At 43.9% G+C, this 144,179-nt stretch overlaps 1 protein-coding gene, 1 long non-coding RNA gene and 1 pseudogene across 2 annotated transcripts; 2 read left to right on the forward strand and 1 right to left on the reverse strand.

Annotated features, from left to right (window-relative positions):
• The first annotated feature begins 253 nt into the window (after positions 1-253).
• Positions 254-84,636, forward strand: RYBP (RING1 and YY1 binding protein). Its single transcript, XM_027042482.2, has 5 exons — positions 254-407; positions 1,161-1,286; positions 79,841-80,017; positions 80,114-80,212; positions 80,649-84,636. Exons 1-5 carry the CDS (start codon positions 376-378, stop codon positions 80,899-80,901), a joined length of 687 nt encoding a protein of 228 aa, XP_026898283.1. The 5' UTR covers positions 254-375; the 3' UTR covers positions 80,902-84,636.
• On the forward strand, positions 12,536-12,692 carry LOC113594675 (uncharacterized; annotated as a pseudogene).
• LOC113594627 (uncharacterized) lies at positions 62,163-67,543 on the reverse strand. Its single transcript, XR_008297035.1, has 3 exons — positions 67,335-67,543; positions 62,926-63,154; positions 62,163-62,493 (listed from the first exon to the last, which is right to left on the reverse strand). It is a non-coding gene; the product is annotated as an uncharacterized LOC113594627 (long non-coding RNA).
• Positions 84,637-144,179: the final 59,543 nt, after the last annotated feature.

Raw genomic sequence — 144,179 nt, forward strand, 5'->3', positions numbered from 1 at the left:
CCAGCGCGCACACACTCCCGGGCACGCACACCGACGGCCCAGCCCACGTCCGCCACGCCCCGCCCTCCCCCGCGCCCCGCCCCCGCCCTCGCGGCGCAGGCTGCCGTCCTCCCATTGGCCACACGGCGCGTGACGCGCGGCGCCCGGCCCCGCCCCTCGTCAGTCACTCGGCGGAGGCGGCGCTGGCGGGGACTAGTCTCGTCCGGAGACTGGCAGCGGCGGCGGCGGCGGCGGCCGGAGCTCGAGCCCCAGCGGCTGAGGGCGGGCGGGCGCGGGGGAGGGAGGGGGGCTGGTCCGCGACGACTCCCCGGACGGCGTTTCTCCTCCGAGCGGCGCCGATTTCGGCTTTGGGGGGGGCGGGGGTACAGCCCATCCATGACCATGGGCGACAAGAAGAGCCCGACCAGGTACCTGCTCCGAGCTGAGGGGGCGGAAGGGGAGGGAGGGTTGGGGGCGGGCGGGGGCCGGCGACGACTAGGCCCCGGAGCCACCCGGGGCGGGGGGGAGGCGCTGCTAAGATGGAGATCCGGGGGCGGGGGGAGGCGGCGGCGGCGGGCGGTGGCGGCGGCGGCGGGAGGCGGTGTCGCTCCCGCTCGGGGCCGGCGGCCGTGCGCGCCGCAGCCATGGCGGCTCCTCCTCAGCCGCCCTCCGCCGCCGCCGCCGCCGCCACTCCTCCCAGACAAAGGGAGATTTAACCAGGTGGGGAGGGAGGGAGGGCGCGAGCATGGGAGGGGAGAGGGAAGGAGCCGGCCCACTCCCCGCCGCCGCCGGCCTCGGGTTGCCCCTGCGCGCCCCCTCCAGATCCGGCCCGCGGCTCCCCTGCCGGCCCCCCCAGCCCCACGCTCAAGTCCACAAGTCCGCCCGCTTCCTGCGCCCGCCGCGGCCCTTCCCGGGGCGCCGCCGCCGCCGCCTGCTGTGCGAGGCAGTACGGCCCGCGCCCGGGGGTTGCGGGGTGCCGGTAGGGGCGCCCCGTGCCCTCCCCCGGTCCCTCTTTCAGTCCCCGAAAAGGGTGGGTGGGTGGTCGCCTGAGCGAAGTTTCCAGCACTGGATTCCTGCGAAATTGCGACGGCTCACCAGCGCCTGTATTTTGCTGTTTCTCCCCCTTTTTCCTGCTCCCTGTCTCTTCCCTCCCCTTTCCCCCACTCCTCACTCCTCCGAAGGCCAAAAAGACAAGCGAAACCTGCCGCAGACGAAGGCTTTTGGGATTGTAGCGTCTGCACCTTCAGAAACAGCGCTGAAGCCTTTAAATGCAGCATCTGCGATGTGAGGAAAGGCACCTCCACCAGGTACTTGAGGATCTGTGTGAGCTTTTGTTGAAGGGCTTTTTTTTTTTTTTTCTTAAGGTGGGAGATAGGGTAGAGAGCTGTACTTGCTGCCCTCTTTCCAACTTGTTGATTACGGCTTTTTTGCATTTGGGGGGTGGGTAATGTGTGGTTTTGGTTGTGTGTATTTCGTGTTGGGTGCAAAGCTTCCTATTCACTGAATGATTTATGGGAGGGAATTTTTCCAGGTTTTCGTCTTATTTCAAACAGACTGGATTTATTTGACACTTGTATCCATTGGCTTATTGGTATTGGCTCAAAAAGAGAGGAAGCAGTGCTTTTGCTATGCATTGTAGGACTTTAGACCTTTTATTTTTGCCATGTGTAGAATGTTTTTAATTTGCCTGTCCTGAATTTTTTTTTTTTTTCCTTTTTCGAGAGATTTAACGGTGAATGTACAGTTAGGCTGGTTATTGTGCTTTTCCTGTCTTGAGCTGCAAATGTCTGTTATTTCTCGCCCTGTGAAAAGAAGTGTTGGGGTTTGATAAAGTAGTATTTGGAAAGCTGAGCTGTCAATTTGTGTGTTTTCTGATTAGCTTATGCAGAGTGGTGATGGAGGACGATTTTGCAAAATGGTGAAAGGAATATATTGAAGTTTGCATGTAAAGCTTTATTATAATGAAAAGAATGTTGAAAGAATTCCTTTTTGTTTTTTGTGAAGGTAGTAAATCGCATCTGGTATCAAAATGAGTGGAAATATTTCACTTTTAACGTTCAGATATATTTGGATAAAATGTCAAAGTTGATTTTGTAGTTTTCTGGTCATTTTTTAAATCGTATCTGGAATTTGGTTCAGGGGATGTTAGAGTTTGAAGTTAAACTGTTCTTGATGTCGTTTAATGGGAGGGCATTGGGGGATGTGTGTGTGAAGGCCAGAGAGGAGTTGAGAGTCTAGTGAATCCTTGAAGACTTAAGTCGATTGCCAGAAGTCTCATTTCATCAGGTACTTATTTTTGAGTTGGTAGTGTTCCAATATGACTGTGTGGTAGTTAGAAAACTGGATAAGGTCCTTGGACTGAATGAGTGTGTCCCGTTAGGGTTTTCTTGCTTTATTTATACCTGGGAATTACCTAGGATATCGGGTAATCTGAAGAATATAATTCTGGGATGAATTGGTGCAATTACTGGGAGAGCAGTTCTGTGACTTCCACTAACTCTTGAAGTAATGAGTGCTTTGAATAAAAGTATTCAAGTACTAGAAATATTTTTTCAGAAGTTTTTATAGCAAATTCATGTCAAGTTTTGTAGAACAAGAACTAAATACCATAGAACAGATTTAGTTAAAATAAAAAGCACTTATTGGGAGCTTAATAGATTTTGCTTTGTTCTACGAAACAGGGAATTCCATCAAATGGGATGAAAGTTTAGAAATGTATTTGTTATTTAAAGCAATAGTGATTGTATTTTATTTATGAGTAATGTTTTTTTACACGTAGAATCCCTCAGAGGCCAAACCTCTTTATTGTGGTTTTGCTTTGAGTGTTACCGTAGATGATGTTCAAGTGACTAGGAAACTCCTAAGAACTTGAGAACTTTACTGGTGAAGAGCAAAAACCAAATTCAAGTTTACATCTGATGTATTGCTGGGAATAATTATCTTATAATGAAATGCGTTTCAGTTTCTTGGTGTATTAAAAAAAATCTGACTTATCAAACTTTCTGAAAGCCTGTGGGAGGTTTGATTTTAAAAGTAATAGAAATGTTTAGTTTTTTCAGGGTTACAGATGATGACAGTGAGATTCAGTTTTTTTAAACAAATACATTGAATAATTAAAGATGAAATATTTTAGGAATAGGACAGTCCCTTCTAACCTTTACGGGTTTTTGTGTAATTTTTTGAGGTCTCTTGTTGAGTAGGATTTGAACACAGCTTTCCGAGATGTGAGGACTTAAACTCCTAACAAGTCACGTATGATACCCTTGCATAGCCAAAGTGTGTTTCATCTTGGGTACTGTCAATATTTTGGTGTTTTAGATCTATTCTTGAAGTCATCATTAATTGGAAGGTGAATGACATTTTGGCTTTCTCATGCTGTGAATGGATTTCATGTAGACAGGTGAATTTCACAGCTCTTCATCCAGGTTTACCCAGTCTAGTAGCTGTTGGTTAATTTCTCAGTGCTAGTACTCCTTATTGCTCTCTGATTTTCCTGTGCCTTTTTCTTGAAATTTTCTTGGTACCTCAAAGGTTTAATACTTTTTGCCTTGCATTGTTTTAATCACACCTGGTATTGATGACAGTAGAAAATTGTTGGGTTTTGGATGCTGAGTAATAGGCAGAAATTGATTTTAGAATAACGTAAATAATCAAAAAGGGCTTTGTAAACCTGTTGACTGGTATAGAAATCAGGTTTTACTGCTCTGGGCTGGTGTTTCTTACTCGAATAGTAGTAACAGCCTATCTGGTGGCCTAGCCACTGGTCATTTTGGAGTTCATCATTTTTGTCACTGTCACCATCATCTAGTCAACCATTGAAGTCAGATTTTAATTAGTAGTAGGTCCAATAGGACACAGAAGTGCATTTACCCTTCGAGATAGAATTGGTGTTACTCAATTTGATGAGGAAAATATTGACTCTCATCCAAAGAACATTTATTAAGTTCCTAGGAGGTGAAAAATACTGGTCAAGACATTGGTAGGGAGCATGGGTTGGTTAGGCATGTACAGGGATGATCAGAATCCAGGTTATAAAGACTGTAAGAGTGGTGTAAATAATGCTATGGGAGATTGGAGCAGTCTGACTTGGGGAATCAATTAGAAGGATTCCTCCTCCGCCTCCCCCATTTCTTTGGGCAAGGAGAATTGATTTCTACAAAATCACCTGCCACCTCTTCATTGTTATTGCCATGTGTACCGGATATCTTGAATTCTGCAGGTATATTCATGAGAGTAATTCATAAGGTCTTCTTCCTATTGGAGCAGCATAGAGCAGAATGAAGGAGGACCAGATTGCTCCTAAGGAACGTGTTAAGGGAAGGAGGAGATGCTTACTAGGCTGCTTGGAAGTTCAGCGGGCAGTAGAGATCTATATTTTGGATATCTCAGTTATATGGAGGGTCTCCGTATACGCTCCTTTTTCTAACTATATCGTCACACTCTGTTTTCATTTTTTATAGCTTTACTGGGTATGATTTGCATACTATGCAATTCACTAATTGTAAGTGTATGATTCATTGAACTTTAGTTATTTTAAAGACTTCTGCTGCCATCACCACAAACTAGATTTTAGATTTTCGCATCACCACAAACTAGTTTTAGATTTTCATCACATCACATGGTTTTCTTCTGCCTGTTCTGTGATATGTCATAAGAGCACTGGAAGGTTGCCTCCTCACCATGCTGAGCTCTCTAAGGGCTTAGGCCTTTCAACATAGGAAATAAAAGAGTGTGTCTGTAAGGTGGCCGTGGGTGGGGAGGAAACACTATCCCTGTCGTAGGTGGTAAATAGGAGATAAAGTAGGATTTCCCAACCTACTTTGCCAGTCTCATGAAAGTTCATACCTCCAGCTTTTAGAAGGAAAAAACCCTGCAAATTAACGCATTTACCTGATTATTCTCTTAAGTGGAATTTCTTGAGTGTTGAGCAGAGTAACTTCCTAGACTTGGTGATAAATGAAATGTGTTTTGCTTCGGTCTACTATTGCTGGAAATGCAGCGATGTCTTGGTTGGAAAGTACAGATCGCCGAGACACCGCTGCAACTCTGATCAGTGGTTTTTCTTTTGATCATAGTGCTGCATTTTGACCAGCTGCTGCTTAAGTCACGCTCGAAAACTGGTAAACTTTTGCTTTGGGTAATTAGCAGAGATTTAGAACTTTGCTAGTCTTCAGTGCCAGATTGTATCATGATGTTGTGTTCAAATCCTGTTTATTTAAATACCATCCCTCTGAAAAGTGTACTCTTTTTAGAGCTTTTATAGGCAAGTAGAAGTGAGGAATTTACTTTAGATGTGTAGTAAGATTATGTCACTTAAAAAAAAAAAGTCGGTACTCAGGATATTGAATTAGAGGTTGGTACTCAGCTGTGTTTTTTGTAAAATGTTCTCCTTGTATAGGAGCTCCCTCATTCTTTGCAGTTATAAACGTGGACATTTTCTCTCCTTAACTTCAGATAGCCTAACAACTCAACATCCCTTGAATAGTTGTGAAGTACTTCACTATTGTGAAGTTTTAGAGGTAAACACACATAATTAGCGATAAGTGAAAGTTCTGATCTTCAAAACTACATCACCCTGAGGTAATGTTCAGATAGGAAAGCTCCCAGAAAGCAGGGGTGGGGTGTACCTAACTCTTCCCTATGCTTTCACCCACTACAGTGGTTTTGCTCCTTAGGTCACATTGGTTTTGCCGTAGTATTTGTCTTTCATAAAATTTCTCCATAAAATATATGGAAAAATTACCTGTCTTCCAAACCATCAAACCTTAGGAAACCTTTCAGCCTCAAAGCTGGTAGAGTTTTAATGATCACTCTTACCCAGAAACAGTGATAATTTATTTTGTTATTTGCTATTACATTGGACTTACTGATTTATTGGTACCGACTTGATCTTATGTATACTTGGTGACCTTAAAGTAAATTACCTGGGTAGTTGTGGTTATTTGACAAGTTTTTATTGAGCACACAGCCGCATGGGCTCTGGGTGTGCAGTGGTGGAAAGACAGACAAGGTCCTTGTTTTTGTGGAGTTTAAAATACTATGGAGAGGAAGAGAAAATAAGTAAACAGGAAAATAAAATACAATTTCGACCCGTGGCAGGCGTTTGGGAGAAATTAGATCAGGGTATGGAACTACAGAGTGATGAGAGCTGGGGCAGGTGACTACTTTCTAGACCACGTAGAGATAACACATTGGTCTTTTTAGGCAGCATGCATGCTGCTTTCTTTTGGAGTAAGGAGATAGTTATTTCTGTAGTCTGTGCCATTTAGCTCATTGGGTTGGGGACAGTTAAGAGTTGGAACCTTTGTGCACAGGCTACTCAACTTTTCCTTAGTTGCATGTCACGTATTGAAGCCAGGCCAGCAAACTTGTTAGTATATCCTGTTAGTTACTGGGATAGGAGGTTTGAATGGATTCAGTTATGTATTATTCATGTGGCATACATTTGTCCTGTGCTTCTGTAAATACTGAAGAAATTCCAAGACTAATAAAAACTATTTTGGTAAACTACAGCTACTTGAGGAAGTTGTTGGCACTAATTCAGTTCATTAGTACTTTAGGTAATAGTGGATCTCTAAATGTCTCCTTTACGGCTTGAACTAAAACATTCTAGTGTTTCTGCCTCTCATTTTCTCTTTGGCTCCATCACTAGGGCTTTTTTCCTTTGTGACTTCTTTATCCTCCCCATCATGACTGTTCCTCTTTTTTTTTTTTTTTTTTTTACCTGTTAAAAAATGAAATCTTAAAAATAAATTAAGTAGTCACACCCAACTTGGGGCTCAAACTCACAACCCCAAGATCAAGTTGCATGCTCCACTGACTGAGTCAGGTGGGAGCCATTTACCTGTTTATTTTTAAGTAAGCTTTTTGAACTATAGTATATATAGAGAGAAGTGCACAAATCATAATAATAAGACTTGACGAACTTTCCCAAGGTGAACACATCCGTGTAACTTGTACCCAGAAACAGAAGATTGCCAGGACCCCAGAGCCCATCTTAACACTCTTGACAGTCACTTTAGCCACTGTCCTGATTTGTAATGCTGCAGAGGAGTTCTGCATGTCTCTGATCTTTATGAGTGGAGCCCTATGGTTGTGTGCACTTCTGCACTACCAGCACAGAGCCGGATGCGGGGTTTGAACCCATGAAACCATGACATCATGGCCTGAGCCAAAACGAAGAGTCAGATGCTAAACTGACTGAGTGAGCCACCCAGGTGCCCTTGGGTCTGGGTTTTTGAGATTCATCCATATTATTGTGTGGTTCTTGTTTATTTTATCAGTGCTGTTTTATCCTAAGAGTATATTGGAACTCAGTTTTTTTTTTTATTAATTTTATTTTTGAGAGAGAAAGACAGAGCGTAAGTGGGGGAGGTGTAGAAAGAGAGAGGGACACACAGAATCCAAGGCAGTCTCCAGGCTGGAACTCAGAGCCGGTGAGATCATGGCCTGAGCTGAAGTCGGACGCTTAATCTACTGAGCCACCCAGGCGCCCCTGGAACTCCGCTTTTTACATGTAGACCCTTAGAGACGTTCTAGCGATAGGGTCTCTTCTTGATTTCTATTACCTACATACTTGAACACAGCTGTCTTCTTTCAGCTGGTGTAAATTGGCACATTAGGTGAGAGGATAAAACCTGGTGTGTGGAACTTCCTGCAGATCGTAAAGGGAGTAAACTGCCTCACATCCAGTTGTGTTCATAAGTCATTTATAATATTTCAAGTCATTGGTTAAGTAAACAGAAAATTCGTCCTTTGAGGGACCCCCAACAACCATGTTGAAAAGGTTAGGTAACATCTTCAGTGGTGTAAAGCACCCAGTGACGGTATGCGTGGAATGAATGAGTCCATGGTAGAGGTAGTCTGTGTGGGTACATTGGGGAAGGCTTCACTGAATCTGGCATTTGAATGAGGACTGTATGATTCTGTGATTGATGCAGAGTTTGTTGTACAGGCTTAAAGAAGTTCTTTGTTCCCTCTACCTCCTTTTAAGCTTTTCTCTCACTTGAGATGTCATCCATACCTTTCAACTTCTCCCGGGTGGCTGGTAATTCGCAGATACTATGTAGTAACCATACATATCCCTGCTCTCATGCGTGCATACCCATGACGATCAAATCCAACTTGTTTTGAGGCCGTTCCACCTGGTCAACTTCAATTCTCTCCTAGTATTTATTGCCTTTAATATAAGTCTAAATGCTGATCATCACGAGGGGCTTCTGGTTTAATCTTTTCATGTTCCTTTAGGATTTCTGGAAGCCGACTGCCTGCTACCTCACACCCATCTGCCCTCCACATACAGCATGTGTGTGTTTTATGCCAAACTGCTTATTTTCTACGCATGGACCGTGATCTCTCATTTCCATACCTTCACACATTCCTTTCCTCTGGATTTTCTTCTGAAATGCTTTTCCTTCCTTCTGTGTCCTGCCTGTCTTCTGTTTGTCCTTCTAGACGTCTCAGGAAACCTTTCCATCACTCTCCGGTCAGGTACCCCTCATTGTAACACTTGAAGTGTTTTTATTTGATCACCTCTGTTAGGTTTTCACCTTTTTTGAGGGCAGGATCATTTCTTTTCAGAGCTTTATTTTCTTTAAAAATCTAGTCCAGTGCCTGGCAGTTGCCAGGGGTTCAGTAAGTGTATATAGAATAAATGAAGTCTAGGACTTTCAAGAGGAGTTCCCTTTAAAACTGTCCCAGCTAAAGGTTCTGTGTAATAGATATGCTTTCACATTAGTCTTGCGTCTTGTGTGGGAAATTCATTGATTTAGGGGAAAGTTGTCTTGATGAAGTGTGTCCTTAAAAGTAGTATTCCTGTTTTTCTGGGTTTGTTTTTCTAAACGTGTACTAGATATTAAACACAGAACTTCAGCCTTGGAGGCTGTAGGCAGTTCATTTAAAGTACTTCCTGGAGTGGTTTGGAGCTTCAGAGCATTAGCACATTTACCTAAAAAATAACCGTGGCGATTCTTAATCTTCTTTTTGGTTGCCCATTTGGTTACTTAAGCAGCCCAAAGTCATGAAAGTCTGACACTGGGGCCGAGGATCAGTCATGTTGTGCAAAACCAATTTTAAGGAACTAGATGGGTGTGCGTGAGAGCTGGCACCTAAAGGCAGTCTAAAAATAGACTCAAAACGTGTTGGGTGTTGTTGATGTTACACTGTCCCTTGTATAAGTTCTGTTGTGTTAACATACCTATAAGTTGGTAGTTGTACCTTCTACATAGTGTGTATTACTGTTCTGTTGAGTAATTTGGGTTAATTACTTCCGTTGAAGTCTGGACTCATTCACTTCATTTACTTAGCTTCAATTTCAGTTGCATGCTGAAACAGTGATTGACACAGACTGTTGTGCCAAAGATGAATTCTCAGTGAATGCAATGCAAATAAACTGCAGTGTTACTCAGAAATCATGGATAGTTGAAATCACAAGGTAAACAGGTGCAATTTTAATTTTTAAATAGGATTAGATATTACTGTTCTCCTTTCCCTCTCCTGTCTACTTTGAAAGCCATTTAAATTATCCTTTGGTTAGGAAATAAACTGGTGGAAGGGATATGTAAAAAGAAAAACCTTACTCAAAACTTTATCATTTAAGAGCATTAGCAGTACAATTTAGGATGAAGTAGCCTTTGGGAGGGAGAAGAAATGAAAGGTGATGTAGCCAGTTTCATCACCACATACTCGATCTTAAAACTTAGTACATGCTGGTTAGTCAAGGAGAAAACAAACTTGGTTACTGCTTTCTAAGAAGATATCATTTCATATGTAGGTTATAAGGTTTACACACTCTTCATTCTTTTACAAAACATTCCTTTAAAACTTGTTCGTGTCCTAAGTGCTGCTGGAATATTCGAGGTTTCAAGAACGAAGAATTCAGCTCAAACTAACCTTAAGTCAAAACAAAACAGTTTTGCTGGTTTACATAATTTGAACTCGGAGTCAGCTGCAGGAATCAGGACCCCTGTCACTTGCCCAGCTCTTGGACCATTCTTTGTTGCCTGGAGGTTGGGATACTTGGATTGTCCAAGCCTAACAAACACATCTGAAGTCTTACTTGAAGAGAGATGGACACTTAACCAGGTGGATAGAAAATAATTACCACAGTAACACAACTTTGTAACTGGGTTAATACTTAGGATATATATTCAGTTCTAATTGAGAACGGTAATAAACTTGAAGGCTGGAATTTTGTTTACCAGCATCATGTAAATTTTTTAATCATACAGATAAAGGAAGGAAAGATTATCAGTACATTAGTAAAATTAATAATATGGGTGTTTTATAGGTTCATCTCCTCTATCATTAGTTACAGTCACGATTCTCCTTTATTTTCGTCGTGAAGGTGGTAATACATAGTTACTACAGAAACTTTGGGGACAAAACAGAAAAACAAGGGTCACCCATATACTGCCTTGAAGAATTATTTTTATTTATTGACCAATATATTTGTTTACTGGACCACAAATATTTGAGTAACTAGTTTTCCAGGTGTGATCTAATACGCTAGTTCACTGAATTGTCGAAGTGTGATAGGGAATAGTTGACGTAGGAGTGGGAAAGTCAGGCAGTGTATGGTACAAAACTAGTTGAGTTTCTGGTTTGAAAGACACATATTCCGACCTGTTAGTTTATATGGTTCATTTTGGATGTTTCTTCTAAGGGAAATTTTTTGTGAACACTCCATGGTTTTTAGGATTTCTTTTTGCAGGAAATAAAGCTAACATTCAGTTTACAGTTTTCTTTCTGGATTGTTTTAATTTGGGGAAGAATGAAAATCTATCAATGAATTTGTAATATCTGTGGCATGATTAACTTTGCCCAAGTCCTCCATTTAAAAGAATATGGATACAAGACAATCGAGATTCCGTGTTTTTATATTAAATTTGTTGACAGTGGTGATTCTCAAACTTCACTATGTATCACAATCACCTGAAAGCTTGTTGAAACACATTGCTAGATTCCCTGTTCCTTCCCTCACCCCCTGGATTTATATTGAGTAGGTCTGGGGTAGGGCCTGTGAATTTGCATTTCTTAGAAGGTCCTAGGTGATGCTGATACTGCTGTGCTGGTCTGGGAAGCACTTTTGAGAAGCGCTGGTTGGATGACCTTAAATTCTCCTAAAGAGAAGCCAGCCATGTTTTTTAATGAAGCTGGAGATAGTTCTTGATGTTTGCTATGGAAAATTTATGTCTTGGCATTTCAGAGTGAATTTAAGAGAATTGATCAACATTCATTTTTTTTATTTATTTATTTTAACTTTTATTAGAAGGCTACAGCTCTATACTGTTTTATTTACTTATTTTGAGAGAGAGAGCAGGAGAGAGAGAATGCACACGCAAGGGAGGGGCAGAGAGAGAGAGAGAATTCCAAGCAGGCTCTGCACTGTCAATGCAGAGCCCTTTGCAGGGCTTGAACTGACAAACTGAGGTCATGACCTGGGCTGAAACCAAGAGTTGGACGCTTAACCAGCCGAGCCATGTTTTTAATCTAGAATTGGCATTGGAGATGATTTTTTTTTTTAACCAGTACGTTGTATGTAATATAGGAATACTTACAAATAAATTGGGGAGTCATATCAACTAAACTTGCATCTTTTTTTCATTGTAAAATCAGATATTGTCTTGCACTATTAACACGTGCGTTGAATTTCAGATATACGTATTTTAAACTATTTCTTTGCAACATACAATAGAACCAAGTTTTATAGTAAACCTGCATTTCAGTAAAATGTTGGCAAAGAACACAAATAGGTAGTTTATAAAAGAACACAAATTAAGTCAGGAAACAGAAATGTATCACCTTCACATTAGTTAAATAAATACAAAAAAGCATTTTTGGGAAATCTCATTTTAAAGATTAAAAATTTTTTGGTGAGTCTAGGAAGAATTGGGTGTTCTCACAGATACTTGGTGGCTGAGTAAGTTGATTTAAATTTTCTGAAGGCCATTATGGCAGTTGGTATCATGCCTTTAATATTTGTACCGTGACATAACAGGAGTGCTGATGCATACGGGCACATGTACCCCAGTGTTTATAGTAGTGCTTTCAACAATAGCCAAATTACGGAAAGAGCCTAAATGTCCATCCACTGATGAATGGATAAAGAAGATGTTGTTTATATATATAATGGAATACTACTTGGCGATGAGAAAGAATGAAATCATGCCATTTGTAGCAACATGGATGGAACTGGAGGGTGTCATGCTAAGTGAAGTAAGTCAGAGAAAGACAGATATCCTATGTTTTCACTTATATATGGATCTTGAGAAACTTAAAAGAAGACCATGGGGGAAGAGAAAGGGAAAAAATAGTTACAGAGAGGGAGGGAGGCAAACCATAAGAGACTCTTAAATACAGAGAACAAACTGAGGGTGGATTGGGGGTGGGGGAGAGGGGAAAGTGGGTGATGGGCACTGAGGAAGGCACTAGTTGGGACGAGCACTGGGTGTTGCATGTAAATAAGTTATATTTTAAAAATAATAATACTTGTACCCTGAGACCAAACAATTCACCTTCTAGGAATTTGTGTGATCTGCATGTAAAAATATTTGTGTAAACATATTAATTACATCAGTATTGTAACAAAATGACTGGATGATAAACTCACAAATGTAGGTAGTGTGCTACCTGAGGGGCAAGTCTTTCCCTAATACCACAAGGGTCTCTGGCCCAGTAAGTGGAGTTTGATAGTAGTAATTCTTGCTACAAGTTTAAAAAAAAAAAAAAAAAAAAAAGAGGAAGAAAATTACCTACATAGGAATCAGCAGCGAATTATTAAAAAAAAAATATGGAATATCTAAATATTTTGTAGCTCAAAAAATGTTTGGAGGTCTTTTATACATTGGTGGTGGGAATGTAAAATGATAAAACCGCTCTGAAAAATAGTTTGGCAGTTTATTGCAAAATCAACCATATACTTACTTGTATGACTTACTAGTTGCATTCCTGGGCATTTGTCCCAGAGAAATGTAAACTTAAGTTCACACAAAACCTGTTCACAAATGTTCACGGCAGCTTTATTTGTAATAGCCTAAAACTGGAAATAATATAAATGTCCTTCAGTAGACGAGTGGTACATCCATACCATGTGGAATACTATTTAGCAATTAAGGAGGAACAAATTCTTGATAAATAGAACAACTGGCACCAATTTCAGTGCTGAGTGAAAAAAGCCAATCTCTGAAGATCACATACCCTAGGAGCCCATTAACATTTTTGTAATAACAAAATTAGATTAGTTGTTGCCAAGGGTTAGAGCTGGTGGGAAAGGAGGAAGATGGGTAAAGAGGTAGAAAGACAGAAGGTTGTGTGTTGATGAAATCTAATCTTGACTGTGTTGGTGGTTACATGAATATACACTTGTGAAAAGGTGGCATGGAACTGCGCATGCACACACACACACACGCATGCCAGTACCCAGTTTCTTGGTTTTGATGTTGTACTATATATAATCCAGAAGATGCGACCCTGTATGGAAACTGGATGAAAGTTATATGAGACCTCATACTATTTTTGCAACATCCTGTGTGTCTATTTCAAAATAAAAAAGTTAAGTTTTAGAAAGAATATGTAATAAAAGGAAATGTTCGTAATATATTAGAAAAACGAGTTTCAAAATGATAAAACCATATGATCGCACTTCAGTATTTCATATCATTTGATATATATACCTGGAAGTAATGATTAAAATATTCTGACTGGTAAGATGATGGATTCTTTTGTGTGTGTGCTTTTCTATAATTTCTATAGTATAGATGAGTTGATACCACTTTTGCAGTTGGAAAAAGCAATTTTCATAATGGGAAATTTAAAAAATCTAATTCTGGAATAAAATTTAAATAATAATTCACATTAAGAGATTATATAAAGGTTTTTTTTATATTGGTTACACTAATTTAGTATTAAAACAGTTATTAGCTGAGATTGAAGAGTATATTTGTACTCTAAAACATGTTGTGTTTGTAAATTTAACTCTTTTGTGCTTTTTGTATTAGAAATGTTTTGTATGATGTTCTGAATCAATGCTGTCCAATGTAAGTATATGCATTGCAAGCCACATGAAATTTTAAACTTTGCTAGCCACAGTGAGAGAGTAAAAAGCAGGTGAAATTAATTTTAAGAATTTATTTTGTTTAATCTGTTTTATCTAAAATACTACCGCTTCAACATGTAATCAACATAAAATTGCAGTAAGACTTTCTGTGTTCTTTTTATCATACTAGGTCTTCGCAATCTGGTGTGCATTTTGTAATTACAGCACAGTTGAGTTCAGACTGGCCAGCTTTCAAGTGCCCAGTAGCCACATGTGGCTACCATATTGGAGAGTTAGTAGTAGTAGTTGAGAGCCAAGGTTTTGGTGTCCTACCTAAGTTCAACTAACACCAGCTCTGTCATTTGCTAACCTTATGTCCTTGGGCATGTTACTTAAACTTGTGCTTTCGTTTTTCATTTGTGGATGGTAACTTCTCCACAGGGGTATTATAAGTACTAAATGAGTGAGTTACTGTATGTAGCAACTTGGCACAGGACCTAGCATAGAATACATATTGTAAAAAAAAAAAAAACAAACAAAAAAAAACCTGTTGATTTGGATTGGATTGGATCGAATGACTCATTCTAAAGGCACAACTGATTTCTTTTTAATTTTTTTTTTAATGTTTCATTTATTCTTGAGAGAGAGAGACAGAGTATGAGTGGGGGAGAAGCAGCACGATAGAGGGACACAGAATCCAAAAGAGGTTCAGGCTCTGAGCTGTCAGCACAGACCCCAACATGGGGCTCGAACTCAGAAGCCGTGAGATCATGACCTGAGCTGAAGTTGGACGTTTAACCATCTGAGCCACCCAGGTGCCCCTAGGCAAAACTGATTTCTTAATGTTACTACTGAAAAATACATAAGTAGTACATGAGGTGGTCTTTGTGTTCCAGAATTGAATTTTTGGGACCTAAGTTTTAAATGATGATTGAATAAATGGACAAATATTTGAGCACTCATGTAGAGTGTATTGCACCAGGCACTTGAACATTTAGACTGTAAATCTTAAGATGATATATTCAAATACTTTATATTTGCATAGCACTTTACATTTTCCATACCTTTTTTATGTCCGTTTTCCCAATGTAATAAAGCAATCCTGAGATAAAGTTGTTATTCCAGTTTCCACAGTTAAGGAAGTTGGGGCTCAGAAAAGTGAAGTAACTTACTTGATTTCCTACCCAGTTAGTAGAATGGAAGAAATAGAAATGTGACATAGTTAAATGGACAAATTAATATAGTACCAAAGTATTTTAACTGCATTCTTTTAATTCTTTCCCTTCACCTTTGCCATCTCACGGGAGAACATGTCACCCTTTTCCAGGGCCGTTAAAATTAGAAAAGGGCCATAATATAATGTTTGCTGAATAGCTACTTTGCTTAGAATTATCCTGAGATTATTAGGTTAATCATATCACCTATGATGTAAAAAGTTACCATAAGCCTGTATAGATTGGGTGATTTATTTTGCTTGTTGTGATGTTTTTCAGTCTGTCTCTTGATCAAATATGCCCATAAAAATGGGCCAAGAATATGCAGTATGTGCTGACTGCCATAAAATCACCTTTGAAGTACTGTTCATCGCTTGACTCATTCAGAAAATTACACAATTCTTTGAAAGAACATGCCATGCCACCATTAAAATCAGTGGTCAGAAGCAGCAGTGAGTTTGTGAATTATTGACTCTCCCAAGGCAGTGGTGCAGCGGAAGGTATCTGTCTCCTGAGCAGGGTCTGATGGAGCACACATATCATTAGACGTTCAGCATCTGTGTTCTGTTATGTACATTCTGCTATCCTGGTATGTACTGCTGTCTTTATTTGTGGTTTTTTCCTCCAGTTAAGAAAATGAAAGAAGTTACTCACAGGACATATAATTTGTTGTGTACTCTGGGACAAAATGTATGACCATAAACTGTCAGCTTATCCTGGCATGTACTTTTGGTGTGCATCATTGAAGTGAATTTATAAGAAGGGGAATTACATTTTGATGCTCAGGACCAGAGTGATAGATAATAGGGGGAGGTGGGTAGGTAGTGTTCTTTGCCCCCTGATTTTTTCTCTGCCCTTTGTTTTTGTTTTTGTTTTTGTTTTTGGCCCCGCAGGATGTGCCTGACAATGCCTCCTCTCTGGTCTACCCAACCTATAAATCATATACAAAAAACCCATCAGAATTCTATACGGAGAACTTCCGATCTAGGTGAATCTTAGCAACATGAAATTCTGCAATTAGTGTTTGGTTTTGTTTTTTTCTTTATTGGAAGGTTATGAGGATTGTGGAATTTGGCTGTCCAGACAGACTGAAATTTGATGGAATTATGTTTCAAAGAGTCTTGTTTTTTCTCAATGCTTAGGATGTCTTAGAAGTTTCACTGTACACAGTTTTCTGCTTACTGCAGTTGTGAATGAAAGCTTTAAAAATATCACATTGTAAGACATTATGTATGTACAGATAACAGATTGGGATTTTAAACTGAGTTGCAATAAGTTGAAGTTCCCTGAAATTTGCAGAACTAGATGATTTCTGTGTCTCCTCCAGTTGTAAAATACTGTGATTTGTGTCAGTTTTGGCAGTTTATAATAATGAAATGACTTAAATACCATGATGCCAAATTACTTGTCTAAAAGTATATGGAAAATAATTTATTTGTAATGTCTCACTCCTCTATTCCAAGACAATGTCCGTAGATATTTGTATATTTCAGAATTTGAATAGGAATAGGAAGACTTTATGTGTTAAAATTTTTTGGCAAGAGGGGCGCCTGGGTGGCTCAGTCGGTTAAGCGGCCGACTTCGGCTCAGGTCATGATCTCACGGTCCGTGAGTTCGAGCCCCGCGTCGGGCTCTGTGCTGCCAGCTCAGAGCCTGGAGCCTGTTTCAGATTCTGTGTCTCCCTCTCTCTGACCCTCCCCTGTTCATGCTCTGTCTCTCCCTGTCTCAAAAATAAATAAAGTGTTAAAAAAAAATAAAAAAAAATTTAAAAAAAATTTTTTTTTGGCAAGAGTATGTATAGCTGAAGTTTCCTTATTTAAGATAATAGGGGGAGCCTGGGTGGCGCAGTCGGTTAAGTGTCCGACTTCAGCCAGGTCACGATTTCGCGGTCCGTGAGTTCAAGCCCCGCGTCAGGCTCTGGGCTGATGGCTCGGAGCCTGGAGCCTGTTTCCGATTCTGTGTCTCCCTCTCTCTCTGCCCCTCCCCCGTTCATGCTCTGTCTCTCTCTGTCCCAAAAATAAATAAACGTTGAAAAAAAAATTAAAAAAAAAAAAAGATAATAGTTAGTGTTTTTATTTTGAAATCCTTCATTTGTGGACTTAAAAATCTTTGTTCTGTTTTTCCCGGTCTAAAAAATTAAACTTTCAGACTGACCAAAACTAGATTCAGTTAATCTCCTATTAAGGATCCTTAAGATACAGGCTTTCTGTCAAAACATTGGTGTGGAAGGTGTTTTAACTACAGACAGGTGTGCTGCAGTCCTAGTGGTAGTCTTTGTTATATCTTTTAATTAAAAGAATGACTCTGATGCTTCTCTCTGTTTCTTATTTTTACAAAGTTTGTATTTCTGCAGTAGTTAATCCTGGGTCCTGCCTCAAGGCAAAGCTTGGTTCTAATACAGCAGGAGTAATTTGCACTTTTTAAAAAAATTCTTTTAAGCTTTATTTATTTTTGAGAGAGGGAGAGAGCGAGAGAGAGCATGAGTGGGGGAGGAGCAGAGAGAGGGAGACGCAGAATCGGAAGCAGGCTCCAGACTCTGAGCTGTCAGCACAGAGCCCAATGCGGGACTCGAATTCACGAACCATCACAAGATCATGACCTGAGCCAAAGTCGGACGCTTAACCGACCGAGCCACCCAGGTGCCCCTACACTTTTTTATGCTTAGCATTTATTGAACAAACCGTAATTGAGTGAGTTAGGTACTGTAACTGTAAGACCTAGAACGAGCTTCATTAGGGAACAGGAAGACGTGTGAGACACAGCTCATCGAAGGTTTCATCAGGAACCTGGCCCCAACCTACCTAATAATTATGCTGATAAGGGCCAACATTTAATCGGCATTTAATGTATAGTAGGCACTATATTAAGCCCATTTCACGCATTGTCTCATTTCATCGCTTTACATTTATGATATATATCTCCATTTCAGATAATGAAATGAGGCTTAGAGTTTACATTCCCACCCTGAGTTTACATAGCACAGTTGCACGTGACTCAGATCTTTTCCAACTCCACATTTATATTGTTTCTATTTAGTTTTCCTCTGAAGATGGCATTGCCACCTATGTAGCCACCAATCTGTAGACATCATTTTTTTTTTAAGTTTATTTACTTTTGTGGGGGAAGGGGCAGAGAGAGAGGGAGAGATAGAATCCCAAGCAGGCTCCACACTGTCAGTGCAGAGCCCAATGTGGGGCTTGAACTCATGGACCGTGAGATCATGACCTGAGCCTAAACCAAGAGTCGGACGCCCAACCGAGCCTCCCAGGCGCCTCTGTAGACATCATTTTAAGACACCCACCTGTAGCAGCCAGGTATCAAATTCTGTTACTCTATTTCTCCTGTATGCTACCACCTCACTTCAGGTCCTCATTATTTCATTGTGAACTTCATTAATTGCAAGCCTCTCTAGTCCAGACTTTCATCTGGACTACTGCAGTAGCCTTGGTCGGCCAGGTAGTCAGTGATCTCTCTAGAAGACACCTAGATCATGTAGCTTGTCTGCTTAGAATACTTGGTTGCTGCCTGATTGCCCAGGGAGGTATTGCCTTGTCTCCTTAAACGTCATGTGCAAGGCCCATCCTAGGCTGGCACTGTCCTACCCACCCGCTCATGTTTGCCTGTTCTTACCATGCACCTTCTGGTCAAACTTAAGTGTTCCTTCAGCATGTTCTTTGTGACAGTGCCTGAAGACTCTTACCTTATTACTGTTACTTGGTAAAGTAAACAGTAAACACCACCTTTGCATGGTAAGACCCAGCTCATGTCAACTCTTTTGGGAAACCTCTCTTGATTCTTTTTTTCTGTGATCATAGAAGAACTTTGTGTATTTCTCTAGCAGCACATCATCATTTTGCACCAGAGTTTCTTGTTAACATTTGTTGCCCCAAATTTAAATTTGTAGCCCTCATGGGCAGGGACAGTGACTGTTATTCAGTCTTCAGAGGCAGGATCTTACTGTGCTGCAGCTTTGTACTCTTAGGTGTACCTTTTCAAGTGTAATCCATTCTCCAATCTCTAGTGTAAAATGTTTTCGTTTTTAAAATAATGTCATATTGGTTAACCCTTTGTGCAAATAGGTTATGTCCTTCCAAAAAAAAAAATCACTCGGTAAATGACTTGGAAATACTACCCACATTTGTTTACTTTCTCTCTAGTTTCTATAGAATTTTTACTCTTTGCATAGTCTTATTCTTAAGATAGGTTCCCTCATTATCTCCCTTTCAAACTCATACTTGCTTTTCTGCTCACAGCTGAGACTACAATTTATTGCAAAATAGAATTTTTTAAAAGTTTATTTATTTATTTTGAGAGAGAGAGACATGGGAGGGACAGAGGAAGAAAGAGAGAAGGCTCTGTCTGCACTGTCAGCAAAGAGCAGGATGTGAGGCTCCAACTCATGGACTTGGAGATCATGACCTGGACTGAAAGCAAGAATTGGATGCTTAACTGACTGAGCCACCCAGGCACCCCAAAATAGAATTCTTGTGAACCAGTGTCTTTTTAAAAAAGGTTCTCCCTCTCAGGAGAACTAAAAAATACCTTTCTCTTAAATTCTTTTCTGTTCTCTGCTTGCTGGCTTAAGGTTTTAGAAACAGCTATCTTGAAAGGTTTGTAAAACAGTGGCTAGCCTGGTCTAGATGCAATATGGTTTAAAGGAGGATAGGATTAAAATTGACCAAGTCATGAAGTCTGTTTTTCTTAGAAATTTTGAAGCTCAGTAGGACTCAGAATGGGTGGAATTCTCTTAGCAAGGGGTTTTCAAGAGATGGGTTGGAGAATTTTTTGAACTGGTTAATATAATGCAGATATTGGTATTTTACCTATTATTTTCAGAATGGAAGTCCTATATGATCTTTCCCTTTCAGTTGGTTCTATTTTATAAATGAAGCCTCTTAATTGTTTATCAGTATTTTTAAAACTCATTGACCTAATAATGAATTTCATGAAAGAAGATACTTCTGATGAATTGGAATGTTTTTGTAAAAAGAGAATTTTACATTTTCAGTTAACCTGTTAGCTATTAATATGCATTTAATTACTGGAACACGACTTTGGGAATAAACAAATACCCAGTGAAAATAGAGACTAATGCCGAACTGCAGAGTTGGCTTCTAAAAAGATGTTACATGCAAACTTAGAAAGTCCATACCTAGTTTTAAAAGCATTTACAAACAGGAAATGTTCTATATAAGCATGAATAAATTTGGTACACAGCAACCATGTTGATCCCTAGCTCGGGAACTTTTGCTAAATTTAGTGTTTGGCTTAATCCTATTAGTTAAACCAGCTAATGGTAACTTGATGAATCTTTGTGATACTCTTGTTTTGAAAGGTATATTTTCAGATGTAATTTTATTCATAACATGCACAGAAAATTGTATAAGGATATTTCCTTGTTTTTCTCAGTGACCAGTATAGTCTTCACTCTTTCAGTTATGTTTTGTAATCACCAGAATTTTGTTTTGTTTCCAGTTCATTGATCTTGTCAAGTAAATAGGTCCTAATTATCTTTTCCTAGTCCTCTTTCCTTTATCCAGGCTGTCTAGTTTTACATGAAATAGGGCTTTAGAAATGAGAGTTATAGGGGCACCTGGGTGGCTCAGTCGGTTAAGCAGCCGACTTCGGCTCAGGTCATGATCTCATCGTCCATGAGTTCGAGCCCCGCGTCGGGCTCTGTGCTGACCGCTCAGAGCCTGGAGCCTGTTTCAGATTCTGTGTCTCCCTCTCTCTCTCTGCCCCTCCCGTGTTCATGCTCTGTCTCTCTCTCTGTCTCAAAAATAAATGTTAAAAAAATTTTTTTAAAAAAAGAAATGAGAGTTTTATTGTAACTCTTTACTTTTATTTACTTATGTATTTATTTTGGTAAGTCTTTACTTTTTCAAGTGTCTTATTTATATAGTGGAACTTAAATTTATAGTAGTGTTTCCAAAGTGTTAATAATAGGCAGTGTGGTGAAGTGTAAAAATCTTTCAAATTCTACATAATGACAAACATATCTTGGATATTTCTGTGTCATTTTAACTTTGCTAAGTCTAGTGCTAATGAGTCAGATTTTTGAGGAAAGAGGTGTGAGCTAAACTTGTAACTTTGACTTCCTGGTGGTGTCTGCTCCTTAATCTTTCATTGTAAAACTCTTACCTTGATGTAATTGAGTAAATCTATCAGGATTGTACAAAGTAAGATACAGAATGTGGTTTTCTTGTATGATATATATGTATATATATATTTTTTTCTTTCAAGAACAGACTTTTGGACTGATGGATTGCCCTTTTGAGTTAGAATATTTGTAGTTTGCAGGTAAATCAGACTTTTTCTACAGGTCCATTCTTGAGGATTCTAATTGGATCTTCAGTTTAGCAAGTATTTGTTGTAAGTTATGGAATACCATTTATTGTATATGAATGAACATATTTTTAATTCTTGCGACTGGCTGTATTTAGACTCAAGAAAGCGATCTTGTTGGCTTCCTTTGCATCTGCTTTGCAGCAAAAAACAGCCTAAGAATGATGAATGCTGAGCAATTAGTGCCTGTTTCCACTTGTCTTACGTGATTTGGATTTTCCTCATCTAACCTGAAAATTCATTTTAATTAGTAGTTTAAACCTTTTTACCACCACCCTACCCCATCCCCCCCAAACAAACAAACAAACAAACAAACCCTAGCCCTGGAATTTAAAAAAGCAAGACTTCTGGTAAATGAGAGTTGGTTTACTTTCTTTGCTTACCTCTGGCTTTTCAAGGCTCAGGGATTCAAAAGTCGTGAAAGAAGTCCCATCTCTCCCTGTGTCTAGCCCCATGAAAACTTACATGCCATAAGCAAGAAAGAACTAGCTAGGTAATTGACCTTTAAGTAAACTTAGCCTGGCTGTGATTTTTGCCTTTCATATCTTTTCTTGTGCTGGGCCTAAAAACTTTCGGACTAGATACTGGTGTAGAGATTGGGAAGAAGAATAGGATTTTACTCTACTATATAGGCAATATAAGAAATAACATAGTGACCCCAAAATTACATGAAGTTGTAAACAAGCTGGATTTATGAACTCTTCCAGCCATCAGGAAAACCACTTTATGTCTTGGTGAAAACTGTGGTGGTACAGATTGTTTCTGAAGAGATGCGTGTTATAATTTATGGGGTGAGTTTGTGTAATGGTAATGATGGTATTGATACTAAATTTACAGCTAAAATGTTAGGCTTATTTGCCAATTAAAATTACCGGGAAGGAAGATAGAGCATTTTGAAAATACTTACAAGCTAGTGAGAAATACTTTACTTTACAAAAAACAGATGTATTTGTAGCATTTCTGTAATACATTATCAAATAGTACCGAACAACTAGATTTGATGTCCTGATTTTAAAAAAGTGATGAACAACAAAACATTAATTTATACACTAATGTATAATTTCTCTATTACTTTGTATTACTAAATCCTCTATTATTTAGGAAAAACTAAAAAGTATTGTAATCAGGAGAAAAAGCACAACATCTTGTCATCTGGGTTTAATTTTTTAACTTTATTAAAATATAATTGGCCTGTAAGAAACTTCATGTTTAAAGAAGAACCTGGAGAAACCACCACAAGTGAAATAATTATCTGTCATCTCTAAAAATTTCCTCTTGCCCTTTGGTAATTCCTCCTACCCTTTTCTGTTCCCAGTCAACCACTAATCTGCTTTCTGCAACTACACATTAGTATGCATTTTGTTGAATTTTGTATACATGTGATCCTACAACATATACTTTTTGGTTTTCCTTTGGTTTCTTTGAATCAGCGTACTTATTTTGAGATTTGTCCATATTTATTCCTTTTTATTGCTGAATAATACTCCATCGTACACCTGTTCTACTTGTTTATCCACCTGTTGATGGACATTTGCGTTTCCAGTTTCTAGCCAGTACAAAGAAAGCTGCTCTGTACATTTTCACACAAGTCTTGGTGTACACCTGTGCTTTCGTATCTCTTGGGTTAAGTGCTGGAGTCACTGGGTATTTTTAATGTTTTAACAAACTGCCAAACTGTTTTTTCACGGTGGCTTCATATTTTAAATTCCCAAAGCAGTGTGTGAGAGTTTGTGTTGCTCCCCATTTCTGTCAACCTTGACGTGTGTGTTTTTAAGTTTAGGCAGATAGAGGATGCCTGAAGGTCTCTTATTGTGGTTTTGTATTTTCCTGATAACTAATAACATTGATCGTTGTTTTCATGTGCTTATTTGCCATCTGTATATTTTAAGGTTTTTTGTGGTTTTTTTCCCCCCCAGATCTTCTACCCGTGTTTAAATTGGGTTGTTTGATTTACTGAATTGTGACAGTTCTTTATTCTAGATTCAGGTGTATGTTTTAAAAGTCTTCTGAAGAACACTGGTTTTAGATGAAGTCCAATTTGTGATTTTTTTCTCTTATAACTTTTACTTTTTGTGTCATATCTAAGAAATCTCTGCCAAACGCAATGTCACCAAGCTTTTCTCAGGTCTTTACTTCTAGGAGTTTTATAGTTTTAACTCTTAAATTTGGATCTTCAGTCTGTTTTGAGCTGATATTTGTATACATATTTGTAAGGGTGAATTAGGTGGTTTCTTTTGGTTTTGTTTTTTATATATGCCCATCCTGTTATTCTAGGATCTTGTATTGAAAAGATTATATCTTCATTTGAATTGGCTTGGTATCTTGGTGAAAATCAATGGACTGTATACATGTCACTTTCTGGACTCTGTTTTGTTCCCTCAATCTCTGTCTTTACACTGGTACTGTGCTGTCTTAACATTTTTTTTTTTTTTTTAGGCTCTTGAAATTGGGGAGTATTAAGATACACTTTTGTTCATTTCGAAGTTATTTTGGCTATTCTAGGTCCTTTGTATTTGCATATAAATTTTAGCATCACCTTGTCAGTTTCTGCAAAAAAAGCTGGGATTTTTAAAATACATTTTTTTTAATCTTTATTTTTGAGAGAGACAGAGTGAGAGCAGGGGAGGCGCAGAGAGAGAAGGAGACACAGAATCTGAAGCAGGCTCCAGGCTGTCAGCACAGAGCCCGATGCGGGGCTCGAACTCATGGACTGTGAGATCATGACCTGAGCCGAAGTCAGACGCTTAACTGACAGAGCTACCCAGGCGCCCCAAGCCTGCTGGGATTTTTATTGGGATGCATTGAATTTGTAGAAAACAGACATCTTAACCACATTAGATTCAGTAGTCAATCTCTGAAAACTGTATGGGTTTCCCATTTAGGTCTTCTCTTAGTGGTGTTCTGTGGGTTTCATTCTTGGGTATCTTTTGTCAAATTCATCACAAAGTGTTTCACATTTTTGATGCTATCTATGTAACTGTTTCTACTTTAAAGATTTTAATTTCTGGTTTTTTTAGCTGGCTTATACAAATAGTTATTTTTGTGTGTCTTGTTTCCTGCATCTTTGCTAAACTTACTGCTTCTGTAGCTTTTGTGTGGATTTTGCAGTTTTTTCTATAGATGACCCTATCAGTGAATTAAGACAGTTTTACTTTTCCAGTTTTGATGTCTTTTATTTTTCTTTACTTGCCTGCTACACTACCTCTTCAGAATAGTGTTGAATAGAAGTTATAAAGAGTGGACATCCTTACATTGTTCTTGAGTTAATTCAGTCTTTTATCGTTAAGTATGGTATTAGCTGTACTTTTTTTGTAGATTGAGGAAGTTCTTTTCTACTTTGCCAAGAGTTTTTAATTAAGGAATGAACGTTGGATTTGTCAAGTACATTTCCCTGCTCTTCATCTCTTGCATTTATTAAGATGATCATACAGTTGTTCATGTTCAATGCCGAATCACATTGGTTGGTTTTTGGAATTTTAAACCAACCTTGCATTCCTGGGGGAAAAGCCCACTTTGTCATGATACATTTATGTTCTTGGCAATAATCCGTGTTCGATTTTTAAAAAAGTTTTTTAAATGTTGGTTTATTTTTGAGAGAGAGAGACAGAGACAGAGCATGAGCCAGGGGAGGGGCAGAGAGAAGGAGACACAGAATCTAAAGCAGGCTCCAGACTCTGAGCTGTCAGCACAGAGTCCTACACAGGGCTCGAACCCACAAATCGTGAGATCATGACCTGAGCCAAAGTCAGATGCTCAACCATCTGAGCCACCCAGGTGCCCCTAGATTTTTTTTTTCTTTAAGAATATTTGCACCTACACTCATGAAGGCCATTGGTATGTGGTTTACTTAACCTTGTCATGTAGTTGGTTTTGTATTCATACTAATGTGGGTCTCATAGAATGAGTTGGGAGTTCCTTCTTCGTTTTCATTTTTCGGGAGGGGTTTCTGTAGAATTAGTATTAATTCTTTTTAAATGTTTGGTAGAATTCACCAGTGGAGCCATCTGAACCTAGAATTTCGTCTATGGAGGTTTGAAATACAAATTGAATTTCTTTAAAATTTATAGAGATAATTACTTGTTTCTTCTTGAGTGAGCTTTGGCAGTTTGTGCCTTTCAAGGAATGTAGGAATTTGTCCATTTTACCGAAATAAAACTGTTGATAATATTCCCATATTATCCTTTTAAGATGTGTAGCAGCTATTGAGATGTCACCTTATTCCTTATTGTTGACCTGTGTCGTCTTTTTCTGATGAGTCTGGCTTATCAGAATTTTATTGAGCTCAACAAGATTTTGGTTCCATTGTTTTTCTTATGTTTTCCATTGATTCCTGATCTGGTCTTTATTTTGTGTATTTTGAGTTTCATTTCCTCTTCTATTCCTAGTTTCCTAAGGTGTCAGTTTGATGTGATTGATTTGAGAACTTTGTTTTTCAGATATAGACATTTGATGCTATAAATTTCCCTTTTGAGTATTTCTTTAGTTACAGTCCATGCAATTTGATATTATTGTATTTCGTTTTCATCCCGTTAAAAGTGTTTTATAATTTTCCCTCCCTCTTTTGGCTGATGCATGATTTCAAGTTGTCACCTTGTTTCCAAACGTGAGGTTTTTCCAGTTACCCTTCTGTTTTTGACTTCTGATTTAATTATGTCCACTTTCTTATTAGATGCATAAATAATTAGAATTGTGTCTTCTTGAGGAATTGAGCCCTTGTCATTATGGGATCACCTTTATCACTGATAAGTTTTTTTGTTCTGATACTCCTTTGTCATATATCAAGGAGGTTTAATAAATGAGTAGGGTTATCGTGACTTATCTTTTTCCATAATTGTGTGTCTTTTTTTTTTTTTTTACTTTATTTTGAGAGAGAGCACGTGCATGTGTGTGTAAGTGTGCAAGTGGGGAAGGGGTAGAGAAAGAGGAAGATAGAATCTCAAGCAGGCTCCTCACTGTCAGCATGAATCCCAGTGTGGGGCTAAACCTGCACACCATGAGATAATCACCTGAGCCAAAATCAAGGCTCAGATGGTTAACCGACTGAGCCACCCAAACACCCTTTTGTCTTTATCTTTGAAATGGATTTCTTACAGGCAGATATAATTAAATTTTTGTAGTTAAAGATCATTTACATTTAATGTGATTATTGATATGATTGGTTTTAAATCTACTGTCTTTTTGTTTTCTATTTTTCCCACCTATCTTCTTCCCCTTTTCTTCTGCCATCTTTGGCTTGGTTGAGTGTTTGGTTTTTGTTTTTGTTTTTTTTTAAATTTCTGTTTATATTCTTCTTACCTGTAAGTCTTTGGTTTAATTTGTTGCCTTAGTATACTTACTTACTTTTTTATTTATTTAGAGAAAGAGAGAGAAAGCACACCTGTGCCCAAGCAGAAGAGGGACAGAGAGAGAGAACCCCAAGCAGGTTCTCCACTGTCAGCGCAGAGCCTGATGTGGCATTTGGAACTCACAATGCCTGAGATAATGACCTGGGGCTAGATCCTGATAGGACACTTAACTGAGGTCACCCAGGCGTCCCTGACAGACTTTTTTTTACCTATACTGTTGACCTTCGAACAACATGGGGGTTAGAGGTGCTGACTCCATATGGAATTGAAATCCACATATAACTTCTGACTCCCCTAAAACTTAACTACTGATAGCTTACTATTTATAGGGAGCCATACAAATAACATGAACACTCAACACATTTTGTATATGTATTATATAGCGTATTCTTACAATAAAGTAAGCTAAGGAAAAAAATACTAACACAACCAGAGAACAGAGAAAATACATTTATGATACTGTGTTTTTCGAGAGAAAAAAAAAAAAGAAACCCACTTGTAATTGAACGCATGCAGTTCAGACTGGTGGTGTTCAAGTTCATTTGTAATACAAGAATCTTAAGAGTAGTATGCTACCACTCTTATACCTTGCCTTTCTGCTGTTGCTGCTTTTGTAATCTCCCATTATATATTAACATTTTTATGTAGTCAATTATAGTTTAAAGAGATTGCAAAGTATAACAAAAGAAGTCTTTTGTATTTTCCCACATATTTACCATTTCTGGTGCTCTTCATTCCTTTGTTTAGGTCCAGATTTCCATGTGGTAATATTTTCCTTCTGCCTGAAAGACTTAGTGTAACATTCCTTGTAGCTGAGGTCTGCGGGTGATTGATTGATTTGTGTTTTATTCCTCAGAAGTTTTAATTTTTGCTTTTCTTATAACAGCTTTTTTAAAGATACAACTCCTGTATCATACAGTTCATCTATTTAAAGTGTGCAATTCATTGGTGTTTAGTAAATTCACAGAATAACGAACTGTGGTCTCATTTCCTTATTCCCCAAAGGAATCCTGTGCTTTTTAAGCTGTCACCCTCCAGGGTGTCCCCACTCCACTGCACACAGGCATCCCCAGTCCTAGGGAACCATTGATACACTCTTCCTGGTTTGGGGTATTTTGTGTAAATGAAATAATCTATGTGGTCTTTTGTGACAGGGTTCTTTCACTGCCATGTTTCCAAGGCTCACCTTGGAAACAGCATGTATGTTGTAGCATGTATCAGTACCTGTTCCTATTTATAGCCAAATAATATTGTGTAATATACCACATTGTGTTTATCCAGTTGGTTATTTTGAATTTTCCCACTTTTTGGCCATTATGAATGCTGCTATAAACATTAGCATATACAATTTTTAATAGATACATCTTTTGGTTTTTTTTAGTTTTTTTTTTTTTAATGTTTATTCATCTTTGAGAGATGGAGACAGAGTGTGAGTGGGGAGGGGCAGAGAGAGAGGGAGACACAGAATCCGAAGCAGGCTCCAGGCTCTGAGCTGTCAGCACAGAGCCCGACGCAGGGCCCAAACCCACAAACTGTGAGACCATGACCTGAGCTGAAGTCAGACGCTCAACTGCTTGAGCCACCCAGGTGCCCCAATAAATATATCTTTTAATTTCTCTTGGGTATATACCTAGAATTGCTGGGACAGTTGATAAGTCTTTAATATTTTGAAGTTTACCACAATGTTTTCCAAAGTGGCTGCACCATTTTATATTACCACTGATGGTCTATGAGCCTTCCAATTTCTTGTGCTTGTTTTGAAAGATGTTTTCGGTGGATATAGAATTCTAGGTTCAGTTTATTATCTTTTTAATGTTGTTTTAAATTTATTTTTGAGAGAGAGAGAGCAGCAGCAGCAGGGGCAGAGAGAGAAGGGAACAGACGATCTGAAGCGGGCTCCATGCTGACAGCAGTGAACCAGAAGTGGTGCTCCAACTCACAAGCCCGGAGTTCAGAACCTAAGCTCACCATCAGAGCCGCCCAGACCTCTTTATCTAAGTACCTTAATACCTTAAAGTACCTTAAGTACCTTAAATATATGTTGTTCCATTGTCTTCTGGGTTGCATCACTTCTGATGAATAATCTGCCATTCTTTTTTCTTTCTTTCTCTACAAAATGCGTTTTTAGTTGCTTTTAAGACTCCTTTTATCACTGGCTTTTGGCAGTTTTTTGTGATGAGCCTTGGTGTTGCTCTCTATGTAGAAGATGTTTATTGTGCTTAGAGTTTGTAGGGCAGCGTTTTGCTTTTTGCTGAAGCCCATATGCTACTGGTAAATATATAATGTAGTTTTACAAAATGAGATAGTGTTAAATCCACATTCATATGGCTGTAGCCGTATCTGGCCAAGAAGAACTAAAATTCTTTGGATTGCCCTAGGCTCCTGTTCTTCCTCCATGGAAAATTGTCTTTAGAATGGGCCTCATAGAGGTAATTTTATTCAGTCATTATATCCAGGAAAACTAGAAGCCAGTGAGATTCAGGGACTGACCCTAAGTTGTGAAACAGGTTAGTAGTAATAGAACCTGGCCTAGACTTCTGGACTAGATTTGTCCTATTCCCAACAAATGGTACCGTCTTTGTGACAAAGCAGGAGTTAAGAAGATGATTAGAGGTATTCCTCTGGATTCTATGCAGTATTAAGTGCTTTGTATTTCAGGGTTTCTTTACAGTTAAGATTTGGAACCATGGCAGGCACATGTGCATTTCATAATGAAATAGCAACTGTTTTTTCTCAATTACCAGCTCTTACTTTCCTCTGCATAATCATTTCTGTGAAGTTCTCCCTGGCATAGTCCATTAACTGTTCTAACTATCTTAGACTTCCAGTGCTTGTATATTGTCTTGGAAGTCCTATGATTTGGTTTGCACGACAGGGAAATTTGATATGACGTGATTCAGGGTGAGCATTAGGTTTCTTTTGATAGTTTCTGTTCTTCTGCCCACCTGATTTCTCCCAGTGAGAGGGGGTATGTCTGAGTGTGGATTGGTGATTTTTTGTTGTTGTGACCATCGCATCCAGAGCACTTCCTTTCCCTTCGTAAGATTTCTTTTGTTTTTAGGATCCTTTCCTTTGATTATTCCTCTTGACGATTTTCTTTTAGATAACTGGAGCACCTGTAGGACTTGGGTGCAGGTGGAATGCTTTACGTGTCTTTCCTTCTTGAAGCTTCTCTGATTAATTGTACATCCTATGCATTGGAAGCAGATTGTCTAGTCATATGGAACATTTGCTTGCCTTGTGGAGTTAAGGTTTGATCAAACTGGTTATAGGAGGCTTTCAGAAGGCCATTTAGAAGTAATTGAGGAGAGGTGTTAGAAAAGTTTGAATTGAATTTGGAAAACTGAAGTGTTTAAAATATTTCAAAGAAAATACTGGAAAAGTGAGAATTATTTTCAGGTCAGGTTTACCGAGGTAATTCATATTAAGCGTAACCCTTTTGGGTGTATAGGTCTGTGAATGTTTATGCACTTAGACTTGTAATTACAATTAAGAAGAACAAATTCCCATCATCCCACCCCCAAAATACCATTTTGCTTTTCATCATCAACACTATAGAAACTCCTGTCTCTGTACATCCTCAGTACTCAGCATTGCCACTTGTTGTTTTTTTTTTTTAATAGCCAATATACATCTTAGTGGTTATCTCACTGTAGTTTTAGTTTGCATTGCCTTAATGACTAGTGATAAATCTCTTTTCATGTGTTTATGTAAGTCACCCATATATCTCTGGGGAAATGACTTCAAATTTTTTTTGCCCATTTTTAAAGTGTGTTGTTTATTATTCAGCTTTTAGAGGTTTTTATATAATCTAAATAACAGTTTTTTAAATTAGATACGTATTTTGCATATTTTTTCCTCCTAGTCTGTGGCTTTTCATTTTCTTGATGGTGTCTTTCAGGGTGGAGTGGGGGCAGAGAATAAGAGGAAAGTGGTCAAAAGGTAGAAATGCCCACTTACAGATAAATACTAAGGATGTTATGACCATAATGAACACTGCTGTATGGCATATAGCAAAGTTGTTAAAAGAGTGGATTCTAAGAGTTCTCACCACGAGGAGAAAGTTTTTTCATTTTTCTTTTTTTTTTTTTTTTATTTTTTTTAATGTTTATTTATTTTTGAGAGCGAGAGACAGAGAACGAGCAGGAAAGGGGCAGACGGAGAGACACAGAATTGGAAGCGGGCTCTAGGCTCCAAGCTGACAGCACAGAGCTGGGCGCAGAGATCGAACTCAACAAACTGCGATATCATGACCTGAACCGAAGTTGGATGCTTAACCAACTGAGCCGCAGGCGCCCCTTGAGTTTTTTTCTTTTTATTGTATCTCTGTGAGATGATGGGTGTTAAGCTAAACTTGGGGTTATCATTTTATAATAAGTGTAAATCAAGCCACATGCTACACACCTTAAACTTTTTGTTCTCAATAAAACTGGAGAGATGCTATGTTTCAGAGGATTTTTATTTTTAACTTTTTGTAATTCAATATTTTTTTTCTTTTGCAGTTTCTGTTTTTTATGTTTTATCCAAGGAATCTTTGCATAGACGGGGTCTTAAAGATTTTCCTTTATGTTTTCTCAAAAGTTTTATAGTAACTTTGAGATTTTTCAATAATGTGTTTGCCTTTTTAAGTTAATTCTTATATATGGATAAAGTATAGATTAAGGTCCTTAATTTTTACCTGTGGACATCCCAGTTTTTTCTATACTATTTGTTGAAAGACTCTCCTTTCTCTATCAAATTATGTTGGTGTCTTTGTTTAATATCGGATGATCATAAATGTGTGTATATATTTCTGGACTCTCCTTTTGCCAATACCACACTGTGTTTAAATACTGTAAGGCCAACATAAATCATAAAATCCAGCAACACTGTGTTGAATACTGTAAGTCAACATAAATCATGAAATCTATCCTTAAACTTCGTACTTCTTTTTCAGAAAAAAATTTTTTTGAGTATAATAGGTCCTCTTTTTCCATCCTCATTTCTGTGAAATTTGCTGAGACTTTTACTGGATTGCACTGAATTTGTAGCTCAGCACTGTCCAATAACACCAGAACTTTGTGTGACGATGGTAATGTTTTCTGTCTATGCTGTCCAGTATGTGGTAGTTACTAACAGCATGTGACCTGGCTACTTGAAAAGTAGTTAGACTGAGGAAATAGATTCTAAATTTTACCGGATTTTAATTAAACTCAAATGTAAATAGTCCTGTTACAAGTGTCTACTGTATTGAATATCATAACTATAGATCATTTGCAGGAAAATTGACTTAACAATAATGAGTTTTCTAATCCACAAGCATAGTATTTCTCCTGTTCAGTTAAATTTTTGATCTTTCATCATTGTTTTTTGTAGAATGTGGCATATAGATCTTGTACATATTTTGTTGGATTTATCCCTGAATAGTTCATTTTTTATGCTACTGTAAGTGGTACTTTTCTTTATTTTTAATTTCTAATTGTATTTGTTTTCCCCACTTATTCCATACTCCTGGCCCACCAGACGTTGACCAGAAGACTTCGTTTGCTGGCTTTTTAAAAATTATTATGAATGGATGCTGAATTTTGTCAATACATTTTTACCTCATTTATTATTATGATCATATAGTTTTTCTTTAATATGTTGACAAGGTGAATTATCTTCATTTTTCAGATATTGAAATTTTGCATTCATGGTATAAACTCACTTGGTCATCACATGTTATTTATCCTTTTTAGGTATTGCTGGATTCAGTATGCTAATAATTAGCTAAGGAGTTTTGGTTCCATATTCTTGAGAGATGGATCTATAGTTTTCTTGTGTTGTCTTTAATTTTGGTGTTTCAGTAATGCTGGCTTTATAATATTGAAAAGTGTTCTTTTTCTTTTGCCACAGTGTGTGTAGAGTTCGTTGTTACATTTTTGGTAGAAATTCACCAATGAAGTCCTCTTGATTAGAGGTCGGGGAAGGATTCTTTTGGGTTTGTTGTGTCAAGTACAGACCAGTTTATTTAATACATATAGGTCTGGTGCGCCTGGGTGGCTCAGTCGGTTGAGCGTCCGAGTTTGGCTCAGGTCATGGTCTCCCAGTTTATGGGTTCCAGCCCCATGTCAGGCTCTGTGCTCACGGCTCGGAGCCTGGATCCTGCTTCAGATTCAGTGTCTCCCTCTCTGTCCCTCCCCAGCTTGTGCTCTGCCTCTCTCTCTCTCTCTCTCTCTCTCCCCCCCTCTCCCTCTCCCTCCCCCTCCCTCCCCCCCAAAAAATAAATAAATAAAACATTAAAAAAAATATGTATAGGTCTATTTATGTTACCTGTTCTTATGTAAGCTTTGTTAATTTGGAAAAATTCTTTGAGACATCTCATCTAAGCTGTCAAACTTAGACAGAAATTGTTTATAAGTTCCTTTATCCTTTTAATGTCTGTAAGACTTGTAATGATGTCTCTTCTTTGATTCCTGATACAAAGAATTTGCATCTTTTTTCACTTTGACTTAATATACTACCGCCTTTTAAAACTTAAGAAAACACATAATCCTTTAATAAAAGAACACACAAAAGTATTACATACTCCTCACCTACTGCTTATTAGTGTTAACAGTTTTTCTGCATTTGATTTGGATAGTTTTGATGAAATGTTCAAACGGTAAACATTTATTTAGCAGGAATGTAAACAGTGAGCACCTCTTTTCTCTGACTTTTTCTCCCTCGGTGCCTTTCCCCACCCACTTTTGTTGAAGATGTGTATCGTTCTACAAATCGACCTAAATGGTGTACTGTACATATCCTTTTGCACCTTGTCTCACCACCACCCCTGCCCCGCCACACACGCACGCGCGCGCGTGCACACACACACACACACAAACACACACAGCTTAGCATTGTCTTAGATGCCCTGGTGATGCTGGATCAACCTTACCATGTTGATGGTGGATCTGGCTTGCACATTTTAACTGTTAGGTTCTATTTCCTTGGGTAAAATACAGTTATCTATTCTTAGATAGTTTCTCCTTGCCTTTATTACAAATAACACTGTTGTGAGCATCTCTGTACACGTCTTGTGACAAGTATAGATTTCTTTAGGTTGGAGATCTTTAAGTGGAATTGCCGAATCATAGGATGGGGCTTCTTCAGTGTTTAAGAATTATTAAATTGGGTCTTCAAAGTGTTTTTGCTAAGGGCAGAATTCCAGTTTTCCTGTATAATACCAATAGTTGGGATTATTAGATTTCAAATTCAGAAAAGAGTGGAAAGCATAGGGTTAAAAATGATGTTTCATTGTTTTAATTTACATTTCCCTTATCCAGAAGTGTAAACTTCTTTTCATATATTTGTTAGCTCTTTGAAGTCTTGCTCTTTTTGTTAACCGTGTTGGAATGTTAAGGTCCCTTAGTTTTGATTTTTGAATTTGAACTTTGGTGTTCCCTTTCTTTTGGTTCCTTTATAGTCTCTTCTCATGTTATCTGTCTTTTGTCTTTAGTTAACTGTTTATTTCAGGGTGCGAAAAGGACTACAGTATATGCCAATCTTGCTTTTCTTTCTATTGTTCTAACTATCAGGTAATGTTACAGTTTTCGAATGGCTCCTTTACTGTCTCTCTTTACTTTGAAATGGAGAGAAAGGCTTCCCCACCTTCTTCACTCCCAGCTCTCCCTTTCCTGACTGCTGTCCAGCATTGGAAGATTTTCTGGGTGCCGTCAGGAGGTCACCAGGTTGAAGGGGTTTGGCTTTTCATGCTTTATGTGGAGTGGAGAGATGGAGATGAAATTGGGATCCCCAAAGACTGAAGTATTCGCAGAATGGCAGTTCATTGTGATCCTTCTTTCCAGTAACCAAGGATCCTGTCAGATGCAGTTTAAGGTGTCCAAATGTGCTAAGAACCCAGGTTAGTGATTTGAACTTACGTGGTAAACTTGGAATTCACAATGAAAGATGTGTCCTTTTTGTGTGTCTTGTATTCTTGAAGGCATGGTTTCATCTGTAGCACACTACAGTATGTCCTTCTGTACAATATATCCTTTCTTTCTTTTTAAAGTTTGAGAGAGAAAGAGAATGCACTCCAGCTCTTGTGTGCATACACAAGGGAGGGGCAGAGAGAGACAAGGAGGGAGAGAATCCCAAGCAGGCTCTCTGCCATCAACATGAGCCCCTTGTGGGGCTCGATCCCACAGTCTGTGAGATCATGACCTCAGCCGACCTGAGCTGAAATCAAGAGCTGGTTGAGCTACCCAGACACCCCTAGAAAATACCTTTCTAATTGAAGAAACTCCCTATTGTGTGTGTGTGTGTGTGTGTGTGTGTGTGTGTGTGTGTGTGTGTGTGTGAGTGTGAGTGAAAGAGAGAGAAAAACTTAAATCCACCTCTAGAGATTGTTGTTTGCAGCCTTGGTGTAGAAGTTGTAAGTGCTAGATGTCTTTCCTACCTTTTGTTCTCCGGTGTTTAAAACTCAGTAGTTAATGATTGATTCTAATCATTTTTCTTGGTAAACCTTCTGTTTATGAGAATGCTGGTACCCCATAAAAAAAGAGTAGTATATTGTAAGACTTAAATGTAGTATAGCCTCAGAATATGTGGTATATTGGTATTCCATGAAAGTAACAGTGAAAATACACTGTGTTGATTTTTTTAACTATTAAAAAATAGTTAAAAGATAAAAAAATTTGTCTTGAAATAATTGTAGATTTATGTGCAGTTGTAAGAAATACTAGAGAAATCTCATAGACTCTTCATCCTCTTTTTCCCAGCGATAACATCTTGAATGACTGTAGTACGATACCACATCAGGAAAATTGACACTGACACAATCAAAACTTTATTCAAATTCCTCTAGTTTCACTTGGACCTATATGTGATGTTGTTAGAGAGTGTGTGTGTACCCGCATATTGACTTAAAGGTAATGTTACCGTATGTGTAGTGTGTTTGGCCACTGTCACAGTAAAGATAGATACAGAATAGGCCCATCACAAGAATCCCACATGCTCCTCTCTTGCAGCCATTGTCCTGTCCTCTGCTCCCAGCCTCTTTGGCAACTACTAATCTCTTCTCCATCTCCATAATTTCATCATTTCAGGAATGTTTTGTAAATGGAATTCTACATATGTTACCCTTTAAGATTGGATTTTTTTCCCCACTTATTCAGATTCCTTTAATGTCCATTAAGATAGTGTGTATCAGTAGTTCATCCCTTTTTGTTAAGTGGTACTGTGTGGTATGGATGTACCACAGCTGTAGCATTCACCCATTGAAGGACATTTGGGTTGTTTTCAGTTTTGGGCTATGAACACATAGAGCTACTGTGAACATTTATGTACAGTTTGTTATGTGAGTGTAAGTTTTCCTTTCTCTAGAGTAAATGTCCAAGAGTACAATTACTGAGCAATGCACTGTTTTATTTGACCCTATAGAGGAGAATGAAGTGTCTGCCATGTTAGATATTTCTAAACAATATGCCTTAAATGAGAAACTGCTATCATCTTGAGTTCCTTTTAAGCCTAATACAGTTTGTGTTTGAAAACATAATCTCTTGTCTTTGGTAAATAAATGTGAAATAAATAAATGTGAAAATTAAAGTAGCTTCTATATTAAAATTTTTGGAGGATTGGGTTGTTAAACTTTTTACTTTTACAACTTTGATTGCATTGTAATTGACTATACAGTTGAGTTATCAAACAGTTGAGTGAGTTTTAGTGAATTTAGTTGTACAGCCATCACCCTACCCCAGTTTTGGGACACTTGATCACCTCACAACGTCCCATTGTGCCTGTTTGCAGTTAGTCCTTACTCTCCAGGCAACCACTGATAACACTTCTAGTCTCTATAGAAATACTGTGTCAGTGGAATAACTGTAGTCGTTTTTACATCTGGCTTCTTTCTGGCTTCTCTCATAATCTCTGTGAGGTTTGTCCATCTCATCGCTGGGTAGTATTTCATTGCATGGATAAACCACATTTTCTGTATTTACCAGTTAATGGATTAGGATCGTTTCCAATTTGTGGCTGTTATGAATTGTGCTACTATAAACATTTGCATGGACAAGTGTTTGTCTTGAGTAGATAACCTGGGTGGATTGCTGGCTTGTATGGTAATTTCATGTTTAAATCTTTGAAGAAACTGTTGAACTGTTTTTCAAAGCGATTGCAATATTTTATATTACGCCAACAACATATGAGGGTTCTCGTTTCTCCATGTCCTCACCAACACTTTGGATTATAACCTTTTCAGTAGATGTATTGTGCCAAGCTCACTGTGGTTTTCATTTGCATTTTTCAGATGATTAATGATATTGAGCATCTTTTCTTACGCTTATTACCATTTGTATATCTTCTTTGGCCAAATGTCTATTCAGATATTTTGCCCATTTTTTAAATTGGGTTGTCTGCTTAAAGTTTGTAAGAGTTCTTTCTACATCCTGGATGTATGTCCTTTATCAAGTAAATATGCCTTTTAATTTTCTTACCTATATCTTTTGAAGAGCAAAAGTTTTAAATTTTGATGGAAGTCCAGTTAGCACATTTTTTTGTCTTAACAGAAGTACATATTTTGAGAAGTCAGTTTTAGCCAGCAAAAGAATTATGTACATTATGAGCTTTTATTATTGTTTCTAAAATGATGTTGGGTTACTGCCTTGATTCTTTTCTTGATTTTTAGTTTTATTACCCAATAATGAAAAAACAGCTTATTAGTATCTGTATTTTTGCCCCAGAACCTTCTGAATATATTATAAATCTTATGTGAACAGTTTGGTTTTCATCATTTGTTTACTGTGAAAAAGCAATGAATACTTTTCACCCTAGACCTGTTCAGGACATTTTCTTGAATAATAGTAATTGAGCTTGATTGAGATGCACTATATATATATATATCTATATATATATCTATATCTATATAGATAGATATAGATATAGATACATACATACACACACACATTAAAATGAATGCCAGATGCCATCCGAATATTATTAGAAGTGCAGGCTAGTGGGGAACCAGTCTCTATCCCAGCTCTATCATCTATCCCTCACCTTTTTCGAACTCGTAGCAGAAGTAGAAAGGGTCTTCAATTTCTCCTTCTGCAACTTTTTAATACAGACTTCATTGTTACAACAAGCTTTTTAAAAATTGCCCTCTAGAAGTAAATTGCAGCAGTGTAATTCTGGCTTGAGAAATATTAAATTTTTGTCCTCTTTTTTCCTCCATTCATACCTATATGTCTCAGTTTCATCTTAGTTTGCCATTATCAGCTTACTAGTAAAATTATTGAAACGCAGAGGCAGACTGTGAGTAAATTTTGTTAAAAAGGAAAATCTGATAAGGGAAGGAATGCAAACTATATCCCTAATTATGGCATTAGAGTTGGATTTCTTAACCACTCAGCACCTTCATACGCAGAAGTCAGCATATTGATAATTACAAGTCAACTGCTTAGGTGCGTTTCAAGATGGGGACCAGTTCAAGAGCTCTCTGAGTACTTTTTCCATATACTTAGCACTGCCTTCTATCAGCTGTCTTGTATGCATCTATTCTGTACAGAACAGTTCTGCTTTGGGCATTGTATAAACACGTGCAGGCTCAAGCTGTATCAGTGACTCCAACAATGAAAGTGAGAAACCAGAGGGGCCTGGGACAGCGTCTCAGGACAGGATAGTACGAACTGAGGAGTGTATGCTTCTTGGTTCACAGGCAGATTTTTGCTTGGAAAAGTGTGGATTTTTCTTGTTGCAAAGGAGTAAAACAGCATCTCTAAAGTTGATGAAAAGATGGGAAAGTCAGTAGGAATTGAATTGCTGCTTCACTGGAAAGCTTCTTAAACGAGGGAATTCTGCGAGGGAGAAAGTATGGCATTTGGAGTGTTGGTGAAATAACATGTGAAGCTCATGTACAAGATTGTTGCCACCAGAGACTTAGCTGTGCCTTTTTGGCGGGTGTCTCCTCTGTTTTCTGTGGAACACAGTTGTGTGGAGGTTCATCTTGTAGATATGGAGTGTCTGCTTCTGCAGACATGTAACAGTTTTTTTTCCACATAATTGATGCACAGAAAAGAGGGGAAAGTGTTATTTTACTAAGCATGCTGTAATCTTTTAAACCTCTCCTTTCTTGGAATTTGCCAGAAACTGATATCAGGTAACAGTTTCAAGCCTTCTGTGGTGATGGGTCATGTTGTTAACCCCAAGCTTTTGGTTAGGCTGCAGTTAGCAAAGCTGCACCTAGCTGGGTAGGCATTCTGATCCTGCCCTCTTGCCACACATAGCCTGGGAAACTGAGTGGGCAGGCCCTCCTCCCGGCACCCCGCCCCCAGCTGATGTGGATGCTTTCCCTCAGTTACAAACCAGGAAGCATATGTGCATGTGCGGACCATTGAAGAAAGATGGGTAGTTAACAAGCAGGTGACTAGACTTAACCTACTTGCTTGAATTCTCTTCCCAAGCATTATGGTTTTGCTCCCTGGCTACATTTTCACTGTATGAGTTAATTAGGTTTTTCTTCACAGCATTTGCTTAAGAGCTGGTGATGGATTTTATTTTTCTGTTTTTGAAGAATATTCTCTAAAAACACTTGTTTGTCAGTGTCTTGAGGAGGAGGGAGAGGAAGGTGTTTGAGGAAGGAATTTGCTTTGACCAGTACACTTGCCCTGATCTCTAGACAGCCCTCCTGTAATTAAGGATGAATGTGTTATAAAGGTAAATCTGCTAACAAATAATGGAACCCCTTTTGGTGCAGTATAGAAAAAAATTGTGTATTGTTTCTTACATCATTAGTATAGCTGCATAAGGATTGATTGGAATCCTGAATCTTTTGACAAGGAGAAGAGTGAAACCAACCTCATTTTACCTTCCTACAGATCTTGGCCTTTAAAATTGCCAGGCTGTGAGGGCACCTGGGTGGCTCAGTTGGTTAAGCATCCGACTTTGGCTCAGGTCATGATCTCACAGTTTGTGAGTTTGATGCCCCATCAGGCTCTGTGCAGCCTGGCACCTGCTTCCTATTCTATGTCACCCTCTCTTTCTACCTCTCCCCCATTCACGCTGCCCCCCCCCAAAAAAACATTAAAAAAATTTTATTTGCCAAGCTGTATATTTCATGCAGGCCACATATGAAACGGTCAAGGCACATGAGGGAATCCTCTTTTCACATTAGTTAATCACATTTATCTGTGATAAATATTCAGAGGGCTTCTCAACATATTTACAAATTTGCTGAATTATCCTTGATTTTTGCTACTTGTTCTGGAATTTGTCATCTGGGCTAAAGTTGGTTGATGACTCATTCTCTTTATATGTAAGATGTACTTAGGTTTGTATTCTGAGGTATCGATGTAGTTTACATTGTACTTTAAAGTTTCTAAATACATCACAGAAAAAAAGTAGGTAATCACCACAATGAAATGAAACTGAAAATAAATTACTTTGGTGTGGGTCAAATAAATTCATGCTTTGATTATTTATTCTGGTAAAGCAAGAGTTAAATGAGACACAAGATGTTGTTATAGTTGAATTTGTAAAATATCTCCTTATAGAAACTTTAGCAATGTGGCAGCTTTTAAAAAATTACTACAAAATTGGTATCTATGTTAGATGTTCTTAGCACATTAGAAAATACTTCTGATCGTAATCAGTTTCTCACTGAGTAGAACAACAGTGTCAGTAATAAACACATTTGAAAGTATTTTTAGACTTAAGAGGTTGTCACTGAAATACAACCAGATGAGCTTAGTTATTATAGTATATGTTCAAGTTATTATAGTATATGTTCAAGTGAATATAAATACCGAGTTTGGAAGCAATATAAGTCAACCTTTCCCCCCCATCGTTGCTGTTGCTAATTATTACTCGATTATAAAGTTTTGAAGTGGGGTATGTTGCTTGAAAGGAGGGTAAGTAGTGAAGGGGGGCGTGCCTGGAAAGTCTGGAATTCAGTGTGCAGCCTCTGCCTGAGCACTGCGTGCGACTCTGGGCAAGTCACACACCTTCTCTGGCCTTTGTTTTCTGATCTCAAAAATGAAAGGCTTATTAGACTTCAGCAGTGCTTTCCAGTTCTAAATCCTCCAGTTTGCAGGCTGTGGTTCTCTGTGTGTGTGTGTGTGTGTGTGTGTGTGTGTGTGTTACAAAGCTTTGTTTTAAGTAAATACTTCATCTGAAAGGCTTAACAGTTGCATTATTTGCACATATCTCACAGACTATGGAAAATAGTGTCTCCTACTGCTTTTTTCCCCCCTCACCTCTGAGAACAAAACAACAAAACAGCAGTGGAAATCCCTTACCGTTTACTAGGTTTCAGATAAGAGCACAAACCTCAGGTTGAGTTATGTATCCGTTCAGTGTTAATTTCTAAGACAAGTGCAAGTGCAGCGTTGTGAAGCCCAACAGCCTCTCTTGCTCGGTTCTGGAGAGAATTGGCCCCACTGTTCTAAGGCTTCCACTGGATAGTGAGTTACCCTCTCTGTGTTTGAAATCATACTGGTTACGTATATCCTTGGGAGAATCGAGAAAATAAGTCACTTTTTGAGATGTGCGGTTGAGGCTGAGAAAGGCTGTGGAGCTAGAAGAATATACTGTGATAGAATCATTTCTCATGTGAATTTACAAATGCAAAACAAAACTGGCAGCAGAGATGTTCTTTGTACTTAAGACATCACCACCAGACAAATGCTTTTAGTTTTCCGGGTACACGAATACTTAGCACCTGAAGTCCTTTCTAATCAGCAGTGATACCGTGCTTGGCTGCCCAAATGATTTGGGAGTTTCCCATCCTTCTTTGGCTCTCTCCCCTCGCTTAGACCTTGTCCCTCCTGGGGGTCCTCCCTTTGTTCACCTAGTTCTGTGAATGAAGACTCCTTCATTCATCTCCCAAGGCGAAGTTGGTCTTCCCTCTTTTTTGTGCCACCATAGCTAGCACCCTCACCATCTTTCACATTTAACAGTAATGTTTCACAGAATTGTCTCCCCACCCCTGTTCCCTACCCATCCCCGGAAGTCAGGGACCGTTTGACCTGTCAACAGCCAATGTGTGTTGGTTGACTGTTGAAGGAAACATTACACTCTCCGGCTCTGCGTAATGGTAGGCATTTATCAGAAGGTTTTGCAGCAATAACAGCAGCAGTGTATCTGGGCACCAGACAGAACACCTTGGTCTACACGGAGATAGAAATTCAGTCTTGGCTTCTGTAAACACCACACTCAAACCCTTTGAACCCATACTACTTGCTGCTGCCTGACAGGAGCATGACAACAGTAAAACACTGTCCTGGGTGATGTAGAAACTACAATACATCAAACACAGGTACGTAATTCGTGGCAGAGAATAAGCCAGCAGGGTCTTTAAAGAAATAACTAGGGGTGCCCAGGTGGCTCAGCTGGTTAAGCATCAAGCTCTTTGATTTTGGCTCAGGTCATGAGTTAGAGCCCTGTGTCGAGCTCTGCCCTGACAGTGTGGAGTCTGTTTGGGATTCTTTGTCTCTTCTCTCTCTGTCCCTCCCCTGCTCGCTCGCTCTCCCCCCCTTCCCCCGCCGGGTCAAAATAAACATAAAAAAAAATAAATAGAGCTTCACAGGAGGGGTGTACGAGAAGACTTAAATGAGATTGCCTACATTGTTCCTAGTTAGGTCTTAAAAGGTCAACACCATTACTGATTTCTCATAGTTTTCTTATTTGTGAAAGTGTTGTTTTGTGAGAAATGAATGTATGAACAACTATGTTGCAAGTGAGGAAGCAACAAAGTACAAGTGTGAAGTGTAGCGAAACAGATTCTGGGTTTGAATTGTGGAGAGGTTTACTAGCTATTGGCTATTCTGTAGATCAGAGATTAATACATTGGGCCTTGTATACAGTAGATATTCAGTACTTATTTGTTGAGTCAGTGAAAGAAGTGAGTCTCGAGGTATAATGAACAAGAATGGCACCATAGGTTAAACTATGCAGCAGAAAGAGTAGTCTGGGAGAAGGTACCTCTGGAGAACGTCTAGAAATGCCATTGCTCCTGAGGAATGGGTCATGAAGTGAACAACTTGGGTCTAGCCCCATAATGCATATGGGAACTCAGGCTGATGCTTTGGAGGAAAGGAGTGGTATATAATCAGTGACAGTGGAAGAATGAACTTTGAGACTCTGTGATAAACAAGAAAGGGCAGTACTAGAGGCGAGGAGGTTTGTACTAAGTACAAGTAGCTCAGGTGAGCTGTACTTTGATCTACAGCAGGAGGTGAGATGATAACGATTTACCAAGTGACCAGTAAATCTCCAGTAAGTTTCCCAGGTCTGGTACATTTTTAGGTGACTCTTTACAGCAGTCTTTAAGGCCCTCAGTATCACTCATTTAAAAAAATTTTTTTTGAATGTTTTATTTATTTTTGACAGAGAGGGAGAGACAGAGCATGAGCAGGGGAGGGGCAGAGAGAGAGGGAGACACAGAATCCGAAGCAGGCTCCAGGCTCCGAGCTGTCAGCACAGAGCCCGACGCGGGGCTCGAACTCATGAGCTGAGCCGAAGTTGGACGCTCAACCAGCTGAGCCACCCAGGTGCCCCTCACTCATTTTAAAGATGAGGATAGTTGGGGCACCTGGGTGGCTGGGTCAGCTAAGCATCTGACTCTTGGTTTGGCTCAGGTCATGATCTCATAGTTCTGTGAGTTCGAACCCCGTATCCGGCTCTGCACTGGCAGCCCACAGCCTGCTTGGGATTCTCTGTCTCCCCCTCTCTGGGTCCCTCCTTGACTCATGCTCTCTCTCTCTTAAAACAAATAAATACATAAACTTACAGGTGAAGATAGCCATAACCCACCCAGAGGATACATGTAGTCAGTATAATACACTAACTTGAGTTGCAGAGGAAGGAGTTAGATTGAGGAAGAAAGTGGGGAGTAGTGGAGTGGTAGTTGTGTTGTTGTGAAGGATCACCTTTAACTGTGGACCCACCTCTTCAGGCTTTACCTTCCCAAATTTGGTGGAGAACTAAGGTGAAGTTGGTTTTGATTTCTTGAGAAACATAATTTGTTTCTGTTCAAGGGATTTAGTAATTATTTTTTGAATAAGACTTTTAAGTTTTTACTGTAACATCGGACATCAGTCTTACTGTGAGGATCTTTAACCACTTTGAAAATGCATAATACCCATTTCTAAAAGATTATCTGATATGATGGGTAGTTTATTACAAATTAAGAATTTGGGGAGAAAAATAAATACAGACCTTGGAAAGTAAAACTAAGATCTCTGTCCAGTAATTAACTTCCCACTTTGAGTAACTTAGCTATCTATGCTAAGTACCCAAAGAAAAAATGAAAATATCATTTTTACCAGTTAACTTACTTGGCTGAGCGCACTGTATCAGTTGTTTTATATTCCAAAGCACCCTTTCTTGAACGCATTACATTTTTTCCATTCATATCTTCACACTTCTTGGCCTTCTAGAGACCATACAGATTTATGCACAGCAGTCCACTTCATTTATTTTCTATTCAGTCCTTCTAATTGCATTTATTTTGGATATGTCTTTTATCAGCTTGTCTTCTTCCTCCCTTCAGTAACCCCAGAGATTTGAGTCACGTAGATTCCTGTACTATCAAGAAGTGCTCATCTAGTCTCTAGGAAGTCTTAAGGATTTATTGCAACATACTGCCATTACTTACTTCTTTGCCCATATATATTTTCACCAGTCCACTGGATGAACCTTTTAGCTTGCATCAAATATTTTTTGGGTGCCCTGAATATTTTGTGTTCTGTACGTTTAGATCATAATCTCCAAAAGGGAATCACTACCTTTTCTTTGTTTCGTATTGAGCTTAGTCCAGTGTGAACAGGCTTATTACTTTAAAAATAGTTTTAGTAAGAAGTGGTAGTTTAGTTTAATGTTTCATATGGTTCATTTACAATTGGATGAAATACTAAAGGTAGAGGAAACAGTTTGGGGAGTATTAAATTGCTGAGATGATAGACAAAACTTTTAAGTACCACATGAAGAAAATATATTTGAAAATGCTGCCTGCTGCATGATAGAGTAATTTGGCATTGTTTCTGCCAGTTCTAAGATTTATGTAACGTTAATATTTTAAACACAAACACATACCACTGTCTTTAATGGTGATGATAGAATAGAACACATTTCCAAGAATACAGCCATTCTTAAAAGAAAGACTTAACACTGGATGGCATTTTTCAGTTATCCTTTTTTCCAAAGTGTAATTATGTTCGGGGAAGGAAATAAAAATCTGGTGGAAATGTCTTTTAAATTGTGTCCTCAAAAGGTGAAGCGGAATGTTCTTGTTCCTGGATTTAAAGAAAAAAACATTTTATGTATGTTTGAAATTTAGAAGTTTGGAGGTGGGAGGCATTTGCTGAGCCGACATTGTTTATTTCGTTTATTCATTCAAGACTCTGCTTAAAACAGTGTGTTAGGCTGACGTTTCCACAGATTACATAGTTGAGATGCTTTGCCAAGTGTTCAACCTTTAGCTAACAGGAAGTAAAGGCATTAAGAAGCCCAATAATGCATTCTCACATCAGCTCTATATAGTCCAGTTGGTGGAACCTGGGAGAGATTGTGGCCATTAAATGGGAAGGGTTATGAAAGGAACTTCTGCCATTGATGTGAGACTCTTTAAATGGAAAAGGACTTCAAATAATGGTGCCAGGACGGTGTGATTTACAATTGGCCCAGGTTCGTCTTAGAACGGGAAGTTCTTGGAGAGAGCTAATTTTTCTCATTGTGTCACTTGTAATTGTTCTTAGAATGGGTTTAGTTTTAAAATAGAGGAGGTGAAATTGGCTTGAATCTTTTGAGATAAATTTCAGCAAACCCTGTTTTTTTTTTCATGTGTAAAACTACATACATAAGGATTAAAATCTTACTTTGTGCTTGTACATCAGCCTGATGATGAAGAATATGACATGCACAGATAATCCAAAGTAGCCAGTGAAATCTAAACTTGTTCATAAGATGCATTTAATTTTGAATTATGTTTGTTTATTTTTGAGAGAGTGAGCATGAGTTGGGAATGGACAGAGAGAGACAGAGACAGAGAATCCAAAGCAGGCTTCAGGCTCTGAGCTGTTAGCACAGAGCCCGACTCGGGGCTCAAGCCGACGAGCTCTGAGATCAGGACCTGAGCCGAAGTCACACGCTTAACCGACTGAGCCACCCAGGTACCCTGAATTATTTTAAATATTACCTTTGTTTATAACCAGCATTAGGGATAGAATCCTATTATTACAGGTGACCTCAATTAGCAATTTTCTTATACTACAAAACAAAAGCAATAGCCAAAATCTCTCTCCTTAAAGGCAAGCAATTTTAATAGCTTAAGAGTCAACCTACATTTGACTTGTATTTGAGCTCTTATAACTGTTACAGGCCTGCAACTTCAGGAGCAATTTGGAATGCACTCCTCTCCTCCCAGTGTCTTGGGACCCTGCTGTGTAATGTTCTTTCAGTCTCTCAAAGCCTTTTGCCTGGGACACAAGCAAACATGAATTAAGTGGTTTCCCTTTCCCAGCTCTTTCTCCTTTTTTACTGATGATGGAGGCAGATTGTTCTCTTTAGGACAGAATTCACTCATCTTCTCATTTTGTTTGCCACCTTAGAGATTTTACTCTTGTTGCACAAATTAGAGTTTTGACTAGGGTATTCAAAACTGAACTGGGTTAGTTTCAGGATTTTTTTTTTTTTTTATTCCAACTCAACACCTTCAGCCCCTCTTCATTTTTTTATACCATCTTGCTTGTTTGAAAGTGTGTAAAATGAATGAAGGTGGTTCCTGGGATGTAGCTACAGAGATGCGTTTGGTGTTTGAGAACACCAGCGGTTGCGTTAAACTTAGGAGGAATGGGGGCGGGCCTATGTCTGGTGTTTAAGGAAAAGCTAGGAGAAACATAAAGCTATTTCTGAACAATTTGTTAAGAGGACTTGTCCCTAAGGCAAATGGTTCTCTACCTAGAGATCACATTAGAGTTTCCTGGGAAGCTATTTAAAATACTTTTGCCCAATAAAATACATAGGAGTAAATTTTAATTAACCAAGGAGGTAAAAAACCTCATACTCCCAAAAACTGTTTAAGACTGATGAAAGAAACTAAAGACCATACCGACAGAGGAGGGTATACCGTCCTCACAGACTAGAAGAATTAATATTCTTAAAATGTCCGTACTACCCAAAGCAGTCTACAGATTCTGTGCAATCCCTATCAAAATGGCAGTAGTGTGTTAGACCTAAAACAATTGCAAAATAGGTGTAGAAGTACAAAAGATCTTGACTAGCCAAAGTAATCTTGAGTAAGAACAAAACTGGAGGTATCACAATCCCAGATATGAAGAAATATGAAGAAATAGTACAATAATCAGAGGGGCATGGTTAAGTGTCCAACTATTGATTTCAGCTCAGGTCATGATCTCACAGTTCATGAGTTGGAGCCCCACATCAGGCTCTCTGCTCACAGTGCACACCCTTCTTGGGATTTTCTCTCTCCCTCTCTCTCTGCCTGTCCCCACCTTTCGAAAATAAATAAATAAACTTAAAAAAAAAAAGGCCACACAGTAATCAGAACAGTGTGGTACTGTCACAAAAATAGATACAGATCAATGGAATAGGATAGAGAACTCAGAAATAAACCCACACCTCTCTGGTCAATTAACCTGTGACACAGGAGGCTAGAATATACAGTTGGAGAAAGACAATTTCTTAGAATGAAACTAGATGACTTATACTTTACACAAAGTAAATTCAAAATGGATTAAAGACCTAAATGTGAGACCTGAATTCTTAAAACTAAAAGGAAACATTGGCAATATAAGCAAAAATAAACTATTGGGACTACACCAAAATAAAAAGCTTTTGTGCAACAAAGGAAATGATCAACAAAGTAAAAAGGCAACCTCGTAAATAGAAAATATTTGCAAATGATGTATCTGATAGGAGGTAATAATCAAAATACATAGACTCATGACCAAAGAACAATCCGATTTTAAAAATGAACAGAGAACCTGAATAAGATCACAGAAGACATACAGATGGCCAACAAGCACATGAAAAGATGTTCAATATCACTAATCAGAGAAATGCAAATCATAACCACAATGAGATATCACTGTATGCCTGTTTGGTTGACTAAAATCAAAGATAAGAAATAACAAGTGTTGGATGTGGAGAAAAGGGAACGAACCCTCATGCATTGTTGTTGGGAATGTAAATTGGTGCAACCAGTGTGGAAAACAGTATGGAGGTTCCTCAACAATTACAAATACCATAGGATCCAGTAATTCTGCTACTAGGTGTTTACCCAAAGAAACAAAAAAACTAATTCATATTTTTTTACATTGTTTTCGATTATGGTTTTTATCTTTTTTTTTTTTTAATATAGTATATTGCCAAGTTAGCTAACATAAGGTGTATACAGTGTGCTCTTGGGTCCAAGAGTAGATTCCCATGATTCATCACTTACATATAGCACCCAGTGCTTGTCCCAACAGGTGTCCTACTCAGTGCCCATCACCCATTTTCCCTGTGGCACCCTCCCCCTCTCCCCCATCAACCTTCAGTTTGTTCTCTGTATTTAAGAGTCTCTTATGGTTTACCTCCCTCTCTGTTTAAAACTCTTTTTTTCCCCTTCCCTTCCCCCATGGTCCTCTGTTAAGTTTCTCAAATTCCACATGCATGAAAACATAGGATATGTCTTTCTCTGACTGACTTACTTTACTTAGCATAATACCCTCCAGTTCCGTCCATGTTGCTGCAAACGGAAAGATTTCATTTTTTCTCATTGCCGAGTAGTATTCCATTGTATATATAAACCACATCTTCTTTATCATAACATTCATCAGTTAGTGGACACTTGGGCTCTTTCCGTAATTTGGCTATTGTTGAAAGCTCTGCTATAAACATTGGGGTACATGTGCCCCTATGAATCAACACTCTGTATCCTTTGGATAAATTACTAGTAGCACTATTGCTGGGTCATAAGATAGTTCTATTTTTAATTTTTTGAGGAACTTCTGTACTGTTTTCCAGAGCACCTGCGCCAGTTTGCATTCCTACCAATAGTGCAAGAGGGTTTCCGTATAAAAACATTAATTTAAAAGGATATGTGCACCTTTGTGTTTATTGCATTATTGCAGTAGCCAAGATCTGGAAGCAAGCCAGGTGTCCATTAATAGATGACTAGATAAAGAAGATATGGTTATATGTGGAATCCCAAAAAAACAGACATTTAAATAGAACAAATTGGTGGTTGCCAGAGGGGAGGTAGGTGGGAACATGGGCAAAATGATGAAGGGGAGTGAGAGGTGCATACTTGTAGTTATAAAATAATAAGTCATGGAGGAGAGGAGTACAGTTTGGGGAATATGGTCAATAATATAGTAGTAACATTGTACGGTGACTATACTTATTGTGAGCATTAAGTAATGTATAGAATTGTCAAGTCAATATGTTGTGCACCTGAAATTAGTATGGTATTGTAAGCCAGTTATACTTCAGTAATAAATAAAAAAATAAAATTTATTTGCCTAGGTGGGCCCGATCTCTGACCGATTAAATCAGTATCCCTGTTGTTGGGGCCAGAGCATTACGGTTCTTTAAAGGCTCCCCAGTTGATGCTAATGTGCAGTTAGATTTGAGAATTGAGGCTCTGTAAGGGTAAGCATGGGTGGGAATCAATGATATGAATTTGATAGGATTGGCTACCAGACTGCTCATTTTCTTTAGCAAGTTGCATATTTTGTTTACTATTTCAGCACAGTTCTGTTGATGCATTTACCTCCATTCAGCAAGTAAATGTTAAGTTTTTCACTATATGATACTATAGTAGACAGTACAGGGAATTTATAGTAAACAGAATACATGATCCCTAAATAATAGTGACAGTCTGGCTCCCTGCCTACTCTTCCTGCCTCATCATTTACTGGCCTGGTCTTTGCAAATTGGCCACCTTGGTCTTTTTTTAGTATTACTTAATACCATAAGACTTTCTTTCCTACCACAGTGCTATTTTCCATGTTTCCCCTACCTGAGCCTGCTGTCCTTGACTCTTACGTCCCCATATCCCTCATTAACTCCCTCACCCCAAAACTACTGTTTTTTTAATATGCCCTTGATGTTTCTTTTGAACTCTTTCCTCTGTAATTTTCTGTTTGTGTGTGATTATATGCTGGTTTGACTTATCTGTTTAGATGAAGCTCTTAAAGAGCAGGGATTAGCCTGTTTTTATCCACCATTTTATTTCTAGTTTCTAGCACAGTGCTTGAGTTACAGCATGTGTTGAATGAAAGAATAAATGAAAGTGCAGAGTAACTGGACAGAAATTCCATTAGCCATGTGTCTGTAGAACCAAGTAAAGAATAGGAGTGCGAATAGGAGGTCAAAGACTACTGAGGCTGGAGATCCTGTCGTGGACAGGAGCAGTCAGGAAAGGTTTAAACAGAGGTAGAAAGAGGTAGGAAAGGGAGTAGTTGTCAGTTTGGGCCGGTGAACAGTGTCAGTGGCCAAACCAATTTTTAAGAACATAGCAGTTGGGCTGGAGAAAGGCAGGCTTTAGATTTATGCCATGTTACGTTGTGGGCTTTAGGATTTACTTTCTAGGTAGTTGAAGGAACGTTAAGATCTTAGAGGCAGGATCAAAGTTGTATTTTAAGATGATTTTGGCAATAGTATAGAGGCTAAAGTGGAAGAAAAAGAAGAAACTGGAAGTACTAGGTGAGAGAAAAGAGTAGGTTATGGGTTTGATCTTAACAGCTTCCTGGAATGTATTTTTGAGGAATCTGGAGCCTCATTTGGGCGTGGCCATGTTTGCTCTGGGTTTGGAAGGACGAGAATTGGTGCCGGCTGTTTGTCATTCTTGGACTTTGTGGGATGGATGGTAAGAACACTTGTAGAGGAGAAATAATAAAGAGCAGTTATTTTGTAGTGGAACCACTGTCAAATGGTTAGCAAAACTTACTGACTTATGACTTAAATAAGGTATTTGTGACTTTGGTGGATGGTTGGGGGTTTTTTTGGTTTGTTGTTGTTACTGTTTTTAGAGAGATGGGGATGATCCATTCCTTTGTCCAAAATTCACAGGCAAACCAGTTCATTAATTTTTGATGCTTTTTGATAGCAGATGATTCTTTAGGGCAAATTTCTGATAATGTATTTTCATCCATCTGTAAATACTCAGGATATATATGTGAATTTTATAAGATTCTCCTCTCTCCCAGGAGGTAGGAGAGACAAAATAACAGTAAAACATTTGGCAAAACACAAGTATCTGCTTTTGTTGTTGTTGTTGTTATCTATAAAAGAAAAGACTTTGGTGTAAATATTAAAAATATTTTAATAGAACACAGTTGCCTAGTATATTTTGTCTGGATTTATCTCACAGCTTAAAATAAGACATTCTAATACATAAACTAAGGGAAAAATGATAATTGTAGTTGGCTTCCCTCCCACCTTAGTTATCCCCTTTTTTAATTATCCAGGGAATAAAATCACAGATTTATCAGTGTTCTTTGCTAATAACTGGCTTTGCAAGAAGTTTATGCTTATTTAGTGGTTAAACACACGGGAAAGCATTAGCAAAGCCAGAATATCCATGGCAGGATCCGGAAGACCTTTCTGTGATCTTGGTGGGGGCGCCTTTTCTGAAAATTTTCCAAGTGAGGATCACCTTACATGGCCTGTGATGCAGAACTTCAGGGAGGTCAGCTTAAGAACTTGTACATGTGCGTAAATGGGCTATCCAAATAACAAAAAAATGACACTTTGCCTATAGCTTTCTCTGCTGTTCACTCCCCAAGTGGGCAGATGGCTTGGTGCTAAGTGTCTTAATTGTTGTCCTGCCTCAGCACTTAACTTCTAGCTGGTTAGTATCTGGGCCCTCGCCAAAAAATTTTCCCTCCAGTTGATTCTGTTTAGCTTCTCTCAAAAATTGGCAAAAACAAAAAATTACTGATACTAAAGGAAGGTTAGAGAGACTCCTTAGTCCATTTGCTCCTAAACTCTCCCTTAAGGATCAAGTGGCCACACAGGCTTGTTACTCAGTGGTTTTCACATGTGCCTAAGAGTCCTGGAAAACACAGAGCCAGAATTTGAAGTTTGATTAACTGTATACCAACAGTGTTCTATATTCTTTTTCCTTGTCCTCATTTTCTGCTTTTGTTTTTCATTTAGTATTGATTTTGTATATATAAATAAATGTATTGATTTGTATATATAAATATTGCAACTTAAATATTGTAAGCCATCTCATCCTTTGTAGAACACGGAAGAAGGAGAATAATGGTTAAGTTTTGTTTTGTTTTCAAGTCCCAAATCTGCTCATTTAAATACTAGTTTTGGGGTGCCTGCGTGGCTCAGTCAGGTAAGCATCCAACTTGGGCTCAGGTCCTGATCTTGCAGTCTGTGAGTTAGAGCCCCGCGTCGCTCTGTGCTGACAGCTCAGAGCCTGTCAGCCCTGGAGCCTGCTTCAGATTCTGTGTCTCTATTTCTGTCCCTCCCTTCCCCCTCTCAAAAATAAACATTAGAAAAACATTTTTTAATAAATACTCGTTTCATTAGCACTCTTTATTTTGAAACATTTAGGTCTTTTCTGTTCCCTCTGTTTGACCCTCATTAAAGTAATGTATAAAATAGATTTTATTAGCCAGAAAATGATTAGCCATGGTGCAGCACCAAATTTATGAAGAAATAAATTTAAGGAAATACAAGTTTTCTTAAAACATCCAGTTTTCCTAAAGATCAAAATTATTTTTCAAATTAAAAAAATTTTTTTACTTCAATATGGACTCTAAAGTACATTCACAATTTTATGCTAAATATATCTAAAATATTGAAGATTTTGAGCAGTTTCTGCTTGGATTCAGACTGGATCCTTGCTATCACTATGTGCCAAAGATAGGATAATGTCTTCCCTCAATGCTTTCATCCATCAAGTAGGATACCATGTAGACAAGTTGAGTGCAAGCCTCTCTCTAATTTCCCAGTAACTACCTGGCTACTCTTTTGTGGCAGATGTAGCTTGATCCTGTTATTTTCCTGTAGGGGTTTTCAGGGTCATTGATTGGCCTGCCAGACTGATTTCAAGTTCTTTAGTGATATTTTCCCTTAAGAAAACATTTCATTGGCTAGAGAATTCTATGTGAGAACTTGAGCAAATGGAGTATTTTCTTGCCTCTTGGTTTTCTTGCCTCTTTTTAGTATAAGAACACCTGTGTACTGCCTTAAATCCATTAAGGAGACAGAATTAACTTATTTTAGATTTCTTTTTATTTGTTATAAATAGATACATCTATGGTCATGGATTTTTGCCATTCACAAGATTCAGAGATATAATAAATTCTAGTTCCATCACGTAGAATATGAATGAATCCCAGTGAAGATAAATGGGCAAAGATTGAGCAGTTAGTCACAAAGTATAAGGACTAGATGTTGGAGGTCTCTTGACTCTTACAGTGTGATGAGGGCTAATTTAATGTGATTGACCTTATTTCAGGCACCCATTGATCCACATAAGTTGAGTTTACAAAGCTGTGTGTGCGTGCGTGTGTATATCTGTAACTTGATGAGTTTTAAAGCCAGAGAATGGGAATTGTTGAAGGTGAGTTGTGTTTCTTTGTTGTATTGGCTAGCCACTATGCCATTTTTGCTACTCAGACCCCTTGTTTAATGATAAATTTATTTGCTGGCAATATTACCATTATTGTTCTCTTGCCCTTAATATTCTTACTGAAACACATTTGCACCTTCCAGTTTGACAGGAATGTATCCTTGTTCTTCTGACTCTGGTATTGAGATTTTGTTAACTTTGGAATGGCAGACCTTATCATCTTATGAAAAAGCAGCCATTCTAGTTATAAGGTTTCTTGTTGCTTTACCAGTACTTGCATAATGTGCAGCCTTTGGGGGAAGTCCTTTGAAATACAGACCCTGAAAGTTTTGGATTGCTTTAATATGAGAGACCATATATTTTCTGTAGCCTAGACTCTGAAACTGACCACCTATATTTGTAGGGTCTGGGAGCTCAGAATGCTCTTTACAGCTTTAAATGGTTGTTACGTAAGTGTGTCCATACTCTTTAGTTTTTGCCTCTTGGCTTACAAAACCCAAAATAGTCACTATCTGGCCTTTTACCTCAAAAGTTCACTGATCCCTGTTCTAAAGGAATACAGTAACTATTGACAGTATTTGATTGAATATCTGACGACTGGACTGTGAGGTCAGCTGGGTTATTTATATTAATTAAGATTCACTTCTGGCTTCTCAAATTAACCTTTATTCTCCCTAGAGTGGATCTCATTAGGATGTATAACCTTTAAAGGTTTTGTAGGAAGTAGTAGATGTTTTATAACCTGGAACATGAATCTTTTTTTTTTCTAGGCATTTTTTTTTATTTTACTTTATAAAAAAATTACTGTATATTTGAGAAGTAAGTGTGTGTGTGTGTGTGTGTGTGTGTGTGTGTGTATGCATTATCTATGGCTGTGTAACAAATGATTCCCCAAATAGCAACTTAAACCTATTATTTCACACCTTTTTTTCAAGTTTTTTTTTGAGATATAATTGACATACAGCACTGCATAAGTTTAAGATGTACAGCATAATGATTTGACTTCCATATATTGCGAAATGATTACCAAAGTTTAGTTAACATCTTTAACCACATACATTTTTTTTAAAAAGTGAGGAGGAAGGTTTTTCCATTGTGGTGGGAACTTGTAGGATGTACTCTCTTAGTAACTTTTAGATATACCAGAGAGCAGTGCTACTGTATTCTTTATGTTGTACCTTACATCCCCAGTACTTATTTAATCTTACAGGTGGAAGTTCGTAGCTTTTGACCACCTTTATCAATTGTCATATCTTTTCTTAAGAGTTAGGGATGTAGGAATGGCTTATCTGGGTGGTTCTGGTTCAGGCAGGGTCCCTAATAAGAATGTATGTAGCAAGATGTTTGGTGGGGCTGCAGTCATCTGGAGGCTTGACTGGGGTTGTATTGGGGGGGGGTGCGGGTCCTGCTTCTCAAAATGACTTATTTACATGACTTTGTGGAAGACCTCAGTTCCTTGCTGGCTGTTGGCAGGCATGGCAGGGGAGGTCTTGGTTGCTCACCATGTGAACCTCTCCCTGAGTCTTTGTAAGATTCTTCATGACCATGACTGCCAGCTTTTCACAATGGTCCAAGAGAGAGCAAGGGAGAAAGCCATGATTTTTTTATATTCTAAACTCAGAAGTCAGTTAAGTCTAATTCTGTTTGTTAGCTATAGTCCATGGTGAAGAACAAGAGGCAGTTAACAGTAGAGTACTGTCTTACCTGGAAGGAAGGCTGTTTGGTGGGAAAGACTAGGTTCTTATCTGGCAGGTTGAAATTTCATTTGGAGACCTCCGAGAGGCCACATTTCTGCTTTTGGAAGTTGCCTTTGCCCTCAACTGGGATTATCTCATTACACACACACACACACACACACACACACACACACACACACACACACACACACACACACACATATATTCCGTATGGATGGCTTTGCTACATAGGCCTGTGGAACTCATCTTACCCAACCCCACCCCATTTTAGTCTGCCCTCATCACATCACTCAAGCATCTGACTGAGTTAAGGCCAAATTCTCTTCATATTCACATTTTCACAGTGGGCCCAGTGGATTCAGCTGTGAAGGAGACTGAATAAACCTTTGTATAAAGACTTATTCCCTCGTGTTGGAACGTATTTCAAAATAATCTCTATTCTGAGAGAACTTTAAAGTTCAGATTTTTGAATTCAGGGCTAATGTTCAAGGTGTCATAGGAGAAAAGAAACAGATCTTAGTCCTGTAATGCTAGATGTTGGTAATCGTCTTCATCTTCAAGAGAATATTTTACAGAGGCTCAGATTTGAAAAAAGAATAAGCAAACTGTTGATCACAAAATACTTAGTTAAGGAAGTTAAACACACAGCAAAAACTCAATTTAAGAGAGAAATAAGCAAATTAAAAAAATTTTTTTTTATGTATGTTTATTTTTGAGAGAGAGAGACAGAAGCATGAGGCGGGAGGGGCAGAGAGAGAGGGAGACAGAATCTGAAGCAGGCTCCAGGCTCTGAGCTGTCAGCACAGAGCCTGACACGGGGCTTGAACCCACAAGCCATGAGATCATGACCTGAGCCGACGTCAGACACTTAACCGGCTAAGTCACCCAGGCTCCCCAAGCAAGTTTAAAAATATAAACTCTGTGTTAAGCATCCAAATCAGGTCATGATCTTGTGGTTCATGAGTTCAAGTCCCGCATGAGGCCCTGTGCTGACAGCTCAGAGCCTGGAGCCTGGTTTGGATTCTGTATCTCCCTCTCTGTCTGGTTCTCCCCCACTCGCTCTCTTGCTCTCTCTCAAAAATAAACGTTAAAAAATTTTTTTTTTAAAATATAAACTCTGTGTTAATTTCTCTGTAATAAATGGCAGTGACAGGGTTGGGAAAAGGGAGAGGGAAAGATGGAAGGATTAAATTGCACGCTAACGGAAACAATACAGGTGACTCTATCTTACCAAAAAAAGATAAGATGGCAAAAACAAAAAAAAGGTAGGATGGCATCTGTGTGGCCATTTTCAGTCATTTTAATGTAGCTAAGTTTTTGGATACTGTTAAAGGCATGATCTACCTTAAATGCTGAATTTGCAGTTCTCCTAGTTGATAAGAGTCCGTCAGCTTGAACAGTAACATTTGGAGATTTTGTGGCTTCCAGATGGAATCTTGGCCAGTCATCCCTATTATTCTTGTTTGTTTTTATTTTTGTTGGACCAGCTATAACTGGGGGATCTATAAATTTGAAATTGCACACAGATATTTACTTGTTTGTGTACTTTTTCCTGAGTGGATTAATACTTATCATATTCACAAAAGCTTCCATGGAAGACCCCACCCAAAAACCCATGTTAAGTACTGAAGAATTTGAGATACATAGGTAGTGTTCTTAATTTGTTTCCTTAGCACTTAGGACAGTGAATAAATTTATCTCTGGGACAGAAGTCTGGTATTTTTCTGGGAAAATTTATTACTGTAGATAACCCATAATATCCTCCACTAACCCATGCTCTTGCTTTTTTCTTTGGGCCCCAGAACAGCAGAATAAAATGCAGTTTTAAGGAGAATACTTGTCCTGGATCATTGTGAAAATTTTTATTTTTTTAAGTTTTTTTTTTTTTATAGCAATTGATAGACACATGGTAACAGCCACTTCCTTGAAGTGGAGCTTTAAGTTATGTATTAATGAGAGCTAACTATTTTGGAATAGAAAGGGAGGGGTCCAATCTGACTTAAGAACTAGAATATTAGAGTATTTTTAAGTTCATGCAGTTTAATTTTTAAGCACCATACCTATTGCAGTAGTAACTTCCAGTTAAGTGATCCATAGGAGTAAATCAAATCATACCCTGTTTTGCCCATTGTGATACATCACCTTGCACATTTTAATCGTTTGAAATAGTAACACACGTTAAAATTGTTGACATCTCAGTTGGTGTTAGAAAGTGGGAGTGTAAAAATTTCCCTTTGACACCTGGTTAGATTAAGAAACATGACATCGCTTGGGTTTAGGGCTTGGAATAGATGAGTAAGAGTTTTAGTTAGGCAATGACCCTTCTATTATAAACTGGGAAAAATGATTAGGAGTCTTGGTTAGGTCGTTGGTTGTTACCGTGTGGTAAATGACACTCGGATTCTTGAGAAAATTACTAGTTATCTCTAAGCCTCTTTACTCATCTGTAAAAATAAAGGAAATTACTTACTATTATGAAAAAGTAATTAATAGGTCTTCCTTGATTTAGGATGGAGTTATGTTCCTAATGAACTCATTGTGAGTTGAAAATATAAGTCTACAGTGCATGTAATACCACCTAACCCGCAGGACATCACAGTTTGGCCTAGCCTATGTTAAACGTGCTCAGAGCATTTATGTTTAGCCTTTAGTTGGGCACAATCATCTAACACAAAGCCTATTTTAAAATAAGAGCCTATTTTGTAATACAAGGCCTTTTTTGTGGGGATGTGCATATTTTATAATAACATCTCATGTAATCTGTTGAATACTGTACTGAAAGTGAACAATGGAATAGTTGTCAGCGTATCAGTTATTGACCCTTGTGATCGCTGGGCTGGCTGGGAGCTGCACGTGCAGATGCCCAGCCTCACAGGAGAGGCTCATACCATATACCACCAGCCTGGGAAAAGATCCACACTCCAAATTTGAAGGATGGCCTCTTCTGATTGTGCATTGCTTTCACACCATCAAGTCATACCATTCTTTGAAACTAAGCACAAGAGAGGGTATTGAGCATACTCCAGCAACCTCTGTAGGTATTCTCTTACCTATTAACATTTTTGGAAGGCATTAATAATGTAACTACAGTGAGATTACCCTGGGAACTGTAATGTGTGAAATGTTTACACTCATTACCACTTTGGCTTCTAACTCATACTTTTATCACAGACACTTAGCCCTTTTTAGAATTAACTTTTATTACTAGAAAAAAAAGAAACGAATCACAACTTTCTTTAGGAAAACAGAATACCACCCCCACCCTGCTGTCAAAATATATATGTGTATGTATGTATGTATGTGTGTGTGTGTGTGTGTGTATATATATATATACACATACATATATATATGTATGTTAGTTGCTGTTTGAAGGGAACAGCTTTGATATTAACTGTAGATGTCATTCTTGTGAGATAGTACTTTCTACTTGTAGAATGAAGATGACTACTGTTTGGTTTGTTTTTTCAAGTTTTTCTTACTAGATTATAGGTTGGATGTGTGTGCATAGTGAGATAAGTTGGCTGTGACTTATTATTAAGAACAGTTAAGTATAAGAGAAAGTTTTAAGTGTATTTTTTGTTTGATGGATTTAACATAGTAATAACTCGAGAACAAGAACAGAGCACCTGGGTGGCTCTGTCGGTTAAGCGACCGATTTCAGCTCAGGTCATGATCTCGTGGTTTGTAAGTTTGAGCCCTCGAGCTGTGCTGACACCTCAGAACCTGGATCCCGTTTCGGATTCTGTGTCTCCCTCTCTCTCTGCCCCTCCCCTGTTCACACACTGTCTCTCTTTCCTTCAAAGATAAATACACATTAAAAAAAAATTTTTTTTTTAAAAAGAACAAGTTTCTTGAAAAGTTACTTGGGGAAGATGCCAGATTAGCGGTCAGAAGTTGAGAGCATTGTAATCTGCTTCTGAAAACATTGTATTCTCAATTCTAGCATGTTCTTTTACAAGTGCATTCTTGGCTTCCTGAGTGTGTGTGTGGATGGCTCCTTATTAACAGCGAGAACTAGACAGCTGCTGGGGTAGCAGAGATGGCACTGTCATGGACATACCGATGAAAACAGCGTGGACTGTGGGGGCCTGGGGCCACCTTTCATACTTTTCCAGGGACTCTCGCTGTAATAGCTTAAAATAATCAGGGTTAAATTATTTTCCATGAAATATTTAATAATAGGAATATAGAGTATAATTTTTAAAAGCTCTTTATCTTTAACCCTGGTTGGCACTGGGCGTACCTACCCCCAGTGGTACTCAGTAAATGTAGTGTGGCAATGAAGGCTTGTCTGTTTTTCTTGCTGGGGTATTTATGTAGCATCAGCCCTCTGAGGCATATGTTGTTATGACATATGGGGAGATATTCTTCCATTTTTACTAAAATCAAAGTTTTAAAAATTTGAACATGTGTGCAAAAGTGTATGTGAACATGAAAACCAAAATAGGTCTTCTCTACTTGTCTCCCCAAGTGTTTGTTTTCCTTGTCCAACATTTTCTCCTTAACTTTATGGGAGGAACATAGGACAGGTCTTTTCTCTTTAACAACTGGGGAAACTGAGGCTGAAGGCTGTGTTTCTTGGTTATTATTCTGCAAATTGATAAAAAACCAGAGCTAAAATTCCATTTTCTTAACATCTGTGACTCTTGACTGGACCAGTCGCATTCAGATTAAGAAGTACAAGAAGCAGATTATGTCCGTTAATACCGCTGTCCTGTGAAATCTTATTGTCTGATCTCAAGTCCATTATTCCAGTTTGCTGAACCTCTTCAGAATTTCATTCTGTCATCTAAAGTGGTAGCTATCCTTGCTGGTCTGCTCCCCTGTCTTCTGTGTGTCTGCGTCTAATTCACTGATTTACACAAACTTTTCATAAACGCTTAATCATCTGGGTCAGTTGGCTAATTTTTAGGAGTTTGTTCATAGTTTCTTGAGGCTGTTTAAGTCAGAATCAGAAATGTTTTATTTCATTACTCTGTACCAGAATCAGACAAGTAATTGTCTTCACCTCATTCTTTTCTGAGTTCTTTACCTCCGTTAAAACATTAAGACGTTCTCTGGGCATGCAACCCAGCAGGCTTCTGGTTTATTTATTCTTAATAAACATAATTTAGACACAAAAGTAGAGACCACAGTCTCTCTACCCGTCACCCAGCTTCAACAGTTACCGTATTGGAAAGCCTCTTGATCTTTACAAATACTGTAAAATCTTACTGTTTCTGGTAAGGCATCAACTGCACTTGTATAAGAGTACATCCTAGGCAACACGTTGGCTGAACATCATTATTCTTTGGGGAATTACATGTTAAAACCACATTGAGATACTACTGTACGGCCACTAGAATTACTCAAATTAAAAAGACTGATAGTACCAAGGGTTGTTGAACATGTGGAACAGTGGAATACCCATACTTTGCTGGAGGAAATGTAACACGGCACAGTCCTGTTGAAAAATAGTTGGGCGATTTCTTAAAAAGTTAAATATACACTTACCATAAAGTGAAGTATATACTTGCCATAGGAATTCTAGCCAAGAGAAATGAAAACATGTTCACACAAAGACTTGTGCATGAATGTTAATAGCAGCCTTATTCATGATAGCTAAAAATTGGCAACGGCCCAACTGTCCATCATTAGGAGACTGGGTAAGCAAAATACAGCACCGTAGGTGAATCTCAGAAATACTATGTTCAGCAAAAATAACTACATACAAACAAAGATGCTATATAATTTCATTTATGTGAAACTCAAAGATTTAAACCATAGTGACAAAAAACAAATCGGTAGCCTCATGGAGCTGGCAGTAGGGGTTGTCTGGGAAGGTGGACACAAAGGAATCTGGGTTGAGGGTGATGACTACTGCTGTATACATTTGTCAAAACTTAAACTGTAATGCTAAAACTGTGTGCATTTTATGTAAGTTGTGCCTTCTTAAAATGTATCCTAGGCAAAAGTTGTTCTAGTTAGCAGGCCACAGCACCTATTACTCTTACTACCTGCCTCCCTTGGTTTTCCTTGGATGGCAGGTAAGCATGCACCTGTAAAGCAAAGGGAAGTCCTTTTGGAGGTGCCGCTAGTTATTTCTTCCAAGGCCATGGACAGAGCCGCACAAAGTGGGCAGGGGTGGCTTCTGTTTCCCCCACCAGAGGCTATTTGCTGTTTGGAGCATGCACTCAGCTTTGGCTTTTGCGCTCTTTTCTATTCCTGGTCAGAATATTTCCAGGTTCTTTCAGAGTTTGAAGTCTGTCTCCCCCACCCCCCCCCCCCAGTCCCCCTCCCTGAATGTGTTTTAGAGAACATTTTCTACCTAACTGGAATCCATCATTGTTCTTTCTGGCATTTTTACCTCTGGCCGCAAATTGTTTGGTGATCAAGGATGTCTTTAGAACACAGCAGTTTTCTGTTAGAAGAGGCATTAAAATAGTACCTTTGGAGGAAATGTACTCATAATGATACCTAGAGCTCCCATTTGCTTAGGCATCACCTGTTTTTGTTAATAGTTGTGCTGTCTGGAATATAATGCTGATTGGGACAGGATGTAGTGATTCATCTATCACTTTACATGACTGGTAAGTTCGGGTGTTTTATTCCTTGCTAGCTGGGCTGTAACTGGTTTTGGGTACAGTGCTTAGGAATGTGAAATAGTCCTAGGAATAGTTGCTCCTAAAACTTTGTAGAGTTTTAAGGCCTCAGAAAAGGATGAGGGATTGTAGAACTGAACCTGAAGAAGGAGCTCCTGATGGCCAAAGCTGAAGTGATTGGAGACACAAAATAAATAATGGTAATACTGGATATTAACCTGTAGGATAAAGTAAATATCCATGAATCCATACTGGGAGAGAAAAGACAGTTCTTACCTCCAGGAGAATCCCAGTTAGTAAATACAGAAAGAAAGAGGCACCCAGAAAGCCACCATTGGGCAAAACCAAAACAAAATAGTAATTTTTGCACAGTCCACATTTGGATGCTGACGTTAATAGGTGAAAGTTTGAGGAGAAACAACATATTTTTATATATAGTCTCAAGATACCTCTCAAGATGTTTATTTAAAAGACAATAACTTTAGAGAAACCTGACAGACACCTCCTTAGCCAAGTGGTTATGGTTAACATTACAAATAAGGTGTGAAAACACACACAGGAGGATACACATCTTGGCTCTGGTGTTGTGAAAATGGGTGACTTCTTTTTTTCGTGAGAACTCATCAGACAAACCCCAATTGAAGTACATTGTTACATAATAATGACCAGTACTCTTCAAAGGTTTCAGGGTCATCAGAGACCTGGAGACTGAGGAGCTGATGAGAACTAACAATAGAATGCAATGCACGAGCCTAGACAGGATCCTGAAAGAGAAAAAGAACATTGGTGGGACGAGTGGTGAGAATAAAAGAAAGTGTCCATTTTAGTTAACATTATTGTACCCCAGTGTTAATTTTCAGGTTTTGATAATTATGTTTATATAAGAAGTTAACATCAGGAGAGGCCGCGTGAGGGGTGTATGCTGAGTACCATTTTTGGAACTCTAAAATTAGTTAAAAACAAAACATTTGTGTTTTCAGACTTCTAAAACAAAGAATTTGAAAAATCTCTATTTTATCTTTGCCAGTTAGCAAATCCAATTTTCAGCAAACCTTCAAACAAAGTGCAGTTGTAGCAGTTTGGTTTAAGAACAAAAAAAAGCCCATTTCAAACAAAGACACGTAAGAGTCATTTTTGGAACCTGTAGGATCCTTACCCTGTTGGAAACTTACTACAAGGCATGCAGATTGGCTTACTTTCATGCCAAAGGCAGATACTTGATGTGGAGTGGAGTGCCAGCTTGAGAAGTTGTTCCAGAGTGGTGCGGGTACTTGCAGGTATGCACCACACCACCGTCTCTGTGTATCCGAATGTCCCTTCTTACAAGCCAGGGATTTAGATAAAGCTGTGTAATTGGAGAGCTTGCTGGTAATATGAGGATCCCACTTGATGCCACAGTGCTTACTCTTGAAAATAGTGTGGTTCCTGTAAGGTTAAGTAAGCGGACTTACTAATTGTGCAATGCTTTGAGAAGTCATTTGTTAGTACCCATAGATCTTTTTACTTTGCTAAAGACACGGAAAAGATGAAGAGCATTCCTTAGACTTGACTTCCTAAGAATTTTGTACCAATTCCTGGGCTCTAGATATTTAAAAATACAGGCATCGTACAACAGAATGTCAGAGTCTGCTTTTTCCATACCTATATAGTTGTGGAGTGTAGGTTGGATATGTTGAAATAGTTGGGATATTTGAGGTCAGAGGAAAGGTGAAGGGGCACATATGTTATGTAGTGAAGGAACAGAAGAGAAACATTTCTTTTGCAAATGCACTTCGTTGATTAGCAGATTCAGAGATCTCGTTTTTTGTGTCCTCATTTGCTGCAGCTTTCAATATTGGCTGTTCTTTCTTGGAGTCGATCTCTGTCTCCCTCCCTCTCTCTCTGTCTCTTTGTCTCTGCCTCTGTGTCTCTTGTGGTATAGTCTTCTCTTGTGTTTTCCTCACTTTCACTGGCTTCAGTTCACTTCTTTTCTTCCTTCTCGAGGTTCACTGGGCAGGCAGTGTGGGTTAGTGGAAAGAGCATAAACTTGGATTAGACTCTACCGGCTCTAGCCGTCTGTTTACCGTTGGACCTTCAGGCTTTGGTCCCTTCAGTGACTTGGGAATGTTGTGAGGATTGTGAGGTGATGCGTGCAGGACACGTGACACAGTGCCTCTTCAGAGGGTGCCGTGCATTCCCCATTCATTTTCTTGCTCCTTTCTTCCCCTCTTTTAAACTGGGAGCTGTTGTCCCTCTGGGGTAGGTATTGATATTCTTTGAGAACCTCCTGTGTCCTAGTGTTTTGCTGGGGAATGGCAGTGTGAAAGAGGAATTGTACAAAGTCCCTCAGTTCTGAGTCCCAGAGAGACTGTTATGTACAGCATGATAATAATATAATCTTGTGTCACATGCTGATACAGCACTTGCTGTCTGCACCACATTGTACAGAGGACCTGGGTTCTTGCAGGCAACATTAACTGAGCTCTTGTCAGTTACTTTGAAGCAAGTTTGGGAAGTAAAACAAAATGTAAAGTGTCAGTATGGCCTCAGATGTTTATAATCTAGTAAGGAGAGACAGAGTGATTATAATACAGAGTATTAAGTGGTGGAGGTAGGTCCAGGGGTGTTAGGGAACCCTGAAAATCTGGCCACAAACCGGTATTAGCCAGTAGAATTTGGAAAAGCAGCATTTGAGCTGGGTCTTAGGTACGTATGGGTTTTGCACATCAGTTATGGGGAAGGACATTTCAGAAGCTAAGGGATCAGTGTGGTGAGCAAATACAGCAAGACATAAAAGGTATCTTCTGAAAAAGATGGGCTCAAGTCCGTGTGGCTTAAGCTAGAGCTCAGGAGCAGGCTGTGGTGGAGGCGGAGTGAGCTGGAGAGGATCGTCAGAACCGAGTTGTGAGGAGCCCCTCACATCAAGTTTGGGAGTTCAGATTTACTTCTGTAAACCGTGGTCGGGGGTAGATGTTAAACAGAAATCGCCAATTACACTTTCTTTTTCAGACCGTTGGTCTCAGTAGCGTCATGTGGGATTAACTAGGGGCAAGACTGGACTTTGCAGGTAGGACATTGAGGAGGAAGGTGTTTAGGCCCTGAGCTAGAACGGAGGAAGACAGTGAAGATCCAGAAGTGGGGTTGTAGGGATGAGTAGTGGAGGTAAGCAGCCCCTGTTCTGAGGTCTCAGTAGCATGTTAAGAATGAGGAAGGGGAGAGAGTATATCTTCCTGGGAAGGTGTTCTGACCATAGTAGTAACACATGATTTGACACTGAAAGCATTAGGCAGCGCCCATTCAGTTCACCACACTTAATTGCTAGGAAAGTTGTTCTGAGAATTTTGCTTAAGGGAAGAAAAGTACTCAAGGGTGGGTAGGGGCTGTGCACAGAATTCACTTTTTACATAGAGATGTTGGTTAATGTAGTGTCCTAAACACTTCCTTCGGTCCCTCAGAATTAAAAGTATTCATTCTAGGAGGCGTGGCTATCAACATTTTCCAACAAATGTGTTTTCCTTATCTGACACAGATTTTGATACTTGCATCACTGATTTCTTAGGCACTAAGATAAGGTGCATGCTCGGACCTGTTGGGGGTGTGATACGTGACTGTTGACAGTGTATCTCAAAATATTCTCGTCTTTATTGAAACTTCTATTCTTATTCAAATAATTCTCGTTATTTTCTGATTCTGAGAAATGTTTCATCCCTGTGTAACAAATAGGACCAATATTTAACTCAAAGATTTACCATACTGTTTAAGTTGCTCTCTGAATCCCGATCTCCATCCTGTGCCACAGTGTCCCAGCAAAACAAAATCCTATTCATGGAGTTGAAGGAGTTCTCAAACTCCAGTGCTAGTTTCTCTTGCTGAGAGCTACTGGTGGTTTCAGAGTTCTCGCCTTCATTCGCATCGAACTTTTCAACCGTTTGAAATGAGATAACCCTAAAATTTCCCTTCCCTTACTGGAAATAAAAACTGATTCACCTGAAATCCCTGAAATCTAGATGATCTTAATAGAGTTGAAATTGTGTAGAGACCGTCAAATAGTCTTTCCTCTGCCTTCTCTTTGGTGATTGGTCAGACCGGTCTCGTGGTTATTAATATACTGAAGTTGCTTTACATTTTACCTTGGGTTTTCCCCCCTTAGAATACGTGCTACACATTAAAACACTGTTACTTAGATCTCAGCGACTGGTATGTTCCCGACCAAATGTGTGATGCTTGGCTCTATATGAAATTACCAAAGACTTCTGTTTAATGTCAGTGTAAATGATATATCTTACAGGTAAATCCTTGTGTTGCTGTGAGGTATAGAACTTTATTTAGTAAAAGTATCACAAAATGTTTGAGAAGAGTGATCATACGACTTCATTTGAAAAACCACTGTTAATATTTTCAAAGTTCTTCAGATTGTTCTTCCTAAATCTCACTCTCTGGTAACCTCCAACAATTAGGATGATGAACACATTACAGATGTTTCTGGTGGATATCTTTCGATAACATTTTAACAGAAGCACTGTTGTATTTTGGGCTGCTTTCCCATCTTTGTAGATATTTTGCTTCTCTGTATGATAATCTTGTACATAACAGTGGTTTTCACCTGGGAGTGATTTTGCCTCCTAGAGAACATTTGGCAGTGTCTAGAGAAATTTCTGCCTGTCATGACTTGGGGATTGGGGTGCCCCTGGCATCTGGTAGGTGGGGGGGGGATGCTGCTAAATATTCCTCTTTGCTTAAGTACAGCCCCTATAGCAAAGAGTTAGGAGGTCCAAAAGATCAACAGTGCTGAGGCTGAAAAACCCTGCGGTGAACCTCTTTGCCAAGTGATGGCGGGCTTTAAGTTTTGATTGCCAGTGATGTAGGAAACCCATTATGACATGATAATTTGACCATGAACTAGCTCTAGCCATGTTTGTTAGAACGGTTACTGTCTAGTATGTACGTTTTGGTTTGGTTTTTTCAAGGATTAGATTTGAAGGAATCCTAAACGATGACCTTAATGAAGCCCAATGCTTTAATTTTGCGGGTGAGGAAACCCAAGACCTGAAGGAGGCAATGGACTTGTTAGACCTCAGATTCCTTTGAGTTATCTAATTGCCTTTTTTTCCCCCCTTTGAAGATTTACTAATTCTTTTGTGTGCTTTGCAGGTGCCCACTTTTGTGACATGAACTGTAATTTTGAAGTGTTTAAATGCATTTTAAATGAGATCTTTGACAACTATAAAGTAATTTGCAGAGTAGATTGGATTGCTGTTGTAAAGTGTTTCTTGGAGAGAGAAAACCTTGGTTCATCATTGGATTTATTTGCATCTGAAAATGTGGTTTGCTTAGAGATTTGTAGTTTCTGTGATTCCTTCTAAATTATTGACATGATTTATAAGGTAATTTCGTATGTCTTTCGCAGCAGGAGAGAGGGGTCATATCATAGTCACTAAACCAACAGTATAGTTTGTAGAATGTACCCCATGATATTTAATCCTTTTTAAAATAAGAGGCTAAATGAGTTACTAACAGCATAAACTGAAAACCTGCCTCTACCTTGAGAACAAATACTCTATGTAGTTGTCTTTACTAAATATTGAATACAGGTGTCTCAGCTAAAGGAACCTTAGAGATCACTTACCTCTAATCTCCTTTGCCAGTGAGGAAACTGAAGTTTAGAGAGGGTAGTACTCACAGTCACCGCGTTAGGTCCCAAAATAAGTACAGAAAGCAAGAAGGGGGAAAGCTTAGGCATCTCACCTGTTAAGTCTTATGATCCGGTTTGTGTGTCAGGGAGCACCCCATAAAACAGAGGACCCTCACCAGTGATCTCAGCCATTGGTATCTGTTATGTTATGTCTTACCAACTCCTTGGATAATGAGCATATATGCATGCACATCCCAAGTGCACAGCACCCTGCCTTGGCATATGGTAGGCACCAGGAAAAACATGTTTAGTGAATTTCAAAACAAAAGCCAGAATGCCAGACGTGAAACTGGGAAAGGAGACAGCACAAGGTATGCCATGTCTCTGCCCCTTTATTCAAATGAAGTTTGAGAGGTAGAGGATGCTGGCCCAGAAATTAGGGATTAGATGCCTGTTTGGGCTTTCCTCTAAAGGGGGCTGGTGAAGAGAAGAGTGTTGCTACCACACCTGTAGTCACATGACCAATGGCTCCGGTGATAGGCTGCCTCCAGTATGAGTAGTATTCCCTAAAACACTTACTCAGACCAAATCCTCAGCAAGCAAAAGACCTTTTCAGTCTGAACATTGAAGTCTTTTGCTGTAGAATAAAATTCATGTTGAAAATAATGAATGGAGGTATCAAAAAAAAAAATTCACTTAGGAACCCTTGCTGGGCTCAGTGACTTGAGCATCTGACTCTTGATTTTGGCTCAGGTCACAATCTCAGTTCTTGAGATTGAGTCCCATCAGGATCTGTGCTGACAGTGCAGAGCCTGCTTGCGATTCTCTCTCTCTCTCTCTCTCTCTCTCTCCTCTCTCTCTCTCTCAAAATAAACATTAAAAAAAGGAGAGATTCAGTTAGCTACCTTCAAAGAAGGTCCAGTTTAAAAACAGTTTAGGAGGGGCGCCTGGGTGGTACAGTCGGTTAAGCATCCCACTTCAGCCAGGTCACGATCTCGCGGTCCGTTTGTTCGAGCCCCGCGTCAGGCTCTGGGCTGATGGCTCGGAGCCTGGAGCCTGTTTCCGATTCTGTGTCTCCCTCTTTCTCTGCCCCTCCCCCGTTCATGCTCTGTCTCTCTCTGTCCCAAAAATAAATAAAAAACGTTGAAAAAAAAATTAAAAAAAAAATAAAAACAGTTTAGGAAACATTTTTCCTTATATAAAGTCAACTAGTACATTCTTTGTCAGTGGGCTTGCTTTTGGAAAGATAGCTGTGGGAGATCTAAAGGGCATATTTATTATGGGACATTTACTTAAAATATTTGGATGACCACAATAAAATTGTTATTTTAGGCACCACAGGGGAGAGGAAATGGAAGGAAGCCAGATTTATAGTCTATGGTTGAAATACTTTTAAGCCCACTTCTTGAAAGTTGTTCTGATGTTTAGTAAGTTTAAAATTTTTCTTTATTTTCAAACTGTTTTTTTAACCTGCAGTTGGAGGTAATGTTGCTTTTCATGTTTCTTTTTTGAAGTTTTGCTAAGGAAGATTTTAAGCTTGAGTTATTTTAGAAGTTGCCATCTAAAGAAAGTCTCTTCTTTCTTTGCCTATAATGAAGCAGACTGGCACAGAAAAAAATAATTTGGCATGGTCCTAGGATAGCAGTTCTCAAGCTTTTTGGCCAGAGAATCTCTTGCATTGTTGATAAAATTATTATGGATCCGTGGAGCTTTCGCATCATGTTGGTTGTATCTATAGATGTTTTCCATATCAGAAATGAAAACTGAGAAATGTTTAGAACACAAAACTATACAGTTGATCCTTGAATAACACGCAGGTCAGAGGCGCCAGTCCCCCCCCCCCACCCCTGAAGTCAAATCTGCATATAACTTTTGACTCCCCCCAGAAAGCAATGACCTACTAATAGCCTGCTATTACCTTCTCTTTCTGTAACATAAACAGTTAACACATTTTATATTACATACTGTATTCCTACAATAAAGTAAGCTAGAGAAAAAACATTATTAAAATCATAAGGAAGAGAAAATACATTTACAGTACTGTATCAGGAGATCTCTGTATAAGTGGACCCGTGTGGTTTAAACTTGTATTGTTCAAGGGTCAGTTGTACAGACATACATTTCATTAGGTGTCAGAGCAGTGATGTTACATGTCATGTAATCTTTGGAAAGTGAATAGGCAAGTGATGTCTTAGAATTATTGTGGAAGTAAAAGTTACGGAAAATTATTATGGGAATAGTTTTGGCCTTCATAGGTAGACCCTCCTTAAAAAGTTCTAGAGGACCCCCAGGAATCTCTGGACCATGCTTTGAGAACTATGGGGCTAAGATACTCATTGCTCATGGGTTTGCTTATGAAATACAGGTCTTGCTTTCAAGACTCTAAACCATTTGTTGCTCTTTTACCTACTTGAATATGTTTCTGAGTTCTAGAAAAAAAGTTCTGGTGCTTGTACTTAGTGGTGGTTATTTGTAAAGTCATGTGTTTCATTCAGGGCATAAGAGACATTTGAATTTTCAAAACGGCAATTTTTAACCTGGAATAGGTTAAAATCAATTTTTAACCTGGAATAGGTTAAAATCAACATTGTTGATTCTGCTGCTTATGAATGATGCTTGCGTTCGTTCGTTCTGTTGGAGTCAGCTGTTCCTAACCAAGTTGTGTCTGGTGAGATTTGGGTAATACTGTAGATATTGCACAGTTGAAGCCTGGTAGCTTCCCCTGAAGGCGTTCTCTTTACTACAAGGGCGCCTGGGTGGCTCAGTCGGTTGAGCGTCCGACTTCAGCCCAGGTCATGATCTCACGGTTCGTGGGTTCAAGCCCCGCATCGGGCTCTTTGCTGACAGCTCGGTGCCTGGAGCCTGTTTCAGATTCTCTGTCTCCCTCTCTCTCTGACCCTCCCCTGTTCATGCTCTGTCTCTCTCTGTCTCAAAAATAAATAAACATAAAAATTTTAAAAATAAAATAAATAAAAGGAATATCTACAGCCAAAGTGCTCTCTGAAGTATGTAGAAATATTGGTAGCCATGTTGATGAGGATGCTTAGTGCTGCTGTGTTGAAGCTAGACAGCATAATTAGCATTGGGACACCAACTTTTGTGAAAGATATGTGTCTCTAGAATCCTTTTCCTAGGGCAGGGCTTACCAACTTGTCTCACTTGTAAACCTTTATATTTGCCTCCCAGTACCTGAGGAAGGGTGGTAGATACATCTGCAGCTGGAAAAGTAGTGTATATATATTACTTCTAAGGGGAATTATTTTGTTAAGTATTTATACATTCTGTGTACATGTCCTATGACAAGCTAAGTGAACTTCACCTCGTTTAATCTTCGCTTCAGCTCTATTAAATGAGATAGGGCCCCATTCCCTTTTGAGTTACTACTACTGCTGAGCTCTCCAGTAGCAGAGCCTATTATATAAAGTTATCCTAACTCCAGAGTCCATGCTCTCCTTCTCAGCTGTGAAGACGGCAGAAGGAAAGACAGACAAAGGGGATGGTTTGTTTTCTAAAAAAAAAATTTGATAGTTGGAGTCGGAATTGAGAGAAAGTTTGTTTTCTGGTACGGAGTAGAGTGGTTACCCTGTTTCAAGGATGTGTACTGCTGGGAAGGAGTAACCTAAAATGGTAGTAACTGAGACCCCCTGGGTCACTTAGTGCCTCATTCCAAAGGATGAGCCAGAGGATTTGAGAGATTTCATGAAGTCAGATATTTACATGAGAGAGGAAAGAATGGTGTGGGAGAAAAAGAACAGCAAGAAGAGATACTATTTGCAAGGCAGGGAGAAGTTAATAATGCCATACCATGTATATGATCCTAGCAAAGAAAAGTGATAGTTGACTTTTAAAAGTATCCATATTAGGGATTACCTGGGGGCTCAGTTGGATGAGCGTCTGACTTCAGCTCAGGTCATGATCACACGGTTTGTGTGTTGGAGCCCTGCATCGGGCTCTCTGCTGTCACACAGAGCCTGCCTGGGATCCTCTGGCACCGCCCCCCTGCCCTCAAAAATAAATAAACATTTTTTTAGAAAAAGATACTTTAAAATTATCCTTATTATGATGGTTGGCTTCAGTGTAGGTCACAAGGTCACATAGGTTTCTTTTCACCCTGGTGCAGCATGGCTGGAGGTTGCATCAGGAGCAGCTCAGGGGACAGCTAGGGGTACTCATCTTTCAGAGGAGAGCCAGCTAGGTCTAAGGAGTGTTCACATGGGCCTGAACAAGCCAGCGGAAAGGGTACCTTGGTCATTGGGACTAACACCTGGTACAGCAAAGTCTTGTATGTCCTGCATCAGAGAGGAATTAGGTTGGAGCTGGTTTCATCTTCCCATGGCTGAACATAACGAATATTTGCACAGTGGTCTGTTAAGATAACCTGTCCTTTAAAATAGTGGCAAACGTTGGGGCACCTGGGTGGCTCAGTCGGTTGAGCATCCGACTTCAGCTGAGGCCATGATCTCACAGTTCGTGAGTTTGAGCCCCGTGTCGGGCTCTGTGCTGACAGCTCAGAGCCTGGAGCCTACTTCACATTCTGTGTCCCCCCCGCCCCCCCCCCCCCCCGCCCCATCCCTGCCTGTGCTCTGTCTCTGTCTTTCAAAAAATGAATAAAAATTAAAAAAAATAAAATAGTGGCAAACAAAGCACGTACCTAGGAATTCCCTGGGGTTTTACTTTTAAACCAGATTATCTGCTGTGTTTCTTCATCCGTTATTCTTCATTGGGCCAATTGATCACATTGGTGATTCTTAATAATAATACTGTCCTATAACACTTGAACAAATATGAAAAAGTACAGAGGTTTTTAAGAGATTAAAACCCTTTATTTTAAAAAAGTCTTAGCCTCACATGGTGTAGCTGAAAGATCACCACATGAGTAGTCTGGAGATTCCATTTCTCTGGTCTAGTTGTTAATCCTCTCATTTTTAAAAACTGAGAATCTTAGTCTCTAAGTTACCTTTTAGAACTGTTAAAGATACAAAGTGAGGCAACAGTTGTTAAAAAAAAAAAAATACAAGTACACGCAGAGGGGGAAGAGCCCTAAAGGTAGCCTGTTAACTTGAAATCTGTTCTATACATTCGGTGTAATCCGAAAAGGAATAATAAATGGAATATTAACTTTACTCACCAACACGTTATTATCTACACTACTTACACTAATTGCATTCTGCCTGCCCCAAGTAAACATCTACGCAGAAAAAGCAAGCCCATATGAATGCTGATTTGACCCACACTAGGGTCTGTCTGCCTGCCTGCCCTTCTCCGTAAAGTTTTTCCTAGTAGCTGTTACATTTCTACTGACCTAGAAATCGCACTCCTGCTACCCTTACCCTGAGCCTCTCAAAGAGACAACTTAGCAACCATACTCACCGTGACACTACTATTAATTTCATTTCTGAGCCGTAAGTCTAGCCTATGAACGAATCCAGAAAGGGCTAGAATGAACTGAATATGATAATTAGTTTAAACTAAAACAAATGATTTCGACTCATTAGGCTTGTGATCCTTGGTGTCAAAGCTGGAATTCTAACTTGTGTTCTGTTTGCAGCATTTCTACTTTGGGTTATCTTTGGTATTAAAAAAAAAAAAAAAATACAATGGCTCAAGAGCCGGTAGGTAAAATGAATAGAAAACAGGTTGTTCTTGGGGCGCCTGGGTGGCTCAGTCGGTTGAGTGGCCAGCTTCGGCTCAGGTCATGATCTCATGGTCCGTGAGTTCGAGGCCCGCGTCGGGCTCTGTGCTGACAGCTTAGAGCCTGGAGCCTGTTTCAGATTCTGTATCTCCCTCTCTCTGACCCTCCCCTGCTCATGCTCTGTCTCTCTCTCTGTCTCAAAAATAAATAAACGTTAAAAAAAAATTTTTTTTTTTAAAAAGAAAACAGGTTGTTCTTGTAGGGCCTCTTTTCTGTACTAGGCATCAAAGCCAGGGGCCATTAGTGTGTAGTGGCCAGTGTTGTTGACCCAACATGTATATTGCCTTTGCCATAAATACAGACTGCACTGTGTTCCCAGCTGCTGTGTGGTTTTTTTGGGGGGGGGGGGGGGCATCATCAATACAAAAATTCAATCACTATGGGTGGCATAGAATCTGTCCTAGCTGGTGTAACAATATGTGTAGGATGACCTTTTGCATGTAAGGACAGGAAAATTGGTCATGTCAAGTTTCCTTTTATATTGCCATGTGGTCGGGGTGCCTGGGTGGCTCAGTTGGTTGAGTGTCTGACTTCGGCTCAGGTCATGATCTTGCGGTTTGTGAGTTCGAGCCCTGCGTCGGGCTCTGTGCTGACAGCTTGGAGCCTGGAGCCTGCTTCAGATTCTGTGTCTCCTCCTCTCTCTGCCTCTCCCCTGCTCATGCTCTCTCTGTCTCTGTCTCAATAATAAACGTTAAAAAAAAAATTGTATTGCCATGTGGTCTCTCATGAAGAATCTTGGGTCCTGATAGAAGTGAGCTAAATGGAAAAGCATTCTCACAGCTGTTAAATCCTAGAAGTTAATAGTTCTTCACCTAGCAGATCACCAAAGCAAGGAAAAGGTTGGGGAGATGTAAATGGCCAGAGAACTCAAGGACTGTATAAGCTCAGTGAAGACGATTTGGCAAGTTTGTAAAGCACCATTTTTTTTGGTTTTTTGTTTTGTTTTTTGTTTTGTTTTTTTGTTTTTTTAATGGATGAGTTGATTGTCTGATTCCAGAGCCTTTAGGGTATTTTAATCGAAAAGTGAAACACCAGATGGAATTCTCTAAGTTGGCAAAATGCACAAATGATAATTTAGGAAAAGCTGAACATAATCAAGGGAAAGATAGAATTTGTTAGAGATTCTTCTTGCTCTTTGTTGCCTGAACCACAAGACGGTGGTTTGTGTTGTTGCTTGTTAGGTAGCTTAGATATAGAGAAGTTTATGAGAAATGAGTGGTAAAATCTCAGGTTCCCCTGAGTATACAGGCAAACAAGGAAAAAGGTATATGGTAGAAACACCTCTTAAAAATATGGTTTGCCTTTAAAAAAAAGAAAGAAAAAAAGGTCTGTCTGTGCTTACCCCAGTGACATGAGTACACATACCAGAAACAATTCAGAAAGATTGTTTTGTGCTCTTACTGGGTTCATTTACTCATGTATGTTCAAACTCTGAAAATTTTCCTTTTCTAAAATTAAGGCTGTCCCTAGATGAAGATTTGCTTCACTTTTCATGGAATGGACTTTTCTGAAATATTAGCTGGGTTCTTGTTTTTTGTTTTTAAGAGAGTGTGAGCCCCAGAAAGAGGGAGAGAGAATCTTAAGCAGGCACCACACTCAGCCAGATAATGAAATAAAGAGTCAGATTCTTAACTCACTGAGCCACCCAGACACCCCTGAAATATTAAGCTGTTTTAAAAGCAAATAAATAGACATGTTTTCCTGATGATGTCTTTTACTGAAATTTCACAGCAGATTTTCATTTGTAAATGTTACTGAGACAGCAACCATAAACCCATAGGGTAATTTTTTTTTTGGTTATAAAAAAGTCTTGAGGAAGATACAGAAAACTTATTCAGTGTCAGCTTTACTCTTTTTAAAGAAACTAGAACCCCTGTTTACTATATAACACTTCTCCAGTAGTGTTTTTGTTTTATGTTGTTGTTAGTTTATTGGCTTTAGTTCAAGGCTTAGACATCAAAAGCTTAAGCCACATGTTTTGATCTATGTTTCCCACTGTATTTTGAAGGCTATTAATAGTTTATTTTAGGTTTGACAGTTGGAAAACAGATAATTTTGAAGAACCCAGACTCTGCAGCTGCGTACTGAAGGATTGACTTTCTGCAACATGTTGAAAGTTCTGCCCACTAAATGTGCTGTCTACACTGTGCGTTGTATGACACTTAGAAGATGCAGTGAGCTATGTAAATCTGTGGGAAGTAATGATTTCTCACTGATCAGCAGTATCACATAAACATGATAGGTGTTCCCTTGTTACTGGGAATGTTCCACAGGCAGTGGAAAGCATTCTTGGTAGTTTCCACTGCCCTTTTCTCTTCCCTTAGGGACAACCAAGTAGTCCTCTTGCCACAATGAGGATGACGAGGCTAATGAGGCTCCTGGCACTGTCAGTGAGTTGTCTAGCTCAACGGATTGACCTGAGGTTTTCATCCCTAGTACCTCAGGCCCAAGTCTCTCTCTCTCTCTCTCTCTCTCTCTCTCTCTCTCTCTCTCACACACACACACACACACACACACACACACACGTAGACAAGTCTGGGCTATTTAAGGCAGAGAGACTCTTTTGAGGTTACCTTCAAAATAGGAATCCACCAAGAGTCCAGATGGATTTGGGTTAAAAATCCCAGCTCAGCCACTTAATTGTTAGCCTTAGACAAGTTTATCTTTCTGGTCCTCAATCTTCTTAATTTGTAATTTGGAGACAGTCAGTTCTTCCTAGAGTTGTGCTAAATCTAGCTTCACGTTGTGCCTGTCTTGTGATGGCTGGGAAATGGATCTGCCTCTGCTACTCCAGGCACTTCGCCGTGTCTAGTCTAGAGAGGCTGGGGTGGCCTCACTGGAGTGAGGTGGGTGCAGCTCTCATGGAGATGGGGCGTCCCCATTGTCCCACATGCAGTCAGAGCATAAGCCTAGGAACCAGAGGGGACAGATGGCAGGAGCTGCCCGAGTAGTGCTGACGGGGTGGCACTTTTTTTTGGCAGGTACACACTGGTGGGCCTTCTGGTCTTCTTAACCTTCCCCTTGCAAAAAAGTTGGCTTTGCTTTTTGAACCAGTAAGTATTGGTATGCACTTGATTGAGAAAAGTACTGTGCAGCTGGTAAAAATTGGACAGGTTTGGGGCACCTGGCTGTCTCAGGAGAACTTGTGACTCTTGGTCTTGGGGTTGTGAGTTTGAGCCCCATGTTGGGTGTAGAGATTACTTAAAAATCAAATCTTTTAAAAATTGGCTAGGTTTATTTCCTACATCCTCTGTACCCTGATCTTAGAAATTCTATGGGACTTGTTGGAGAGAGAGAGTTTGAAAAAGCTGCGATAGTAATTTTTTTTTTTTTTTGGCAATAGTAATTTCAATAATAAATATTCCTCAGTTTTGGAGGGTTTTTTGTGAGGAGGGGGTCAGGTAACAACTGAGGAGTTAGGTTGTGACTTTGGAAATGGGTGACATAAAACACAGTAATACCTTTGAAACAACACAAATGTCTTTAGCAGACATCCCCTATTCCTTGCTTATTTGCTTATTATCAGATCACAAATAGCCTTGGGTCCTTGTCGTTTTCTGAGCTTGTGGCTTGGTTAACCATTGGCGGAGAGCGGCATTCACTCTTCTAGTCAGACATTCATTTTCTTAGGAGCAGGTACAAGCCATCACATGGCTGTGCATGTGTGCTGTGTATTAGGAATCACAGCTGATTTTTACCTTAGGTATATATAGATTTTTTCCTGTAGATAGTGAATCATGGTTTGCATGTGCTGAAGAATTTAGACCATGCATTTTGCTGAAGTCTTAGGGAATGCTTATCTAGCACAGAAACACACCTCAGGCACCTCACCTGTTGTCCACAGTCTGCCTGGAGCCTTGGCAAGCCGGCCTCGTTTCGGGGTACTCCGTCCTGGACACGTGTGATGTCTGGCTGCCTCACAGCTTCTTATGGTCCCCCCACTCATGCCCTTAAGGGCCATTCGTGAGATACAAGTAGCTTTCTTTTTGATGGTAGCTACACTTGGGGTGAGTACAGCATATAGAGTTGTTGAATCACCTGAAACTAACCTGGTATGTCAGCTGTACTCAAAAGAAGCAATTTCCCTTTCTCTCCGCTCATCATTAGCTCTTGTTTCTGCTAATGTTAGTGCCTGCTACTCACTGAACCGGGCACTGCTTCTAAGGTCCCTGGTTTCTGAATCTCTTCTCTGACTTCTCATTCCCAAGTTTTGCCCATAACCCCCATTTACTTAGCATCCCTTTCCTGCTTCAGAAGAATGTGTCCCCGTTCCTTTCCCAGGACTTGTCTTGATTGTACTTTCTCTCCTTTACCCCATGAATTAACCTCTCTTGCCTGCCTCCGGTCTGTTTCAGCATACAGCATGATTTAAGTCTTCTTTTCCTATAGCAGTCTCAAACCCTGCTTACCCCTTTCCGCAATGGCCAGGGCCGTGCTCACTTTCACACCACAGTTCTCAGAAGGGTTCCTATTGGCCATCTCTGTACTAGCGCACTGACTGTCCGTCCATCTTCGCAGCCTTTGATCCCGTGTGGCCTGCTCTCCTGGTGGTTGGCATTGACCTCCTTCTGGTTATCGAAGCTTGGGCCCTCTTGTTCATCCTCATTTTACTTTGTCTTTGCTATGTTCGTTTATTCTTTATTCATCCAGTAGATAACTTTATTGAGCGCCTGTCACTGTGCTGAATGACATGGTGACAAGAATGATTAAGATGTGAGGTTGTCACTGAGGGGTGTACAGTTGACTGGCAGTCACAGTACAGCATTGTAAGTGACAGAACTTTGTAGAGTGTTCTAGAATGAGACAGGCATCTCTAACTCGGATTGGATGGGCCTGGTGATTTGGCTGGCAGTTAACCTTTTATTCCTTCCCTGTGGAAGGTTCTCTTAGACTGATGTCCGGGTGTCCTTTCATGTTCTTGCACGTCAGACTTCTCTGGAATAAAATGAATGTGCTGGCTTAATTGAAATTCTCTCTCAAGGTGTAGTTTTTTCATAGTTTTTATGGTTTATTCACAGTATTAACTCTGGCTGACTTATTTTGATACCAGAGTATTGTTTAGTGTGTGGCATTTTGTTTCACCTGAATTAAACTGGTAATCCCTTTAGACAGCTGATCTGTTTGGATCCCCAGTGAGTGCTTGGGAAATGTTTGTGGTGGTGATGATCTTCTTTGTAAGTATGAACACATTCGTGCTTGCTCTTTGAAGGAGTAGAATGTGTTAGCATGGCTGCTGCTGCCTTTCTCAGAACCTGTAGAAAAAGAAAGTTACTTCCATACGGGATCCTCTGGGGGCTTAGAGTTAAGTACCTTCCTCCCTTTCTCTAGAGGTACTTCACGTCTGCGTTTGCATCTCTTACCACTGACGATATTGTGGTCCAGGCTGAGGTGTACGTGTGACTGGGTTTTGTGGTGACCACCCATGACCAAGGCCTATGTTGCTAGAGACTGATAGGAAGTTTGCTCTGAGATTATACCGTTGTTGGTACGTTTTCTGGTAAAGTCACCCTACCACCGAACAAGTACTGAAACGCTCAGAGCAAACCCAGTGCCTTCCACACTCAGGCTCACCTTGGGGAACTCGCAGGAGTGAGCTGACTGTCTCCTCCTTGTGCTGCTTTCCTCCTCATCCACGCCACACCAGCCCTCAGAAGCTCCAGGAATTAGGGGTTCAGCATGTCAGGTATCTAGCAACTGTTTTCCTGCCCCAAAATGGCAGAATTACTTAAGAAGGAAGCTTCCCCCACACACACATTTGTTTCACTCCCCCCCCCCCCCCCCCCTGCTTCCCAATGATGAGCTAGACCTAGTGTGGCTGGTTATTTTTCCCCAGCCCTCTTCTCCATCCTGGGGAACCCAGAGGGAGATGTAGGGTCTGAAGGTGATGGTTACATTGTGGCAGCCGGTCATTTCACCTTATTAACGACCCAAGGTGTTTGTTTCCTACCTTGTTCTTGGAGAAGTTACTATATTGCAAATGGCGATCTATTATATTATAAATGGAGATCTAGATGGGAAATGTTTGAAAATTAATATTGTATAGAAATAACGCATAGGCTCTTCTGTCTCCCTTTCCCATTTGGGTCTGAATGCTCCTGCATTGTGCAAAGTGTTTGGCAGCACTTAGATTTTGTAAACAATAGTGTTAAGAGCCGGTGTCAGTTGGAGATTGGCGCGGACATAATGGTTGATGGCACAATGAATGTATCACTTGTCTGAGGTTTTTTTATAGTGACTTTCAGTCTTTCACTCCCCTTGGGAGCTAGTATGAACCACAGTTACCTTTTATTGCTCTATATGTGTTGTCCATGCCAATCACAGAGCTGCAGGGGAGCAGACCGAGTTGGAATAATTAGATTGAGGAGTGAATGTCACACTTCTAATTTCATTCTCCTTTCAAGGGATTACCAGTGTCCATTTAATAAAATGAGATTAACCCTCTGCAGCAGGAGTATTTGAAAGCTGTCAGTCAGTATAATCTTGACAGCTCAAAAGAAGAAGTGCTCTCTGCACTCTTAGAAACAGTGTCATGTTTTATGGGCCGAAAGACTTTTTCTGCAAAGGGATGTGTCTGTGTGAGCACGTGTGTGTGTGTCGTTAAAGGCAGACATGCAGGAGGTGGATCTGAAAGAGGAAGAGGGTTCTACCTATTGCGTAGGAGCAGTAACGGAGAAATAACAAGTAGTGTAGTTTGCACTTGCCAGACACCGGTCATAAAATACTTTGAGAGGTTGTAAGACCAAAGCAAAAAAAAGTGAGAGAAATAATACAAAGCAAATAGTGACGTGTCTTTCCTTAAACGTTTTAGAAAACCTCGGATCAATTCTCAGCTGGTGGCGCAGCAAGTGGCGCAGCAGTACGCCACCCCGCCGCCCCCGAAGAAGGAAAAGAAGGAGAAGGTGGAGAAGCAAGACAAAGAGAAACCTGAGAAAGATAAGGAAATCAGTCCTAGTGTTACCAAGAAAAATACCAACAAGAAAACAAAGTAAGTTCCCAGCCCACTCTGCACAGTTCTCTTATTTTGCCGGTGAACTCCAGCCCTGTTTTAAATGCCTCTTTTTGTTTCCGCCCCGCCCCCCAGACCAAAGTCCGATATTCTGAAAGATCCTCCTAGTGAAGCAAACAGTATACAGTCTGCAAATGCTACAACAAAGACCAGTGAAACGAATCACACCTCAAGGTATTTGAAGCTAGATTGAAACACAGCATTGCTGCTCTGATTTACTTTGTCCTGGTCCAGAACCCGGGGCACGTTTTGTGCCTGTGAGCTTGCAAGCTAAGAAGGGGTGGGGGCAGGAGCTAGGTGTGGGCCTGTTCACTTGGAAAACACACGTGTAAATATGTGGGTTTCTTCTGTATCACTGTGCCCACACAACAGGAGAAAGATCAACCGATGATAATTTTGCATTGGTCCAAAAGCTTGGTTTAACCGGTGGTGGTTTCTGTCGCTAAAAGTTAATCAGCAGACTTTTGCTGGAAGCTCTTGGTGTGTGTGGTGGCGATTTAGACCCCTTGCCACCCACGGTGGCGTGAGGTCCGTGTGTATATTGATGGAGAAGTTGCTTTGAATCCATAGCTTATATTTAATTGGCTGTTCCCCGGGGTGTTGCTTTCAGGCCCCGGCTGAAAAACGTGGACAGGAGCACCGCACAGCAGTTGGCAGTGACTGTGGGCAACGTCACCGTCATTATCACAGACTTTAAGGAAAAGACTCGCTCCTCCTCGACCTCCTCATCCACAGTGACCTCCAGTGCAGGGTCAGAACAGCAGAACCAGAGCAGCTCGGGGTCAGAGAGCACAGACAAGGGCTCCTCCCGTTCCTCCACGCCAAAGGGCGACATGTCAGCAGTAAATGATGAATCTTTCTGAAATTGCACATGGAATTGTGAAAACTATGAATCAGGGTATGAAATTCAAATCCTCCACCTGCCCATGCTGCTTGCACCCCCTGGAGAATCTTCTGTGGACATCGGCCTCTTAGTGAAGCTGCCAGGATGATTTCTGCTTGCCATGGGCATCTGGCCACCAAGGAATTTCGCACCCTGACGATTACTCTTGACACTTTTATGTATTCCATTGTTTTATATGATTTTCCTAACAATCATTTATAATTGGATGTGCTCCTGAATCTACTTTTTATAAAAAAAAAAAAAATCTGCTGTGCACAATTTTCCATGTACATGACAACTGGTTTTTTGTTTTTGTTTTGTTGGGGGGGGCGGTGGGGGGCTGGGTGGGGGAGGGAACTTTTATTTATTGTGTTCACAGACTCCATCCTTTCAGCATATCCTTTTAAGTTTAGTTCTTTCTTCCAGTTATACTATGTACTATCAGTTTTGATATAACTATATATATATAAATATAAAATTATATATAAAGGGTTATTTGAAACCAATCCATGGCAACGCTGGTGCTTGATACACTGTGAAGTGAATACAACATTGAACAGTTACAGATCTGGGACAGTCCCTTCTAGGAAAGTGCTGAAATTAAAGTAAAATCAGTCCTACATGAAGTATGTTCCAACCCACGTGGGAACTTGACTCTCATCTGTCTAAAGAGTACTGGACGATATAAAAATATATATTTTTTACACAATGTGATCTCAGATTTCAAGACTGCTCCAGATAGCCTGCATTTGCAATGGAATAACTGACAAATCACAAATGGTTTAGTTGGGAGGGCTTTGAAGACGATTCAAAAGTAACTAAACTAGCTCCAGAATGCCAAGTATTCGTGTAAGTTCCGGTTACATGTTAGCATTGCTGTTCTTACATAAGCACTCATGAAAATATGGTATTCTGTAACTCGAATTCCATCCATTTTCCAGACCTCCACTCATGTCTGAGGTAAATCTCTTAGTTTCAGGACTGAAACTGTCTAACCTATATTTTTGGTCCATACAAGAAGCAACTCCCTATTACCACTTTGCACGTGACATTGCAGTCGTGGTTTTTGTAATTGAAGTTGGTTTGCCTTGTGTCCTCTCCTTTTCCTTACCCTGCCAATTTAGTTTATGAGAGTTCTTCTTCCTTCTTAAGACCTACTCTTGTTTGTTTTTGACTGAACCAAGGTTATCAAACGCACATCCAGTCCCGACATGGAGTATTTACAGTGTTTAGAGACATTTCTCGATTCCCTGCTGTGGGAACGTGGTGAATGGTTTAAGCATTAGCAGCTAGAATTGCAGGGAAAGTTCAGACTTCCTGCGAGCGTGTGATCTTTGTCTTTTTCAACATTTCTGTTCCCTCATTTCTCACTGTCTTGCAAAAACAAAACAAAAAACAAAGACCACTAACATGATTCCACCCCCTCCTTGTTTTTCAAATGTGTTGTTTTGCTTTGTTTGGATTTCGGGTCTCTTGCGTTTGACTCTTACGTTCATATCCACGCGGTCTGTAGGCTTCAGAGTCATTTCAAACATGGGAACTTGGTGTCACCTTCCTTTATTGATCATACTGAAGGACTCACGGGAGGGCAGCGATTTGTGATGAAGTGCCACATTGTGGGGTGAAAAACCTGGTTTGCTTAAGAACAGAAGTACCTGTCTATGGAGGCAACGAGTAAAAAGAAACAATTAACAGCTTGATTTGAGTAGCCAAGAGGAAAGGTTCCTTTCACATTTACATTAAAACTATTCGGTAGTCACTGGTGTGCCGTAATTTAAATTCTGTCCTCAAGGGTGTAGGCTGTAAAGCAGTGCTATTTGTTGCTGTGCTCCTATTCTCAAATGCATGGACAATTGTTCCCCTCTTTTTAAAATGATGCTTGTATCTGGGATGCAAGCTATGCTCTCTTTTTAAATACATTTTTAAAGTATTTATTAATGAACCAAAGGAAATCAGATGCTTTCTGTAAGCATCAGAATATATAATCCATAGTGATTTGACTATGAATTTTAAATCCACGTTTTAATATTAGTGGGATATTGCAAAGACATTCCTTCTAAAGTTTTAATATTCCTTTTATTAAGGGTCTCAGGGAGGGTAAATTAGTCAGCCATATTTATTTTCCAGAGATGTAAGGAATTGCTACGTTTTCTAATTACCTTTTTAAGAAAATTTAAATGCCACCAAACTCGTGGGTTGCACTGCTTTTTGAACCAATAAGTGTTGGTATGCACTTTGTTCAGAAACACTGTGTACTTTCTCAAAATTCGTTTCATGTAAAGTGATTGGACCCCTAGATTAGTGGAAAGAGCTGATGAACCAGCTACTCATAGGCTGCTAATTAATTCATCGCCAGTGTCTTGGTTTTTCAGTTTTGCCTCCGTGATAAAGAATAGAGGAAAGGATTGGGAGGGGTGAAGGCAGGGAGGGTTGCTTTCAAACAGGTGAGGTGAAATTGGCATTTTGCTAGAAACTGCAGCTAACACTGGGACTTCTCGACAGTCACATGCCGTTGGGCCAGTCCTCCAGCTGCTGTGGTGTATCCTGTTGAGATAGTGAAGTGGTGGGGACTCTACACTTTTAATTTCCGAAATTGAAGACATCCCTCAGGCATGTATTCTGGAAATGGAATTCCTATAACTTATGCATTTGCAGTTTGCCCTACAACTAGTAGGCAGCGCATAAAAACACTAGTGTAGTTTATAAAGATATATATTAAAAGAGGACCAGAAATACTTGGTATTCAGTGGCACAGTAAGCAGGTTATAAAAACAAAACAAACAAAAGCACAGTGTTACGCTTGCAAGTTTCCATTTGTTTTCATACCACACTCTCTATCACACTCGTGCGTGCGCACACACGACAGAGCTTCCCCAGCGTGCTCTGCTTGAGTCATGCAGTTTAAAAAAAAAAAAAGGGAAAGACATCTTGACACCCACAAAATATTCTGATCAAACCTTTCAGTTTCAATCTGGATCTTTAAAAACATTGGCAGAAGCTTCTGTGAGTTTAGTTCCACTAAGATGTCTCACCTGCCTTATCAAGACCATTCTCAGTCTACTTTTTTAAGCTACCGTATCTTAAATTATTGAAAATTTATTAATTGCTGAATATATAATAACCTTTGCTTGTATGTAACCGAAAATGGTTTAAGAGCCAACATTTAGAGTATGACAATGGAGCTGAACAGTTTTTAATGCGCAAGCAGTTCTGTTCTTGTGTATGACTTGTAACCTTAATTTACTGTGTAAAGATGGTTACATTATTTCCTTAGCTTTGTTTGTTGGAGACAAATAGAGAATGCTTGTTAAGTATGTCAAAACATAATCTTATCTTGTGAATTTTTGTTAATGTATTATACGAGCTATATTTTTCATTTGCCCAGAAAGACAGCTTGTATAACGCTTTTGGAAGTTTCTGCTCTGTAACGTCTTTAGAGCTGACGGTCTGTTAGGTTTGTTTTTTTCTTCATGCTAAAGTGTCAGTTGGTGGTTTTGTGAACTGGTCAGAAATTCACAGGTCTTAAATGTTTTGGGGAAATTTATATTGGACACTGCTCTTTGTCTAGCAAATAAAAGATGTTAATATATTCCTGTTACTGGCATGTGCACGACTATGTTATTAGAAGCCACTTTATCATTTTCCTGCTTTAAATAGAAATGTCTATTTATGAATTCTGCTTGTAGTTTTTTCACAAATAAAATAGTAAAATTTACACTGAAATCTTTATTTCCTTGTGTATAGATTTTAGCCTTAGGAAAATGGTTCCATTTTGTACTCGGATTTTTAGCTTGCGGGTTATTTCCAGTGGGAACAGGAGGCCAAGAGCGCAAGTTGGTTTAGGTGTGCATATCTCAAAGCTGCAACAGCAAACCTAACTGAACAAAAAGAACGTCCAGATTTGGGAAGAAAACCATCTTAATGTGTCTGAGCTCATCCTTTGAGATCGGTTATAGCGATTTAAAAAGATGGCGGCTGACAACGGTCAGTTCGGTGGCTCGCCACAAACTGTCAGAAGACAACCCATTTCTGGCCAACTGCAGTTAGGTAAATTGTGACTCCGATGTAAACGAAGTGCAGTGTCAGACCTGAAGGCCACACACACAAAGCTTGCCACGTGCTAGGGAGACCACTGCTGAGTGGCCGCAGCGGTCGCTGGGCCCTTCCAGAGGATACGAAAACCACTTGAAAACTCTTCAGGATGCACCCCTGATTACTCTTCTTTGTCCTGAGTTTGCACTTGGACTAGCACTGAAAGGAACACGGTGTAAAATGGTGCAGGACCCCCAACTGGAAAATGGGTTCGTCCTGACGAAAGGAAACTAAGAAAGCTGCGTTCTCCTTGGTCCTTAATTGCCGGTACGGAGTCGTCACCCAAGTCTGGCTCCTCAGAAGTCTCGGAAAGGATCTGGAAGGGTGTAAGGGCAGGGATCAGATGGCGTCTCCTGTTTCCCAGCGGCTATTGTGGCTATAGACAGGCGATTGGTTGTACCCCCTACCTCTCTGCTTTCTTTGGTGTCTGAGGAGTCCTGCGTGAGGGTCCCCGCTGCTGGTGGCCCTGGCTCCACCCTTTGAGGAGGATGGCAGCTGCCTCGCATAGATAAAGGCGTACAGCAAGAAGTTGGATCCTTTCTGGCCATAAGGACAAGAGGGAAGGGAGACAATGGCTCCTTCCCTCTTGTCCTCGGCTAAACGCCGTGTCGATGCATCCAGACCCCCACTGAGGAACACCGTGGCTGGGGTGTGACACCGACATGGTCTAGACGCTGGCTGAATTCATCCTGGTCAAGGATAGGATGATCCCTGAAGCCGGAAGGCACCCAGGCTTATGCTCTGCTTTCACAATCCTGTGACGTGGCAACCGGCCAGCCTCTGCCTGGGGCAGCAAGGAGATGAGGGGTGTCAGGGAGGCCTTTGGTCTGTCTCGTCCCTGATCTCCGAGCGGTTCTGAAGAGCTACTCCGAAACCTTAACATCCCGGGAAGGAAAGGTTCAGAACCATCCTCTTGATCAAGGTCCTGCTTGTTAATTGTCAAAGAAGCCAAGGTCTGTTCTGGCCGCTCCTAATAGTGTTTGTCAGGAAGGTGCAGTCTTTTCCCTAGCAGTCGGAGTTCTGTGAAGTGCAATAGACACGGACCACTGAATACTGCAGGGGAGGCTCTGATTTTTCTAGAAAAGGTCATAGGACATGTCTGGAAAGATAGAGGAAGGGGCTCAGGTCAGGGCAGACCCTGAAGCAAAAGTAGATATCCAGGTGTCACGTTCTGCCTGGGAAACCTGCCTTCTCTCCAGGCATTCATCACAAGGCTGCGACGGGGGGCTCACTGTAGGGCACCTGGTGACTGGGTGTTTCTAGTGCCAATGACAGATCCAGTGCTTTGCCAGAACACAGCTAAGGGGGGTAAGCGCGTGGATGCAGACTGAAATTGGCCCCCTCCTGCCGGTGCTTTTGACCTAGACCTGGCATTCAAGTGACCACACCCCCACCTGTTCCCCCATCTGGAGCTGTGCCAGACCTCACTAATCACAGTACTCTCTTTTCAGCTGAATTCAGACTCCAAAGCCTCAACACAGCTCTACAGTCCTCGTGACCCCGTGTTCCTGTGTGGTAAAACTCATTTGCCATTCCTTCCCTGGACCAAACCCATCCAAAGCAACTGGGGGACCCTACAAGGCTGACTTAGTCAACTCTTCCGTTGTGGAGCCCTCCCTGGGGCCATAGGGATTCTCAATGGAAGGCTGGCTGAGAGACTTGAAGGAGTCCGGAAAGAAGGAAACTAAATATCCAACACCAACTTTTCGAAAACCTCCGCTTTCCTGTTTAAAATGGGACCAGAGGAGGCGGCCAGTGCCAAGCATTGTAGCTTTAAATGCCAGACCCAAAGGCCTGCTGGCAGTGATGGGTGTAGCCATGTAGGCCAGACCAGGACCTGCCCAGGCTGTCGCACCGGTTCTGCCAACCCCAGGGACTCTCAAATAACAGGGCAAAACACCAAACGGATGTGATTCCTGGAAACAGCAAGGCTCATGCTGGGAGTCAGAGCTGTGGAAGGCTCCCACCTCTACCTGACTTTGTGGGTGACTGTGGGCAAGTCAGCCTCCCTAGGCTCATTTTCCTCATCTCAGAAACAAACCCTACTCTGCCCAGGTCTCTGCTCCCCACCCCCCCCCCCCCAGGGTTGCTTCTATTTTGTCGTGGTTTTAATAAGTGGGACAACTTTATTTCCTGGACGTTCGCTATAATGCTTCACTGATGGCAACACTGGGAATGAGAAAGGTTTGGTTTGTGATTGTTTTATCTTGTTTTTATATTTTATGTTATATACCTGCCCCCCCCCCACCCCCCCGGCCCTGGCCCAGAGCAATTGGGCGAAGGCCACATGTAAATCAAGTCCGGTGGTATTTTTGACAGCTGCTTGGTGTTTCTGTATCTACACACAGTGTTACAATGAATATGGCTTCTCTTCATTAAAAGTTTGATTTTTTTAAATGATGTTCACTGTCCTGTTATTACCAAAAAAGAAGTTTAGAGTCAGTGGGAGAATTAGAGAGCCACAGGGCGCCTGGCATCACGACACAGTAGGAGATTACTAAGCATCGGTTGTGGATTACACACACATATATTGTACCTGCATGCATATGTGTCTATACGTGTGTATGTCATAAGTGTATACGCACATGTGTACTGATGGGGAGTGGGGCTTTTCATTCGTGCATAAATGTCACGAGCTCCTGGCACAGAGAAGTTTGAGCTACAATCCATTAGATCGGCCCCAAATACGCTCATGGAGAGTGAATTGTAGATGAGAACCATTTTTTCAGCCTGAGTAATTCAGCCATCACAGCAGCCCCAGAAGGAGGAGAGCTCCGTGCAGGGGAGCAAGGCAGATATATAAATTGTATTCTCTGCCTCTTCACGTTTAAAGAAATTTGTACCCGTTTGGAGAAGTCTACAGTAGAGTTATCTCATTGGCTGGAATTATAACAATCTGCCAGAGTGGAAAATGTGTGAAGGGGAGGCATTCCCAAGAGGCAAGACCCTCTAATAAATGGTACTGTAATGTTCCAAGTGACTCCTGTGTGCAGAGATCGTCCTGACAATGCAAACAAATAGACTAATAAGACGGAGAATTGCCAGCACCTCCATTCATCCCGAAGCCATCAGCAGCCACTGGTGGACGGAGGGGCCAGCTTGCCTGTGTGGCCGGCGAGACGTGGGGACCACTTCGGTGGCTGCTGAGCAGAGGCCGAGGGCCGACAACGCCTGGGCTTGCTACTCTTCCGTAGAAGCCCCGTGAATCCCTAGTGGGGATTTACCCTCGAAGAGCACTGTGTACACCAGGAACAGCGGGTGTGAGTGGCGGGTCCTGGGAACCACAGTTGCGTGGGACCCTTTTTTATGTTCCCAGCTCTGTGACAATCCCTCACTTCATCCTGACTCTGTAAATCCCTTCTGCGCAACGTGGAGCAACATCACCGTAGCAAAATTTATTTACGTAGCAAGAACACACTTTCTTGGTACTGTGTTTAGCGCCTAGTATTAACTCACTTAATCCGCACAGAAACATTACGGAATATAGTCAGGATGGGCACACGACAGCCCGTGGGCCACATCCTTCCCCACTGCCTGTATTTGTACAGCCCATGAGTTCAGAATGGATTTTACATTTTTAAGTGGTTGAAAGAAATTTTTAAAGAATGATATTTGTGATGAAAAATATATGAAATTCAGATTTCAGCATCTATAAATAAAGTTTTATTGGCACACAGCCACACCCGTTCGTTCACGTGCTGTCTGTGGCTGCTTTCCTGCTACAAAGGCAGAGTGGAATTGTTGCAGTGGAGACCGTGTGGGCCACAGAGCCTAAAATATTTATTATCTGGCCCCTCGGAAAAAAAAAATGTACTGCTTCCTGGAATACACTGCCGTCTGTCACATTCTATGAGGTAAGCACTGACATAGCCCTCAGTGTCTAGAAGGGTTACTGGCAGTCTGTGCTGGATAAATGGTTGTGGAATGAAGAAATCGCTGCCTGCCTGTTTTACAAATGAGGCAACTGGAGCACGGAGATCTTAAGGAACTTGCCCAAGGCCACCCAGCTAGTAAGTGGAGGAATTGGGATTTGAATCAAGGCTGTCTAATTCAGAGTTTAGTCTTCAAGAGGCTGAATGGGCAGCTTCCTCCAAAGTATGTTCCTTGAACTCGAGTTAGGCCAGATGCCTGGCTGTGGCCAAATACATTTGGTTGAAGTCCTGTTTAATACAGAAGCCCTCTTGGAGTTTCACAGTGATCATTAGTATATCAAAGGCTCTGAGAAGTCCTGCTGGAAAGAAACCCATTTCACTTTCTTTAATATGGTGTTTTAAAAATGTATTCCACCAACTAACGTAACTCTGGAGGGAGCGTTTGTGAAAAGACTGTAGTTAAGACCTACTGGGCCTCTCTGTGGCCGTTAGAAAATGATTGAGCCTCTCTGAACCTTGGCTTCTTTCTCTGGAGAACAGTAACACAAAGGTCTCGTGAGCTAGAGTTCCCGGCTCCTCCTAGATACCTACAAAATCTCAGTTCCCTGCTCCACAGGGTGACTCTGTATCCTGCACACCCTCCATTTCCTACCTTTGAGGCCACGTGCGGACCACAGTAGCTTTGCAAAGGGATGGCTCGCGTCACCGCCCGGTGCCCATGAGTTACAAGGATAGGACCATTCAGGGCCATAACAGGGAGCCCCCACCGCAGGAGAGAGAAGCCGACGGGAGAGTGGGCTCCAGCCAGTGCGAGCCAGCAGCGTGGCCCAGGCCCTGGCCAGCCCGTGCGCTCCGCCTCGGAGGTTTCTCCTCCAACCCATTCTAAGCAGATCTAACGGTGCGCCCTGGCTGTCAGCTGGACTCTGGATTCCGCTCTCATCTCAGTCACACTCCTGCTTGAGTGAGTCGTTCTTGACTCCCTCGACGCCGGAAGCCTTTGTTCCCGGCAGCAGGTGAGGCTTCCGCAGCCTCTTGACATGACCGTCCACTTCGAGGTCTGAGAAAGTCCCCTCCGCCCGCATCCCAGACATCTGAAGATGCGGCTTAAAAGAGTCCGCTGCCGCGAAGGAGGGCTGTCGGGGCTCCCGGCCTGCGGGAGGCTGCCGCGCCCGGGGCCCCGGGGGCAAGAGGACAGGCCGCGAATGGGACCAGGGAGGGGGGCCGGGGTGGCGGAAGGGGTCGGGAGAACGGGGTGGAGATTGATCCGGGGATGGGGAAGGTGGGGGGACGGGAAAGGGGCCCGGGACAGGACTGGGGACGGAGAAGGGAAAGGGGGCAGGGAAAGGGTGGAGCCGGAGAGTCCAGTAGGCTCGCAGGAGCGGCCGGACCGCAGTGTCCTCGCGCGAAGCTTGGAGCGGCGAAGTCCTCCGGCCGTGTGTTTAAGAATGAAGCGCAAGAACTGGCGGACTCGCTGCCGGGTCGGCGCACCCCTCTTTCTGCCCGGAGGGCCCGCCACTTCCCGCCGCCGCCCGGGGCCTGCAGCCTCGTTCGGGAGGGGAGGGGGAGGGGTGGAGGCACAGCGGGCAGAGCGCGGGTGCCCGGGCCCAGCAGTTAGTTGGCAGATAGGGCCCGAGGCCCTCCAACGCGCGCTCCTGAGCGCCCCTAAAAGCACGCAACCAACCGTGTGAACTGCTCCGTGGACACCAGCACTGACCAAAGGACCTAGTTCCAAGACAGCAATCTAGCTGCAAGCCTCACCCCCTTCCCGGAGTCCTCCCCACAGGGAAGATTCTGGCTTCGCCTTCTAACGCTTGGAGAACAGCCTCTCCCATTTCAGGGCCACGGGTAGAGCTGGGGCGGGCATCCCAAGAGGCAGCAGGCCCTTTGTGGGGAGCCCAGTTGGGGGCCAGCCCTGTCTCCACCCTCTGTGTCTGAGGGCTTAACCTCTTGTTTCCTGAGTTTTGTATGCCTCTGCTTGGCTGTTTTCTCTTGTCAGATGTCAGCATATTTATTTACTTTCACTCTGTCCACCCTGTCTTTGCCTGCAAGGAGCCCACCCTGAAAAGGAGTCTGACCTGACCTCCCGTTAAACAACCGTCACAGACCGAAGGCAAACACGACAGTCCTTACACCTTGACAACCGTTGCCCAGTGTTGCAAAGTGCACGGCCTGAAATGAGTCTGATTAGAAGGGCCAGGGCCATATTTGAATATAAGAACAAGGGTATCTTCCAGTTATGCAGTAGACACTCTTTTTTTGTTGTTGTTTATTCATTTTTGAGAGAGAGAGACAGACTGCGAGTGGGGGAGGGCTAGAGAGTGAAGGAGACACAGAACTTGAAGGAGACTCCAGGGTCCCAGCTGTCAGCACAGAGCCCGACACGGGGATCGAACCCACGAACCGTGAGATCATGACCTGAGCTGAAGTCAGACCCTTAACCGACTGAGCCAGCCAGGTGCCCTTATGCAGTAGAGACTCTTAATGTCCTTGAATGATGGGAGGGAGGCCAGCATGCTTTAATTTTGCCTGATTCTTCAGGCTGCTGGCTTAGAACTTTAAGGTGATGGCTGGAACTGTCAGTCATCATGGACCATGAGGTCATCTTAAGGATGGAAGCTACCTATTGAGGACAGGAAGAGCTGAAAGATAGAGCCTGGGTCCCTGATGACACCTTGGAGCTGTCATCCCCAGGCGCCCTGCCTAGCCCCTGACCCCTATTGGTGAGACATAAACTTCTCTTTTATTTAAACCACTATGTATTAGTTAGGGCTCTCCAGAGAAAAAGAAGGAGATGTGTATATATCTCCACTGCAGGCCAAGAAGGATCCAAACAACTTGGGCATGACTCTGACTTGTCTTCCTATAAATGACTTTCTCCCTGAAGAAAAAAGCATCCCTTCCCCAACACAGGATAGCGATGTATCATCTCCTCTAGGCCGGGTGCCACGGGGAGGGGCAGCAGATATTTTGAGCATTAACTAGTCTACCATACCATTTTACCAGACTATAAGAACATAAACAGAGATTGACCAGGAATCAGAAAGAATTAACTCCCAACTTCGCTTCCTCCATTCCAGTCCCTTCACCCTTCACCCTCTCATATCCAAGGAGAGACTCCGAGCAGAAAAACCTGGTTTCCTATTCTGGCTGTATTGTTAAAGGTGGGAGCGAACTGAAGCCAGGTGGCGGCACCTGGAACTTTGGGCGAGCCAGGCTGACAATTAATCCCGCTTCACGTTCCCAGTCACCTCTTTGTTCCAGTCCACCTCCTCCAAAGTGAAACCTGGGAAATGGTTCTCAAGTTGGGGAATTCCGTGGTCTGAGGTTTTGGGTTGGGGAAGAGATGAGGTTTCAGTTACGCATTTAATTGCATCTGCTCTGGAAGGTCTCTGTGTGAGTCTGGTCCATATCTGGAGCCCTTGATGGCAAGTCTCCTGTGTGATCCAAAGCCAGGATCCGTAAGAAGCATGTGTGTCACCCAAGTCCACCATTAGCCTGTGTCTTTATGCCCTTAATCCTGCCTTTACATCAGGACAATTTAACGCACAGTTGGATGCTCCCTAGATACACCGTAATGCACATAGCCATAGTCTAAAGAATCTCCCGGATCAAGTCATGTTAGGTGTTATGGTTTGAATTGTGTTCCTCCCAAATTCATATGTTGAAGCTCCAACTCCCAAAGTAAACTGTTTGGAGATAGAGTCTTTAAAGACATATGTAAGGGGGGGCTCCCATGGGTGGCTCAGTCGGTTGGGCATCCAACTTCAGCTCAGGTCATGATCTCGCGGTCCATGAGTTCGAGCCCCGCGTCAGGCTCTGTGATGACAGCTCGGAGCCTGGGGCCTGCTTCTGATTCTGTGTCTCCCTCTCTCTGGCCCTCCCCTGCTCACACTCCGTCTCACTCTCTCTCTCAAAAATAAATAACATTAAAAAAAAAATTTTAAAGACATATGTAAGGTTAAGTGAGGTGGTAAGGGTGGGTCCCTTAAGGGGACTGATGTCCTTATAAGAAGAGGTAGAGACACCGGAGACCTCACTCTCTCACCGCGCACAGGTCAAAGGCCATTGGAGGCCACAAGAAGGCAGCTGTCTGCAGAGACCATCCCTACTGCAGGTGTCTAGATCTTAGACTTCTGGCCTCCGGAACTGTGAACAAATAAATATCTGTTTTTTAAGCCACCCAATCGGTGGTATTTAGTTATGCATCCCTAGAGGATTAGTCCATTAAGAGTAACAGCAGTCTAAACTTCCAGTCCTGCTTCCGTTCTCTTCCATTTCCTTTTTCTCAGAGGAAAGTCTTTTTTATTCCTTATCACTATTTGGTATTTCTTTTCATACGTCACAATCATGCCCAGTGGGCTCTTTCCTGTTTTCCATCTTGCATGTTACCTCTTAATTTCTACTATGGGAGATGAGATTTTAGCTCTTTCCTTCTGCCCATTTTCAGTCTACAAACATAGACTTCTCCCTGACCCCGGACCCACTGTCTGTATAGCATATTTGATTAGATCAGCATCAGCATTTATATTATTTTGACTATATATGTAAGTGTATATCACAGTGGAGTTTTATGGTAAAATTGTGATTACTTTGTCTTTCCTGCACATTTTTTTTTTCTGGAGTTAGTATTTTTTTGTCTGCTTATTTCTCTCTGCATTTATCACCAGTTCAAAACCAAACATGCATAGGCTTAGTCAGGGCCCTGGTCATACAGAGCATATCACTGAGAGGTTTCCACCCGAGGGCTCTACATGAAAGGGCTTTTGAGAGAGGTGTGGACTTGGGTGGAGAGGTACCCACAGACGTTAGCAACAGTGGGAAGCCATTACCAGTGCCAGGCCTGAAGGGCAAAGAGGGGAAAGAGGCTTACCAGAGCCTAGAGCATTTACAGCTCTGCAAGAGAAGCAGCTTTGCAGGATTTGTGGTTGGGGAGGGATAAAGTAGCCACTGCCAAAAAGGTGGCATCAAAGCAGGCGGGGAGGAGCATGAAATACACTTGACCCCCCCCTTGCTTCATCCCCTCTCATCTCCTGCCAATGCTACTCAATAGCCAGCCCGACAGGAAGCCAAGGGCGAGGGAGCTCAAAACTGGCAATCCACGGGGATAGCCTTCTGAAACTGCCAGTCAGAAAGGGAGGAAATGCAGGGTGGAGGGGGAAGACGAGGCGAGCTGGCCTGTGGGCTTTATGCTTGCCAACAGATTCATTGGCTTTAGGTGCCCTCGTTTCAGCTTCTTGAAGACATCTCTTCTAGTGTCTCCCGACCTGTCCCCATCCAGGCCGAGCACAGTGGGACCTCCCTTGACTACCACCCTGGTATGTCCCTCTCTTCTCTGTTGTATCTCCTGTTTCCTGTCATCTCGGTTTTCCTCTTTGTTGTTTTACTTCCTCATTTTGGTGGAGCTCATCCTCCAGTAGCTTCCTGAGAAAGGATGTGTGTGTGTGGGGGGGGGGGGGGCTCTATTCTTTGAGACCTTTCAAGACCAACGATGTCTGCATTCTTCCTTCATACCCACCTTGTACACTCCCCTGGAAGTCATTTTCCTTCCTCACATCTGGTGACACTGATGAGAAGCCTCAAGCCTTCTGGTTCCCGATCCTGCACATGGGACCTATTTTTTTCTCTCTGGACATTTAAAGAAGCTTTTCTGGGGGCTCCTGGCTGGCTCAGTGGGTAGAGCATGTGACTCTTGATCCCAAGGTTGTGAGTTTGAGCCCCATGTTGGATGCAACATCCAACATAAAATCTAAAATAAAATAAAATAATAAAATAGCATAAAATAACATAACATAAAATAAAGAAGCTCTTTTGTGTCCCCAGTACACTGATACCTCATGACTATGCTCTTTGGGGTGGATCTATTTTCACAACTGTGCTGAATGCCCACTGGATGCTTTCAATCCCCAAATTCAAATCGTTCAGTGTTGGGAAATTTCCTTAAACTATTTCATTGATGACTTCATTTTCTCTACTTTTTCTTTCTGGAACTTCTGTTATCCAGATATTGTACTTCCTCTGATTTTCTTGTGATTTCTGTTTGTGTTCTTTTCATGCTTTCGGGTTTTTTTAGAAAAAACAACTTCATGCTATGGGCTGAATTGTGTCCCCCAAAATATGTTGAACTCCTAACCCCCAGTGTCTGTGAGTGTGGCCTTATTTGGAAATAGGGTCTTTGCAGAGCTAATCAAGTTAAAATGAAATCAATAGGGTAGGTCTTAATCCAATATGACTGGCATCATTATTGCAGGGGCAATCTGGACACAGACACAGAGAGAACGCCAGTCGAAATGAAGACAGAGATTGGAGTGATATTTCTACAAGCCGTGGGACACCAAAAATTGCCAGCAAACCCCCAGAATGGAGGAGAGAGGTAAGGAACAGATTCTCCTTGTAGAGTCCTCGGAGAGAACTAATCTCTGCCAGTACCTTGATTTTTGACTTCTGGCCTCCAGAACTGTGAGATGGTAAATTTCTATTGCTTTAAGTACCCCAGTCTGTGGTACTTGGTTAGAGCCGCCCTAGGAAACGAATACACCTCATCTTTGCCTTCCATTTCTTCTATTAAGTTCTTCATTTCTTATATCATGTTTCCCATTTCCACGGGCCATTCTTTTGTTGTTCTGTACACTTCTGTTTTGTCATTTCAGCCTCTTATTTCATGCCTGCAATATATTTTCTCATTGGAGAAAATTAATGATGATTTAAAGCTTTCTTTTCTCAGACTAGTCTGCTGTTGTTAAGTTCCTTGTTTTATGTCCTGTTAAAGGCTCTTCTCAGGTGTCTCTAAATCCTATGGAGAGGCAAGCTAAGGCTAAAAACACCAAGCCAAGAATAGAACTTGTTAAAGGTAGAGGGCTGTGGGGGAACTCTTTTTTGGGGGAACCCTAAATGTAAATATCTTTAGTTTTTTTCCACTTTGTGTTCGTCAGACCCTTCCAAATTCCTGCCTGGAGGTAGAGACTGGGGAGCAGTCTGGGGCCTCAGCCTTCATCATGGACAGTCCCATATCCTCTGCGTCACACTCTTCAGGAAATAACCCTTCTTTCTTAAGGGGAGTGGAGGAGGGCTGGATGCCCTGCATCCTGGAGTGAGGGGTGACCCAGGGAGCAGATATGGGAAGCCATCTGCTTTTCTTGCTGGCTTTTAACTGATTTTCCTTATTCGGTCCTCGCCACCCTTCACCTGCCCTTCTAGAATTACATGAGTAATGAGTTCCTGACTTTTGGAGGATTTGGTTGGTTTTGTTGGCTTTTGCATGTTGGCTTAGATTTGGCTTTCAGCAGGCACTGGCTACCTCCCCGTCTGCTTCCCAGCTTAAAGTATTTTCTTTTATTGTGTCCTCTTCATTCTCTCAGACCTGTGGTTTCTTGCAAAAAACAAAACAAAACAAAAGAACTTTTACTCCAGTTCAGATGGTGTCCAAGAGGGAACAAAATGGTATGTGTGTTCAATGCTCTGTCTTTATCTGAAAGCCTCAAGATCTCTTTTTAAAACTAATTTTCACCATTGTGATATAAAAACAATGAACTAGGAATAGAAGAGAACTTCCTCAAATTGATGAAAGACATCTATGAAAAACCGACATCAAACTACATGGTGAAAGACTACTTTCCCCCTTAGATCAGGAGCAAGACAAAGATGTCTGCTCTTACCAATTTTATTCAACATCGTACTGAGATTTCTAGCTAGGCTAATTAGGCAAGAAAATGAGACAAGAGGCATCCAGATTGGAAATACATAAGTAAAAATATCTTTATTTGCAATTGGCATGATCTTATATATAGAAAATCCTAAGGAATCCACAAAACGCTATTGCAGCGAAGTTCAGCAAGATTGCAGAATAAAAGATCAGTATTTAAAAACCACCTGTATTTCTATCTACCAACAAGGAACAATCTGAAAATAAAATTAAGAAAATTCCATTTTACAAGAGCATTAAAAAGAATAAAATACTTAAAAAGGATATGTTTAACAGAAGAAATGTAAAACCTATATGCTGAAAACTATAAAATATTGTTGAAAGAGACAAAAGAAGGCCTAAATAAATGGAAAGATATCCCATGTTCATGGATCAGAAATTTAATATTGTTAAGATGGCAATACTCCCCCATGATCTACAGACATAATGCAATCCCTATCAAAATCTCAGTTGGCTTCTTTGCAGAAATTGACAAGCTTATCCTAAAATTCACACAGAAATGTAAAAGACCCAGAATAGCTAAAACAATCTTTTTAAAAGCAACAAAATCAAAGCACTCACACTTCTTATATTAAAAACAATACAGGGCAAAAATAATCAGGATATTGTGATACTGGCATAAGGATAGATCTATAGATCAATGGAATAGAATTGAGAATTCAGAAATAAACCCTCACATTTACAATCAATTGATCTTTTTAAAGTTTATTTATTTATTTTGAGAGAGAGAATGACAAGCAAGGTGCAGTGACAGTGCAGAGCCCCACATGGGCTCAAACTTATGAACATGTGAGATCAGGACCTGAGCTGAAATCAAGAGTTGGAAGCTTAACTGACTGAGCCACCCAGGTGCCCCTACAATCAATTGATTTTAGACAACTGTGACAAAACAATTGAACAGAGAAAGAATAGTCTTTTTGATAAATGCTGCTGGGATAACTGGGCTGGACACCTTACCTCACACCATATACATACACAATTAATTCAAAATGGATCAAAGACCTAATGTAAGAGCTAAAACTATAAAACCCTTAGAAGAAAACACAGGAGTAAATCTTCATAAACCTTGGATCAGGTAATGATTTCTTACATATGTTGCCAAAAGCGAAAGCAACCAAAGAAACAATGATAAATTGGAGTCCATAAAAATTAAAACCTTTCATGCTTCGGAGGATACCATCAAAAAAGTGAAAAGAAAGGCACCTGGGTGGCTCAGTCAGTTGAACATCCGACTTCAGCTCAGGTCATGATCTCACGGTTCGTGGGTTCAAACCTCAGGTCTGCCTTTGTGCTTTCAGTGCTGAGCCTGCTTTAGATTCTCTGTCTTCCTCTGTCTCTGTCCCTCTCCCGCCTCTCTCTCTCACTCACTCTTGAAAATAAATATTTAAAAAAAATTTTTAAAAAGTAAAGACACTCATAGAATGGGAGAAAATATTCACAACTGATATATTTGATAAGGGACTTTATAGAATATATAAAGATCTCTTACAAGTCAATTATAAAAAGAGAATGCAATTAACAATTGGGCAAAGGATCTGAATAGACATTTTCCCAATATATTCATACAAATAGCCAATAAGCATGTGAAACGACGCTTATATGATTAACCATCAGAGAAATGCAAATCAAAACCATGTTGAGATACACTCCTTGGGATGGCCATAATAAAAAAGATGGAGAATCAAAAGTGTTGGTGAGAATGTAAAATTGTGTAGCGATTTTGGAAAATAGTCTGGAAGTTCTTCAAAAAGTTAAGCATGGAGTTACCCTACAGCAAGCCCAGCAAATCCTGGGTACATACCAAATAAATGAAAACAGGAAAACATGTTCACAAATATTCTTAGCAGGATATTTTATAATATCCAAAAAGTGAACGAAAAACCCCCACAAATATCCATCACCTGATGAATGGGTAAGTAAGACTCAATATATCCATAGAATTTCCAGTGTTAGCAATAAAAAGAAACAAAGTACTGATACATATTACAACATGGATGAACCTTGAAAATATTATTCTGAGTGAAAGGAGCCAGACACAAATTTCATATATTTTATGATTCTACTGATATGAAACATCTAAGAGTTAGCAAATTTATAGAGACATGGAAAGTGACTGTGAAAGACTACAGGGTTTCCTTTGGGGTGATGAAATGTTCTGAAGTTGATTTGGACGATGCCTGCACAACTCTGTGAATATGCTAAAAATCATTGAATTGTAAATTTTACTGTTTGAATTGTGTAACATGTGAGTCATGTATCAATAAAATTATTGTTAAAAAGCACCAAATTTAGGGGCGCCCGGGTGGCTCAGTGAGTTAAGCATCTAACTCTTGAATTCAGCTTGGGTCATGATCTCACGGTTGTGAGATCGAGCCCCATGTCGGCTTCTGTGCTAAGCATGGAGCCTGCTTGGGATTCTCTCTTTCCCTCTGCCCTTCCCCACACACACTCTCTTATACTCTCTCTCTCTCAAAAAAAAAAAAAAAGAAAAGAAAAGAAAATAGGCACCAAATTTAGTGGTGACTGGTGGCTGTTGGTAGAGCATGTGACTCTTGATCTCAGGGTTGTGACTTCAAGCCCCATGTGGGAGGTAGAGATTACTTAAAAAATTAACAACAACACCCACTTTTAACTGTCTTGGCATCTGAATTTCTACTACGAACCTTTATGTTGATGTTGGAAGTAGACAGGCTATGCATTACAAATCAGCTCAGTGATACTACAGATTGGGATGGAGGTAGTGGGGGGTCATGGACATAGGTTCAGCCAGACATGAGGGGCCTTAGACATGCCTGTTACTTATCAGCTATGCAGTCTTGGAGGAGTGACTTAACCTCTTCCAGCCTCAGTTTCATAGTCAGTGAAACGAGATTAATAATAGAACCTGAAGAAGGGATTTTATGCTTGTCGTCCAAGCCCTGGGAAATAGACTCTAGGAAACATTGAGATGCTTCTTACCAATCTTCTACCCGGGCAGAATGTATTGGAGGGATACCTGAAGCAGGACTCCTTTGGTTGCAAAAGACAGACAGCAAAACACAGCAGGTAAGCAAACAAAGGGAATGAATTGCTTTGTGATGCTAAGAAATCCAGCAGTAGCTTCAGGCATGGCTAGATCCTGGGGCTTAAATGATGGCACCTTTCCCTCTTTCCCTTGCTGGCTCAATGGTAGTCTTTGAGCGTGAGGACTCTGGAGCTGGATTCCCTGGATTTGAATCTCACTTGTTTTGTGACCTTGGGCAAGTTACTTAACCTTCCTGTGCCTCGTTTTCCTAATCTGTATAGAATCAGGATGTGATAACAGAGTACTGACCTCAGAGGAAAGTTGTGGGGATTCAGGGAGGTAATATACGTAACATGTTTAGAATAGTGCTTGCCAGAGTCAATAATATATAAGTATTTAACTATTATTATTATTATTATTATCATTGGGATTCATTTTGTGGTTCAGCTGCAGCTGGGAACACTCCATCGGGCAAGAACGTTGGTTCCTAGAAGCTTAGCTGTATATTCTTATAGGGCAGAATAATTTTTTTTTTTCTTTTAAAGAGGAGGACTATCTTTAAACACTAGCTCTGCGTCCTAGGGAATTTGGGTCACGTGCCCATCCACGACCCAAACGGAGGGATGCAGTCCTCTGATTGGCCCAGCCACGATGCCCAGGATCCAGGCAGACAAAAACCAGTCTTGCCCACATCTACTGTAAGGAAGTTTTCCAAGCACGGCTGGAGAGAACAGAAGCCTTCCGGGAAGGCTGCAACGGGGCCATGGCAAGCTCTGGGCACAGCTAACGGTGGGGAACAGGCTCAGCCTGGGTGCTGGGGCCCTATTCTGTACCGTGCCAGGAAAACGAGGCCTCTCAGGCTTGAGGCTGAGGAATGCCATGTGGTATGCATTACCTACCAAGTAATAGACAGTTTACGTTCTCCGGAGCTGGGAGCAAACAGACCTAATTGGTGTAGCCACTGGAATATTGGATGTCTCTCATTGTGGTCCCAGAACTCGAGACCCTCTTACTTTTGCAACCAGGACAACATGTTGAAAAGATGGTGGTCTTCAATCTAAATGGAAAAAGCAACAAAGCCACATTTTAGACGGTTTTGGGTGGTTTGAAGTGGTTTCTGGTTAATCCCAGCTCCATCAGGCCATCTGAGAGATTTGCTGCATCTGGGGGCCGCTAGAATGAGGAAATGATTTCGCTAAGCCAGCCTGAGTCTGCATTCCCAAATATGGAGTTCAAGGACTCATCTTGGAGAAAATGAAACAGAAGCTTCCAACAAAGGGTTCTTAGAAGTCGGTTTGTAATTAACCTTTCTGTGTAACATGAGATTTCTGAATTAAATGGAGGGGAAAAAAATAGATTCATTTTTTTTTTTTACAAATAACAGATACTGGTAAACAGCAGTTCCAATGTGCTTTACAGAACATTGATTACCATATGCTGGGGATATTAGTCGACAGGCATGTCTAAACTAATCCAATCTACCTCTTCTTTTTAATTTGGGTTTTCTGCTATACTTGACAAACAGGCTGGGCCTCGTGGGGTTCTGCTGGGAGGCAATGCCCAGCTTCTTAAGCCTGGGGCTCAGGCACCACGGGGAGGCCCTGGCTTCAGTATCTGCCCTCATTTAATCTGTGACTTCGAGGACTTGTCTCCAAACCATAATTGAATTCCCATTTGAGCTGCTTGACCTCAGCTTCCCACAGAGCCAATTCCCAGTGGGCAGAGTGTGGCTGGGCCCGGGAAGCGGCAGGGGTTTCCACCTGTGCCCTCTCGGGCAGGACGTGGCCTCCGGATAAATCTCATTTGGCCCACCAGGGTTGAAAAATGGTTTTGAATGTGAATGCCTTCAGATGTGCATTCGTCTGCTATGGCTGCTGTAACCAGGTACCGCAGACCAGGAGGGGGGGGGATGCTTAAACAGCAGAAATGTATGATTTCACAGCTTGGGGGCTGGGAGTCCAAGATCAAGGTACTGGCAGGGGTCCTTCTGAGTGAGGGCTGTGGGGGAAGGATCTGTGCCAGGCCCCCTGTCCTTGGCTATTTTCTCTCTGTGTGCCTTCACATGGTCTCCCCTCTGTGTGTGTTTGTCTCTGTGTCTAAATTTGCTCTTTTTATAAGGACACCAGACATATTGGACTAGGGCCCATCCTAACAATCTCATCTTAATCTGCAAAGACCCTATCTCCTAATAAGATCACATTCTGAGGTACTGGGGGTTAGCACTTGAACCTATGAATTTCGAGGGACTACAATTCAGCCTATAATAGATGCCATGGGGCTTCATTTTGCCACGGTCTCTTTTACTCACTAGTGCCTTACGTTGGGTGCCTTTTACAAATTTTATTTCCTCCTGGCCTCTATGCTTTGGGATTGCGGCTCTGCTCCCCTTAGTTCTTTCATTCATCCATTCACTCATGTATTCAATCAACAAACATAATAGCACCTCGTTTGCAAGATTGCCGGGAAAATTAGATAACGTGTCTATATTTTTAGCTCAACATCTGGCATATAGAAGACATTCAATCGCGTTTATTCATCCATTCATTTACCAATATTTATCAAGCACCACTGAATGCCAGGAATAGGGCTGGGCTGTGCATGCAAAGCCAGGCAAGTGTCTCCGCCCCTGGAGTTTAAACTGAAGTAGAAGAGGCAGCCTTGCTCCAGGAGCCCCAGCTGAAGCGTGTGAACAACCGTGGTCCGTGCTCTGTTAAGCTGGGGGCAAGAGTCTGGTGAACATAGCGCTGGAGCAGAGAGGGGCAGGAAGGCACACGGTGGGCTCCTGGGGATGGGCCATGCAGAGCTGTGGCCTCCAGAAGGCAGCGAGCTTCTTCCGAGTGTCCGGATGGGGCTATGGTAGCTTCTCAGTGGAGGGAGACACGATCAGAGCAGCGGTGCAGGGATGAGGTTGGTGTGAGGTGAGAAGGGGTTCCAGGAGAGCCCCTGGGAAGCTGCAGCAGGTGCCCTGAGGTGTCTGTGTGGCGGGGGAGATGCCTGCTTGGCCTGGAGCGGGGGTGTAGGGACGGGCAGAAGTGGTTGGCTTCGGGAGATTAAGCGGAAACTTGACAGATGGGGGTGGGGGGAGACGGGTTGGTGGGAGGGTGCGGGGAGGTGCCCAGGATGCACTATCTTGCAGACCTGGCCCGGGGGATGTGGCTCCCAGCTGAGAAAAGCAAGAGGCTCTGGTTTGTAAGGGCATGTTGAGTTTGAGGCAGACGAATCTGGACCTGATAAAGCATGAAGAGTTACTGTCACTATTTATTCGTTCATTCCACAAATATTTATGGAACACTTGCGCACAGCGAGGGGAGTGTGGATGTCAGGGATACCCCAGTAAGCGATTCAAAGAGCCTTAGGCAATGGACATTCTAACGGGGAGATGGCAGCAGGCACCGGAGCACACAGGTAAGATCACCGTGATAAGGAAATAAGGCCAGGTGAGGCGAAAGGGAGCACGGGGGGCCACCTAAGTTGGAGTGGACATGATAGGCCTCTCTGGAGAGGTGACAAGTGAGCTACAGCCTGATTGGGAGAGTGAGCTGGATGCGAAAAACCTTGGAGAAAAACGTCCCAGGTGGAGGACACAGCATGTGCAAAGGCCCGGAGGAGGGAGAGGAAGGTTCAGGATGAGGGAGTAAGCATCAGGGCCCAGGTCAGGCACAGACTCAGAGGCTAACACAAAGCATTTGCATTCCCCCCCCCCCCCCACGAGCTGCAAAAAGCCATTCAAGAAAAGCAAGGGACTGCCACGTTTGAACAAACCAAAGTGGAATTCTAGGGACTCTGCCCATATATTCCCCTTTCTGCTTCCCTTGGTTTGAGCTGAGTTTTTGTCACTTGGATCCCAAGGGTCTTGATAAACACATCTGGGAAGAAAAACTTTTCTGTGGGGCATGTGTTGAGATCCAAGGATCACAGAATGTTAGAGCTGGATGGGGCCTCAGGGATGAGCCAGGTGAGGAGTGTTCCCACTGCTCCCAGGGGGGACTCAGGCGGGCCAAGACCTAGGCCTCTCTCATCTGGAACAGCTGCTCCTGCACTGGATTGACCCAGGGCGTTTTACCTGTGCTTCCACCCATTGTGTCCTCGCCTCAAATTGGGAACCACTGAGCTGACCGTAAGCTACTCTTTTACAGATGGGTCGACTGAGGCCCAGGGAGATTAGTGAATGTCTGAGGCCATGCAGCTGGGAAGAGAAGATTGCCTGCCACCGAGACCCGGACTGGGAACTTGGCTGTGGGGTCAGAAGTTTCGAGCTTCAAGGATGCCCGCCCCAGCTATGGCCAGTGATGGGCTCTAAGGGGCTGCCGCTTGGGATCCATCTCTCCCAGGAGAGGGACGCAGCCATGGCCAGATTCACAGACTGGAATGGGAACTACAGAATGCGGAGAAGGAGGACCCTGACACTGAACTTCTTTCTGGGCCTCCATACAAGATGAAGGGGACTCTTGCTGACCCAGCATCGCCTGGGCTGGCAGCACCCAGGACCAGAGCTGACTTCACGTCCTGGATCTGTCCCCGCTGGAAGTGGGATGTGGGCACATGCCCTGAAATCCCTGAGTCTTAGCTCCTCATCTGCAGTAAAGTGGATAGCAGCCTGGCGGGGATGTGGTGGGTGCCAAGAAGGTTCGGCACGTCAAGCGTGTAACACGGCGCCTAGCACCTGGTGAGTACCCGATTGGCTATTGCTTCGCTGCTGTCGTTTAGTTAAAGCGTCGCTATTTCACTCTGAGGTTCACACTGCAGGGCCGGGAACAGGAGTCTAAGAGAGGCAGAGCCCGGAGAAGGCTGGACCAGGGGCCCGTCAGTCAGTTGGGATTAAAGTCCCAGCTCACAGTAAATTCCCCCGGGGGAATGAAGGGTGCCAGTTCCATGTCTTTCCGATTAATGGAATCGTGACGTTTCTTCCAGCCAGGGTTCTTTATCATAGGTTCACGTGGTAGCAAATGCTGCTGCTGTGCCAATGTCTTTGTTTTATTTTTGCTTGTGAGATGAACATTCAAAATAAATACATTGGCTATGTGACTTCAAGTAACCGAAACCAAACCCAACAGAAGAGAAAAACCTGCCTTGTCAATTTCCAGATTCCTTCCCGCCCCCCCCCCCCCCCCCTTCCAGGGTCAGGCTTCCCTGGAGCTTCTTTGCCATAGGACACAGACATGCTTAGTGCATGGTGTTCCCAAGGCTCAGAGAAACAGACCAGACATTCAGATACATCTTTACTCCTCTAATAATTTGAAAAATAAGTAAATATACAAGCACCTGGGTGCCTCAGTTAGTTAAGTGTTCGACTCTTGCTGGCTCGGGTCATATCTGACACTGCTGAGCCTGCTTGGGTTTCTCTCTCTCTCACTCTCTTTCTGCCCCTCCCCTGCTCATGATGGCTCTCTCTCAAAATAAGTAAATAAACTTAAAAAGAAATTTAAACAAAGTAAATACAAAGCTAACATTTCACTGTACCAGGCACTATAACTGTGATACTCTTAATCAGTTTCCCCAAAGCCAAGGATTAGTATTATTCTTTTTTGCAGGTGAGGAAATTAAGGCTCCGAGAGGGCAAGTGATTGCCCAAAGTAACACAGCTCATAAAGATCCTGAGAGACCCCAGATAGAGGGTAAGGCAGATTGCAGGACTCTAGAAAAGATGCTGAAACTCCTTTTGGCCTGTGGAGACTTTCTTGGGTAGGAGTTGAAATATGGGTGCTGTGTTAAACTATGGTGGCTGTGCCTTTCTGGGTCCCCAGGGGATGGTGGCAGAATACCCACTGACCACGGCCCAGAGTACCTTCCTCAAAGACTGTTTACTTCAGAGAATAGTGGTCTCCCTCAACATAAAACCTCCTGAACTTTCCAAGTGTGATAGTCAGATTTTGCTGTTATAATGCCACGTAACAAGCAACTTGCCCCGAATCTTAGGAATTTAACAAAAACCTCCATTTATGTGTCTTCCTCTTGGGTTCATGGGTCATCTGGGGTAGCTCTGGTTTAGGCTGGGATGACGATCGGGTATTCCATGTACATCTGCATTCTACAGTCTGTAGGCACCCAGAGGACGTTTCTGTGGCAAATGGCAGAAGCTGAGGAGACTGAACTCAGCACAGCAGACGCATGTAAAATTTCTGTCCCCGCACACTCACTTACACCCTGTTGGCCAAAGGCAGTCAAATGACCAAGGACACTCTCAGTTCAGGGAGAGGTACAATCCACTTCCTCTACAATCCAATCTACCACACAAAGACAACTCATCCCAGGGCCATCTTGCCTTGCTGTGGTGGGAGAAGGCTGGGCCTCTACTTTCCATGAGGATGAGGTTGGAGATTTTCCAAAGGAAATTTACCGAAGACTGAAGGGAGAGAAACAAGCCACAGCGCACGCCAGTTGTGTCTGCTTGCCAAGAGTCTCTTGTGCTGGTAAATGATTCCTATTTCCCTTTGGTGAATCACCTCCTCCCATTTTCATTCTATGTGATTTGGGGGAGAGAGGTTGCTGTCCTCACCTACCCCCTTCAAGGGTGGACACCTGATCCCTTTCTGGCCATTGGGAATGCTGCATCCCCTTGACTGAATGATTGGTTCCAGGCTGGTCATGGGATCCAACCTGGCTCAATGACAGTGATATCCAGGATTTGTGCTACAACTATTAGAGCCAGAGGTCCTGTTTCCATTGAGTTTGTAAAGCAGAGTAGAAACCCGGAGTCTCAGAGGTGGCCATCTTTGTACCTCTCATACTGTAAAGTAAAGGTGATCCTGAGGAAAACAAAGCCCGAGGGTGAGACAGAGTTGTGAGAACACTGCTTGAGCATCTAGATCCAGCTGTGCCTGAAAGCCCTGAACTCTACAATAAATTGTTTTGGGGGATAGAAGTGGGGTTAAGTTTGATTTCGTTACTTGTCCCTTGCAGTCAAAAACACCTTACTAATTCAGAAATAGAGCTAAAGACATACGAGGGAGGTGGCCAAGATCAGCCCTGGGTTCAAATCCTGGCCTTGCCACTTAGAGCTGTGTGACCTTGCTGTACCTCCATCTCATTTGTGACATCGATGAGTGTTGTGCTGGTAAACCGTATAAAACAGGTCGTCTGGGCTTGCCAAATTGTAGCTACGCAATGCATGATGTTTATTACAACCAGAGGATTCAGAAGCAGGCTTCCTGTCCTCCCTGGGCGAGTATCCAGCGTCACGGTTTGTTTGCCCACAGATCCCACAAGTCACACGACACCCCTTCCTGTCGCCCGTGGGAGGATGGGGTTGGCACAGCCTCTGAGCTCTGGCAGGCCGTACCTTCTTTCCCCCAGAGCCTCTCTCTCGTTTGCCCTCGCAGCTGGCCTCTGGGCCTGGTGGACTCAGCCCCTGGGAAATGAACGGTGCCAACCCCTGCCCCTGGGGCCAGGCCCCCCTCTCACAGAAGCACAGGCTCTTGGCCACAGAGGACTAGGAGGCCCAGGAACTGGACGCCTTCTGCTTTGGTTGAGGCGGTGGGGGGAGGCGGGGGGAGACCAAGGCTCTCGGAGCATAGAGCCAGGAAGTGGCACACCCAGAATTCAAACCCTGGTCTCTGCCTCCACCCTGCTCCCCACCCTCCCCTACTTCCCTGTGAGGGAAGAGCGGGGCTTTGTCAGCACTTCCCCACCTGGGGGTCACAGACAGTTTTAGGGGACATGTCACTACAGGTTGTAAATTTTTTAACAGCTTTGTATTTACTTGGGCAGGTATCCCCCAGCCCATTCCACAGGAGAAAGCCAGGCCCAGCAGGGTGGGGATTCACGTCTGCAGCATCCCTGCTGCGTTTCCAGGGCCTTGAGTGTCGTCCGGTGTGGAGTCAGTGCTTCACAGATGTTTTGTGGACCGGATAAATGAATAGAGGGGTGGATGAAATAAGTTGCAAATGGTGCTGGTTCTCTCTACAGACAGATGACGGTCTGGAGACGCACCTGAGCAGGGGAAAGTTAGGTCCCCGTGAAGACGAATAGTCGGGGAGGAGGAGCAGAGTGGTGTGTGGAAGGGAAAACAGGTGGAGCCGACAGGTGCCTGGATTCAGGGGACTTGGCCCTGATGTCCCTTCCTGCAGAAAATTCTGTGGTTCTCAGAAGCATGTCCTCTAAGGGCTGAAACAAGAAGTGAGCCTTCCCTTCGCAGGTGTATTCCTTTCCTGGGGCTGTGCTAACAAATTGGCCACACACTGGGCAGCTGATAGCTCCAGAAACGTGTTCTCTCACAGTTCTGGGGCTTAGGCATCTGAAACCCAGGGGGTGGCAGGGCCACACTGCTTCCCAGGGCTCTAGGAAAGGGTCCTTCCTTGCCAGTTTCAGCTTCCTGTGGCTCCAGGCGTTCTGGGGCGCCTCTGTGTCCACGTTGGCCTTCTCCTGTGTCTGCATCTTCTTTTCTGTCTCTTGAAAGGACCCTTGTGATTTGATTTGGAACCTACCCCAGGGGGCCAGGATGATCCCATCTTGAGATCCTTATTTACATCTGTCTTTACAGACACAGATACAGTCCCAATATAGTCACATTCACAAGTCCCAGGCATTAGGATTTGGACATATCTTTTTAATGGCCGCCACTCAACCCCATTACACCTGGGATCTGGATCCTGTTCGGCCCCCAACCCAGTCCTGCAGCGTCACCTTCTCTGGGGAAACAAGAAAGCCTCTCAGCAGACAGGAATCCTGGGGGACATTTGGTGGGGCCTGAGTGAGGAGCAGCTCATTTCTCCCTGAGGATGGGGACACTCCCAGGCAGCCCCTCAAGGGGGTCTCTCTTCTCTGGCCAGCCACTTCGGAAGGAGGGAAGAGGTTTGGGTGGGAGGATTTGGTCCCTGGGGAATTGTCTGAGGGCGGGGCCTGGCTGTCCACTTCCTGGGACTTGTCTAGTTCCTCGGCATGCTTTTGTGAGTCTTGTCTTCTGAGTGCTCGTGGGAAGGAGGAGGGATAAAGGCATCTGAGAATGCGGTTTGGAGTCCCGCAAGCCCGGATGCTGCCGTGCAGTGCTACAGTCATTCATATGTCCATAGATATAGTCACTGATCATCTCCTAGGTACCGGGCAGGAGATAAGGCACTGATCAACACAGTGACAGTCCCTGCCCCCATGAGGCCTGCAGCCTAGGGCAACAGAGAGATTAAAAGTGAACACACAGGGGGGCCTGGTCGGCTCGGTTGCTGGAGCATGCATGTGATCTCGGGGTCATGAGTTTGAGTCTCACGTTGGGTGTAGAGACTGTAAATGAATACACTTTAAAAAAGTGACCATATTGACAAAAAAACGACAAACTATCATCACTGCTAGAAAGGGGGATGGAGAATAACAGCAGGGAAGGCCTTTCTGAGGAAATGGTATTTGAGCTAAGGCTTAAAGCTGGGGGAAAAGCATTCTGGACGAGGGAAGAGCGTGTACAAGGGGACTGAGGTCAGAAACAGCCCAGTACTTTAGGTAAATGGAAAAACATCCTGGGTGTTGGACCTGTTAATTGGGGGGAGAGTGGGAGAGGTTAGCAGATACCAAATCCTGCTGACTTGTGGGCTATGGGAAGAAACTGGGATTTTATTCAAAAGATTTTGGGGCGCCTGGGTGGCTCAGTTGGTTAAGCGTCCGACTTCAGCTCAGGTCACGATCTCGCAGTCTGTGAGTTCGAGCCCCGTGTCGGGCTTTGGGCTGATGGCTCAGAGCCTGGAGCCTGCTTCCGATCCTGTGTCTCCCTCTCTCTCTCCCTCCCCCGTTCATGCTCTGTCTCTCTCTGTCTCAAAAATAAATAAAGGTTAAAAAAATTAAAAAAAAGAAAAAAGATTTTAAGCAGGTTGGGTCATGACTTGAGGTAGCTTTTTAAAGAATCCCTTTGGGGAACAGGCAGCGAATAGATTATAGGACAAGGGTTGTGTTGTTTCTCTGTAAAAGTCCAGATAGTAAATAGTTTTGGCCTTGAGGGTCATGTAGTTTCTGCTGTGACTAATCAGGACTGCTGCTATATAGCACAAAAACAGTGAGAAGCGATTCGTAAGCAACCAGGGATAGCTGTGTTCCAATAAAACTTTATGAAAATAGGCAGCAGCTAGATTGGCCTCTAGGCCATGGTTTGCTGATTCCTGTTGTAGGGGAACAAAAGTGGAAATGAGAAGAGCACTGTGGCCCTGACCAGGTGACCCAACCTCTCTGAACCTCAGTTTTCTCACGTGTAGAATGGACACACCTTATCTCTCTGAAACACTGTGAAATTGCTGAGCCTTAAATTTTTTTTAATGTTTTTTTTGAGAGAGAGAGAAAGAGAGAGCACGAGACTGAGTGGGGGAGGGGCAGAGAGAGAGAGAGAGAGAGAGAGACACACACACACACAATCTGAAGCAGGCTCCAGGCTCTGAGCTGTCAGCACAGAGTCCCACTGGGGACTCATGGACTGAGAAATCATGACCTGAGCCGAAGTTGGATGCTTAACCGACTGAGCCACCCAGGCGTCCCTGAAGTTGCTGAGTTTTAGTGGAGATAAAGTGCTGAGGGCAGAGCCCCAGCTCACGGTGGGTGCTGGACGCAGGGTGACATACACCAGTCGCGGTTCTATTGTTACATCAATCCAGGGTGACTGTATTTGTAAAGCAAAGGCTTTAAACCATGCAGTTAGTAGAGTTAACCAGCTCTCCTGGTCCTGGGGTACCTTAGTGGCTGATTGAAATGTTTGTGCGTGCAATTGAATGAACACTGCGATGACATTGATTAGGGCCTCCTCTTAAGTAAAGCGAACATTCCTTCTGCAGATCTGGCTCCGTTTCTTCAATGTGACATCAGTGCTGGCCCAAGAAACCCTCCTGTCATCCTCTTCCCACTTTGGGGAGACACCCCTGCAGCCCCAGCTGCCACCGCATTGCCCCTCTGGGCTGCTTGGGGGAGGGGCTAATTAATCCTCATGGAAACCTTCCCACTGTAGACTTCAGTGTTTGGTAGCTGGTTAGGAAGTAAAGTGCAGAGAAGGGTAAAGTGTGTGTTTTTCTTAAAATCTTGGCTGGGAAAGGGAGAAGAAGGTAGAGAAAAGTGGGAAGGGTCTGAGAGCACATTTGCCTTCACCTTCTGGCCAATGTTGAGGGTACAGTCCAGGCTGAGAGGCAGGAAGGCTAATGAGGGGCCTTTCCCACCATGTTGTTGGGGTCACTGCCATGGGCACTAATGTCTGAGATCAGGGACTTGAGGGGAGGGGTGGGGCCTCTTCCTGAGACTCTGCTGGGTGGGACCCTGTCATGAAACTCAGAGGGATGTTCAGAGTAGCAGGGAATGTGGCTAGGACCTCAGGGCAGGAAACTGGTGGTCCAGAGTTGAGAGAGAGAGAGAGAGGGAGGGAGGGGGGAGAGAGTAATTCTTCATCAACAAAGATTTCATGAGCACCATTCGTCTGTCAACAAAGCTTTCGTGAGCACCAACTACGTGCCAGGCGTTTGTCTGGCACCGACCGCACAGTGTGGAGTGAAGCAGACACACTCCCTGCTCTCACGGTGCCCTCATTCTGTTGTGAAATCTAATGCCCTGGGCCAGAAACTATTTTTACTCTTCTGGTTATTTTCTAGGGTGAGTCACACAGCAGCCCACAATTACCCCATCATCAACCAGGAGAAGGCAGAGGGCAGGGCCTGAAGGCCCGGTACCCAGATAAGTAAATTTCAGGAGGCTGACGGGCATTACTGATTCAAACCATTGATGTATGAGAGCCAGGCCCTCTTGGGTTCAGATCTCTAGCTTTGTCACTTACTGGCTGTGCGACCTCGGGCAAGCCACTCTACCTCTCTGAACTGTAGCCATTTGTTAATTTTGTATGGTAGGTGTTGAGGATACAGCAGTGAATGGGGTAGACAGGACCTCAGTTTTGTGCAGTTTAAATTCTTGTTGGAGACGGAAAACAAACAAGTATGTAAATCCTTAATATACCGGTTGGTGATGAGTGGGATGGAGAAAAAGACAGCAGTGTTGGAGGAATGAAGAATACCAGGATATGGAGTAGGGGTTTCATTTGAGCAGACCCTTGAGGGAGGTAAAGGAATGATCCATATGGATATCTGGTGGGGGGGGGGGGGGAAGCATTGCAAGCAATGAAAAAAGCAAGTGAAAAGGCCCTGGGGCAGGAGGCACTTGGCAGATGTGATTAATTCAAGGATCTTGAGACAGGAGATTATCCTGGTGAGTCCAGTATAACCATGAAGGTCTAATTAAGAAGGATGCAGGATACTGGAGAGACAGAAGGCACTGTGAAAACGGAAACAAGAGGTTGGAGTGATAAGAGGGAGAGACCACAAACCAAGGCAACTGGGAAAGGCAAGGAACCTCTGTGTCTGCAGAAGACTTCAAAAGGACTGCAGACCTCCCGACACTTTGATTTTCTACTTCAGACCCCCCAGGACTGCGAGAGAATACGTTTGTGTTTTTTAAGCCATTAAGTTTGTGGCAATCTCTAACACTGCACCAGAAAAGGAATACAAGAAGTAGCTCATTTCTTTTCATGTGAAATGGGCCAGTGATAGCCCCTGCCTGAAGCCCTGTAGCATGAGGGGAGCGGGGAGCCCAGTGGCCCTGCCCCAGGCAGGAAAGGGGCTGAGGGACTGGCTGAGAACATGACCAGAGCCCCAAGGGTCACCCGCTAGTGTTTCTGGAAGTCAGGAATAAGGGTCTTCCTTCTGCCCCATCCCATTGCAAACATGGGCTCAGGGCATTTTTCCCTGCTGTGTACCCCTGGGATTCTAACTCCAGCCCCACTAGGATCTGGGGTGCCCACAGATGCCCACTCTCTCCAGCCTCCAGGCCTTTGCACGGGCTTCCCTCTGCCAGGAGCCCCCAGCTGGTGCAGTCTGGCCCTCTGCTTAGCCCTAGAAGTCTCTGACGCCTCCTATTCCTTCCTCCTTCCTTCGCCGCCCCTTTCTGCCTCCTCCCCACACCTTCACGTGGCCCTTAGCACACCCTTCATATTTAAATGCTTGTTTCATTCTTTGCTTTACCCACTAAGAGTAAGACAAATAGTTTCTATTTACTGAGCCCTGATTGTGTGCCAGCCAGGGCCGCTGTGAAGAGCTGTGGAGGCTGTGACTGATCACCTAGGATGTGAGCAGCGGGCCCCTGGAGCTGTGCCAGGTGGCCGCAACTATGCCGAGCGCATGTTAACTCTTCCCAGGGACCCTGTGTGGTAGGTCCCTGCGTCCATTTTTCAATGAGGAAGCACTTGGTGAGGCCAAAGAGGGAAAACTCTCAGCTCCTCGAGCCGTACATTGTTAAAACATTTCTTGAGCATTTTGTCACATCCTCACCATGAACCTGTGAGGTTGGCGCTGTAGTCATTCCCATTTCACAGATGGGAAAATTGAGTCTCTGAGCAGGTAAGTTTGTGGCCCAAGGTCACAGATCCAGCAACTGGCTGAGCTGGGATTCGAACGCAGTCTTGCCTGAAGTCTTAAGCCTCACGAAGGAATGAGTGAGGAGGGAATGAGTTCAGAGGGGACCTTCTGTTCTTTGGCTGTGACCTTGGGGATGCTTCATTACCTGGTTTGTATTATTCTGCAGATATGGGTAGCTCTGAAGGTCATATGAGTTCACATCCTCAGCAGCTCTTTGAGAACAGGATGACGGTATTAGTGTGGGAGGGACTTTTCTGGGCTCATACCTGGGTTCTGAGTCTCCTGGGGAAATCCTGCCCCTCAGTCTGCCCTGCCCCAGAGGAAAGCCTGGTCTTTTCTCCTGGCCCTGGAGGGTCTGAAACCCTGGGTCTTCCTAGAAGAGGCCTCGGCCCCACCAGGGCTCACTCATGACAACTGGGTCCTTGGCTCTTCCCAGGGGAACCCCAGAGAATTTCCTCCTGTTTTCACCTCCCTGTCCCTGTGGGGCCAGGCCCCAGCAGCTGTGGCATCAGGAGCAGCCGAAAACCCCAGAGAGTCTGTCGAATCCTTTGGTGGGGGGGGGGGCGGGTGGCATTTCAGGGCGGCTGGGGACAGCCTTGCCAGGCCCAGGGAAAGAGTGGTTGCCAGGCGGCATAGCCTCGCGGCTTCCCAGGTACATTTGCATGGAAGATCTTCACTAATCCCAACACATCCCTGAGAGAGGAGTATTAATCATCATGAAAGTTCACATCTCCTAGTTGTTTACTAAGTGCCAGGCCCTGAGCTGAAGTCTTTATCTGGATTATGTTTTTTCCTCTCTTGAGAAGCTTAGAGAGTAAGAGCCATTATTGATATCATTCACATTTGTGGGTGAGGAAACCACACATTGAGCAGGTGGTAGAGACGTCTGTGAATCCAATCTGAGTTCTGCCAGACGCCTTCCCGGTAGAAATATGTTTAACAGATGAGGAAACTAAGGCTCAGAGAGCTGGAGTGCCTCACCCCCAAGTCCTCAGTTCTTCCCCTGGAAAGCGGCTGCCCAGCACCTTTTGGGGGCAGTGAAGAGAGGACTGGAGTTCACCATTTTCCTGGGTTCTGCTGGGGAGGCCCCCGGAGGGCTGGGTTTTGGGAAATGCCCTGGGCCCTGAGGGCCGTGGGCCTCTGTTTCCTCAGCTATAAAATGGAGGAAGTAAGAGGAGGTGTGCCTGACAGACGCACAGCTCCTTCCTAAGGCTTCCCCAGCTCTGCGTTACAAGGCCTGAATTTTCCAGGGCAGAGTTTGGCCCCAGTCCAAGCCCCCTAAGCAGCCCGTCCACCCCCACCTGGCTTTCCTCCCTCCCCTCCCCCACACCAGGCTCCTGTTATAACTGGAGTCCTGTCGGTGAGTTACTGGCTCACTATTTTTATAGGTTCCCCCAGCTCCCTCCTCCTCCCCACTCCCCTCACCCAAATAAAGGAGCTGTGAGACTAGGGCCAAAAACACAGCTCAGAGTATGTGTGCCAGTGACCCAGCCCCTGCAGGGGTGAGGCGGAGAACTTTCCATCTGGGCCCAGCCCTGGGCAGGGCCAGTTCCCCTCTTCCCTCTGGCGGCTCCTGCCTCCGTCTTCCTGCCCCAGCTGCTCCACAGAAACTGCTCTGTCCCTCAGGCTGGGCTAGCTCCCTGTAGGGTCTCGGATGGTTCCGGGACAGGTAGGGACTGTGTTGACAGGCTGACCCAGCGGCAGTCAGCCAGGAAAGTCAGTCAGTCTGTCACGGTCTCACAGTCCGACTCTGACACGCAGCCAGGGCCACACAGCGAGGCAGGGCCACTCGCGACACGAGTCACAGCTGCGGTCAGCCAGTCATCTGGCTCGCCTCAACCAGTCAGCTAGTCAGGCATTCGGCCCCTGACTCACAGTTGGACTCAGTTACACCCCGTCACAGCTGTTCACACCAGGGGTCGCAGTCACAGCCAGCCAGCCAATCTCAGCCAGTCAATCCATTGTTCATTGTCTCACAGTCAGACTCTGCACAGTCACGGCCACCCAGTCAGACACGGCCACTCACAGTGTGAGTCGCGGCCATGGTCAGCAGGTCTCCCCGACCTGGTCAGTCTCAGCCTGTTAGCCAGCCAGTCAGTCAAGGCAGGGTCAGTCAGCCCACCTCAAACAGCCAGCCATCCCCCTAGTAGTCATCTGTCACCCAACAGCTAATCAAAATCAGTCAGCCAGTCAGCATATTAAGGTATGTCACTTGGTAGGATGCTGTCCTACAGCCAGATGGTCATCGAGCGGCCTATGGCAGTCAAGGCAGCCAGACAGTCGATGTTCATGGAGCAAGGGCAGGTGGTCGGGCCACCCAGCCAGACCAGTCACTTTCTGCCTGTTGGTCCGTCACTGGCAGCTACGGTGTGGCCTGGTCAGTCACAGCCACAAGGGAACAGCAGCCAGCCAGTCAGCTGATCAATGTCAGAGAGTGAGGTGTGCAATAAAGGCCATCAGTCAAGGCTCTGGGGTCACTGACAGGCATCCAGTCATCTAGTCAGTCTGAAGGAGACGGCCAGCTAACGTCATTCAGGCGAGATCATTACTCAGGGCTACTGGTCAGGAGGTCATTGTTAGTCAGCCAGTCACGCAGTCAGTTTGAATGAGGCAACCAACAAGTCAACTACCCACCAAGCTCATTGTTCTCAACCAGTCAGCTGGTCAGACTTGTAGTCAGTGAGTCCGTCTGCTGGTCAGCCGGTCACCTAGTCAGGGTCCATCCATCCACCCTGCTTCAGTCAGCCAGTCAGTCAGTCGTAGTTAGTCACAGGTTCCCACAGCCTGAGTCCTGGTCAATCCCAACGACAACCAGCCATCTACCACCAGCCAGTCATCTAACCTCATCAACTCTAAGACCCAGGCTGGCTTCTCACAGAATCAAATGAATCATTGGAGAATTCCGGAGAGAATCCCTAAATGGAACCAGAAACATGCCTTAACTCCCTGCAGCCATGTCCAGAATTAGTGGTCCCAAATCAGCCTCCTCCTCCTGTTTTGTCAGGAAGGATGGGTGTCAGGTGGGAAATAAGCTGACATGTGACTCCGATAAAACCCACTTGTCAACCAGAGAGGCCGCAGGCTGATGGCCAGGGAGCCAGGGGAGGAGACCTTGGCCACCTTTCTGCCCTCACCACCTCGATGCTCTGTGAAGCTTTCTTCAGAGCAGGGACCCCCATGCTCTTCCCAGTGGAAGGAGGCAGGGCACAGTGAGAGCAGGAGATGCCCCTGAAATCCCTGGGGTCCTCCTTTTCCTCCCTCCCCTCCCCCCTTCTCTCCTCCCCTTTGCTCCTCCTGTCCATCCTCCATCATTAACTTCTAGTTGCTCTGCTCAGATAAACGCCTAACCCTCCACCCCCCCATCTGCTCGGATTCTGCCCTTGACTCCCACAGTGCCACTCACCTTCCCTATGCACACACATGCACACACGTGAGCGCGCGCACACACACACACACACACACACACACACACACACACACACGCCTTGCTTCTTGGCTTGCCTCCTCACTGCAGAACATCCTGTTCCAAACAGCCTGGGAGAAAACACTGGGCCCCCTCTGTGCCCTGGCCCCTCCCCTCGGCTCTCTGGATTCCGCCTGCCCAGCATGCACGAGCCCCTGCTGGATCCCCATCCTGGCATGAGCATCAGGGACCTGGACGTGGGCGGGTTTTTCCTGCGGCAGCTCCTCCTCCGCCAGGCTCCGGGAGAGGAGTGACGAGTGATGAGGAAAAGCCTGGGAGGGAGGCATCTGGCTCACCGGCTGCCTGGGTCTTGGCCTGGGGCTTTCCCACAGCCAGGCAGGGTTCCCCAGGCGTTCTGTTACCTGGCAAACACAGGCTGGCCCGGCAGAGTCCGCCAGGATTTCTAAGCCTGAGGGGAGAATGTTCATCTCAGGGAGAACTGAGGGGGCTGGAATGGAGTGAGCTTTGGTAGAGAGGACCCTCTGGACCCCTTCTAGCACCTGAGCCCAACTGCTTATTAGCCTGGTGACCACACTGGGCATGTTGGGTGTTTAGACGCTAGGTGCCCTGCTCCTTAACATGCAGACGGGAGTGGATCCCACCTACTAGGGCTGGGTGAGGATGTAAGAAAGTACCGAGAGGGCTCTGGGCAGCTTTCCTGGGACCGCCCACCCGGGACTGAGTTCTTCCAAGTAGGCAAAATGATGGCCCAGACTGAAGGGGTGCCTAGAGGCTTCTTCTCATGTCCCTTCTCTCCACCTGGTTCCGCTCACCCCTGCTCTGTCATAGCTTCTAGTCACCGAGGGCTTCCGGTGTGCCCGGCACTGCTGTGTTTCACACTGCAACCCTACGATAACAGTTCGTGCTATTGCTACGCCCACTTTACAGAGCAACAAACTGAGGTTCTGGGAGGTGGCGTCATTTGCCTAAAGCCACAGGTAGTGGGGGCAAAATCAGAACCTGCCGACTCCTAAGGTCCAAGGGAAGACACATGGTGCCTCCCCTCCTACTGAAAGCCACATATACCTCCTGCCCCTGCACCCCAACATCTGGTCTTTCCTTTTCTGAGACGACTTACACTTTAGCCCCCCTTTCTTCCTGCCTCTCCTATCTACTTGACTTCTTGCTCCCTCTGTCCTCCCCTTCCCCTAATCCTTTCCCCCTTCTCCCCTTCTGCTTCTCCCTCCTGCCCTTCCCCCACTCTCCTCCCCTCTCCCCTTTTCCTCCCTCCTCCCTCTCTGTCCCCCCCCCCTTCCCCCTCTGTCCCCTCTTCTCTGGGTCTCTTTCTGCCTGTATAGAACTTTGATCTCCTTCCCATCATCACGTCCTTCCAGCCTCTTTCCCTGTCCCCCTCCTTCAGTCTGAATGTTTCCTTTTGTCTGTCTCTCCTTCTCTCCTATATTTTCTCTCTCCTTTGGTGAATCTGCAGCCGTGAATTCAGTTGTGCAAGAGCTGCCTCGTGTCTGTATGTTCTCCAAGATAACCTAAGCCTGACGCAAGCCCCAGTCAGGAGGCTGGTGGGACTGGCTGGGCCATCCCAGCCTCATGGAGACACCCCACCTCTTTCCCACAGGGTTTGCCCTCCGACGAGAGCTTGCAGGTCCCTCTGGCCTCTCCCCACACTTCAGTGCTTTGAAGTCTCCCAGAGCTGCTGCTCCTTCCAAGGCCTGCCAGGGCTGGCTGGCGTGAGTTCTGAGGAAGGGGCCAGCCTTCGTAGGGAGGTCCTCACATCCATTATCATCTGGCCGCCCACCCCCCACCCCCTGCCCCCAGCCACCTCCCTGGTGGTGCCCTGAACATCTTCAGACTCCATCCCCTTCCTAGGAAATCATTCCCCTTGATTCCCTCTGGAAACCCAGCCTAATCTAGATTTCACAGCAGCCCGGAGAGAGGCTGTCTCCAAGTCCAGCAATAACCCCAAAGGGCCTGGCTACCTCCTGGGGCCTGCTGTGAGCAAGCCACAAACAGCTCTGTCTCCTGATTCTTTCCCAGCAGCAAACACAAAACAAACGCACACAAACTAAGGTCTGAGTTAACACCCCGCCCACCCCCACCCCCCCCTCCCCGCACCTTCCTACTCTGTGCTCCCAAGTCCCCACTTGGCATACCCTTGACCTCTTTAGAGCAGTGCCCCTGCATCCTGGGTGGGGGGCAGCACACCTGTGCCATGTGGGGGTTTGGGGAGTGCAGCAGACCCACTTGGGGAGAACCCAGTCAACCAGGCTGCTCGGCTGGCTCCTGTCAGGTCCACTACCCACTCTTCCCATGACAGCCTCTTCTTGGAGAATCTTAAGGTTTAAAGATACCTTAAGCTTCTTGGAAAGATTTCCAGGGCCTCTGGGGGAGTGGTTGGTTGGGTGCTGTGTTTTCTTTGCCCCAGGCATACCCCTGCACCCCCTCCTGACTCCCAGGCTCTGCTCTATCTCTGCTGTCCCCTGATAAGGTGTTTGTTGACAACGTCTGTTGATCTAGGACTGGTGAACAACTGAGTGGGTATTGGTGGAGGCAGGAGGCACTGGGGAGCCGGTGGGGAGGTGGAGGCCCAGGGACACTTCAGAAACCCTAGTTTGGCTGAGGAATTTGAATCTGAAAGGATTGGAGGGGAAGACTTTGGGAGATACAAAGAAGACTTCTGGGGGGGGGGGGTGGGGGTTGGTGGTGTAGGAGACAGTCTTCTGACATCCAAAGTGCCACAACCTGCGGGGCCTTGCTTTCGTAACAGGAATCTGAATAATGACTCCACCTGCCGCCTCCTTGGGGGTGGGAGGGGACATCTTCATCTAGAAAACTTCCCATTCGTAGTAAGGACCTGAAGATTCCACTCAGAGCCTCCTGAGATGGGGCCACCCTGTAGGGTAGGGGAGATTTCAGTAAGCCACCCTCCCCTCCGAGGGCCTCCCAAACGAGCCTCTACCCCCCACTCCCTACCCCCCACCCCCAGCAGCTCTATGGAGGCGTTTCTTTATTTGGACTCAGACTTGGCAGTGAGGATACTTTTTGAGGGGCCTGCAGGGTAGAAGTCAGCAGCAGAAGCCCTTAATTCCCAGACCTGAGGGGGCTTGCAAAGACAGTGCCTCTCCCGCTGAGCACAAACCCACCATTTTCCTCACTTCCAGGCTCCAAGGGGGAGGGCCGGGCCCAGTGTGAAATGCTCTTAGAGGAATCCTGCTGGGGTGACAAGAATCAGAAGAAAAAGGCAGATGGCTCCCCACTGCCCTTGGGATAACATCCAAATGGCCTGCCTGCTGGATTAACAAAGGCCATCCTCTTCCTGCCTCCGGGGCCAGCTTGCGCCCTTGCCACACACAGCCCATTCCTGCCAGTAGAGTGTCTTGTGTCTTTAGAGCAGGTCTCCTGTCACCCAAGCTGCCCCTCTACAGAGAACCCTCTTGCCTCCTTGGCTAACTCCCGTGCATCCCTCAGGGCGTAGATGCCACTTCCTTCAGGAAGCCTTCCCAGAATGCCTCAGGGGAGAGGCAGTAGAACATCATTCAGGGTTAGACATCCACTCACTAGCTCTATCATTTGCCTGCGGCTGCAGTAACGAAGTCCCACACGCTTGGTATCTCAAACCACTGAAATTTATTGTCGCCCAGTTCTGGAGGCTGGAAGTCTGAAATCAAGGTGTCAGCACAGCTGACTCTGTCTGAGGGCTGTGAGAGAGACTCCTAGAGATGGTAGCCTCGAGTGTTCCTTGGCTTGGACATGGCCTTCTCTCTGGGCCTCCACGTGGTATTTTCTTCGTGTGATCCCTTTGTGCCCATATTTCCTTCTTTTTTTTTAATGTTTATTTATTTTGAGAGAGAGAGAGAGAGAGAGAGAGAGAGAAAGCACATTCAGTTGTGAGTGAGCAGGAGAGGGGCAGAGAGAGAGGGAGAGAGAGAATCCCAAGCAGGCTCTGTGCTGATAGCCTATGTGGGGCTCAGTCCCACCAACCGTGAGATCAGGACCCGAGCGGAAATCAAGAGTCGGACGCTTAACCAACTGAGCCATGCAAGTGCCCCCAAATTTCCTTTTGTAAAAAATAAGAAGGACACCAGTCATATTTGCATAGGGCCTACCCTAATGACCTCCTCTTAATTTAATTGTATCTGTGAAACCCCTATCTCCAAATGAGATCACGTTTTGCAGTACTGGGGGTTAGACTTCAACTTATCTTTTTGGGGAGACACAGTTCAGCCCATAACATTTGCTTTGTGACCTTGACTGTGCTGCCAAGCATCCCTGAGCCCCGTTTTCCTCATCTATGAAGTGAGGATTGCGAAGGGGAGAATTGTCCCAGGAGGCTGGGACTTTGGTTCCAGGTTTAGTTCCACTGACCAGTGGTGGTACTCAGGTGAGTCCTCTGACTTCTCTGCATCTGTGATCTTCTGCTGTAAACAAATCACCCCCAAGCCGAGTGGCTGAAAACAACAACCATCATGTATTTTGCTCATAGCTGCAATTTGGGCAGGGCTCGGTGGGGAGAGCTTTTCTCAGTTCCTTGTGACAACAGCTGAAGCAGCTTGGCTGGGACTGGAGGGTGTACTTTGAGATGACTCAGTCACGTGGCCAGCAAGAGGGTGCTGGCTGTCGGCCTGGAGCTCAGCCAGGGCTGCAGATTGAATACTTTGTTTCTTCTCCGTGGGAGTCTGTCCATGGGGCTGCTTGGGCTTCTGCACAGCATGGCGGCTGGATCCTAAGAGCAAGCGTCCCAGAAGAGCCAGGGACGGGTGCATTGTCTTTTCTGACCCAGCCTTGGAAGTCACAGCCTGCCCAGATTCTAGAGCAGGGGACAGAGACTCTATTTCTTGATGGGAGAAGTGTCAAATCACATTGTAAGAAGTGCATACAAAATAGGGATACTGTTTTGATGACATTTGAAAAGTACGATTTGCCCTGCTTTTTGTTGCCCTACCCATCAAGTGTCACCACTTAGGCAGACAATGAGCTGAGGCCTTTGTACAGAGTGTCTCATGTAACCCTCACAACAACCCCTTCCTTCTGCTGCTATTTCAGAAATGAGGAAATTGAGGTTCAGAGAGGTAACTTACCCAAGGCTACCTACCTAGATAGCCGTAAAGTCAGGACCTCCCTGCCTCCAGAGCCTTCAGCAGCTCAGGTGGTCATCACCAGTCACTGCTGTCACAAAGCTCCCACCTACCTCCCTCACCTCCCCCACGGGAGGTGACCTGTGCTCTTGGCCTTGTGACTTCTACCTTTTATGCCCCAGTCTTTTCTCATGAAAGAGGTGCCGGCTGGTGGAGGAGTGAGGCCAGTGTCATCCTCTGAACCAGCCTTACCCAGGGGACCTGGTGACTCAAAGAGGGTCTTGTGGACTGAGGACACTGTTTCCGTGGGAAAAGCATCTGTGGTTCAGCCCACTGCCTCCCAGGTGCTTCTGGGAAAAGTTGGAAATGGCTTCCCACCAACAATTACACCTGTCTGTTTAGGTACAGCAATGCAAGCCCAGTCCTGACTCTGGTAGTCCTAAAGCATCGGTTCAGAATCACAGTACAAAGAACTTCCTTCACCACCACGCTGTTTTGGCCATGAGGAGTCTGGGGCTCAGAGAGGTGAACTGACTTGCCTGAGGTCACAGAGCATGTAAAGGGAGGGGAGAGAATCCTTTTGGCCTAAGCTTCTCCACTTGTAGTTGAGTCTGTGAGCACTTGCTGGATGAAATGACAAGGGGCGCTTGGCCGGCGAGGGGAGCCTGGTGGGCTGTGGGGAGAATGGGCAGTTGTGTGGTGGGGCGGTTAGGTCAAGTTCAGTAGACTCAAGGTTCCCACAGCCCTGGTTGGGATCCTGGCTTTGCTGGTTACTTGTGGTGTCCCCTTGGAGAAACACTTGACCTCCCTGAGGGTTCAGTTCCCTGTCTGAAAAAGGAGGCTACAAATAGCCACTTTGCTGGGTCATCGTGGATGCAAAAGGAGAGAATGCCGTGGAGCTCTTTGCATGGGGCGTGGCACATGGGACACTCTCGGGAAATTTTTCTGGTTTTATTTGTATCCATTGCCTCCCAGACACCTGAGGTGGGGCTGGTGTCAGAGACGGGGCTCACGGAGGTGTTCCACAGATTTAACTGAATGACAATTCCCATTTTCTAGAGGCTTAAGGGAACTTTGTTGTTCATAGTTTATTTATTTATTTTGAGAGAGAGAGTATGAGTGGGGGAGGAGCAGAGAGAGAGGGATAGAGAGAGAATTCCAAGCAGGCTCCTCACTGTCAGCAAGGATCCTAATGTGGGCCTCGAACTCACGAACCATGAGATCGTGACCTGAGCCGAAGTCGGCCACTGAACTGACTGAGCCACCCAGGTGCTCCTTAAGGGAATTTTTAATGTTCATAAAATGGCAGAAATTGTGTAGCATGAAGGAATGAGCGAAAGAATGTCTTCTGTGGCGAGGCCCGTTTCCTCAGAAGCAGACTCTGAAGGAAAGGTTTGAGGACACTCCAGGAAACACTGGCAGAGGTGTAGGGAAGTGAGATACAGAAGGGAAGGCAGCCAACAACACAGGATGAGGTAATGAGCAGGTTGTTGCCACCGGCAACTGGCCTCAGTGCCATTGGGTCCCCTGGGAGACAGCATGGAACATACCTGAGAATTGTCCCACTTGAGGTGCAAGGCAGCAGGCATTTGATCCCTCCCTCCCCACTGTCGTCGCTGGAGGCTGCTCCTGGGGGACACGAACTGGACATTCTCTGTGTGGCCAAGCTTGCTCCTGAGACCAGTGGTTCCCATGGACAGTGGGTTCCCATCTAAGAAGCTTTGGATGTCAGCAGAAGTGAGGGCCGAAGGGACGTAAGTGAGGCAGCAGTTGACTCGATTTGGGCTCCCTGATGCTAAGAAGCCTTTCCAGGGCAAAGATGATTCTCTGTACGGCCTGGTCCCCCTGGGGCCCTCCTCTCCTCCACTCTGAAGACCGTGTCTTTCCCAGAGAATGATGGGTCTGTCTTGAGCAATCCTTCCCTGCGTGTGTGTATGGAGGCTGGGCATGAGGCCATGTGACCCCACATCGGGCTCTAACTCCTTTGGAAGAAGGGGCCGCAGTGGAAACTAAGGTCACCCTTTTCTGTGAGATGAGGGGACACCCTGTCTGCTTAACATAGGATGGGGCCTGACCTTCACCCTGGACCTGTAGTTAGGCTTGGGTTCTAATCCTGCCTTTGCCACCCTGTGGCTGTGACAAATTTACTTTCTTCTCCAAGCTCATTCTTCTGCATCTATAAATGGGGCCAGTTTTTCATACCTACCTCACAGGGTGAGTGTAAGCATGACATTAGGTCTGGATACATTGGATAAATGATGGTGTGGAGTGTGTCCTAACTTCAGCCAGGAATCCGGGGCTTCTTGGGGTGTGTTCTGGGAGGCTTTCAGCCTTTGAAGATCCTGGGAGTCACATACACCTTGTTGGGGCCCACTCAGCCATCTTGCTATTGGGGGCACAGCTGAGACCCCCTCAGGAGATGCCAGGCAGTGAACACTGATGGAGGGGGCTGTAGAGGAGAGGATATGCCGGGCAGATGGTGCAGACAGCAGGCTCCTGAGACCACAGGACGCCTGCTTGGAAACCTAATGCACGCAGGGAACGCTGGGCAGGGAACGAAAGGTCCTGGTGTGCGTGCAGGGGGAGCAAGCCTGCAAAATGCTTTTTCTATTTACTCAACACTACTAACCAGCCTTGAGTGAGCTTTACTGCAGGCCCCGCACCATGCTGGGTGCTTGCCACAAAAAATTCTATTTCATCCTGGAGGCAGTGAAGCAAGAGAACAACTATAATTGTCTTCACTTAACAGATGAGGAAACTGAGGCTCAGGAAGGAGAAGTGGATTCCCAGGAACACACGGCTAGTATGTGGCCGAGCTGGGACTGGAATGCACGTGTGGGTGACTCTGGAGTCTGAATCTTCACCACGAACACAATAAAAAGAAAGTCCTCCTTTATCCTGAATAGGAGGAAGAAAAATACACTGAGAAACTTGCTAGTGTGCAGATCAGAGAGGCCTGTGAAGGGGGCAGGAGAATTCTCTAGTAGGACCAGCAGTGTCATTTGCTAGCCCAGTGCAAAATGGAAATACAGGGCCCCTTGTTTAAGAGTGAGAATTTCAAGATGGTAACAGCACTTACTAAACTGACCCCGGGGCCCTTCTAAGGGTGGGTCCTGTGTGACTACTCGGATGGCACACCCTTGACATTGGCCCTGTTCCCCTGCTTCCAACAGCTAGTGGGTACAGACAGGTTTCCCTCTGGCAGGGTGGGTAAGGGGCAAGCCCCGGCGTCAGGTGGCCTGAGTTCCAATCCCGGATTCCCAGCCTCCTAACTGATGACCTCAAGCAACCTCTCCAAACCCTCTGAGCCTCAGTTTCCTCATCTGCAAAATGGGATGTGGTTCTTCTTTTCTAGGAGCATTGTCAGGCAGAAATAAAGCCATGCAAATAAAAAGCTGAGTGCCGCGCCTGGCCCAGAGCGCGAACCGCCCATCCTATGTCCTAGGGTTATTCCCTCCCCCCACCTACCTCCGCAGGGCACAGGCCCTGTGGAAATGCCATGTCCCAGCCGTCATCACCTCTGTGCTGCTCAGCCTGGGCTGAAATCTTGGTGGCTGCAGCCTCCCTGCTCTGGCAGCCCTTCCTCCCCTCCCCCTCCCCCGGGCTTTTAATGAGTTTAGTATTTTCATCAAATCATTCTTCCTACAACCCAGGGCTGGGGGAGGCTAAAAATAGCTCCCCGAGTCACATGATGGCTCCAAATGCGGAGGCTCCCAGCAAAGGTACAAGTGCGACTCCTTGTTTCCTAGGAAATGAGAGTCATTGTGAGGCCTGACGCCAGGCCGCTGCCAACGCAGCCGGGGCGGCTCGCAAAGGCACATTGTTTCCTGTGACATCCCTGCGTGCGACAGGCAGAGGGTAGGGGCACGGGGGAGGCAGAGCCCCCAGAACTGGCTGGATCCTGGCCTGCTGCCCTCAGATCTGAGCCAGAAGCTGTCCCTGGCCTTCAGGAGTAAGAACTCCCCGAGGCAAGAGCTGCCTCACGCCTGGACCCCGGCCGCAGGGAATTGCTTGGTCGTCAGGACAGCTGGGTTTTCTGTTACCTGCATTCCCTGCCCCTCATTCCCCTTGTCAACAGCTTGCAACTAAAGGTATTTTATTGTCTGGGGGGCTCAGTCTGAACGGCACGTGACTCTTGATCTCGGGGTCGTAAGTTCGAGCCCCACGCTGGGTGTAGAGATCACTAAAAAAATATATACATATATATATAAACTTTTTTTTATTTTATTTAATTTATTTTTTATTAAAAAAATTCTTTTTTAATGTGTATTTTTGAGAGAGAGAGAGAGAGAGAGAGAGAGAGAGAGAGCGCGCGCAAGTAGGGAAGGGTCAGAGGGAGAAGGAGACACAGAATCCGAAGCAGGCTCCAGGCTCCGAGCTGTCAGCACAGAGCCCGATGTGGGGCTCAAACTCACGCACCATGAGATCATGACCTGAGCCGAAGTTGGACGCTCAGCCAACTGAGCCACCCAGGCGCCCCTCTAAACTTTTTTTAAAAAGGTATGTAATTGTTTGGTAAGGAAAGCAAATCCATTGAAAAACACTCCTCCAGGGAAGCCTTTCCAGGCTCTTCCATCCATTCTCTCCCTGCCACCACTATGAGGTAATCCTTAGCCCTCTAGATCAGTCTCAAATGCATCAACAGTCACCCGAAGGGCTGGCGAACACACTGGAGGTTGGGCCTCAACCCTGAAGTTTCTCATCCAGTAGGCCTGGCGTCTGGCCCAAGAATCTGCATTTCTAGTGCCCACACGCTGTTGATGCTGTGCTCCAGGGAGCTAACTTGGAGAACCCTGTCCTAGATGCTGTGGTCTGTGTCTTTCCCAGCCCTTCCTGCCCTTCCTTTTCCTCCCTCAGCAACCTTAAATCACATTTAGTCCCAACTGCCCTGGCCAAGAATTTCTGACCTCTGGTCCTCCTCGGCTTTGGGTCTTGCTGCCTGCAGTGCCCTCCCTCCCCTTTCTCACTGGCTAACTGCTACCCCGGGCTGTAAGTAGTAGGAGCAACCACTTATTGGTCATTAACCATTTATGCCTCCCTCTTCATGATTTTGTGGTAAGCACTGGTACTCTACCAGCTCACTGTTCTGATCTCACCATTCTCCGGTGAGAAACTGACGACCCCAAGTCACAGAGCCAGAAGACGGAGCTGGGATTCCGGATGGCCTGAGTTTCAAGCCCACAGTTGACTCGCGGCTCACATGACTCCCTCAGGAAGCTTCCTCTAAATCTTCCAGACTAGATCCCGCACACCTTCTTGGAGACTCCGTATGTGTGTGGCTTCGTCAGTATGCTAACAGCCTTGCAGAACAGTTCTCTTTTGATGGGTCTGTCTTCTTGCTGGGACTGTCTGTTGCTTAACAGTATGGGCTTTGTCCTCATCATCCCGGTATCCCAAATGATTGGTACGGGCCCTGGCATTAGTAAGTGCTCAATAAATGCTCCCTTGTTTGCGGACTGGCTGAATAATGGTTGCTAAAATGTATGTTGAATAAGCGAATACACGGTTGCTGCGTCATCCGTGTTGAGTGTGTAAACGGTAGGTGCCCATTGCTGAATACATGAGATAGTAAGTTCTTTGTATATGCTGGTTGAATGGGTACATGAGGGCATGAATAGTTGTTGCTAATAGGTGTTTGGTGGATAAGCTAATGAGTACATGAATGGTTAGTAGATGCTAAGTGTCTGTTGCCTGGCTGGATGAGTAGATGGGTTGGCTGACACACGGATGGAATGGGTTGGGTTGGAGGTGATCGGATATTGGAATGGGTGAATGGGTAGATTGGTATACAGATGGATGGGTGGGTGACTAATGAAAGGATGGGGGTGATGAGTGCATGGCTAGGTTGGTATATGGACGGATAAAGAGATAGAAAAATGGGGGAGTAGGTTGGTGGGTAGATGGACAGATAAGCAGGTTTGTGGTTGGATGGATGGGAAGCAAGGCCCTGATTTTGGTGTTGTTAGCACGGGACACTCTCTGTAATTCCACTCCTGCCAGAGAGATGACAGAGAGCGAGTTATTCTCGGGAATCCAGGGCACGTGAGGTCTGCAGCCAACAGGGCAGCCTGGCGGTCCTCTGGGCCATGCCTTGGAAAGGCAGATGGCTGATGCATCCCGAGCATTGCAAGGGGGCTGTGCAACTGTTTTAAATGTCAGGATGTCTCCCAGCTGTGAGATGGGGGCTTGACGTTTGTCATGTTCCTGAAGCACTTGTTTTAATGACTAATTATTTTCCCTCTTCTGACATGGCTCCTTGGGAGGGGAGCGGGAAGCGTGGCTGGAAGCCACAGACCTGTGCACCATAATTGAATTCACTAATAAGCCAGCATGAATTAACCCCTACCTGCCAGGGGGGGGAGCAGAACGTGGAAGGCCCAAGTCCCAGGCTCAGCCAGGTGCTGCTTGGCTGGAAGCCCCTTCTGGGCTGGCTGGTACCTGCAAAGGATCCACAGCATCTAAGCCAAAACCCCGGTAGATGTCTGAAGATCCGGGAAAAGGCAGGTCGTTGGCTTGAAAGTGATCTGAGTTTGATCTAAATGAAATGACCTATCAGGTGTTTAAAAACACAGTGCTCAGTATATATGGGACATTGCGTAAAATGCTTCGCCTGAATTTTTCATCCTTTGAAGCAGACTGTTCTTATCATAATCTTCCCCATTTTCCAGATGAGGAGACTGAGGGACAGGGGTTTTATAGTGGTTTTAAAATGTGCCTGCAAATTCTTCCCTCCCATCAAGAGGTAGAGTCTAATTCCCTTCCCCTCCAATACAGATTGTGATTAGCATCTCAATTCTGAGGAATAGAATAGAATAGAGATGACCCAGGAACTTCTGAGTCTAGATCACAATGCTGGTGCAGCTTCCTCCTGGCTCTGTCTCTTTTAAGACTCGCACTTTGGAGCCCTGCACCCCCATTAAAGAATTTGGGGAGCCTTGAAGCCTCCACGCTGGAGAGGCTTCAGAGAGCCCCAAATAGCTCCAGCCATGCTGGTCTCAGGAGCTTGAGCCTCCAGAGCCCTGGCACATGGCTCTGGCCCTGCCTGACCCTGGCTGCACCAGCGACCCTTGGAGAGGGGAAGGGAGGATGGTGAGGGGGTAGGGAGGTGGGAGGAGAGGGAGAACAGCCCAGCTGATCCCATCCACCCCCAGAGCATGCGTGATAATGAAAGGACAGATGTGAAGTTCAGGGTGGTTTGTTACGCAGCCATGATGGGAGCCATGGGGAAATCAACTCCCCTGTATCATGTAACTAGAGAGTGGCAGAACCAGGACGCGAGCCACACACACAGGCCGGCTTAGGAGCCCCACGCTTAAGCAGTGAGGGGCTCCAGCCCTGCCTTTACAGTCTTTCTTTAACCCACCCAGTGCATGGACTGGCAAGGCGCTGGTCCCAACCTTGTAGGTTTGCAGGAGGATTACATTAAACAATTCTAGTAAAGCATTGGGTTCAGTGGTTAGAACATAATAAATTCACCATCTTGGTTAATGGCAACTGTGTCCTTGTAGATACTTAGCCATAAATCTCGCCCTTATCTTCACATGGCTCTTGCTCTCCCATCCCCACACTAGCACGTCTGCAGATCCATTTGGTGCTACTTTCTTTGGGTCCAGAAAACCACTGCTTCTGTCTCCCTTCCTCCATTCTACCTATGCCGTGCCAGCCCACCATCTCCTGCCTGCCTCCCTGGGGCAGCCTGGCAACTGGTCTCCCTACGTTAGGCCTGGCCCCTTGGGCTTCTGCTCCACACCACAGCCAGAGAGATCCCGAGAACACCTGTCTGTTCCATTTCTCACATTGCCTCAGACGTTCTGAGAACAGCCCATTTCTTTCAGCTTTGAAAACTAAGTCCTTCCAATGGTCTGCGAGGTTCTCCATGACCTCCCCATCAAACACCCCCTGGATTCATCCATAACACTCACCAGGCCCGATTTACTCATTCCAGCCACGCGAGCTGCTTGCTGTTCCTAGACCCTGGCACATCCTGCCTCGAGGTTTTGCATCTGCTGTTCCCTCTGCCTGAGTTGCTTTGCCCGCTGTTAGCCACACGGCTCACTTCTTCACCTGTTTTAGGTCATCGTTGAGATGCCGCCTTCTTATTGAGGCCTCTACTCACTGCCTCTTTAAAATGACACCCCCCCCCCCCGTCGCTACCCTCCTTCCCCTTTTAATTTCTCTTCATGACACCTACCACCATCTTACACATGAGTATCTTTCCTCACTCATTTTTTTTACTACGTCCTCTTCCGCTAGAATGTAAGCACACGAGGACAGGTTTTTGTCTGTTTTGGTCACTGCTCCTGGGATAGTGCCTGGCACATAGTGGGTCGTTCAATGCCTACTTGCTGAATGAACAGGTGAATGAATGAATGAATGAATGGCTGTTGGCTGATATCAGGGAGGCCAGGAAGGAAGCTACTGAGCTATCACAGGTAAGAACAGACTGTGCAGCGGAGGTTGAGGGGCAACGTACTTACGAGAGAGAAGGGCTGTAGAGTGTAACGATGGTTCCTGGTGTTCTGGCCTGTGCAGGGAGCTCCCGTCCCTGGAGACTTGGTGGGAGGCATGCCAGGGGAGGCAGGCAAGATGGCATATTTATATGGGATGAGGTGGAGGTGTTGGTGGATGTTCACATGAGGTCTAGGCTAGGGATGGAAGTGAGGACAGGAGGGGTGATGGAAAATCCAGCATGGAAGAATACTGGGAACCCCCAGAGAACAGTGAGAGTAGGGCCCTTGGGGGGCAGATGGTGGGAACAGAGTCCCTTACTCTAATGCCTATGGGAGTCAGGCAGGAGCTTTAGGGGAGCAATGAGGCCTGAGGTGAATGTAAGTGCCTGTATCACTTCTGGAAGAAGATGCAGCCTCCCTCAGCTTCCATTGGCTTATTGCCATGTGGAAAGATAGGTCTGGGCTTGTAAGAGCTTCTGGTTGTTGAAGGAAGCCAAAAATTTGGGTTTTTATGTGACATTTCTTGGATTTTTGAGACCACTTACTCAAACTTTGCTCTAAGGGCTGTATGGACCAAATAATCCACATCTGTGAGCTGGATTCAGCCCATGGGCAATCAGTTGACCGCCTCTGGGGTAAGAGAGTGAGGGAAAGTCTGGGGGCAGGACCCTGGGAGAGTGGAGTTGTAGGGGTTGCTGTCTGGCCAAAGGCACAGAAGGCAGCCATTCTAAGCAGGTGGTGTGCTGGAGTGTGGAACATCATAGAGAGGACCAGGGGCTTGAGACTGGAAACTTGAGCTTTGGGGGATCACGTACGTGAGGGTTTTAACAGAGCAGGGTCGTGCAGTGAGACTGGCAGAAGCCAGACTTTGGTGGGTATGGGATCCATTTTTCTTGTTCCAAAGGTGTCCACCTTCCTCACATGCAACAGTGAAGGGGAGACAGATGGAAATTTCTTTGATTCAGACCAGGGCTGCCCTTTGCAGCCAGTGGGGCCAGGACGAACCAGTCAGTGTGAGACCATTTCCCCCAGTTCCCTTGGAGGGAGACTGAACTGTACCCTCCTGGGGTGTTACGAACCAGAGACATTTTGAAATTGCTGATGATGTCCAGGAAGCATCGGTGAGGTTCACCACTCCTAGGGGCAACTCCCATACCAAACGCACAGCCTGGGGGGAACCCCTCAGTCACTGCACCTGCAAGAGGCTGTGAAAGCCTGAAGCCACATCGCCCCGCAGAACTTGCCATGTCCTTGCCAGCGTTCTCCATCTGGGCCGCTCAATATGGTAACCGCCGGCCACATGGGGCTACTGCCCACGTGATGTGTGTTTAGTGGGACTGAGCAGCTGATCTTTTATTTAATTTAAAACAATTTAAATTTAAGTAGCCTTATGGGACTAGTGGCCACCATACTGGACAGGGCAGGTCTAGAGGTTTGGAAGAAACTGTTGTGATTATAGAGATAATACTCCTCCCCCCTTTCTCATCTCTCTCCAAAAGGGGGGAAACGCTGTGGCGCCTGGGTGGCTCAGTCGGTTAGGTGTCTGACTCTGGATTTTGGCTCAGGTCACGATCTCAGAGGTTCATGAGTTTGAGCCCTGCCTTGGGTTCCACGCTGGCAGTGGGGAGTCTGCTTGGGATTCTCTGCCCCTTCCCAGCTCTCTCTCTCTCTCGAAGTCAATCAATAAACTTTAAAAAAAAGTTGGGAGGGGGAATGCCAATGGGGAATGGGGTTTCCTGGTGGGCAGCCTCACTCACATGGGTGTGGCTTCCTTCTCTCCAAGGCTGGATAGCCAGTGTAAGCTCAGCTTACCTCCTCAGGGCCTGTATAACGAACTTGGCTCTTTTCCACTCCTTTTGGGCATCTCTGAAACTCTGGTCTTATCAGGACCAGCAGACAGCAGGACATGAGGCCAGGGCTCAGCAGGCTGGAGTAGCCCACGTGGGTCGTGGGCCTGCACTTCATGCTTCATTTACTATCCAAGGCCTTTGCCTGCCTGGGCACTAAGCCCAGCTCATAATAAAAGGGCCACTCTTAGTTTCCTTCCCTGATGGCTCATGTGAGTTTGTCTCCCAAAGGGAGTTTGTGGGACAGGAGTGTGTATGGCAGAGGGGAAAGAGGATCACTCCGGTTTGGCAGGATTCAAACATTCCTGAGTTCCTAGAACATTTGCATCTAATAAGGTCTCAAGCCCCTAACAAAGTTATTTTAAAATTTTTCTTCTGCTCTTCTAGTTTAAAAAAAAAATCATATATAATATATAACCATAATTCCCTGCATAAAAGGTTAAAATAATTCAGAAGTTCTTCCCCATAGGTAAAATTGACTATGGCCTTCCTCCCAGTCTTCCTTCTGCACGCGTGCACGTGCGCACATACACACACACACACACACACACACACACACACACACACATCAGTGGGATGTTCTTTCCCCCAAGAAGAATCATCCTGTGCATGATCACTTGTTCTGTGATGTGGGAAACCTTTCTAGATCTGTTAACAGAGATAGGCCTCATTCCTTGTTCAGGGCCTCGTATTATCCTGCTGTGTACGTGTGGTTTAGTTCAGCACTCCCTTGTTGATGGATATTTGGGCTTCTCTCGTAGGTTCCAATAGTACTAGCTGTGTTACAGTGGACATTCTGATATATACCTCGCCACCTCCACCATGTAGGAGTGTGGCACACACGTGACCGAGAGTGGGGTAGATGGGCCGATAGCTCAGTGAGTGTTCCCTCCTCCCCTCCTCCAGACTTCGTGGGGGGAGCCAGCCTCCGCCCTCTGTCAGGAGTGACCGGGACTCGCTTTGCCTGACAAGATAGGGGTGGGAGTGATGACGGCCAGTTCTGAGCTTAGGCCTTAAGAGGCCTCGAATGTTTCCGCTTGTCCCCTTGGTGCTTATGCTGTGAGAATCACATTCCCTGGGGGAGCTTCTGGCCCCAGGAGGGCGGGAGACTTGGCCTGGCGCTCGGCCCAGCCATGCCCAGCCAGGCTCAGCCCTACCCCGGCTGCACTGCCGGCAAGTTGGCCAGAGAATAGATGCTTGTTGCTTTGCACAGCTGAAATTTCAAGGTTGTTACGTAGTAAAAGCTGCCTGACACAGGGATGAAAACTGGGAGAGCTTTTAGTATCTATCAAAATGTTTAATGCAATGCCCTTTGACCCAGTGTTCTCCTTCCAGGTGTCTGGCCTACGGAAACACTCTGTATCAAGACACAAGAGCAATGATATTTCGAGCAACTCCTGCTTTGTAAGGGAGGGTGTCCCTGTCCCAGGTGATGGATGGGGCTGTCTAGGCGTTGAGCTGTGAAGTCACTTAGCAGCTCTCTCAGGGTGCCCGGGAGGGGGGGCCTGGAAACCACTGGTGCGGGACCTCCCCTCTACTCAGAGAGACAGCTCCAGGGGTCACCGGCCCCCTCGGCTGCACGTGTGTGGGCACCACCTGGCCCGTCTGCAGCCACAGATCACTGCCTTGAGAGCCTTCCAGTTTTATCATCTTTGGAGCCTTTTCCCGGCGGGACCTGAGCCCCTCCCCCCACTGCGCTGCCACCGCCCCCACACAAACAGTTCCAATCCATAGAGGGCTGGGGAGTGGGGGGCAAGACTGGCTGGAAAAACTCATCAGATAGAATGCCCTGGAAAAGAAGAATTTCCCCTTGGATTGAAGTTGACTGTTTTCCATTCACCCTCCAGACAGCCAATCTCTTTTCACCAAAGAGCTGCATTTTTCAGACTCTTTTTTTCCTGGTCCTCCAGTGGCCTCTTGGATGGGATGGCGGGAAAGCTTCCCTGGCTAGGAAGATGCTTGGGGCTGCAGCAAAGGGGCTCCCCTCCCGGGGTTCCTGTCCCCTTCCTCAGCCGCTGGCAAAAGGCCGAGGGGGAGAAAATTGACTCCACCACAAGGGCCTGTGGACACCTCCGCAGAGAAATTCGTCTTTTGTTGGGGGAAGCCCAGATGGAATCTCGGAGCTGGGAAATAGATCTGTTTGCTCGCTGTCCCCACTCGCCTCTCGGTTCATCTGTCACTGTTAGCTCAGTGCTGATAATTCTGTCGAGCTGGAGCGCTCGCCTGGCTTGGCAGTGAATTGAGTTGAGAAGGAGTTTTTCCCTAGCAGAAATGTACTGTGTCCATGGTTATTTGTGGGGGATGCTGTTGTAGGAGGGGGACGGCTTCATATAGGGACTTGGGGCCATCAGAGTCTCTGTGCTGAGCCAAGATGATAGGTATTAGCCTGCAGTGCCTGTCCACCCGTAGGGGAGAGATGAGCCAAGAAAACTGTCCCATCAACCCTCCCTGGATGTCCATTAGCCCATCCAGAGAGAGCTGCTGCCTCTTTCCAGACAAGGTGATGGAGGAGGCCTCGTTCCTTTTTCAACAGCTGCGTAGTACTCCACCGTATACATGTGGGGTGGCAGTGGTGATGGTGGAGTAGGTAGGGTGGGCACAAGGCTGACTGTCCACAGGCTGGTCAGTGACTTAGGAGGTGCTGGGCACAAAGCCCTGCTCGACTAGTCCAACCGCATTCACTTGAGGGTCAGGCGTAGTGGGGAAGGGGAAGTGTCTCATTTCATCCAAGGAGGTCGGTACTATTATCCCCATTTTACAGATGAGCAAACTGAGGTGCAGAGAAGTTAAGGATCTCTTGATCAAGATCACACAGCTACTAAGTGGCAGAGATGGGATGCAAACCCAGGCCAACCCAAAGGCCACCACCCCTGTAACTACCTCCCCGCAGAGGTCTGGGTACTTGGAAGTTTGCTGAACTCCTGCTATCGATAGGGGAGAACCCTGGACCAGCCAGAACCCTGGGCCTCAGCATCGGCTCTTATTCTGCTGTAGTCAGAGACCCCAGGCCTGGGGGGAATTGACCCGTCCTGGTGGTGGGCCACAGGTGGGGGTGCAACTGTTGCCCGCCGAGTTCTCACTGGCCCCAACCTCCTGTAAGCAGCCTGGAAGGCCAGGCTGGGGTGGTCCTTCTGCCCGGCAGCTCCTGGCAGACGGGCTGCGTGGGGCTCTGGCACAAGGCTCTCCCGCATCCAGCGCTCCCAGGCTGGGCCAACACTAATATTTACTTTTGCAGGCAAAGCTGTGGCTCAGGGCCGGTTCCCGTCCCCGTGGTTCTCCTGGGCCTGGGGGATGGATTTGCAGAGTGGGGTGTTGGGACACAGCTTGTGTGGGCTGAGAGGGAGCTACAGGAGATGGCAGGCAGGGAATTAGGTCCAAGGCCTCAGATAAAATGACTATAATGATAGCAATAGCAGTTATTTATAAAGGACTTACCATGGGCCAGATGCTGGGATAAGCCTCTCCCATGCATTTTTGTTTAGCTCTCCCCCCGGTGCTCCCAGGCAGGTGGACCGTAGTTTTCCAGGCTAGAAACCAGAGGTAGGGGAAGGTAAGGGGTTTGTCCTAGCTCACACACCTACTAAGTGGTGGACCTGGGTGGCCAGCTGAGCAAACGAGCCTTGGGAATTCTAAAATCAAACACCTCCGGGGTGGTTTAATGCCATAGTGAAGCCTGGTAAGTTGAAGGCAGTAGGGAGTGGCAGGGACGGGGGTGCCCAGGCGGGGACACCCTATCTAATGCTCAGCTCTCGCTACTTGCTGCCACCAGGACAGGTGGACCCAGTGGGCCCGGCGTGTTTGATTTTCAAGAGAAAAATCTTGGCATGTTTGTTTCTACAATCAGGGGGAAAATACATATTTATGTATCTACAGGTTTTTATTTGAAGTCTTCCAGTTTTTAAATGTTGGCAATACATGTCTTTAAAACAACAACAACAACAACAACAACAACAAACCACAACGGCAACCAAGTCAAGCACAGCATTGGGTGGTAGCTCCTTGCGGCAAAGCCCTGCACATTCACCCCTGCACTCTGCTCCCTCCACACAGAAGGCAAGAGGGAGACTTCGGCTCAAAGGCCGCCAGTCTGGGCCATCACCCCCGAGCCACTTTTGGGGTGAATGCCTGGGGGCAGTGCCACCTTTGGATCCAGACCATCAGGACACCTCAGTCGGCCATGCTCTCCTGGCCAAGGGGGTGTGCCTGCCCAGGGCCACAGCCCCACTTCTCCAGCAGCCTCTGGGGACCCCCACATTCCCTGCCCTGAAGGCCTTGAGTTCACTTTCAGGACCAGTGTGTCAGTTTCCCGTGCTGTGAAAGACACCATATAAACTTTGTGGTGGGAAGCAACAATCATCCGTCACCATTACCTGTCGCGGTCCGTAGGCTGGCTGGGTCAGGGCCGTGGCGCTCTCTTGGCTCTCCTGACGCCCAGTCCGATGGTGGCTGGGAGTGTCACCCACACATCTGCAGTCCATCTGACTGTTGGCTGAGGCTCCGGCGGGGGCTACTACACGGAACACCTGCATGTAGCCTCTCCATGGGGCCTGGGCATCCTTCCCGTGAGGTGACTGGTTCTCAGAGTGAGTGTCCCATGAGGGAGAAGCAAAAGGAAGCTGAATTGTCTTGATGACCCAGCCTCGGAGTTACTACCACCACACTTTACTGGTAGAAGCAGAAACAGAAGTCTGCCTGGGTGGAGAAGAGGAGCTCTCTCTCCCCCTTGGTGGCAGGTGGGCAAAGTTACATGTTAAGAAGGGCCTGTGGAGTGAGAGCCACTCCAGTGTCCCTGGCCACTTTGGAGAATATTTTCTACAACAGCCTGCATGTTTCTCATCCCCGAGGTCTTCCTGAGGACGGAGCTGCAGGGAGGGAGGCGGAGGGAGCACGGCAGGGTCCGGCAGCAGCGATGGACGGGGGTGCAGGCTGGCTGTGCACACGCCAGCACGTGAGGCCCTCTGACCCTGGCAGTGGTACGGGCAGGCTGCATGAGGGTAGGGCAGGCCCTTTGAATTTGCTTTGAGGAGTCCCCACCGGGAGCCACATGTGGACAAGGCAGAGGTCAGCCCCGAGGGGGCCCGCGTGACGGCCACCACCGAGCGGGAAGGGCCATGGGGAGGAGAAGAGAGACAGAGATAAATGACTCGCTGCGTGTCCACCGGACACATCCTGACCGAGTGTGCAAAGGACGGTCAGCACTTGCCGGACGCTCTGAAAGATACTGCAGGAACTTGTCTCGGGGGACGAGACAAATACACACGACCCAGCCTCAAACAACGAAAGTTGCCAGGGAAATTTGGGTCAAACGGAAGCCCTTTATAGGAGGGAGAGGTCAGGACACTGGTTCCCATCCTGCCTGCTGATCAGAACTGCCTGGGGGAGCCAGAAGAAATACCGATGCCTGGTCCCCACTCAGCTCGGTGCTGACGCAGTACATCCCTTTGCAGCCTCTGTGTGGGGATTTAGAAAATCTCTCCAGTGATTCTAATAGGCAGCCAAGTTGGAGACCCACCGAGCCAAAGGAGACATAGCTGGAGGGAGAGGCTCCCAGGTCTTATACAGGGAATGGCTTGAATACACAGAGAGGCCAAGAGAAGGCCTGCCAGGTGGGCAGAACAGCTGGAACACAAGCGAGGGGGTGGGAATGTGCATCGCAGCAGTAGGAAGGAGTATAACGTAAGGTTGGATGCTCTCAGACACGAGTATTGGTAATAGAAATAGTAAGTGTCATCAAGCATGTAAATCTCATAGGATGGAGCCCTGCCTGGAACTAGGGCTTTCCAAAGCAGTATTATAGCTGTTCTTTGTCTGTCTGCCTCTCCCTGGAGACTGTAAGCTCTCTGAGGGCAGAGGCTGTGCCTGGCCTCCACTGGAACTCTGTGCCCCAGCATGATGCTTGGTGTGACATAGTACGGGGTGGGTCTTAGGGCAAAGATGGGAAATTCTAGACCTAATCTGGGGAGAACCAGACTTAAGTGTGGTAGAGACTGCTAGATGCTCACCCAATACCTCTTCCTGCCTTGTTGCAGCAGAATCCCTGTGTTGATGGGAGGGTCATGTTTCCGTCTGAAGGGTCACAGTCTCCAGACCCTTGCAGCCAGGTAGCCATGTAGTGTCACCAACCGGGCTGTCTCAGGTTGGGTTCCCAGAAGCACTCGCTGTGAAGCAAAGGCCTAAGAGCCAGTTTTTCTGGAAGGTGATTCCAGGAAGGACTTGTATGGAAGTGGGGAAATGAGACAAAGAAGAGAAGAAGCCAAATGCAGAGTATATAAGGGATGAGGTTATTGCTGGGGACAACTGAGGCCCCATCCCACTGGGAACCTCTGCAAGTTGCTCTAGGACAGACCCCAGGTTTTCCCACCCAAAGGCAAGAAAGCTTGGGTATTTGTTCACCAAGGGCTGCCCAGCTTTGGTTGAGGCTACCCCTAGGTACCATGAACTCTGGCACTTCTAGCCTCGTCTGTGTGTGGATCTGACAAAGCTCCTGGGGCCACAGGAACGTGTTTGTAAAAGGAGATTCTTTGGTGAATGGGTGATGACTGTCACGGGGATGTGGAAGGGGCAGGCGCAGTGACTGTTATGAAAGTGTCAGATCTTGCAGCAGACTTCCAGGATAGCCTCGCTAAAGAAAGCCTGACTCAGTAGGTAGGAGACCTTTTGTTCGTGACCTCCCACTTTCCTCTTGTTTTGAGTATAGATTTAATGGCTGGAGCCATCTCATGTCCGTGTGGCAAAGGCCAACAGGGCCATCCAAGACCTCTCTCTGTTCTGACATCTTTTAGTTTAAACAGTTTCCTACTGGACATTGTCATATAAGAAAAACCTCTCTTTATAGTTTAGAGCAGCCACTGATATTTGGGCTTCATGTTACTTGCAGCCTAACTCAGTCTTATTCAATAAATCCTGAATGTTGCGGAATGCATGTGTTGAAATCTGGGAAGAGGCTGGGGGTCGGGTCAAGAGCACCTTTTGCTTACTGAGATATCCAGCAGGATTAACTATATTCCTGGATGGTAAGCTCCTTGGGGCTGGGTGATGATTGTTTTTACTTATTATTTCATCCTCAGCCTGTTAAGGGGAGGCCTGCAATAATTGTTTCCTGAATACATAAATGGCCAGTGATCCTGGGGGAGGGGAGGGAGCTGCGGATACTCTGGACATAGTTTGAGTTTGTGTTTATGGAATGTCTTTTCACATACAGGATTATATTTCTCTTCTGCTAGAGAGAGAGAGGGGTGAGGGAGGGGAGAGAAGAAAAAGCAAATGAGCTGGGATTCAAGTGTTAAAAATTGTGTAGTTTAAACCTCCTCTCTCTGAACCATAGTTTCCTTGTTTGTAAAATGGGGATAATGACCACGGCAAACTGAAGTTTGTTGTAAGGATGAAATGAGAGAATGTTTGACCAGTGATTAGCAGAGTTCCTGGTGAGGACCTGGAAGGTTCTCAGTAAAGGATACTGCATTATTATCGTTGTCTTTGTACCTGGAACAGGTATAAAGGACAAGGTCCTTATCCCCAGATAGCCAATGATCTGATGGGAGGGACTCACTGTATGATGGGGAAGGATGAATATGATTATTCCTACTTTATGGCTAAGGACATAGACTCTGAGGGGTTATAAAATGCATCCATGATCAGTGGATGGCTTTGTGCTGGGATCTCAGCCAGCACCGCACAGGAACTCTGGAGGAATGCTAGAAGTCTTAACTTCGGGGGACACCAAAAACCATAAAATACCTAGGAATAAATCTAACCAAAGAGGTTAAAAATCTACACACTGAAAACTGTAGAACACTTATGAAATAAATTGAAGACGACACAAAAAAAATTGGAAAAAGATTCCATGCTCCTGGATAGGAAGAACAAATATTGTTAAAATGTCAATACTACCCAAAGTGTTCTACATATCCAATGCAATACCTACCAAAATAACACCAGCATTCTTCACAGAGCTGGAACAAACAATCCTAAAATTTGTATGGGACCAGAAAAGACCCCGAATAGCCAAAGCAATCCTGAAAAAGAAAACCAAAGCAGGAGGCATCACAATCCCAGACTTCAAGCTGTATTACAAGGCTGTAATCATCAAGACAGTATGGTACTGGCACAAGAACAGACACTCACATCAATGTAACAGAAAAGAGAACCCAGAAATGGACCCACAAACGTATGGCCAACTAATCTTTGACAAAGCAGGAAAGAATATCCAATGGGATAAAGACAGTGGTGCTGGGAAAACAGCGACATGCAGAAAAATGAACCTGAACCCTTTCTTACACCATACAGAAAAATAAACTCACAATGGATGAAAGATCAGAAGCCATCAAAATCCTCAAGGAGAAAGCAGGCAAAAACGTCTTTGATCTAGGCCACAGCAACTTCTTACTCAACACGTTTCTGGAGGCAAGGGAAACAAAAGCAAAAATGAACTGTTGGGACCTCATCAAAATAAAAATCTTCTCCACAGCGAAGGAAACAATCAGCAAAACTAAAAGGCAACCGACAGAATGGGAGAAGATATTTGCAAACGACATATCAGATAAAGGGTTAGCATCCAAAATCTATAAAGAACTTCTCAAACTCAACACCCAAAAAACAAATAATCCAGTGAAGAAATGGGCAGAAGACATGAAAAGATATTTTTCCAAAGAAGACATCCAGATGGCCACAAGACACATGAAAAAATGCTCAACATCACTCATCATCAGGGGAATACAAATCAAAACCACAATGACATACCTCCTTACACCTGTCAGAATGGCTAACATTAACAACTCAGGCAACAACAGATGTTGGTGAGGATGGGAAGAAAGAGGATCTCTTTTGCATCGTTGGTGGGAATGCACTGGTGCAGCCACTCTGGAAAACAGTATGGAGGTTCCTCAAAAAACTAAAAATAGAACTACCCTACGACCCAGCAATTGGAATACTAGGTATTTATCCAAGAGATACAGGTATGCTGTTTTGAAGGGGCACATGCGCCCCAATGTTTATAGCAGCACTATCCACAATAACCAAGGTATGGAAAGAGCCCAAATGTCCATTGATGGATGAATGGATAAAGAAGATGTGGTATGTGTGTGTATATATATATATATATATATGGTATATATATATACATACCACATCTTAATACACACACACACACACACACACACACACACACACACACAATGGAGTATTACTCAGCAATCGAAAATAATGAAATCTTGCCATTTGCAACTACGTGGATGGAACTAGAGGGTATTATGCTAAACGAAATTAGTCAAAGAAAGACAAATATATGACTTCACTCATATGAGGACTCAGGTGAACATAAATGAAGGGAAGCAAAAATAATGTAAAACCGGGGAGGGGGGGAGAAAACATAAGAGACTCTTAAATATGGAGAATAAATAGTGGGTTGCTGGAAGGGTTGTGGGAGGGGGGATGGGCTAAATGGGTAAGAGGCATTAAGGAATATACTCCTGAAATCCTTGTTGCACTATATGTTAACTAACTTGGAGGTCAATTACAAAATAAATAAATTTTAAAAAAAGAACCTTGGGAGAAATTCTGTGATTTGGTCTTGTACCCAGAACCAGCGTTTGACAAGGGTCCCTGTGGGCTCTGTGATGGCGGCTCCAAGCTCCACCTCACCTCACCCAGTTCCTTCCGAAAACTCCTCCAAAGGCCCTTTCCTGCTCTGAACTTGAAAATGCATTTACTAGAAAGAGCTGAATTGGCATGGAATGACTAAAAGAGGTGCCATTTAGCAGAGCGATGAGTGGAAATGTCTTCCAAATTAGGAAGTGTGTTACTTTCCAGAGTTGTCCCTAAGCAAACTTCTTCCAGGACTGTCTCAGTGCTGCTGACCACAGTTATTCCCACCAAGACTGGAGACCATGGTGAACACCGTGGCTGGTCAGACTCTCTGAAGGGGAAAAAGAGTGCTCCTCATCACCTGGCTGGGAGACTTCCCCAAGTGGGTGAGGATGTTTCCAAAGTACTTTTATGGTATTGATGGCATGGTTAAGATTCACTGGGTAAATGATGCGTCTATTCAAAAGAAGCTCAGGTTCAAAGCACACCTAACCTCCTTGTCAGCAGGATCCTTGTTGAGCATTAGAACTCCTACCAATTCTCAAGTTCTCCATCACAGGCTCTCATGACTTCCACCCTGCTCTCACAGACACGGTGACTTTCCTGAAGGTGGAGGCTTTAGATGGTCACCCTCAGAGGGGTGGACAGGAGCGCAAGAGTGAGAAGTCTTGCTTAGTCTCAGATTTGAGACCCTGGTAATCAACCCAGGCAATGATGGGCTTGGGGTTCCTCCCAGCACCCCTCTTTGATAGCTGGATGTCTTAGGGCACAAAGGGAGGATTACCCCCTCCTCCAGCATCTTGTCACCAAAGAGATGGTTCTGCTATGGTGACACATACCCACAGGCATATCTCTACTTCTTGTGAAACATAAACAAAAATCATCATCGTAAGTCTTGCCATAACCGTGTGAGAGCAGGTGGTGGGACGTGCCATGTTCTTTGCTCCTGGTGTTTCCACCTCGGTCCCTCCTCCATTCTGCCAGCTGTGAGCTCTGTACTCCTAGCCTCAGGGAGAGGATGACTCAGCAGAAACTCTGAGAGAAATGAGTGTCAGCTTTTGGCTTTCCAGTTTCAAAAGCTTAGGCCCCCTGGGCATGAGAGAGACTGACGGCATAAATAATACATGTGGGAGAAGAGTTGGCGGGGGGCGGGGGGAAAGGGAAGCTTCTGGACCTGGAGGGTCCAGAAGGGAGGATTTCTGGGCTGGGGGAAGGGAGAGAGGTGGAGGGGTTGTAATAAAGGAGAAGGGACTCAGCTTCTAGACCCTGCCCAGTCCCGCATGAAGGAAGCACTTGGGTCATCAGCTGGGGATGCCCAGTGAGGCTCCACCAGCCCCTCGATACACTGCAGTCTCTTCTTGTGGTCACCTGACACCATAGACAGAGGAGCTACAGAGGTGGTTCTTCCTGTGAATGGCTACTGAGGTCCCTTTTGGGGTAGTCAGCACACTGGCTCAGAGGGGCACCTCCAACAGTGTCCTAAGACCTTGGGTTCTGGCACCTTCCATCATCCCAGGTGGATGCTACCATTTCAATATAAACTGTAGGGGTGGGTTGGGGGCTGGACACCCATTGGGGATAATAGTGATGGAAGAGACAGAGCACCCTCATTACTACCCATCAAGAGGCACCTGCTGAGGCAGGACAGGGTGAACACTTGGATAAGAAGGGCTGTGGGTTTACGCACATCTCGTAGGATCAGCTGTAACTGCATCATTTCTGTCCCTCCTTGGAGAGCTTAACTGGGTACAAATGTGAGAGAGAAGCCCCCTCTTCCTTCCTCCCTTGCACAAGCTCCGGGGACTTGGTCTGTTTCCTCAGCTCTGCTAACTGGCCCCTGGGGATGCTCCTCCTCAACCAGGCGGCCCCAGGGGCGGAGTCTCCCAACTGCCCCCTGCCTCGCCGTGACCCCCATCCCCCACACACGTCCACAGGCCTTTTCATTTAAAGAGTTCATTGCTGCAGGAAACAGATGGGAGTAACAAAAATAATAAACAGTGAGAATTTCAAAGGTTCCGGAAACTTCGAGTCATGGTCTCAGGACTGCAGTTAAAGACTTCCTTCTGAGATGATTCCTGAAAGCGATTGCAGCCACTGTTTATGTGAGCTTCTGGGATGGCCAGGCAGGTAGTGGCAGTGTTGAGAATTGTCAGCAACGGGCCCGGACTGTAATCCTCACAGCGGTCCTGTGGAGGGAGGGTGTTGTTACCGCCGGTTTACAGATGTGAAAATTGAGTCTGGAGAGCAGGACTGGGCCTCATGATTTATGGGGGCCCAGTGCAAAATGAAAATACAGTGCCCTTGTTCAGAAAGGATTAAGAATTTCAAGATGGGAGTAGCAGCGTGGGGCACGCTCAGGGCCCTTCTGAGCATGGGCCTGTGTGACTACACAGGACCCAGACCCCGTCAGAAGGAGGAGTCAGCTTGTCCAGTGACACCCAATGGGTGAGAGGTAAACCCAGGTTTCAGTATAAGGTCTAGGGCAGCCTTAAACCGAATTTGGCTGCCTTGTGTTTACCTGCAGGTGCCCCGACTCTCTCCTTCCCACTGACCACAGCTGGTGACATCTTGGCTGTGACGCTTATTTCTATGACTTACAAAGAATACCAAAAAGCAGAGCATGACTTCAAGACACCAACACTACACAAATCCTGATGTTGTTTCAAGAAGCCCTTTGGCTTTTGCTACATGGGAGCCGAAAGACGAGTGGGCATTGCCCTATCCTTAGCCTTCTCCATTCAATTAACTTGACATGTAAACATTTTTGAGACAGATGATTCTCATTTTCAGTGCAGTTTGAAAGTCCCTAGGGGCAGGAAGAATACTCAGGCCTCCCTCACTTCAGAAGTGGTGTCTTCACTCCAATT

Source organism: Acinonyx jubatus, chromosome A2 (genome assembly GCF_027475565.1).
Source record: "Acinonyx jubatus isolate Ajub_Pintada_27869175 chromosome A2, VMU_Ajub_asm_v1.0, whole genome shotgun sequence".
Lineage (NCBI taxonomy): Eukaryota > Metazoa > Chordata > Mammalia > Carnivora > Felidae > Acinonyx > Acinonyx jubatus.

What these genes read in the sequence shown, in the direction of transcription:
- RYBP (XM_027042482.2), top strand. Translation starts at nt 376, where the DNA reads ATGACCATGGGCGACAAGAAGAGCCCGACCAG. An exon ending in AGGAAAGGCACCTCCACCAG is followed by an intron (nt 1,287 to 79,840) that starts GTACTTGAGGAT and finishes TAAACGTTTTAG; the next exon opens with AAAACCTCGGATCAATTCTC. An exon ending in GAAACGAATCACACCTCAAG is followed by an intron (nt 80,213 to 80,648) that starts GTATTTGAAGCT and finishes TGTTGCTTTCAG; the next exon opens with GCCCCGGCTGAAAAACGTGG.